Genomic DNA, 101,140 nt, shown 5'->3' on the forward strand with positions numbered 1-101,140 from the left:
AATCCTGATAGATATTTCCCCCTTAATGTATTCTTAAACGAAGTATTAATTTAAGTATTTTTCTGTAGAATTTAAAGATAGTTGTATTATTGCTTTTAAACCAACAACTCTTTCTGCGATTGTAGGACATTTGCTATTTGTCATTATGTATATACGAGGGACGTTCCATATTGATTTACACTTATAAGAACCTTTATACCTCGGCAGATTCATCCACTTTCTCAACATAGTCTCCATTAAGAACTACACACTTGCGTCACCGATGTGGCAACTTCTGTATGCCCTCTGCAAACCACTTTTTCGGAGTCTGTCGCACGCACGTGCGGACAGTGTCTTGCAGTCCCTGGAAGTCGGCGAAATGATGTCCACGCAGTGGTTTCTTCAATGCCCCGAATAGGTGCTAATCAGAAGGGGTCAGGTCAGGAGAATAAGGTGGGTGTGGTAGCACCTGGAACCCCAGCTCGTTAATAGCAGTCGTGGTTGCCCGACTCGTGTGGGGACGAGCGTTGTTGTGTTGCAGGAGCACACCTTTCGCCTATTTTCCTGGTCGTTTCCTCTGAATTGCACGGCGCAAACTCCGAAGCGTTGTCACGTATAACTCGCTGTTAATGGTGGTCTCGGGTTCCAGCTAGGCAATGAGGATAATTTCATCCTTGTCCCAAAAGACTGTCGCCATGCTTTCGCCTACAGGGGGCTGTGTACGGAACTTCTTTGGCGTGGGACTGCCTTTATGCTTCTACTGCATTGATTGTGCTTTGGTCTCTGACTCATGGTAGTGCAGCCAAGTCTCGTCGCCAGTAACGAGTTTGGATATGAAGCCTTCTGGCATCACTGCTCACATCCTTTCGCTATTGTATGTGTGCTGCATTCAGGGATTTGGGAAACCACCTGACAGGCACCTTGCCTATCTTAAGGTGTTCGTGCACTATGTAGTGCAGAGCATAGTTGTTCATTTTACTTCGACCTCACTCACCCTCGCCCTCGCGCACCCTTGCCCTCGCCGTCGAAGCTTGTCCTCGCCCTCGCGGCCAAAATTTGTCATTGCCCTCGCGCACCCTCACCTCGCCATCGAAGCTTGTCCTCGCCCTCGCGCACCCTCACCCTCGCCATCGAAACTTGTCCTCGTCCTCGCCCTCGCTGCCGAAACTTGTCCTCGCCCTCGCGCACCCTCGCCCTCGCCGTCGAAGCTTGTCCTCGCCCTCGCGCACCCTCACCCTCGCTGTCGAAGCTTCTCCTCGCCCTCGCACACCCTCGCCCTTTTGGTCGAAGCTTTTCCTCGCCCTCGCGCACCCTCACCCTCGCCATCGAAGCTTGTCCTCGCCCTCGCGCACCCTCACCCTCATATCATTGAGGGTGAGGAGGCCTTGAGAGGGCCTCCTTCGTGAGGATCAGAGCATCAATTATTCAACCTATTTGTTGAATTATTTCCTTATCGTCAGTGGCGGATCCAGGGGGGCGATCGCTCCCCCCAGAAGAGGAAACTTCTTTATTTTATATATACAAATAAAACGCACCCCAGAGTTTGGAGCTCTTAAAAGTAGCTCTAAGTAGCAGTATTACAACCCACCACCCCCACCAGAAGTCCGTCCTAACCGGCATAACCATGGGACGTTAAACTTAAAGATTTCATTTCATTTCATTTCAACAATACTTAGAATCACTCTACACTCCAGTTATCCCAAATAATCCTAAAACCTAGAATTATGTTGAATTCACTAAATTTAATTGTATATACAAAATTGTATATGTACACCCCTGAACTCGTATATTACACTGCAAAACAATGCCGCAACTTTGACGTGGGAGACCCGGGTTCGATTCCTGGCGGGAGCTCATGTGGTTCGTATTCTACGTTAATCGGTAGGTTCACGTCTCATATAGTCTCACTGCTGAAGGGATATTTAAAAAAAAATCAAATCAAATATTCCTTACTATTAGAAAGAAGAAAAGACATTTCAGGAACTGTCGATTTTTGTGCAATTACAGAATAAATTGTGAAGAGTGTTTCTTCCGGATATGTTTTTTTGGGGGGTACTGCCCCCCGAAGCTCTGAGTGCCTCCCCCCGAAGGAGACCAAAATAATACGTATATAATACAATAATGAATAGAATAGTACCTGCAGTGCCCCCCCCCCCCCAGAACATTGTTTCTGAAAGAAACACTGCTTATGAAGGACTTCTTTTTCTGCGAAATGTTATCTCAATTAGTTCCAAAGCGGCTGGCTAACATATCGAGCCCTTGTAAGAAGAAATGAATATGAAAGTACACTCGGATAGGTTAATTTTTGAGCCATTTTTCGTGGCAATTAAAACGCAACTCCTGTAGCTTTCTTAACTGCACGGGAAGACAACTAATACGTCACTCACGGAACGGCAAATATTTTATGGCACCATTTTCATTCTATGAACCTTAATACATACAAAAACTTTATATTTCCAAATGAAACTATATAGCGACATTAATGGGCATTTCAAAAGAGTGGAGGGGGGTAACTGCCCCCCTTTGCCTTCCTAATCGCCGCCCATGCTATGATGTGTGGCACATTTGTGCGAAATTAATAATAATATGATTAAACTGTTTACCCACAACAAAATCCTGCTCGTTTTGCTGAAGTGGCTTTTCCTAAGTTTTATATGTTTCATATATCCTACAGTTTTTTTCAGGCCTTTTTTTTAAATTTGTCCAAATTTATATTTCTCCTTTTACCACACAATCGTTCAATACTTGCACTATAATATTTACAATCAGTATAGCATCCTGTAACGTATTTTATTCCTAATAAAAATCACTGAAGAACACAAATACAAACCCTATCTCACTGGCTTGCACGCGAACCTTTGATGCATGGGGTCCTGGGGACAATTCCGAGTGGGAGAACATTGAACGACAGTGGATCGAATTTCGCGTTAAACCTATAGGTCCACTTCTCATATAGCCTCGCCGACGAAAGAGGACGCTAAACGGCAATCAGTCAACAGTTGCAAATTTCGGCTGCATAAACAACTCATGTCTTGTGGAACTTATTACATTTATTTTGTTAAAGCAGCTCTTTTAACAAAATTTCAGTATTAACGTGTCAGATATTTCTATTTAAGGACAAGAAAAAACATATTATTTATTTTGTAACTAAATGATAACTCTACCCACGTAGATTATAAAAGCAGAAACAATGAAAATTGATACAATAGTGACTAACATTATTTTAACAAATATCGATTCAGATAATAGTTTGGGCTGTCACAAAACTATGAAAAGTTAAAAATTCCGATTAATTGTAACAACTTCATCAGTGGTGGACATTGGAGGAGGATGTATGCTATTAATCAGCCCATTTCATGGGCATCCAAACTCACGAGCCCAATGCTCGCTAGCTCGGCATTCGCGCTCAACCGTTCTCGGGTTCAATAATTAAGCGCTACCCCGAGCGCCAATGAAATAAGTCAGCGCGAGTCCAACTGAGGAAAGTGAGCCCGAGCACGATTCTCAAAGGAATAAATGAGCGAGAGCCCAGTTGAAAAAAATGAGCCCGAGTCCGAGAGAGTCCAGAGCAAAATGGCCATCTATGAACCAAAGTCATTCCATCAAGTCTTTTTCCATCTGATCTACTGCATTCTGATGGTTCTCTCATTGATTGTGTTTGTTCAGATATCAGCGCTCTTGTCATTTACTGCTGAATGACGTGAGTGACTGTCTGTCTGTCTACCAACACTCTTTAAACATGACAGTGTAGTAGACACTTCTTATCTAAAACGTCTCTAGCACAGGGAGAGCAACAATGAGGCACACTTTCTTCTTAACGTAGCGCTATTTCTACCCGGAAACTTTCATGGGAAAAATGAAATATTATTCTTATTTGCATTATTATTTTTAATAATTATGTACGTACACACGAGAAATTGTCTACTGCAATTAATTGAAAGCAAAAATACGATTAATGTATAACCTTGCTATGACACTAACTTTTCATCTGGGGGACATGGCAGATGATATTTTAAATTTTGCCTCTCTCCAAAAGAGGTCAAACAGCAAACTCCAAAACAGTTGCTTTTAAGGAAGCTTGTCCTTCTCCCTCGCGTGCCCTCGTTCTTCTGAAGGAAGCTGTCTCTAACCATCGTGCACCCTCGCTCCGGCAGTAACACTTGGCCCTCACCCTCGTTCACCCTCGCCCTCTTCGTCGAAGCTTTTCCTCGCCCTCGCGCACCCTCACCCCCGCCATCGAAGCTTGTCCTCGCCCTCGCACATCCTCACCCTCGCTGCCGAAACTTATCCTCGCCCTCGCGCACCCTCGCCCTCTTCGTCGAAGCTTTTCCTCGCCCTCGCGACCCTCACCCTCGCCATCGAAGCTTATCCTCGCCCTCGCGCACCATCGCCCTCGCTGCCGAAACTCATCCTCGCCCTCGCGCACCCTCGCCCTCTTCGTCGAAGCTTTTCCTCGCCCTCGCGCGCCCTCACCCTCGCCATCGAAGCTTGTCCTCGCCCTCGCGGCCAGAACTTGTCCTCGCCCTCGCGCACCCTCACCCTCGCCATCGAAGCTTGTCCTCGCCCTCACGCACCCTCGCCATCGCGGCCAAAACTTGTCCTCGCCCTCGCGTCACTGTGAGCGAGGGAACCTGAGGGCGAGGATGCCCTCGAGAGGGCCACCCTCGCGAGGGTGAACATCTCTGGTGCAGAGTGATTCTAGCAAGTCCTGCGGCCACCTGGAGTTCCGTGAACGTGATGCACCTATTGTCCTGAATAGTCCGCTCCATTTGAAGTATTTACTGGTGTTGTCACAGTCACTTTCCTTCTAGAACTAGTTCCTTTCTCCGTTGATGTGCGGCCACTTTTCAAGCCGTCCACCCAGTTGTATACGGTTTTGCGTGACGGTGCGCGCACTCCACACACTGTCACCGATCGCCTGTGAGTTTCCGCAGTCTTTACACCATCTTTCCTCAGAATTCACGTTGTCCAGTGCTATCCTTGCTGATCACCTTTCACACAGGGGCGTCATTTCAGATTTCGCTTGGGGGGGGGGGGCAAGAGCACCACCGACATAAGACTTTCATGTTTTGTACTACTATGTTAGTAGACAATAGATTAAAGCAAATGCATTCCTCAAACTCTTGGGGGGGCAATTGCCCCCTCCTGCCCTCCCTAAATGACGCCCCTGCTTTCATATTGTCCGCTCACGTACTTACAGCTGTTGGTGAAACGTGCTGTAGTTTCCAGGGGTTACACTTCTCTGTATTGCTCTTCCACCTGCAGACAGACCTAAGTACTACTTCCTTCCAACTGTAATGACGAGCGTAATAGCGGACCCTGAAAGAAGAAGAAGAAAAGAAAGTGTAAATCAATATGGAACGCTCCTCGTAGAAAGAGAAAAATGAGTTTTTTTTTGTTTTTTTTTTTTTTTGTCATAATAAATGGATGAAACCTATTGTGTTAAATGCAAAGACAAAACCAGTAACGTTAATCTTGTAACTAAAAAGGTTAAATATGACAATCCTTATACATTGTCAAAATCTACTAATTTGGATCCAAAAAGAGTACATTGAAGAAACTTATATGAAGCTGAGAGATACCAAATTATTCACGAGCTGCATAAACCAGCTAGAAGAAACTATCCAAGGCGAAAGGCGATAACTTATAGTGTTGATGATCTTGGGCAAACAGGTCTTGTAGCAATGGACTCCAGTAACTTATTAAAAAAAAAAAAGAGTTTAAGTACTTGATTGTTATAGATGTGTTCTCGAAGTATGCAGCGGGCAAGGTAGCTCAGTAGTAGAGTGCTTACCTCTGTACGTGGGGTCCCTGGTTCGACTCCCAGCCAAGTAAGTTTGGTGCACATCATCATATCTGTGGGTAATCTCGCTTCCTCCCACATTTTCATTCCACCAATTCTTCCATTATCATTTACTTGCCTTAATCATCTGTCTCCCTTAACTTAAAGAGCATAACACTGGTATACAAATTTTGATCAAGGTTGTGCTTATGTTGGTCTTTCGTCGGTTTTTTAATGATTTGCACCCGCTGAACACGAGTATGACAGTTACTTTCTCGTAATGTCAAAATTTGTAATGCTATAAGCATATTAGATTTTACTCAAACAGTAATATATTATACAATTGTGTCTTATAGGAACATTGAATTACAAGCATAACACAAACATTGTAGTCGTGCCTCTGTTGATTTTTCATTGGTTTCTTAATGATTTGCACCCGCTGAACACGAGTATGACAGTTACTTTCTCGTAATGTCAAAATTTGTAATGCTATAAGCATATTAGATTTTACTCAAACAGTAATATATTATACAATTGTGTCTTATAGGAACATTGAATTACAAGCATAACACAAACATTGTAGTCGTGCCTCTGTTGATTTTTCATTGGTTTCTTAATGATTTGCACCCGCTGAACACGAGTATGACAGTTACTTTCTCGTAATGTCAAAATTTGTAATGCTATAAGCATATTAGATTTTACTCAAACAGTAATATATTATACAATTGTGTCTTATAGGAACATTGAATTACAAGCATAACACAAACATTGTAGTCGTGCCTCTGTTGATTTTTCATTGGTTTCTTAATGATTTGCAGCCGCTGAACACGAGTATGACAGTTACTTTCTCGTAATGTCAAAATTTGTAATGCTATAAGCATATTAGATTTTACTCAAACAGTAATATATTATACAATTGTGTCTTATAGGAACATTGAATTACAAGCATAACACAAACATTGTAGTCGTGCCTCTGTTGATTTTTCATTGGTTTCTTAATGATTTGCACCCGCTGAACACGAGTATGACAGTTACTTTCTCGTAATGTCAAAATTTGTAATGCTATAAGCATATTAGATTTTACTCAAACAGTAATATATTATACAATTGTGTCTTATAGGAACATTGAATTACAAGCATAACACAAACATTGTAGTCGTGCCTCTGTTGATTTTTCATTGGTTTCTTAATGATTTGCACCCGCTGAACACGAGTATGACAGTTACTTTCTCGTAATGTCAAAATTTGTAATGCTATAAGCATATTAGATTTTACTCAAACAGTAATATATTATACAATTGTGTCTTATAGGAACATTGAATTACAAGCATAACACAAACATTGTAGTCGTGCTTCTGTTGATTTTTCATTGGTATCTTAATGATTTGCACCCGCTGAACACGAGTATGACAGTTACTTTCCCGTAATGTCAAAATTTGTAGTGCTATAAGCATATTAGATTTTACTCAAACAGTAATATATTATACAATTGTGTCTTATAGGAACATGGAATTACAAACATAACACATTTTGGACATCAACTTTCTGGGTAACAAAAATCTACATAACAATACATAAATACTAAAATATATGAATATTACATTTCTTATAAAAATTGTATACAAAAGTACTGAGATTGGAGGAAAGTGTTCATCAAGTACTGGAATTCCGTAGTCAAAAGTGAAAGTTAGTGGTTCTTTTTCTTTTGTGGGAAACGTTTACTTCGTCATGGACTAACCCCCAAATATAATCACCCATCATTGCACAGTCCCACCTTTCTTGGTATCTGCTTTCCATTACCTCAATGCCCTTATGGAAACGTTCCCCTGCTCTTCGCTAACATCTCCTTAATTCGCCCTAAAGAAATCCAAGTACGAATGTAGCATATGTAATTTTAAAGACATTCTACATCCCAATGCTCGATATTGATCAATGAGTGTCTTAACTTGGTGTTCAAACGCTTGACTTCGCTTCTGCACAAGAAATCCCGTCACCAATTAATGAAAGGCCCCCCCAAGCGTTTCTTTCCAACTCCGTCAGTTTTTGTTTAAGTGGACCACTATTAAGCATGACATGAATCTGAGGCCCTGTGAAAATGCCAGCCAGAACTTTTGCCTCTGATAAAGCTGGAACCATTGGTTTGATACATCGTAGGGCAGGTGAATTGCGACCCAGAGCTTTCACAAATTGGTTTTCCAATCCCAGGTTAATATGTAATGTTGGCATGAGAATCTTCTCCCTGGGTACTAATGCTTCATTTATCACATTATGTGTTCCTGGAATAAGCTCCGTTCTTTCAGGTCACGTGGTTTGATCATAATGCTGGTTAGTTGTCCGACTGTCCCACAGACATAGAAAGTAGGAATATTTAGTATAACCACTTTGCAACCCAAGAAGAAAACCAATAATTTTGAAATCCCCACACACGTCCCATTGATGTTCCTTATATATTTTGTTTTCTCCAAAATCAGCTTCACACTTGAATAACTCTATTTAATAACTCAATTTACAATTCTGCTATGTATCTTTAGAATCTATACTCTCTGTTTCGTACTCCGAACAATTATCTTTAATAACAATTGCGATACCACCTAGCGAGTATCGAAGTAAAAGGACGCAAATTACTCTGCATAAATCAGTATAGGAGAAAAATAAAACATGCTTATATCATTGAAAATATTGATAAAAATAAGTGCCAGATTCGTATTCAGGGGGTCAAAATACATAAAAATTCATCAAGAAATATTAATAAGCAAAATTTTGTATACCAGTGTAATCATCGGACGTTAAGGTTAGTTTAAAGGGACAAGTTTCGCCGCTAGATGTCACTACAGTCTTCGTATCTCTCTCACGTATTTTTTACCTTTCACGAAAATTCACGATTCCTCTTATAAATTTCAACCTAAAGACTTCAATTTTTTTAGAGAAGGAACTTCATAATCTATCCAAGGGAACAATCCGTGCCAATTTTTTATTTAGCATTATCTTTATTGTTGAAATGGATATCCAAACCTTTAACAATGTAACTGTTTCAACAATGAAGAAAATACTAAATAAAAAAAATCGGCACGGATTGTTCCCTTGGATAGATTATAAAGTTCCTTCTCTAAAAATTTGAAGTCTCTAGGTTGAAATTTGTAAGAGAAATTGTAAATTTTCGTGAAAGGTAAAAAAATACATGTAAGAGATACGAAGACTGTAGTGACATCTAGCGGCAATACTTGTCCCTTTACACCAACCTTAAATTGAAAGCGCTCGTTTCTTCGAAGTATGCATGGGCTATAGCATTAAAAAATAGAACAGGGAAGCATGTTATAGTTGTTATATATTTCTAACATACAACCAATCTGCAAAGTGATAAAAAGAAAATACTTTTACAATAAAGATTTTAAACACCTGTTAAAGAAATACAACATTAATCGTAACTCTACATATTCTATTTAAAAACGTCTGTTGTTTGAGGCATTTAATAAAAAACAGTGAAGAGAAAATGGAATTCAACAGGACAGACAAGGAAATGGGTTGACATATTAGAAGTTCCTCTCTAAAAGAGTTTGAAAGCAGTGCTTCTCCATAATGGAAACAAGTGTCCGTCTCTTCCCTTGGCTCACTCTAGGAGGAATACAATAGTGGGAAGATCCTATTGCAGGTCATGTGTTATGAAAAATATCAATGGGAAGTTATAGGAGATTTTAAAGTAATCACAATCATCAATGGGAAGTTATAGGAAAATTTAAAGTAATCACAATTCTAATATATCTGCAAGGTGTTTTTTCTAAGTTCATATGCTATTTTCGTCTCTGGGAATGTAGAAACACTGGTGCGCATTACTGAAAGAAGGACTGACCACTACGGACAGAGTTTTTGGTGGGATGGCAAAACATGAAATTTGAGCCACTGGTTAACCCTCAAAAGGTACTAATGCCTCCAGTACATATCAAGTTAGGGTTAATTAAACAATTTGTTCAAACTCTTAATAAGGAGTCCGCAGCATTCACATATTTAAAAGGCACGTTCCCTAATTATCAAATACAAAGATAACAGCCATAGTTTTCACAGGCCCACAAGTAAAAAAGATAGTTCAGTGTGAAGTATTTCCTCACCGAAATTGAAAGGGATGCTTGGAAAAGTTGTAAAACAGTGATTCAATGATTTCTTGGCAATCAGCTGATAGACGATCTGGTGTAAAGCTATGGCAAAATGGGACGCAGGATGTCCTTCAAAATTCAATTTCTGCATTCACATCTGTAAATATTTCAAGAGAACATCGAGTATATTTCGAAGAACATGGGGAGTACTTCCACCAGAGACATTTTAAACTTCGAACGTCGATATCAGGAACAGTACAATGAAAACATGATTGGGATTATATGTGGTCCTTCGTTCGTGAGAACGATGTACCATATAAACGTCAATGTAGCAAACGCTTTTCAAAGTGATTGAGCTCAAGCTATGAACATCTTTTGCGTTAAAACATTTATAGGAACGCAATTAAATATGGTTTTCGTGCAAGCCACTGTCAGCAACAGCAGTTCTTACTGAAAATGAAATTTAAATAGTTCAATCTCTTTGAAAACACATATACAATATCATGGGTGGCGATTAAGGGGGCAGTTGCCCCCCACTTTTTTGAAGCGCCCTAATTTATATAATTTCATTTGGAAATGTATACAGGGTGTCCATACAATTTGGAGAAAAGATCTCTGACTTTTCCCTGACTTTCCATGAGTTGCAGATTTCCCTGACCTCTGAATAACTTAAAAATATAGAAAAAAGAAAGAAAACCCAGCCTCCACATTCCCCATAGTTGGCCTTGTTCTATTCCGCTTCTGTTTCTTTCTTTTTCAATTTTCTTTCCAAACGAATGTAAATTTATAAATATGTGCATTAGGCCATTATTGATTAGGCCTACATATTACACAAAACAAACGAAAGTGTGCAGTATACAGAGTACTTAAGATATGAAAAAAAAATTACACATTATAATACCAATTACACAGCATTATAATATTGCCTATAGCAATAAACAGTTCATACATGATTTTACTTATTATTTAGAAAAAAGAACACACACATATTATGTAACACATAGTTTTGCTGGTGCAGTTGTTAAATGCAACAAATTTAGAAATTTGTTTTCATATTTTCTCGCATAGTTTTCTTCTCATTGATCTGAATATCCTTGTCTTCGCAGGTTAATTTTATTTTCTTTCTCCAGCTCCTTTAGTTGTTGCTGAATCTTCCGTTTCTCTCCCTCTTCTCATCTCCAGCATTTATTTCTCTTTTCTTTTCCAAATACACCTGATATTGTCTCATTGAACTTCTCACTGAATTTATCATACCTCTTGTAATTATTAATCTTGATGATCCACCTATTCTCATCACAGAATCATATATGATCCGTTGAGCCACCAGAGATTCTTCTTGTAAGTTGTCAACAATGAGAATTTTATTTATTGTGAAACCACTTTCAAAAAATGTGTTTCCGTGAAAGAAGATAAAACACATTTCATAACTGACCATAAGTCAACGAAGTTCTTCCCATTTCCTAAGACTAAGTAAAAAAAACTCATAAAGTTCAATACCATCTCTATCATTGGCTATGAATTCATTCGAGTGTTCCTTAAATTCTTCAGCCTGAGCTTTCACTGTGAGCTGGAGATACTATTTCTTCGCGTTCTCAGCCACTTGTCCAGATATCCTCTTGGCACCATGCAATTTTTCTAGAACAGCATCTACCCTTTTGAGCAAATATGCCAGGATGCAGTTAGATGTGTTTTTCGCAGAAAATTAGTTTCAACGACTATATCAGAGAACACTGACTCCCTCAATATCATCATTGAGAACACCACATTTTGCACCAGTAACAGTAACAGTAACAGTAACAGTAAAGAAATCAACCCTATTTCATAAATTCAATAATTGAACAATGGACCTAAATCGATTTTCTCCTAACTTTCTCTGACCAATCTGCCATTTCCCTGACTTCACCTGATACATTTTTACTTCCCTGACCTTTTCCTGACTTGCACTTATTTTCCAGAATGTGGACACTCTAGTAAAGGTTTTGTATGTATTACTGTTTCATAGGAAAAAAATGGTGCCATATGATATTTGCCGTTGCGTGAGTACATATTGGTTATTTGTTTTCCCATGGAGTTAAGAAAGCTACAGGAATTGCGTTTTAATTGCAATTCAAAGCAATTAATATTGGAATTGTATATTTCTTTAAATGTCATAGCATATGCTTGCAGTACTTACTGTATTTCATTTTATAAGACTAAAAACATTCATTTAATGGCATGTATGGAATTAAAAGTATAAATTGTTCATTAATTCCCAGTTTCAATATAACTTGTGCAAAACAAGCGTCATTATTCATTACTATTATGATTAATATTATCCCTTCTATTTATTTATTTTGCAAATTTATTAAATAATCTGACCACACAATTTTCCAGACAGAATTTTAAGATGTTCATAAGGAGCAAGAACTCAAATCTCTTCTTACACTTTCGTTGTTTAAGAGTATAAAGGGCTAGTGCCTACCTTTATTGCTCTTATTAATTTACTTAATAAAATAGAAATACGATATACTGCATTTTAAGTGAAAAAAGATAGTATCCTATTAGTTATACAACCTTTCATCAAACAGTGTTAGAAACAATCAGGAAATCTAACATTGATATACAATTGTTCAGATCATGTCTTGCCCCCCCTCCACTTCTAACGTCCAACCGCTGCCACTGTACAATATATGTGTAAAGAAAACTTCTTTTATTCTGTTACTTAAAATTATGTCTGTTTTATTTTCTATTTATATAATAAATTTTGTATTTTGAACAAGGATTACAAAATATTTTCTTCATGCTTATTAAGTACATTGCAGTGAAACTTGGCGGGAAAATTACTTATAGAATATAAGTACAATTTTTTAAGATTAAGTTCCTTTGAGTACCTATGTCCAGAGTCACTCCCGGAGCCCTCGAGATCTGACATTTTTGTTTTTTGTAAGGAAATTTTCAAAAATTGCGAAATGTCCCTTTTAAGGTACACCATGTATGCATATGTGCGGTACTATTTAAAAGCCTGTTTTATTCTAAAGAGAAAGACGTATGAACCATGATAATCGGTTGAATAGTGCTGAGGAAATAGCTCCTTAACTAAAATTCGTGTAAAATGCTGGAATTTAAACGGGTTAAAAAGACAATAATCCAATGTATTCACTACAAATACAAAGCTTGAAGTATATAAAAACCAATTTCTATAATATTCGGACACTCTAAATTGGAAAATAACAATATCATCCCAAGGACAAAATAAAAGTTAAATTTTGTTACAGAGTGATTTGATTTGATCCAATTCTACAATCCAATGGAGCAAGTATCTAAAGATGATGTAGAAAGATTCACAAATAAAAAAGAAAGGGGACAAGTTAAACTAAGATAGGTTGGTTAGACCTAGAAAAGAACACAATGGGATGGTAAATTATATATTTACAACAGAAAGTGACAAAAAGACTTTATCACGCATTTCAAAGAGAGGAATGAAAGATGCAGGTCACTGCACTAAACTTTCTCGCTTCAAAACCATAAATCATGTTGTACTGCAATTATTAACAAAATATTTTCTTGTAAAATATAAACAAAATTATAAGGCGATTTCGGAAAATTTCGCCTGAAGAAAACTCACCTCGAAAGTAAACTTCTCTTTGTAGATTTTTCCATAACAAAATGAGTTACGCTATTAGTTAGTATTTTTGATAAAATGTTTATGTATCAAATAAAAAATCTCAGAAGTCGTATTTCACAAACTCAAAAAAATCCTCTCAAGATTAAACTACTTTGTGTGAGTGTTAACTAACTCTATGGTCTATGGAACCCGGAGGTTCAATGCCGCGTTCACAAAAGCTCTCCACTGACTTCTATCCTTAGCTAATTGGATTCAGTTTCTAATTTGTATTCCTATCTCTGCGAGATCTATCTTAATATTGTCCTCCCATCTGCGCCTAGGTCTTCCTAATGGTCGTTTTCCTATGGGTCTTCCAGTCAAGACTTTGAAAGCGTTTCTACTTTCTTCCATTCTAGCTACATGACCTGCCCAACTAAGCCTCCTAGACTTGACGACCCTAACAATGTTGGGCAAACCGTATAAATTATGTAGTTCCTCGTTATGAAGTTTCCGCCATTCCCCATTCCCGTTCCTCTTGGGTCCGAATATTCTTCTCAGGATGTTCTCCAATACTTTCAGTCTATGTTCTTCCCTCAAAGTAAGCGAGCATGTTTAGAAATTATACAGAAAAACTGGTATGATTATTGTTTTATATATTTTAAGCTTCAAATTCCTCGACAGAATTCGCGACGACAAGAGATTTTGAACTGAATAATAACACGAATTCTCTGCTTTTAGTCGACATTAAATTTCTTCGTGAATATGATTTTCGTCTGTTAATATTGATCCTAAATATTTGAAAGTTCGGCTTCAAACCGTCGTAATTGTCGTAATTTTCTGATAACAATTAATAACAAACATATAACTGTTTTTCACTGATGTCAAAATTAGTAGCAAAACTATCAATAAATATCTTACCTCATTATTTCAGATGATTTCCGTGCTGAGGAGATCCGTGCGGTTGACGACGACTAGCGACGATGATACCTTTCCAGTGACGCTACAACGTTGCCAACTCATATCATCTTCTCGACAAAATCCCCTCTGTGGACTTTTACCCTCTGCGCACCCTTGGCCCCATCTCCTATACTTTCTTGTCTCCTTCCGTTGCTCGAAAGTAAAAACGATGTTATCAATTATATCAGAAACCAAAAGAGGGAGAAAAGCGAAGTTTTGCAGGGAATAATTATAAGGAGGGGGACATCTTTGCACTTTTTAAACAGAAACACTCAACAAACAGTGTTGCCAACCCAATATAATGTTATATTTTTTCAAATGGCACTTTGTCAGATTATTACATATTTCAAATCAATATGTCAAACGAAAACTTAAAATACTACTTTTATTATTCAGTATTGCAAACTAAGGATGCTATAGTATTACAATTATCCAAAGTTAGGAAGCTTCTAACGCACACACACCACAACGGAGATGCTCAGGATAATCCACATCAAAAGTAGTGTAGCGTTAGATATCATGGTCGTGGTATGACTTGTTTCCAATGAATAGAAACGAAGTTACAAGTGCTTAAAAATTTAATTTTTTGAGAGGTTTTATTTTGAAAACACTCTTAGATAAGTATCAAATTTACGTAGATATTTACTTATATGGCTTGCAACTTGCAAACAAATCATTTTGCCGTCCTTATTGTTGCTTCCTGCAAAATTTTTACTTTTCTCCCTCTTTGGTTTCTCCGCTAACACCAGTGCAGAACTGAGGAAAACCAAGGAAAAACTTAGTCAGGAAGACCCATCAAAGCAGGTTTCGTGTCCACGTTCAACCTACCCAAATACTGTCTGGCAGGCAGGCACGCTACCCCTACACCAGCGGCTGAATAGAAGATAATTGATTTGTCTAGTTTGAACTCGTCTGGAAACGTGACAATTCTAGCACTTCTGTTCCAGACGAGACAACAATTGAATAATGAGACAGTATCTAAGTGCCGCAATAAGTAGAATTGAATTGTATTTTTCAAAGTTGTCTTAGTACCAAGCAGGATACGTTTGTAAGGAGTTTATAGCTTAAAAGTTGTTGCTTCTGTTGTAAAGACCTCACATGGTCACAGTATCCGTTTAGCGTGTATTGCGATAACTCATGTTTATCGACTTTTTTTTTAATTTTGGCACTTAGTCCTCTTCTCTCGTCTCGTTAACATCACTAAGCACTTAATACCAGTTTGTCGTGAATAAATTCAGTTTAATTTCTTTTTCGTACCTTCCCCCTCCCCTTCTGATGGTGACGCCACTGCATTGGATTGACGTTGCGTGTGATCCTTCTTCATATCTTTCGTTGTGGCCTTCCCTTCTATTCTCCTTGATCCAGGATACTTCAAACCACACGCACTTACTTTCATTGTTGTCTAACAACTACGTGGCAACATTGCATTTTTGTTTACCATTGGGCGCTATACCAATGTAGAAAAATGAAATGAAATCTTTGAGTTTTACGTCCCACGGTTATGCCGGTTAGGCTAAAGGAGACGGTGATGATGAGAGATGAGTGAAATGGTAGAATGAAGAAAGTGGGAGGAAACGGGAGAACCCCGAGAAAACCCACGAGCACGGCGTTTGTCCACCACAAAGTTCACTTGGCGGGGGCTGGGATCGAACCCGGGACCCCAAGCACCAGAGGTGAACGCTCTACCACTGAGCCACCGCGCCCCCGATATATACCAATGTAGAGCCCAAACAGTTGGTCCAGTTCTGAAAATTCCAACATTTAAGATTGAAAACACATACTTTTCAACAACATTGCTCTCTTGTCATTTTTTTTCGTATCTTCAATAGTTACCAAGATGGCCTATGTAAACGGACTTAATAGGACACCCTGTATATAAAATTGTGTGTGTGTGTTCAAGGTGAATATTTTCATCTTTGTTGTTCATGATTTTACTCTTTTACAGTGAAAATGCAAGAATTTACTACCTCAAACAACTAGGATACATTAATACAATTGATTTTTAATATAAGTAAGTAGTTATTTAACCATGGCGTTTAAAATACGTGTGGCTGTTTGATTTACGTGGAAGCAGAGAAATACATTTTTACAGGTAAAGGAAATAACTTATAGGTTCATGTCTCTACTTAAAAGAGGACCTTTCTATTCTTGTGGGCAGCAGCAAACTCATCAAATCAACAACTTCTTCAAGATCTAACGATTTAGCAGTTTTCTTCAATATAAAGCAATCCTAAACTTTTACCGTATCATCAGTCATTGAATTGCGTATATGTCTTTAATCTTTTCATACATGGGAATGACCTTTCACATGTAGCACTAGAAACTGGTATAGTCACAGAAATGGCATCTAGCTTGAAGGTTTCTAGAAATGCATTTTTGTTGACAAAGAAGATCAATGAAATTCATCAAGAAATCAACTTTGAGTTTTTCTTGTCTTCATACAACTTAATGTGTTTGGGAGGATTTTTGAGTTTACATTTGGATGTTTCCAGATCACTTCCATAATGCTGGGCCATAACCTCTACAATGTTGTAATTTAGAAAGTTTTCACTTTTTGGATGTTGAGTGGTGATTGATCTAATGATTTTGCTACATGATCCAAAGCAGATTTCCATCTCAGTGATTGTCTTATCAATAATAGGCAGAAAGATGTCTCTTAGTGTATCTTAAGAAAATTCGTTTTCTACCCAGGCCCGTATCCAGGGGAGTCTAGGGGGGCCGGGGCCCCCTAAAGTTTCGCTGGCCCCTTAAAAGTTTTACAGTAGACTTGCAAAAGAACTATAATATGGTGATGAACTATCATATGGTTGGATCGCCCCCCCTAAGCTTTTGGGCTGGCCACGGGCCTGTTTCTACCTCCAATGAAGGAAGAGATAAATCCAAAATGAATTTTTGATATTTCGATGGCAAATATCTAGTTCGTTTCCAAGAGGAACCTCTATAGTCTGTTTCCGGCTCTGGAATTTCAAGACCATTTTCTTTGCATATCTCCAAACATTCTTGATAAATTTGTTCGAATGTTGTTCGTTGAGAGTCGCATTCTCCAGATCTCATTTTTGACAGCGTTTGGACTAGTAAATCTACAAGAATCAAACCTTCCGACATGTCTGCATCTACTTGAGATAAGGCGAAGTTCAAAGTTATAGCATGCCAGCAGTCATCTAAAATTTACCATCCCGAAAACATCCCCTCTTGTGCAAATTACACTAATTTGCTGGATGGAATGATGGAGTAAATAAATATCACAAGTTCCAGATTTTGGTTTAGTACTGCATAATATTATAAATAGTTGTTTTTTATATATAAACTGTATTAATACTAATAATAAAGTAAAAAGTGATGGACAAGGACAAATGTTCTTAAGAGACGAACGTCGCACAGAAACAGAACTTGAAATCTAACAGGACACTGATTTGCCGTCCCAGACCACTTTAAATTTTAAGCCTTGCTCTTGAAGCTTAAGTTTCACTTTAAAGTAAATGTCAATAATTATCATGTATTCTTAATATTTCAGAAAAATGTCCCGATTACACACTCTGAAAATATGGTAGCCTAGTCAGTGACGAAACTAGACTTGGCGCCCAGGGCATCTACACCAATAAACACAAGATTAGTTTGCTGGCGCACCAGCATCCTGTTTTGATCTGGTCGTAGTTCAATTATTTTTGGTTATACTTTTACCCTTGAGCTCTAAAACTGAGTAATGCATTTACCTTTACTTCATTAAAATAATGAAGTGAACACTCTTTGAAGCAAAAAGAGGAAATGTTTTTCTTTCCCTAATATCAAACAATATCAGAACAGACATTTCAATGGGAGCTCCTTACAGCAAAAGAAGTGTATGTGGCCTTTTTCTTTCTTTCGTTTGTTTACTTTCACTAGATTTTTTGTTTTTTATTTTAGAATTTGACGTGAATTCAAATACACAAACACTTCATACCCACACTGAATGGCCAAAGCTCGGCGGTAGAGCATCAGCTTAAGATTCGGAAGATGGTGTGATCGATTCCTCGTGGGTAAATATTTCGACTGCGGAGTTTACCAAGATTCTTCCTCGGTGTCACTAGGGAAATTTTTATGCTTCGATTGACTCATTTCCCTCATTTTTATCCCCTGAGCCTCGGATGTTTCAAAACCTAAAAATAAATGTAGTTGAAGTAACTTAACGCTACTATCCTGTAGTCGATGCTAAATTAATATTGTTAGTTTTGGATTATATTTGAAGGAGGGGTATTAATTAGTATATCCTATTGAAAATTCATGTCACCATTGATTTACTGTCCTGCATAATTCCTACAACGTTAATTTCTCAGAAATGCTTAATTTTTCTCAGAAATGCACATTTTGACGAAGAACAAAAATCTGTGATAAAAGTGGGGTATTCACTGACTGAACTTACTGAATGGAATATCTGTGGACCAGTCCCACGAACTCCTGATATCTCTCTGATTAATAAACATCAGATAACGGGTCACGGGAGTAACTACCACATTTACACAAAATAACATTACTGCCGCAACCAAGTGTAATATTTTACTGGAGTGTATGCTATTTGTAAGTAAGCATATCTTATTTTAGTATGACTTTCAACATCGAAATGAATGAGAGTGCCGACTGATTTTGCTTTTTTTTCTGGTTCTTTGTCCAAAACAAAGAAGATAACCAGATAAGTGACAGAGGTTAAAAGGAACGTTCAGATGGTGAGGTCAATGCATGCACCTTACAGATTTCAATGAATTAGATCTTGCTGTACTGCAAACAAAAACGAGCCTGGAGCTTTTTAGTAGTCGGAACCAGTATCGGATTGGGGCTGTCAGAGCTAAGCGGAGATGGAAACTTAAAGGGGCGCATCATGCACAAATTTATGTAAACATTTTTGCTTTTAAAATGTCTTTTTAATTTGTTCATAGCATTAAGCATACACGGTTACACACAAAACGACTAGTATATTACAGCCAATAAAAATGTGAATGTAGTATTGATAAATTATCAGTAGCTTACATATTCCAGCAAAACATGAGGGGAAAAGTATAATTAGGTACATTGTGACTACATTAAATTTCACAGCATGTTAATCAATGGCGTCATTTCAGATTTCATTGGGGGGGGGGGGAAGAGCACCACCGACATAAGACTTTCACGTTTTGTACTAGTATGTTAGTATACAATCTATTAAAGTATATATATTCCTCAAACTCTTGGGGGGCGATTGTCTCCTCCTGCCCTTCCTAAATGACGCCCCTGTGAGTAATCGTTTAAGATCTCTCGAGCCTTTTGCTATTTCACTTCCAATAACATCGTCATCTACAGGAAAACTCTGGACATATTCGTATTTAAGGAGCATTAAATTTTTCAGTAGATTTTGCCCCAAAAGTCTAATCAGTTTTCATTTAATGATCTTCAAATTCGAAAATAAGTGTTCATATGTTACCTGGTTAGTTGGAAGAGTCACATGTTTGTACACAAAATATAAAATTGCTACAAGTGCTTTCATTTCAAGTCAGCTCATACAAGAGTGTAAACGCACGGTGTTTGCAACCTTGTTTACAACTGTGAGAATTCAGTTGATCCAAATCTTCCGTTTTATTTTCGTCCCATTCGTCTTCATTTCCAGAATCAGCTGGGCACTGAACCACATAGAAGCATCTTTCAAATTCTTCAAATCTTTGTAATGTATCGCAAATTATTTGAGTTCGCGTGTCAGGGTTTCTTCACATACGCCTGTATTTTCTACGAATGTTTTCAGGGTTCCATCTTGCAATCCACTTTTCTGTACTTTTTCAAATCTCTTTGGATCCAAACAGACACAATATTTCATTAAATATTCACTTGGACGAATCCTTTTCTCAACACTTGTAAAAGCAGTGTCACACATTCTGTAAAAGGAACTTCTACTTGGAGCTTCTTCCACTGGCTTTCTTCTTGCAAAGACGAGTCTTGATCATCCACAGTTTTCACGCCGAATTATTTTCTTTACAAAATCAATATCTACCCTGAGATAAAGTTCGTTTTCTTCAAATCCTCTGTTGAGATTTTCGGAAAACAATTTAACGTTTCCATACAGATGAGAAAATTTCTCTCTGAGTTACTTCAAACCTGTTGCTAGTGTTTGGTCCATTTTCCACACCGTTGAGTAGTCCTTTTCTGGGGTCTGTGGACAATTTGAAGTTGGTATTATAAGGTAAATTCGCTCTGTGTAAAGAGCTTGTGTCATTAGAGTTTCGAATTTCAAATCATTTGTCTCGTAAACTTCTTGCCCTGGCTGTATTTTCATCAAAGTCATTGGATGTACTTATTTCCTGTAGTACGCTGATTATTTTAGACCCTATTGTTTGCTATTGTTTGATATCATAACAGAATCCTCGTTGTTACAGAACACGACTGAAATAGACTTACGTTACTCCAAGCTTCTGATGCTTTTTAACATTTTTGTGACTCGTATATTTCTTTTCATTTGTTTCCATCCACACATTTATAAATTACACTGTAAATAATAACACACAATATTCTCGCCTTAATTAACACCTACTTTCCTACCTGGGAACACACAGGTACCGCTTTCACCGCTTTCACTGTGTTTCGATTCTTATAACACTACCAGAGTCAGCTAACGCAACTAGAGAATGAGCCATACAACAATCAGAAGCCCACTTGTGATAAAACCAGATCATACCGAGTTGCTGCATATCATCTAGGATATTTGGCAGTGCTGGCACCCGCAACGAAGAGAACACGGGGACTTTACGCCTTATAGCCTTTAAATAGTCTAGGCAAACCTGCAATAACTCTATGGTTTACATTTATTTTAAGAACAATAATGTAAATTTTAACATTTTTTTTTAAGTTCAATACAGCTAAACCTATTTTATTGTGACAAAGGGACGCCATAAGAGGGTGGGAGAAGGCGGAGATCTCCGCCTCTCCACCCTGTCCAGTTTGACACTGCTCGGAACGCAGACTATGCAACATACGGTATTCTGCACTTGGTAATTCTGTTGTCGAGGAATGTTTCGGTACTAGTTTTACTTGTGATCAGGGATTTATTTGTAGCCAGGGAAGCCTGGGAATTTCCCCCCTTCTAAGTTTTGACTTCCTTGTCTCTTAGTTCAGTCTTCCCAGGCAAAATACCCCTTTCATAGGCTATATAATCTGTTATGAAGTACAATAATTCAACTTTACGTTTTAGTAGCAATCCTTTATAAAAATTCGCCCCTTCTACAAAATCCACAAATAAATCACTGCTTGTGATCACTATCAACTCACCGTTTATCGACCTATAGCGGTATCAGTCTGTGTGTGTGTGGGAGGGGCACTATGGGGCCAAGAATTTGAGCAAGGGGCCTGGCCCCCAGGCCCTCCCTTGGCTACGCCACTGGCATTGATCATTGACTAAAAAATAGCCTCGTACTACTGAATTTAAAGCACCTTATTTTTAAACAGTGATTCGCCTCTCGCTGGGGCTCTTGAGCGTATAGTTGGCGATATACGAGCCAAACTATTTAAGACTTATCTTATTCCTTCTTCATTAATCTGGCAATTTTTAGAATGTCAACGCTAAATCTTAAAGCAATGTCAGCTCTTTTAGTGAAAAATAAATAGATCGAATAAAATAAAAAGTTTACTTACCTTCCATTGGTTGGGGTGCGGCAAAATGAAAATGATATCAAGGAAAAGAACAACTTGTAAAATTAGAATGTTAGAGGAAACGGTCAAACATCATATATCCAGAGCCCCATCCCGTATGGATTTGTTTCACCGCAACGCTGAAGTTACGGTTTAGCTTGCAATAAGAGGATACAATTATAATTGCCTCTCTTAGGATTTGCGTTGCGTTAGAAAATTCTGCGTAGAATGAATGTGAAGCCTGCAATGTTGTTATATTCATTCTCACATTACCTAGATTGGAACAGGTAGTCTTCGTAGGAAAACTTCGTAGTAAAAACTCTATAAACGAGCTATGAATTCCTTTCTGTATGAATGTTTAATTTACTTTTAACTCAAAGCTGAAACTTATGTTTCAATAGACATCGCCATTAACCGATAACATTTGTTCAGAGGAGTAGCAGCTAAGCTTTCACACTATCAGTATTCTGCTGGTTTCAGTCGAAACGTCACATACATGTATTTGGAATCGTTGTGTTTGCCGTTGTCAAGTTACACTACGATTCATATGAGTCAAAATATCAATTAAATTTTAATTTTGTTGTGTATTTTAAAAAATAGGGAGATCATAATTTTCGACTTAGGATAATTTGTTTAATAATTTAGTGATAATAAAATTATACATGCAGTAAATGAATTTTATATTTGTATATTTTGTGTCTACAGTAGTGAGGCCAAGACCACAGACATTTGAACATCGAAGTGTAATTTATTCTGATACGACGGTTGGCATTGAAAATAGGGTGCTTGAACTCTGGGTGAGTAATGTTGTATTATTTCTAAAATTAATTGTTTTTATTTGTTTGTATTGTGTTTCAGTTCAATAGTGAGAAAATAACGGATAGTGTATTAATATCCTTCCAATTATTGTGCTATTAGTAATGAGTTCGTGTTAACTGACCATCTACGGAAATGGGTTACCGAGGGTATTTGTCTTATGGAGTTTCATTAAACACGTTGCCGTAGTTTAAAATGTAACTTAATCTGATAACATTAGGGGTGTTGACATAGTCGGTGTGGTGAGATATGGTAAGTAATTCAGGGCTTTCATAAGATACGTGAGATTTCCGTATGGCATGGAACCGGTCATAGGCCGCATACGTAGTAACTGGTTACACACCTTGTAAGCGATGATGTCATTTCATTACTAATAGTAAATGTACCGAAAAAGTGACACGAACTTTTGGGCGTATAATTCAAAGAAGATACATCCACAGATTAGAATGATTTAAGAAGAACGTAGGTGATTTGAACTGGTCGAATGTGTGTGTTAGAGTATTGGGTTCAGAAGCAACATGTTAGTGACAATTGCAAATGCGTACCGCTTTTAATGTCAGTGCATTGATGTGAAATTATATCTTATATTTGCCTGTAGATTAATGGAAATTTCTTATAAAAGAGAAGTTCTACGTGAGAGATACGCAGAAACAAACCTGTAATATTATAAGTGTGTAACAAGCTATTTAAAAAATAGCTAAGGATTTTCGAGTATAGTTCCGAAGACAATCATCCGGTGATTTTGTTCCTCACGAATAAGTTTCTCGTAACGGTTTAAGTTTCCAGAGCATCATAATCGAATAAATCGTATGAAAAATATCAAACAAGAGATATTCTTGTTTATGTTAAGACGTGCTAATAGCTGTTCAAAAGTTCTTTCTTTAATTATATCGTAGTCGGTTTGCAGAAGATCTGCACTACGCGACACGTATCTTACACTTAAAGGTGTCAGCGCAAACATGTCTGTAAACAAAATTCAGGTGAACTTTACAATACCCGCTCCAGTTGGTAATCTTTACGGAGATAGCATAAATTACGCTCAATTAATTTTGACGGAATAGGTATAAATTTTTGTGCCTCTAACCTAACTACTCTACTTTGGTAATTTCATTCAATGAATCGATTCATAGAAAACTGATTTTCAGAACAGTTCGTTCAATATCACTAGGAACCAGTTTCTTACGAATCGAATCGGATAGAAATAATGGTGATTCAGACTGCAAAGTTTCAACAATTATTTTAACCATTCCCAGATTCAAATGCTGATAGATTTAGAACCATGCCAACTCCAATCGTAACGTAGTTCTAAATTTATCAACCTGAAAAATGCAATGTTTAAAATAGTAACAAAAAAAGAAGAAAAAAAAGAAATACCGCAAGAAATCCCATATTTCCAGATTGCTACAAAGGGAACCAAACAAACTATGTGCATGAGAGAGCCAAGCCTGCCTAACTCCCTTGTTGCAATATAAAAAGTTGAAAACATTGTAAGGACAAGCTGCATAAAACTATATATTTAGAGAAAACGAATCCCCGACCTAAACCAACTAAATGTCTTACAATTAAAGAAAAATAATTAGTACAAATACCTTGGTAAATATAGTCTGCAGCATGCTTCATAAATGAATTTTTTTTTTCAATGCTATAACCAGAACAAAAACTATTATAGCATACACAGTTAACTTTCAGTCGATCAACTTTTACTGCATATAATTTACACCTTTTCTCACATAGCTACATTGCAATTTCTATTGAGCTATAATAATCCGACACTGAAAGAGAATTTGTAATTATTAACATCACTGTCACATACTAGTGTAGATAAGTGATGTAAATTTAAATCTCTCATTTGTTCATCATGTTCCACCGTAACACAGGACAAACCAACACACGAGCAGTCCCCCCGTGAACAAACCAGGTTTGGCAAAAACCATATTTTTCTGTTTGTTTGTTTAAACCAGGTTTTCTGGTTTAAATAATTTGCTCTGTGTATTTATATGACATATTGACAGGAATAACTTTGTTTCGCCTTGGTGTTATTATGCAGCAACGGGATTATGCAGGAAGGGGTCAGTAAGCTTAAGGCGGAATCCAAACCGCTTCTCTACTTACATCCAAGAGAAATTGTCTTCCATTTGGACTTGGATCAGCAGAATGGAAGTTCTACCAGCTTCACTCGAACACCAATAGATATTCGCTTATTCGGAAATCAGGACTGTTCCGTTTCATTATAAAGTTGGGTGGTCCAATCTGTTAATTTCTTAAATCGGGAAATTCCCGTCATAGTCACCGAGAAAATCCGTTATTGCTTTGCATGTAAAATTTTACGGTCAACGTATCATAATCAGTATGCTAAAACTGAGGTTTTAGTTTGCAAATTTAGTATGTAGTTTTCATTGAATAAATTTAAAGCTGAAAATCAGATCCAAGTTAATGTTGGAAGCTAAGATACGTAGGCAGTCGATAAATAGTTAATTTCGCAGAAATTGGTAGCCAATTTCTATCAATATATTTAAGCAACCTTGACTTCTTTATAAAACAGCAGGCATTCAGGCAAGCAGAAATATATATATAATTTGGTTTCGTTTCGTATGTTTAGGCTTAACATCCTTATGTAATACCGAGGTTAACAAGACTTTCGCTTATAGTGACATCGAACCACTACTTGGTTTACACTTGAAAGAAGGGTTGTGATTCGACCGAGAATTGAACAAGGGACGCCTTGGTTAAATGATGAAAAGGAGATAAAACTAGTGCACATGGTTTAATATGTGGAAACCATCGGTTTGGTTTAAACCAGCCAACTCTGAAACAAACCACAAGGAAAACTGGCCAACACTGACATAGATGACATCAAATCATATCCATACTTCCTCGCTCAAATAAAAAAAGCATCGACACTACGACAGCACGTCCCACGTGACTCGATACCAGTAATGAGCGTAGTGGAACAAGTACGTGCACTGTAACCGGAAGCAGAAGAACAAATTATTGAATCGAAGAATGGCATAAAATGAAAGAAATGACCAACATAAAAACTTACCATACTCTATTATACCCTTTTAAAGTGGTCCTACTTATCGATGCTAAGATGGAGTCTATATTATAAGATTTACCTAACAAATTAGATGGAAAATAGCCCGTCAAGTTAATTTTTTTTTCTTTCTTGCGTGCGAGGCAACTAAAAGCGAGAATGCTACCTAACCGATTCAGGGCAAGCGCACAGCAGAGGAATCCGCGTGGAGGTGCGTACGAATTTAGGAGGCGCGTCAGCAGCGTAACGTATGCGAATTAATTTGGCTAGTGGGACACTTGATATTGTATCAAGTAACATCGGTTAGTGCACTTATATTTGGTTTCACGCTAGTAACTTTGTACTTGTAAACGTCTGCATTGTGTAGAAATATTTCGCCGATACAGATTAGTATCCTCTTTGATATGCGTTCATTCAATTTAAGCCTAGTTATTAAGTAGCTATTTTGCTTGTATGTCGTCGTTTTCAGTGGCTTTTTTCCTTCGAATGTCTTTGATACTTGTACTACTTCACTTTTCAATATGCTGGGCTCATTTTCATCATCCAGCTCTCCCTCTTTGCTTCGATCGCAGTATCTTTGGAGCGGGTCTTGTGTGATCATACAATTCTTTTACTTATTCCTCCCAGATTCTAAGGATTCTTTGGTCAGTAACTACATGACCTTGTTGATCTTCGATTCCAAACGTTCGAATATTTTCGTTAGTTTTTCCTCCTAATTCTTGTGCTTTCTGATTCATCAAATATATCTGCTTCGTCCTTGAAGTTCCATGATTTCTTTACATTTCTATTCCATGTACACTCATTTCCAAAATTATTGTTGCTTGTGTAAAAATGTTTTTGTAGGAATATGATATAAGAAATTCGCCCAGTATTTCTTACAATGTTAGTATGTGTATAACCGGCAAAGACATGTGTGTGGTAAATTTCATATCAAAAGAGCAGTAAATAAGAACAATAAAACGAAAATAAGGCATTCTTGTCCATTTAGCAAAATTTTCTTTTACTCATTCTAATTTTCGTATTTATAATTCTTTTCCTGTAAAATTTACCACAAATGTACATTTCCCGATTATACACACAGTATCAGTATCAAAAGTACCATGAAAATCATTGTCAAATTATATGCTTACAAAATGATATAGATATGCGACAATCATTTTGGAGTTCTCTTCGGCTTTGTTAGTCGCTCATCAATTCGTTGTTCAGCCTTCTGTGTTCTTTCATGTCCATCATTTTCGTCCTCCGATGTTCCTCTATCATCTTAACCTTAACTTCAGTTACCCATAGTTTTCTGGGTGTTTTTTTTTTCATCCTACCGATGTTCTTGAGTGTATCTAGTAAAATCTGTTAACTTTTCCCCATTTGTAATCTACACTGCCTTCCATATCACTCATTGCACAGAATTTTTCTTTAGTCTCTTCTTTCACATCACTATCTATACTTTTTAATCGCTTTAAGTTCTGTTTGCAATTTCTTCTCCCAGTTTTTGTGCTTGATTTTGACTACGTTTGCCACCAGGAGATTGTGATCCGATTCAATATCAGCTCCTGGTGGTGCCTTCACGCTATTCCTGAAACGTTGCTAACGACAATCTAATCGATTTGGTAGTGTATCTTATCTCCTGAGCTTTTCCATGTGTGCTGCTTGCTTTTTCCTTTCTTACGATCAGTCTAAAGCCTTGAAATGGCATCGTCAGAAATAAGTACAAGTTTTAACTCGCAGGGAGCATAGTTTTCAGTTTTTACAAAACGTCGGAAAATAGATGGCAGTATTGTCACGCCCAAGTTGAAGATGAGACAAGATGTTTAAGGTATTTTATCTTTCTTTTTTCTTCGCAAAGAAGAGGAAGAAGGTATGGGGTGTCGCTTATCGACGACCTTCGTAGAAATTTTCTTTCTCGATACTTCCATTCGTCAAAGTAACCCGGTATTGTAGCTAGACGGGCCATTTATTGCATAGAGGAACGCTGAATTAGCGAAAATGCCGATTGCTGAGAGCACTATTTATTATTATTTACAGAATATTACTTGTCTTTGTTCACGTTATACTGGAATTACAGTTAAATACAATTTGGATAGCATAGATTTAGTCTAAAAATGTCATAGACTGCGATATAAACTGAACACTAGAAACTTCGTACACAGAACGTTCAAGCCCTCCTCAAGTTCATATCGTAATTCACTGATCTGTGCAATATAGGAAACGGTTCAGTGCATACAATTTTGAATTGTTTACCCTGCGTAGAGGTTTTGAAACATGTTGGTAGTTTTTAAATTTTATATATTTTCCGTGTAGAGTCATAATGCTATTTAGCGATAACGACAATGAAAGAAGAGAAAGAAAAGAAAATAGTTTTAACGACCAGATTAGCGAGCGAGAGTAGTGAGTGTAGTATATCACGAAGATACTATAGTAATTATCAAATGCTTGGAATTAGTGAAAGAAATAGCTGTCATTGGCTCGCACCTGAGAAACTTCCATGCTGTACGGTCTTTAGCTAACTTTTTTGTCTTCATATACATTTTTTATGTTTTTTCGGTTTGATACCGTCCATCAGTTGTAGCCTTCTTCACCCCCTCCCTCTCTTTCCTGCCACCATGTCCTCTATCGTGTCCCTCATGCTACTTTCTTTCTCAGCCAATGTCCCGACCAGTTTCTCTTCCTCATTTCATCTAAAATTGTTCTTTTCCTCTCCATTATTAGTTTTCAGGTCGACCCAGCAAATTCTGCATTCTTCTTCACACCCGCATTTCAAAACTTCCAGTCGTTTTTCATTACTTTTGCCTGATGTCCATGTTTCTACCCCATATAGTACAATACTGTACTTCACACGATTTTTTTTTTCTCCACTCTTTATTCAAGGATACACAAAGTATATTTTTCTTCCTCGTAAAGGCTTCGGGCGGCATGATGGTTTAGTGGTAGAGCGCTTATCTTTGGTGCGTTTGTTTCCATAGGGTACTCCCGTTTCCTCCTACATTCTCATTCCATCATTCACTTGCCTTAATTACCCGTCTCCCTTTAGCCTAAAAGGGTATAATTGTGGGACGTTAAATTGAAATATTTCATGTTCCTCCTGAAGGCTTCTTTCGCCATTTCTGGGTTTGTTTTTCTTTCACGTTCGCACTTCATCGTCACTAATATTACACAGGTATCGAAAACTAGTCAACTGTTCTATTTTTTCACCTCCTACGTGTATATTTGACACAGGTCACTTCATTCCAATCACCATGACTTTTTGTCTTTCTAACATGTTTTTTCCAGTTTTTCCTTAAGTTTTCTAACATCTTGTAAGTGCCATATCGTCTGCAAACCATATAGATTTAATCATTCTGTCTCCTATCGAAAGACCATCTTCATTATGTAGCATCTTGTTCACTATCTCGTCTAGATAGATATTAAATCATGTTGAAGAAAGAAAACATCCGTGTCGAATTCCCCTTCCATTTGCACTCTCCTTTGTCATTTCCTCCCCTTTTCTAACACTTATTTGTTAATGTTCGTTATGAGTCTTCGATCTTTTCATTCTAACCCAACGCACGCGATGAAAGTCCTTTCTAGGTCAATAAATACAACATACACCTCTGGCCCTTTTTCTATTAATCTTTCACCGATTACTCTTAATAGCTCAGTTGCATCTCTTATGCCTTTACCTCTCTTAAACCTGAACTGTTCCTCCTCAACTTTTTCATTCGTTCTTACATTCAATTATCCGTTCAGTATTGGAAGCATAATATTTGCTGCATGTGATATGAGATTACGAGAGTAAGTCATGAAGTTTTAATTATAACCTTGAAAACATCAAGCTGCGACCATGAAACATGGCGATGGTGTTAGTCCTTCTCTACATATTCATCCTTCAATGCGACACATTTTCCCCAACAATGGATGACGTACGGAGACCTTGGTTGTAGAAGTCTTCATTTTGCGGTACGTGACGTTTGGGCGCGAGTTAAAAAGTCGTTATGTTAGGCGCTGAGTACTAAGTTCGAATCAAGATATCACAAGGTGTCTACTATAGTGGAAGTCCTTGAATTATACTGGATTTTGTTTTACATACTAGAAATACTGGAATTTCAAAATTATAAAAACTGAATTAACAATTAAATTTTGTAGATTTAAGTTTCAACAAAAGTTAAGTGTGCTTTTTATTTGATAACTTTTCAAGCCAAATGTAAGTCGACCAGACTACATATGATTGACTGCATTACATACATAGTGAGCCTATTCCATTAAAAAACTTAAAGCAGGCCTTCTACTGTAGTTACGCAATAAGTGTGAATGTCAAACACATTTCTAGTGGCTAAATGACCAATATATGTACACTTAACTATTATTTTTCACTTTGAAATCGTTGTTTTTTTTCTTTCGCCACTTTCTTTAATGCAGATTAAATGCTTACAATGGGACGAAAAAAATGTGTGTTAAGTTTTGATTTTTATATTGGAATGTTAATAAAAAAAAGTGATACCAGAAATACGGCATACTACAGTTCCTAAACTCAATGTGTTAGACATCCTGTATGCAAAATATGTCTTACACACCATGTATGCAAAATATCTTTCCCTCAACTCGATTAGGATATAGATTTTTAGATTTCTGGTCTCTCGGCATCTAAGGCCATTTAGCCCGTCACGTTTGAGGGAGCACACTATCCAGGGAAAGGAAAGGAAGAAAGGATTGGGGAAGGAAGGAAGCGGCCTGGACCTATAAATTAGGTACCACCCCGGCATTTGCCTGATGTGAATGAAGAAAACCCAGGAAAACCTCATTCAGGGTGGCTGGCCTGAAAGAGCGTGTTACACTTTTTCGACCGAGTGCCCCCACCGGGAATCGAACCCGGGACCGATCGCAGCGAAGGCGAGAGTGTTAGGGACTACGCTGCAATCTTTTATTGGTAGTTCTTTATTGGACTTAAGGAAGAGAAGAGTTTGGCAAACGTAATACGAAAGAAAACAAATTTTAATATTCACAAATATGTAATTATTAACTTTCTTTAAAAAAATACAAAAATTAAATCAATATGTTTTAATTAACATTAAGAAAATTAACAGTTCGTCTGATTCCTTTATTTCCTAGCTTTCTTATATAATACAAAAATTAGATCAGAAGTACAAGAATCGTGAACAAGCGAAAAATCAATCCATGACGAGGTTAGGCAACAAATGCCACAAACGCATTAAACTATTTAATTTAGATGAATAAATAAGATAGAGATAGAAAATATACAGATAAATGAGGTGAGATAAAGATAGAAGTGTAGGAAATGTATATATCTTGATTGGCGCTTAGTTTTCAGTGCCTAGCTTACTTTATATGTCGTAAATTGTGATTTTTACTAGGTACCTCGCGCCCAAACGTCTGGCGCCTAAACGGCTTTGCGCCCAAACGTCCGGCGCCAAAACGCCCGCGCCCAAATGGCGGCGCCCAAACGTCCTGTCCCGTCATTTTGGCTGTGCAGGAAACATTTCACCTCGTAAATCACATCGTCGTCATTCCGGAAATCCCTGCCACACAATGGTTTCTTCATTCTCGGAAAGAGAAAAAGTCACTGAGTGCCATGTCCGGAGAATACAGAGTTAGAGGCAAAATTCGATAGCCCAAAGAGGTAGTATGTATAACTGTGCCGTGTGCAGAATGAGCTGGGGCGTTGTCGTTTAGCGAAAGGATCCTTTGAACGGCTTCCCTCGATGCTTCGTTTTGATAACCTCCCATAACCCCTTCAGGAGATTTCGGTAGTATGTTCTTGTGATCTAATGATTTGCTCATTACGAGGATAATCCGTTAACACCACACCATAGCAGTCGCAGAAAATACTCAGCATTACCTTACCCGACGATGGCGGGGTCTTCATCTTTATCGGTGGTGGTGAATCCACGTTTCCACGATTTGCTTTGCTCCTTTGTCTAGGGTCGTAGTGGTGCACCCTGCGCTCGTCCACAGTGATTAGGCGTTTAAAGATTATGTTACCTAAATTGGCCTGACAGTGCTGTAACATTTCCGCTGCTACCTCAGTTCGGCGGGCATTTTGAATGTGTATGGATAGTCACAGAACCCAGTACTCGGCGCTTTTGTCATGTGCAAGATGTTGAAAACTAATCCATGAGTGATTTTTTACTTTTTCCACTATCTTCTCGATAGTCATACGCTGGTCTGCGAGCACCAGGGCTTCCACTACTCTTGCGATTCCTGGCTCGTCACAGAGAAATGGTCTTACTTTTTTCTTCGTCATTCATACTTGTCTGATCACACTGGAGTCGTCTATCCACTGTGTTATATGATGGTGCATTGTTGACATACGCTTCCACAAGCTCAGTAAGGATTGTTACAGCGTTTTTTTACCCCCTCCAGATGAAGAAAACCAATTACCGGACGATACTCCACGTTATCAAGGGCTGCGCCATTTTGTTTTGGCTCTTGTAGCTTAAGTAGCCTATTATTTTCGAGGCGATAACTAAAACTTTGACACTCCTCGTAATAGTTCTATAATCTTCACATCTCTCTGGGTTCGATTTTTTAAGTCATCGGTATCATGATCGTCTTCAGGATTTTTTTTTTTTTTTGATCACTCTCATATTAATATATCATTGTAGAGTCGGTACAATTTTTCTTACCTTTATCTCCCATTTTCTTAATGAGTACTGGAGAGGTTTGAGGAATGCCTTCAGGTTTCCTCTGATACGAAGGAAAAATCACAACCTACACATCCTCGCAGAAGAAAGCGGCCATGTTTTAGGCGGTTAACATAGGTAGGGACCACTCACTCCCACAATGAGGAGTCAACCTCTACCAGATGCCAACGGCATCCTCGGAGGAAGGAGGTCGGGGCACTTTCTTGTCCTTAGGAGGAGAAACTGTCCTCAAGGGTGGGTGAATCACAGAGTGGTCAATAGCTTGGAGATGTGGAAGGAAGTTGAAAATACTACCAAATTATCTTTTTCCCAGATAGAACGAAGAAGGAAAATAAATACAGTGGTGGTTCTTCCTGAGGTAAAATAGTTCCCCGTTCGGATCTCCGGATGGGAACTACTCCGGGAAGAATTATCAGAGGAGAATATAATAATAACTTTCATTTTAGCATAAGAACGTTATATGGTCACGATTATTGGAACAGGAACATTAGTACATTTGAGGCTATTATATTTGTTACGAACTTTCCATCATGCTACGGTTGATGTATTTTATTTTTAGAATATCACAGGTTAACTTAATTATATCTGCAATGTTCTTTTCATTAGATAATGAAGCCTAAGATGTAATAAAAACAGTAGTGTGTATTTGTATAAATAAATAACCCACTGATGAAAATGAGGCTTCTCATTGAAAATTTCGGCATTAATAAATATTTAGACGCATTCTTACGATTAAATTAATTATATTCATGAGTTAGATCAGTTCCGTCAGTCAGGGCGCAAAATTTCCGGTCGCCATTGGCGACTAGAAATTTAGAGCTGGCGACCAGTATTCAGTGGCAGGGTGTCTGTTGGTCACGAAAATCACTAAAAAGTCACGAAATCAGAAAACGGTTATGAAAGTCAGGAAATTTAACTTTTGGGTCACGATTATTTTATCTGTACAAATTTAAGTATAGACTGGAATATTGTTTTCTATAAAACGTCAAAATTCACTACCAGAAATGTCTAATCAGCTTTAGACGCTTCCAAATAGCAAGCAAAGCCAGCTTCTATCACATACATGAAAATTCGGCCTAATTCGCACCCAAATTCGTTCTTGAGAATATTACGAAATTTTATGGTTTGTTAAAGAAAAGGTCACGAAATTTCATTTTGGAATTTTAGTATACACCCTGAATAGGAATGTTTCTGCCCTAACTCTCAGGGGTGCGCAGTTTCTGTTTCGCACGAAAATAATTGTCACTGAGTGGAAGAAAACACGCAATGTGAAACAGATTTACAGTGAAACTTTCATTACGAGATTCAAAATTTGCTTCCAATTTTAACATTTTGTGCAGTTTAACCTGTGAGTACTGCTTTGTGTGAGAGAGGCTTCAGCAGTTTCAACAGAGTTAAGACTGTCTATAGGAAGACTCACACACTGGATGATTTGCTGACCATTTCCATCAGTGGCCCTGAACTACTTTAATCCGAAAACTGCAATCGACAACTGGTACTTCAGTGCAGAGAGAGAGTTACACAAACGTGAAGTCTTAAGGTAAGATATTTTTAAACATGTATATGAATTGTTCAAATCAAAATTGATTATCCTGAATCTAATTGTCTGATTTTGAAATTTTATGCTCTGATGCAATCTCTTTCTTTGCCAAACCAAAGGCCGTTGGAGAGTCATAATTTGTAAGTAAGGCTATTACTAAGTGTCATAATTTGTACGTGATAGATACTGGCAACCATCAACTTTGGATTAGCTAGTGGGTCTGACTTTGACATTTTGCGTCCTGCTTCAATAGTTTAAAAACTATACAGTTATCGTACAGTAGTTAGAAAAGAGGCATTCCTTTACTTTTTGATAGAAGTTTACTTATAGTAACATATACCTTCTTTTAATTTCAGAATAATAAAAATGGCGGTAAATGTGTACTCCACAAATGTTACAACAGAAAATCTTAGTCGTCATGATATGCTTGCATGGGTCAATGATTGCTTACAGTCAAACTTCACAAAAATTGAAGAATTGTGTACGGGAGCTGCCTATTGCCAATTTATGGACATGCTCTTTCCAGGTGGGTAAAATAGGTTTGTTGGTAGGATAATTTAGTGAAGGATTTCGTATGGATATACAGTGGTGTTGAATGAAAAATTCCTTTGGTTACTTATGAGTATAATCCTGCAGTTCGAAAAACCAACAACAACAACAAAAATGATTATTTGATTATAGTATGAATTCGAGGGTAATGAATTTTAAGTTGAGTAAGACAAGAGATTAAATTGAGATTTTAAATATTTAATACGTTTAAAGCTGTAACTAAAGAACAAATCATTAAGCGAAATTATATTTGATTCGGAATTCAATTTTCTGTGTGTAAAAATTCGTCTACCAAAACGGTAACTAGTGTGTATTAACAGTGCTAGAATTTTTCTGAACGTAAGAGTCAATATTACGTAGCCTGTGGACATTTTATTTGAAATCGGATATGTTGTGGATTTCTCTAAAATAAAGCGTTTTAAGGACAGAAATTGCTGTTTTCAGGGTGTGTATCGATCACGAATGTCACGAAATGAGAAAACTGTCATGAAAGTCAAGAAAAAGCACGAAAGTTAGCTTTTGGGTCACATTTTTTTATCTGTGCAAATGTAAATACAGATTGGAAAATTTTGTTCCATTAAAAGTCAAAATTCACCAGCAGAAATGTCTATGGTCGACTTTAGACACCAACAAATCTCAAGCAAACCACGCTTCTTTCGCATGGATGAAAATACGGTCAAATTCGCTCTTGAGAGTGTTATGAAATTTTGTGATTTGGTAAAGAAGAGGTCACGAAATTTCTTTTTGGAAATTTCTTTAGTAGACACCCTGGTTTTAAAATTTTCAGCCTGTAAAAACTCCAACTGCATTCACTAGATAGACATTGGATAAGTGAAATCTTCGTATAATAGAGATAGTTACCGTCAGAATAAAAGTAATGATGTAATAACAGGTCAGGAGACTTCTGTTTTCAGTTAACTGCGATTATCAAAACTTTACTTTTGTTTTGTCAAATTATTGGTTTGTGATACATGTGTACTTCAATAAAGTTTCGAATGTTTTTATCACCTTTAATTTACCTACGTTTACGTCATTGCTTATGTGCATTAGTGTATAAGAGACAGAAATCTTATTCTGTGCAATAATTTCCCTTCTGTCGAGCAGTGTTCTTGGGACTTCAGGGTGAGCTTCGCAACAAAAACTATCTTACTATGTTAAATTTATTGTTTAACTTCTGGGATTATGTACGTTAGGCTTTGGTATACGTAATTTTTTCTCCTTGGTAGTTATACTATATATCAAATATAAGTTCTATATACAGCACATTTCTGTGGAACTTACTGGGACCAAATGATGCCGGATGGAAGTACAATTTGACTCTCCATTATGCCAGCAGTGTTAATTAGTCTGTCACTTACTGTTCAATTAACCATTATCAACAAAGTTTTTAATTGTTCAATACTTTCACCTCTTCTTTAAGGATGGAGTTAACTTACCGAAAAAAACAGAATGTTAACTATGCGTAATTAAAATAGTATAGTGTAAGGGTTAAGAGATGAAGGAAAGTATATATACCCTTATAAAGCATTGTTAATAGAATTAATGTATTTAGAAAGTAAGGAAGAAAAAGGAAAACTAACGTTGCAGCGAACGTTTTAAGCCTGTAATCAGGTTTTCAAGAACTAATCGTAGAATTCAATTTCTCACTTCAAATTCCTTAAATCCGTTTTTTACACATTCGTACATACATTTTGTGGAAATTAAAATGCATTCACGCAGTTTTTTTTAATGACTTTTCAGAGAAATTGACACACTGCATATTATAAATTACACGTATAATAATTTACTGGGAAAGTTAAGGATATTCTCGTAAGGTTTGCATTAACAGAAATGATAAAAAAACTACTATGAAACATATTGCTGTATATAATTAAGTTCATGCAACATACGTACTAATAGTTCAGTTAATAGGGGAGAAACTGAACGGAAGGAGGTGAAACTGCAATTTTGCCCATTCACTAATATAGAAACTTTTCCACCAATGAGTTAAATACTGGGTTAAAGATCCACCAATGGGTTAAATATTGCTTTGATAGTCTTGAAAACTGTTGTTTTGGTTTTGCATTTTAAAGATAGTGTAACTGAATATAAACTGTCTGTTGTCCTGCTTACTTGAGTGCATTATGAAATATTGTATTTTTATTTGTAGGAAGTATCAGCTTGAAGAAAGTAAAATTTAAAACAAACTTAGAGCATGAATACATCCAAAACTTCAAAATCTTGCAAGCCTCGTTTAAGAAGATGAATGTCGATAAGGTATGGTAGTAATGTATCATTGTGTTAATATGTATTCATATAATAGTACAGTTGTTAATTTTGGATGGAGGTTTAAGTTTTTAATGAAAGTAATAAGTTGTGGACCAACGTACAAGGGTCATCCCAAAATTAGTGCCTCTTCTGCTGTTTTTAAAACAATGTACTTTGCTTTCAATAGATTTCTGACACCTTTGACCCTCCTCACCAATCCTCTCTGGAAAAATATCATACTTTTTTTTTTTTTTTTTAATCCATGTATTCTCAACGAGTTTAATGGCTTCGACTTCCTGAAATATTATCCTCGAAGATTATCTCTAAGATGAACAAACGATGAAAGTTAAATGGGGTTAAAGCTGGATGTAAGGAGGTTGAGACATTACTGACACCCCCCTTTTGGCAGTGCTGTGTTTTTTAATCTCGAATAGCTTCGCTTAACTCATGAACTGTTTCCATAGCTCATGACAGGCTCAAGAATTCTAATTATCACTTTACTTACAAGTTCATGCAATTTTCAAAGAAGAAGAAAAAACGTGCACTTTCGAGCATTATGACTCTTCTTGGAGTCATTTCATGAAGGATAAAGAACAGGAGAAAGTGTGACGTTGTGCAGGTCTCTTTCTGTTTATTTAGCTCGTTAAATTCCACATTCATTAGAGAACTGCTCACGCTATAATTTAGCGGGTGTCACAAAAGTATTATAATTAAATTACACCATAATTTTCATGGGAAAAAGTCGTTTAATAAGCCACATAATTTCTAAAAAGTAAGTTTATTACATAACTAAAATTGTAATATACAATAACATTTAATTGAATGATTCAACAAGAATAATTTGATATTTGATAATTCATTTGATAGTTTGCTATCTTAATATAGATCGATTGACAGGCAAGATATTCACATATTTAAGTTATTGGAGATGGAAGATGAAATACGAATATGCGACTTCAGTTCTTAACCTTGAAAGTTTTACGGTAGGTAGAAACTTGGACGATGATTCTGTCTGCTCACAACCGACGTCTCGAATTTCTTGAACCTCTGCCCCTCTGGACCTCTGAACTTCTGAACAACCGTCGTTTCATTATCTCCATAAATATGGAAACTTATTGCTCTTTTGCATTCTGATTGGCTCTTAGAGACTGCCGCACCCAGAATACGTGGCGTGACACACATGTACACACCTGTACTGTCACAGCCGGATGAATTCAATAGCATGATTTCTAGACTTATCTATAGATTCCTAACTATTTAACCAATTTCTGCACTTTAATGCGGCGTCACGTTGTCAAAATCATGATTATGTATCCTGTAGGATGACTATGAGTAACCTTCGACAAGTAAACTTCCTACAGAATTGCGCAGCAAAAGCAACATCAGTCACCTTCAGAAGGTTTTACGTATTTTCTCTGTGGCTAGGTTGTGGCAAGTCGAGAGAGAAAAAATGTTTTTTAAAATGCATATTAATCAAAATAATCTTTTTCAATTCCTTCAATAAAGAGCAATGTAACCATATTTTTGGATTCAGCGTCACAAAAGAAAATTAAAATTAGGGGAAATAAAAGAAAAGATTTACCAGGCTAGAGCAGTGCTGGAGACTTTATCAGAACCAGTGGTCACATGTCAGATGTGGGAATGCAGGTTGCAATATGTTTTTTTTTTTTTTTTTTTTTTTTTTTTCTCCTGTTTATATTCTTCCTCACCAAGACTTCAGGGAAGAGTCGTAAGCTCAAAAGTGCAAGTCATTTTCAAGAATTGCATAAACCTGTAACTAGAATGTTTGTATAGCATTGTCTCCGGAAACCGTTATTTAACACAGCTCACTATGGTCAAACAAGGCTCAAATCACTACATACCCACACACACACTCAGTGTTCATCCGTCGCTGTTTGCAGGTTTGCCGCTTTGGAGTGCCTACCAACATTTCTCCCATCCATCTTCTGACATTGGTAACGTCAATTGGATCCTCTCCGTATGTGATGTACAGCCTGCAGTAAATCTTGGAAGCTTACCAATCTTTTTTTTTTTTTTTTTTTTTTTTTTTTTTTTTAAACCAAAACTGTGATAATACATGTGTATGAAGTTTCTTTGTAATACAGTAAAAGTATGAGAAACTATTACGGTGGTGGCATTACTTTTGGGATACTCTTTGTACTTAATACAAGTAGTTGCATTTAGGAAAACACAAAACTATAGGTATACATTTGAAAACATAGTAGAAACACGTTATATCGCACCTCAAAACAATGCGGAATCAGTAATATCGCAGGTGGAAGCATATTCTCTGAAAGCTAGTTGAACTTCCAGCTTCTTTTATACTTGAGTCTAGTCCGAATTTTCAATGTTTGACAGCGGGAATTGCTGTGCGTACGTTTAAGAATTCACCTTCAACTTAATACTGAAAATCGGTCGCTCTACAGATTTGAAATCTTTTAGTTGTGATTCTTCTTGCCTGAGTAAGTCGAGGGAACAATGGCTTCAGCACTAAGAGAAAAAAATATTCATTAGGCGAAAAGTTAAAAATAATTTGAATTGAAAGTGGCGTATTAAAAACTATATATCAATCACGATTGTAGATAGGAGACACAAAAGAGAAGGCTCGGTCGAAAGTGGTATTAGACTGCGAAGGAAATAAGCTCAAGTCTGGGACCATAGTGAAGTTAGTGATTGCTTGTATAAGAAGTGTCTTCAGAAACGAAGTAATGTTAATAAAGCTGCGAAAATTTCTTTTAACGACCGTATGATATTAAGTTCCATTACATAGCAATAAGATTATAACGTGGTTGTAAAGCGTGCCCGTCAATATCTGCAATAGAACGGGTTTCTACTGTAGTTCTTTATTATTTGAAAGGAATGAATGTCCTTTCTTTGTATGACATGTGCCATATTGAGAAAGTTTTAGCCAATGCTGATGTGCTTAATCTGATTTTCAGATTAAATAAGGTAAAAAAAAAAAAAATCAAGTAATGCTTAATTCATATTTATTATTAGTACATTCTTATTTATTATAATGCATCTTATGCACTGTTCTTATAACATAACAACAACAACATGATGAAGTAAAGGGGGATTAGTAGCATATATCAACGATATTAGGATGCCGAAAGTATTCTCACCATGTGATAAAAAAAAAAAAAAAAAAAAAAAAAAAAAAAAAAAAAAAAAAAACAGCGGACAAGATGTAATAGCTTGGTTTATTTGGAATGTTATTAATTTTTCAATTTTTATAGTCATTTTGTAAGATACCAGCATGATCGTCATGTTGGTTTTGCACCCGTATGATGTACTGCATTCTAGTTAATAGCATTTTTCACTTTGTTTTTCCCACGATATTTGGAGGAGCAAAGTAAGTTTCATTTTGAGTTTAACTGAACACTTATGTGCTCTGGGAATCCTAATCTGATTGTTATATTTGTAGTGTGATTTCAGCAACCAGTTCTATTATTCTTGTACAGCTAGATAGGATTGAGAGCTTTGTATTCAAATATTTTCTTGTATTTTACTCAAATTCCTTCTTTCCCACACAAAATCCTAAAGTTGAGAATAAGTTGTTAAAATGTCATAGCTCACTAACACATACAACTTAGCAGTAGCAGAATGAGAGAGAGAGAGAGAAAAAAAAAAAGTTGATCATTATACGTGTGTCATACAACTTAAAGTATGTTTCACTTCATTTCAGTTGCTTTCTGTATTTGTCTGATTATTAAAGGCAACATTGAAGGTTGTTGAAATCATACTAGGAATATAACAATTCTTTTAAGGTTCCAAGAGAACATTATAGGTGAGTGAAATGAATGAATTTGCAGTATGAACACTGTGGTCCCAATTTTTGTATCATAATGTTAAGTTTTAATTGTTGTGTAACATTATTGGTTTCAGATTCAGACAATGGTGCAATAATTCAATATATGTGATAAATTCACGAGTTGATAAGTTCGGTATGTTTTTCTTTGGATTTGAACATACATTTTAATGATGTCTCTCGAAACAACTACAGTGGTTTCTGATTTTTTATTTAATTTTATTTTAAAGTAAGGATGTTGCAATTCTATTTCTTTGAAAAGGAACTCAGCGAGGTTTCCTTGTATTGAACTAAAAGTTATTCCTAATTTTTCTTGAGTTTTTGGAAATTTTTATTTATTTTTATTTTTATTTTTACATACAATGTACATTTAATCGTTTGTTTCGATTGTAGTAAGGCAGCCCGGCGGGAGCTCATGTGGTTCGGATTCCACGTTAATCAGTAGGTCCACGTCTCATATAGCCTCGCTGCTGAAAAGGGACGCTAAACTAAAATCAACTGTAGTAAGGCAGATATGTGGAGCAAATAGATTGAAAGTTTGTGATCAAAACTGCTCATGGGATGAACCAGAAACCTTATGACCGAATTGAGTTGGACAGTTTTTATATCGTAGGAAATAGGGCTTGCGTAATGGTATAAAATTTAATTGCAACACCTTATTTCTGTACTTAATGACAAAATACATATATGATAATTGTTAGGATTATTTTTCTTATTTAGTGTCTGTTTACTCATGTGACTCACTGAAAGTAAAAACAAGCGGTCAAAAGCCTTTTAGATTGCCACTTTAGCTCCAGGTTCCAAGTAACGAGCTCTATTTTGTGTGTAAGTAATCTTTAATTCCTTTAAGGCACAGCAGTTTTATTGATCTAAAGGATATGTATCTTTTTTAGGGAAACAAGAGAACTAATCCCATTATTTTTGCAGGTTATTCCTGTAGATAAGTTGATTAAAGGACGATTTCAGGACAATTTTGAATTCCTGCAGTGGTTTAAGAAATTTTTCGATGCTAATTACGATGGTAGGGAATATGACGCCTTCGACGCGAGAGGAGGTTTAACTCTTGGCATGGGGTCTGGTGGTAATCAACAAATTCGAAACACACCAAAAGCATATCCCCCGTCACGACCGGCTCCCCGACAAGCTGGTAATCTTCTCTTTGTGTTGTTCTTGAATGTTGGTGCTTGTAGCAGAGCTTCATCTGCCTATTTTATTTCATTTTCATTTCATTTTACTCCACTCCACTCCATACATCCTAGGTGATGGCAACTGGCTAGATATCCGTCAGCTTTAATACCACAAGCTTGCGTTTTTTGGCACTGAACTGTTTATAATTGTAAACTAATTCATTTTTACGACAAATTAAAGGAGTGCAAAAAAGAATCAGTGTTATATACTGTTGAGTAAAAATTGACCACACCTTGTATCTGATATGATGATGTGTACATAGGACAGTATCGAAGTAAGAAATTATTCATACATAATACATTAACAAAAGTAAGAAAAATTAGAATGGTCAAATCATACTGCTTTCGACACCCACCCACATAGAGTTCCCTTGTGGCTAAGCGGTTAGCGCATGCACTTTTGGCACGAGAGACTGGTTCGATTCCCGAACGGAAGCTCATGTGGTCCGGATCACATGTTAAAATGTAGGTCTGCTGAAAGGAACGCTAAACAAACAAACAAAAAAAAAAATCAATCGATTGACAGGCACACATCACCCTTTCCAACACTAAATTCTTTGAGTTTGTAGTACAGTCGCCAGCAAAAGTAGATAATCAATTATATAGTTTTTAAGAGTATGATTTACCAAGACTCCTTTAATATATTACACTATGTCCGTCCTGGAGATAAAATCTCAAGAACTACCGTATACATCACCATCAGTTTCGCCCAATCCTATTGGGATTAATCAGTAAGTTAAACTAAATCCCGTTATGTTGTTTGAGAAAATAGGAGGCATGAACCGATTTTGTTTTATCCGTCCTGCGATTATACTCCGAGGCTGACGGAGACGGTGGTGTTTATAATGAAGAAATGGTGTAACGAAGAAGGTGGCAGGAAAAGGAAGACTCCAATAAATTACGTGCACACGATGTTTGTCCACTACAAAGCTCACCTGGGGCAAGCTGGGATCGAACCAGGGACCGTACGTACCAAAGGTCAGCGGAACCGATTTTCTTTCATCACATCCTCCATTGGTGAGGTGGTCAGTGCACTGGGATATTAAGCTCCCCACCATTTTTTGAAGTCTAGTAAATATATTAACCCTCGCACTACCTAGATATTTTTTTGCAACGTAGACTACCGAGAGAGGCTAATTTTGTACTCATCTGTTAAAATTAAATATATCTCGCAAGGTAAAGAAATTAGAAACCCTCATTAAAATCTACAGTGACTGAAGGGATCAATCGATACACGAGATAAGACTAACCACCAAATTCAGAAAAGGCGAGAAATTTATACTGCCATCTAGGAATAACACTTCTAAATGTCAGTCACATCTTCTGGCAACGGGAGGTACTTTGTGACCACCAACTCAACATAGCAAATTTATGAGACACATTAATGTTCAGTTTGCGCCACCGTAAGGCAAACATACGCTTTAGCTAAACATGTTTAGTAATAACTTTTTTTTTTTTTTTTTTTTTACAATTTTAAAGACGATTAGAAGAGTAATTACAAGAAACATACTGTGGTGGGCACAAAGTAGCTCCACGCCCCCGTTGCTAGTGCGAGAGTTGATATCAGAATGAAAATGTACGGACACGTCGTAAAATGCCAAAATGTCATGAAATGAACTGTCTGCATGTCTTTTTCTTCGGGCCAGAAATCTGAATATGCAGTCTGTGACGTCATAATTATTGGGCATTCAAAGCATTAAGTGGTCCACCTTTCAAAAATTACAATAATGTTTGTTACTAAGTTACTTGAAAAAAAAAAAAAAGTGAAAATAGTAGGGGAATCCCTTAATTCTGTCTCCTGGAGTTCAACTGCAGATTCTTTGTCTTATTCTCTTTTGTTCGTTAACTTTCCATTTAATTCTTTTGCTTACTTGTGTTCTTTTAATTTTCCGTGATACTTCCACCTTCAATGCTCCAGTCACAGTTGGGTCATTCCATACGAATTCACCAGATGCATGTTGCTTCATAGTCACAGATTTGGCTGATTTTTTTGTACTGAAAGGTAGCGTGGTCTAAGTAACAGAAATTCAATATGAGAACTTTTTAATAGATACTGCGGAAAATACAGGGTGTTCAAAAAGTGACGAATTTCTCCAAATTAGCCGTTTCTGAAAAACACCCTACGACAGAAAAAGAGCCATATCTCAACAACTATTTGACCAATTGTAATGATTTTGGTCTTGTTTGAAAATGGAAGGTCTGTACAAACCGAAGATGTCATTTTTGCATGCGTAACTCCAAAAATCTCAGAAAAATCTTGTGAACTAGACAAAAAATACTAACCAAAATAACACCCGAAATGACAATTTTTTAAATGGTGAATCCCAGGTGATAAAACAAAATAATTTGGTACATCACCTTACCAATACATACACAATAACATAAATAAAAATTAAAAAAGGTATTATTTCTGACAATGAAATTATCACAATTTTATTGTACCCTTACCTGGTTGCTGTCTGACGCTTTAGAAGAGTCCATATTTCTGCAAACACAACACATATGTCACAAATTGAACAGTTCTAGCACACCAGAAGATATGTGGAAGTACGTCACTACTGTGTAAGAATTAACACTCACATAATAGAAGGCAAAATGCTCCAATTATACATCGTTATGAACAAGGATATAACATAATAATCACAGTATGTCCAAAAAAGACAATGGTATGAAGGTACAGCATGTAGAAGCTCCCACCGAGAAATACTTACAAATACTGCTTCTGGAAGAGGGAAACGATATTGGCAGTATCTTCTGCACTGATGTAATATGTTCGTCCTGTTGATGTGATGGGAACATTGATGATCTTCAAGACATGGCCTGTGAGGATCCAGCATGTGTCAGGAGTTGAGGGCCAGGTGTAAGACATAGATGGGCCATTAGGATGCATGAACTGTACTTTTACATCACCATTTTCTTGTGAAACATCAATGATCTTTCCCAACCACCATTTTCCACAATAAACACAAGCTACGTACTGCTCTACTTGTAACTCAGTAACTTGTGACTGTACATGCTCCCTTTTACCCAAGTGTACATTGTGTGAATGAAGAGAACCAGAAACTGTGCACTTGAATTGTTAGTGAATTCGGTATGGGGATGAAACTATGATAGTGCCTGATACCACGAATTGGCTGTGTATTAGTGTACCTTTTCTCCAGAGCAATGGAAGAAGCAGATATTTCTGATGATGAAACATACAATATTTTGATGCTAGTGATATTCTTGTCTGCATAATTGAAGAGATCTTCAGGAGTTAATATCATATTATCTCTTGGGTGTTTAAGACTGTTGTGAGTAGCCATTCGTTTCACAGTGGCACCGATACCATCACATGCCGTTTTTCCATGGCTTGTGCCAAAGAAATGCCACTCCGCCATTGTGCCATGATCTTCCAGATGGTAGCACAAATTTGTGAGGTTTTTGTAATTTTTATACTGTGCTGCTGAGCCGTCACTGAAATACAAAATATGGGCCACTTCCGGAACAACTTTTCTAATATGAGCAACAATGTGTTTCTGAAATGACCAAAATGTATTTGTATCATGCTGCAAGCAGTCACTTATTACGCACATACAGAGGTGACAGACAGACCCAGAAGCATCTCTGTAATAGACCAGAAACGGATGAACCGTAGCTTGACAAGTACTCCAATGAAAACTCTGAATGGAATCCTGAATTACAACGGAATAATTTTCAGAGAAATCAGCAATAATGATAAATGTTTCTTGTGTTATTTTTTCCCTTGATATTTGCAAAAAAGTGCTCTGACATTTAGAAATGAAGTGATGAGCTGTAAGTTTTGAAAGATTGGTAACCAGTTTGTCAATAAAGTCATCCCATGGCTGTTCTATGCATGCAATAGTTGATCTGTCAGTTTCTTCCCACTGGTAGTACTTTATAGTATCTACAAGGTTAAACATTTCGGATTGCAGCAGTTCCGACTTGACAAACTCTTCTGATGGACAGTTTTTGCAGCGATGAATCATGCATTCTTCATTCTCTAATGTACAAACCAATTTTTGGAGCATACCCTTATAATCTTGTATGTGTATGGCTTGTAGCATCAGCTTGACATTTTGATGATATTTACATACACAAACAGAATGTATTCCACGGCTTACAGTGGTCACACACTCCTTGGGACGTAAGTGGCAAAATTTAGAAAATCCAATTTTTTCTGTTGGATGCTTTTCCTTAAAATATGTAAAGATTTCCTTCAAGTTGAACAATAACAGCCTCTTCTGTTTCAATTCCCTCCCATTCTCAGTCGGCACAGACACACAATCCTTTTTACCAGCACAAACTCGACTTATATCATCATGTAGATAAAATTCTTGAACACATTTTATAGTATCATTGCTTACACTTGCACCTTTTCTTTTGCCAGATTTGGATAGAATACCACGTAGTGCTTGTCTAACCATGTATTCAGTTGTTTCAAAATATTCCATAGTCTGTGGTATAGTCCATGAGTTAGGAACTAGAGTCAGTATTTGCACCTTATCCGGGATGGTAAATACAGCAAATTTTCTCCTGAGCCCCTCCATCAATGTGTCACAGTCTGAACATGTGGTAGTGCACGGCGTTGGAACACTGTGTAACTCATGAGGAGGAACATGTAATAGATCTGCTGCTGTTTGAACACATTTTGTACTTAAATCTAACAGTTTCTTTTTCATGTATGGTGTACGCCTTTTTCTGGATAGTTTCTTAACTTTGAGAGATGAACACCCAACAGCAGTGAGGGAGGTGTTCAGTCCCTCCAAAGACGTACTTGGTTCAGAAAACTCTATATCTTCAGACTGTGAAGCACATGTATCTTGTTGCTCCGTTTTACCTGCAGTAAAACTATTTTGGTAGCATGTAATGCACACTTTCTGTCCTGGTGCAATGTTCAGATTTGTAAGATTGACTTCACACAACATTTTCAGTGTTATAGTTTTAAGAGATTTCTTTCGTGGTTTATGAGAATGCAAATTCAGAGGGTCACAGCATCTTCTTTGGTTATGTTCATATCTTGTGAGATATTCTATCTTGTGACGCTCACAAATACGTAGTGAAGCAAAGTCACCTGTTTCATTCTGGACAAGTCTTGCTCTTAATTTAAGAAGTTCTTGGTTTTCTGCACTTAAACTAGACACAGAGTACAATGGCTGTATCTCCACATGCTCACCACTACAAAGGAAACAAGTCTCCATTTTTACCCACTCAGACAATGTCAACACTCACTATACTGTACAAGTTTGGAGTTGTTTCTCATGTAGCTAAGTAGTTTTGTTAATTACCCACAGATGGCAGAACTGAACAATGTACATTCTTCACATATTCAATAGATGGCTCTGATTCATCCAAACCTGGGAAAAGAAAAGAAGCAAGTGTACGCCAAGATACTATAAGATGTATATATTTTATATATCCTTTATATATTTTAAGGAGAAACATTCACTAGAACATTATTGGATTTTCTAACTTCTGCCAGTTACGTTTCAAAGATTGTGTGGCCTTACATATAATCACAATGTCACGTTGATGCTGCAAACAATTCACATAAAGATTATAAGGATATGCTCCGAAATTTAATTAAAGGGAAACGAAAGAGTACATGTCTTTGCGAAAATACAGACTCTTCTAAAGCGTCAGACAGCAACCAGGTAAGGGTACAATAAAATTGTGATAATTTCATTGTCAGAAATAATACCTTTTTAATTTTTATTTATGTTATTGTGTATGTGTTGATAAGGTGATGTACCAAATTATTTTGTTTTATCTCCTGGGATTCACCGTTTAAAAAATTGTCATTTCGGGTGTTATTTTGGATAGTGTTTTTTGTATATTTCGCAAGATTTTTCTGAGATTTTTGGAGTTACGCATGTAAAAATGACATTTTCGGTTTGTACAGACTTTCCACTTTCAAACAAGACCAAAATCATTACAATTGGTCAAATAGTTGTTGAGATATGGCTCTTTTTCTGTCGTAGGGTGTTTTTCAGAAACGGCCAATTTGGAGAAATTCGTCACTTTTTGAACACCCTGTATTTTCCGCAGTATCTATTTAAAAACTCTCATATTGCATTTCTGTTACCTAGACCACACTACCTTTCAGTACAAAAAAAAAAAAAAAGCCAAATCTGTGACTATGAAGCAACAAATGTTCCTTCAATCTGGTGAATTCATATCGAATGACCCAGTTAGCATCTCAGTAACTTGTAATATCCGTGATTGAAGAGGCATGCCTTTGATAGACCAACAGCATGTCGATTTTTGGAGTCGCGGTGGCTCCGTAGTAGAGCAGTCATTTCTAAAGTGTGAAATTCTTTGGGGGGAGGGGGGAGCGGAATTCCCTCAATAATAAGTTTCTGGGGATGGTAAATTAAGTGGTTAGTGTTAGAAGGCGGTACAGTAGCTCAGTGGTAGAGCGCTTGTGGGGTCTCTGGTTCGACCCCCAGCCAAGTAAGTTTGTGGTGGACGTGTGTTTTCCCAGAGTACTTCCACATTTTCATTCCACCAATTCTTTCATTATCCACTTGCTTTAATCATTGTCTCCCTTAGTCTAAAGAACATAATCATGAGATGTTAAACTGGAATGTTTCGTTTTATTTCATTTACTAGTGTCAGAAGTTTGCAAATTAATCACACAATTCCAAATACTATAAGTTTAATAATTATGAATGTTCAGATATGTGAACTCTTTATGTCGAAACGCTCCAGTGTGAAGAGGGTATTTATTTATTTATTATACTCCTTCCCTTCCCATATATATATACAGTGGCGGATCCAGGATATGATCAAGGGAGGGGCTAAACCATAGTTTGCCGCTTTATCCAGTGTAAAGCAGGAATGAAGACAATTTTATCCAGTGTATACCTGACCGTCAAGGGGGGGGCTATAGCCTTCCCCCCTTGGATCCGCCCTTGTATATATATATATATATATATATATATATATATATATATATATATATATATATATAGATAGATAGATAGATAGATAGATAGATAGATATTTCGACTGCTGTAATTTCGCACACTGATACCCTTTGGTGTATGGAGTCCGTGGGTAGTTCTAAGTTAATTGTGTGGTGGACAAACACCGTGTACTTAATTTCTCTCGTTTCCTCATACTTTCGTCATTCCATCATTTTCATTATCATCACCACAGTTCCTCTTATCCTTGGAGCATGATCGTATGACGTTAAACTTAAAAAGTTATTAATTTGATTCATTGTATGAAAATAAAAGTATTTTTTATTAATCTTTTGACTTCTGACATAGTAAATTTTTGTTATTACTTTTCTTTTGTACTGTCTTTCCGCATATTCTTCACACCTGTTTTTTAATGCCTGCTTAGGCATTAAAATCTCCCATAATTGTTAGGGTGAAGACCATTATAGTGGTTATGTTTCTTCTCAACGAGCCTTTTATTCTAAATCTACTTTCATTAACAGGCACATACCCTAGTACACTTCCTATCATTTCTTTTGTAATTATAAATAAATCCTGTTTTAGGCGATCTGTTCTGTGTAGAGTTCCACTGTAGGACATTGTGCAATCTTTATCTACTCCCATGTCGGATGTGTTATTTCATGCAATTCTATTTGTATTCTGATCTTCAATAGTTTCTAACCGTCTTGCAATTTCACTGCCATCAGTTTTGTAACATGCGAAGTTGCTAATAATCTCATGATCTTTTCTCTTTTTGGCAGCCCGTCTTTTGTTTCCTTTGTCCTCTGAGTCATTCGTGATTTCTGTTAGCCCTACGCACAATTCCCAATCTGGGTGACATTTCTCTTCGAGTTTTCTTCTGTTAATACGCTACCAAATCTATTACCTTCTCGTGAAGCAACGTTTCAGGAATAGTGTACGAGACGTGAAGACACTGCCAGGAACGGACATTGATTCGGATCACAATCTCATGGTGACGGAGGTGCAAACCTAGTCAAAGTCGATCAAGAAAAATGGGAGGAGAAATCGAAAATGGAACTTGGAGCGACTAAGAAATATCGACGATGATGTGAAAGAAGAAATTGAACAAAAATTCTGTGCAATGGGCGATATGGTCGACAATACAGAAAATAGTTGGGAAAAAGTTAGATTCCACGTGACACACTCCATAATAACATTAGTAGGATGGAAAGAGCACCGAGAAAACCATGGATAACTAAAGCGATACTTAAGAAAATAGACGAATGCAGAAGGGCGAAAACCACGGACATCTAACAATACAGAAGACTGAATAATGAATCGAGAAGAGAAACGGACAAAGCCAAAGAAAAGTACATGGAGCAAATATGTGAAGAAATAATGGAACTTGAACAGCGCAGAAGACATGATCTGATGTGCCAGAAAGTACAAGAATTAGGAGGGAAAACTAACAAAAGTATACGAACGTTTGGCATCGAAGATCAACAAGGTAATTGGCCATCAAAAAATCCTTAGAATTTGGGAGGAATACATAAAAGATCTATGTGATCAGAAGAACCGACCCACAGATATTGCGATCGAAGCAGAGGAAGAGGTGGATCACAATGAAAAAGGACTCGCTATACTGAAAAGTGAAGTAGTACAAGCAATCAAAGACATGCGAAGGAGAAATGCCACGGGGGACGACGACATACCAGTAGACTTGCTCAAGGGCCAAGGAAACAATGCAATGAAGGTGCTGACTTATTAAGAAGGTCTACCTGAGCGGAGAATGGCCAAAGGATTTTCTTGATGTCACAATGATTGCATTGCCCAAGAAAAAGCAAACAAAGAAGTGCAGCGATCACAGAACCATTAGCCTGATTTCTCACACTGGAAAGATTATTGCACGCATACTAAACAGGCGGCTGGAAAGTAAGACAGATGAGAGGTTAGAAGATCAATTTGGATTTTGGAAAGGAAAAGGCACCATAGATGCTATTGGATTGATGAGAATTATATCAGAAGAATTCTTAATGTAAAGGAAGAGTTGTGTTTGTGCTTCATCGACTGGCGAAAAGCTGTCGACTGTCAATTGGACGAAACTTCTGAAAATACTTAAAGAAATCGGAGTCAACTGGAGAAATCGACGACTCATTCAAAACCTGTACATAGGACAACAAGTGAAGTTGCGCTTGAAGAAAGGAGAAACCAATAGTGTGGAGATTGGAAGAGAAGCGACATGGGTATAGTATCTCTCACCAGTTATTCAAAATTTACAGTGTATGTTTTAGGAAGGAAGCATTAATGAGAATTGGAGGGCAGATCATTAGCAAGATCAGGTATGCAGATGATACGGTTATAATGGAACCAAAGGAGGACTACAGGAGATGATTGACAAAGTAGTTGACACTGGAAAACTGTATGAAATGGAAATCAACATCGAAATGTCGAAAGTCAGGAGAATATCCCGTGGAAATACGCTCTTAAGGATCAGAACTTGAAGAGGTCGATAATTTCAAGTATTTTGACAAGAGAGACTTACTGCACCAGAGAGATCAGGTCAAGAATTGCCATAGCTAAAGAAGCATTCATCAAGAAAAGATCACTTTTAACTAGCAGGCTTAATATTGGACTTAAGAAGTTGGTCAAGTGCTATATATGGAGCATTGGACTGCATGGTTCAAAGACTTGAACGTTACGGAAGATAGAGAAGAAATGTTAGGAGAGCCTCGAAATGTGGTGTTGGAGGAAAATGGAGAAGATAAAATGGACAGAGAGAGCAACAAACGAATATATTTTAAAACGGGTAGGCGAGAAGAGGATACTTCTATACAGCATCCTTCGTAGGAAAGCCAATTGGATTGGACACATCTTGCGAAGAAATTGTCATCTTCATACCACCATAGAAGGAAAGATGGAAGGGAAGCGAGGAATAGGAAGAACACAGCTGATCGCTGATTTAAAAAATAGAAGGTATTTGGAGTTAAAAGAGGAAGCTGAAGATCGAGAAACGTGGAAGAAACATTTCCAAGCCCAAATCTAAAATTGAAGTGGGGAAAAAATCCTCTTTAGTCCCAAGACCTGCCGGAAGGCAGAATACTTAATAATAATAATAATAGGCACATGGCTGCTTCATTTAAATTCTGGTAGCTTTGCCAGTTGGTACCAAATGCTGACTTATTATTGAAAATTTTACATCTATCGTGCACTAAACCAGGTAGGTGTACACTAATCATACGGCTACGGAAGAATGCAAGCCAAAAATGTATATATATATTATAAAACGATACAATGGCCTTGTTTTTTACTTGATGCAGTGCAATAGAATTGGGCGAAACATTAACCAAAACTCTTTTTTTTTTTTTTTTTTTTTTTTTTTTTTTTTTTTTTTTTTTTTAACGTAATGAGATAGAAATTTTAGAAATTTTAATAAAATTTTATAGATGCTCGCTTAGTCTGAATCCATGGTCACAATATATTACAACATTAACATCAAATGGATTTCCCTCGTGGTTATATGGTTAGGAGCTCCTGTAATTCGGATCTCACGTTAAGCTGTAGGTCCACATCTCATCGAGCCTCGCTCCTGAAAGCGACGTTAAACTCCAAATCAACTCGACTCAATAACAAATCATATTTCTGTATAACGTGATGTGGCATACTTAGACGATCTCAAACCCTTCAACACTTCCACTGAATTGCACGATCACATCAAACTCACTCACACCATGACAGATTAAAAGTTCGTGACTTTCATATTTGCTTCTTTACATTCTACAACTAAGCTCGTAATTTCACGTCACGTATACGTTTTGTTTGTAACTTCGGAACTGATGGTTTGAGATTCTTTTTAAAATTATTGTGTAGAAAAAAATTTGCAAGCAAAATCCATATTCTGAAATTGACTAGAGATTCGTTCCAAAGTTGGGCCGCGGTGGCTCAGTGGTAGAGCGTTCCCCTCTGGTGCATAGGGTCCTGGGTTCGATTCCAGCTCGGCTAAGTGAGCTTTGTGGCGGACAAACACCGTGTGCGTGGGTTTTCTCGGGGTTCTCCTTTTCCCTCCCACTTTCTTCATTCTACCATTTCATTCATTTCTCTTTTAGCCTAGCCGCCAAAACCGTGGGATGTAAAACTTAGATTTCGTTCCGAAGTTGTAAACAAAAGTTATGAGGAGTTAATGCGGTAATAAGGAGAGAACTTACACATTTTTTCGTATCGCAGAGTTTAAGCCCAAGCTTTCGAACTTTACTATACAGAATTTAAATAGAACGATGTTTTCAGGACGTTCCCAATAGCGTATTTACCATAGTAAATGGGATAGATAGTTTCCTCAAATTTGCAATAGCTGGCGCCTGTAATTTGAAGTTTTGATATAATAATCGTTGAAATTGTATTCTTAAACAATTATAAACAGTTGTGAAAGTGGTTTAGTTGACATTAAAGAGACCTGATTTAACCCTTTTAAGTCATCCTTGTTTTTACAGGTTGTGATCATTAACTACCTTTATTTTCTTTTATTTACGGATTTGGGTTTGCTTGAGTTATTACAATATTTATTTATTTTCTGTATACATTATTCTTTTATTCTTTTTTTATATCTTGCGTAACTTTTCCAGATTGTTCCCATAGATAGACTTGTCAAGGGCAGGTTCCAAGACAATTTTGAATTCCTGCAGTGGTTCAAAAAATTCTTTGATGCAAATTATGGAGGCCAAGACTACGATGCTCTCGGTATGCGAGGAGGAGATACGTTAGGAGGTGGGAGTGCAGCCTCTCGTCCAGGAGTGGCTCCTGCTGCCAAACGTACTCCTCCCGGCAGAAACGAGACTACAAAACCTGTTGGAAGAGCTGGTGATTAAGATATATATTACATATATATATACATATAGAAGTACCTGTACAGTCTTTGATTTCTTGGTTACATTTGTTGCTATGTGAAAATTTGCCAGATTATTTACGAAGCTTTATAGTTAGTTGAGTATAATTAGATATGAACAAAGGTACTCAATGTTCGCTGCTTTGTCTAAAAATTTCAGAAGAAAAATTTGTTGTTGGCTGCCATCTGGAAAAAAAGAATTTAGTGCTCCCCTGTAATGTCCTGTTTCAAGAATATAATTACAAATATGGTTATATATAGTTCTTATTTCCTTTTTTTTTTTTTTTTTTTTTTTATTAGAAGTTTCTTAATTATACTTGTGAAATAATATTTATTGCAGTTTAAAGCATTTTCGAATCGTTATTTGTAGTATTCGGAAAATAATGTTGTGTATCCAGTAGTGAGAGTTGTTCTGTTACTTTTCCCGTAGTTATAACTTTAAAGGTGCAAATGATGTCCTAAGTGCGAAGTATATTTTGACTAGCATTGGAGACAGACATTTATACTTGAAAATCAGATGTCAGAAACGACACGAATTAAATTAATATGCGACGCTTGGAAGTCCAACCTTCTCAGCAAACTAATGCTGACGCAGTGCTTTGTATACAAACAAGAATTTGGACTCTTGGTTCGATTTCTACCCTAAAGCTATGTAAGGCATATCTGAAAATTTCCGATCTTTCTTTAAGGGGAGTGAAGTGATGAATAGGATGGCAACATTACGCGTAATGTGGGGACATTTTTCATGCACATGTCTGTTACGGTGGTATGATCGTCACATACTTGAGAACCGCTGATTTATGTCGTGTAGTTCGTGTTCATCGTAGTGGCACTCGAGACTTGACGGGCAGAGCGACGTTAAAGTGTAACATTTCACTCCTTTGTCAGATTCTCTGCTATCGGGACATTGCATCCTGTGATTTGTCCAAAACTCAAAAGATTGTCATTCGTTTGCATCGCGTTTCTAGGATATTGTGTAGCAAACTGCGATGCGATACCACCTAAATAAAACTCTGGCTTGTTCAGTTATCTATTTTTTGTCGTCACTATTTTTCGGTCGATGTATTTTTGTAGATGCTGTGGCAGTTTTTGTATGCCCATGTATACTACTACGTGTTTGAAGAAGCGTTCAACTTAACCTTCACCTCGTTGTTGTTGTTGAAGTGCGTTTCTGCCAAATGTTCTTTCAACTTAAGCAATAGATACTGTTCGGTGGTTCGCTCAACCTATATGACTTCTTTCGTCGGAAATTGACTGTCTCCTGCTCCTTTCTTTTTTCGTCGTGAATTTCAGTACGACCAGCTTCAAACTTCCTACACCATTTGCGGACGGTTTTAATATTTATGCACAATTCTCCATACACTTCCATCATTTAATAAATTTCAATCGGTTTAACAGGCCTCATCCCGGCGAAATTAAAATACCTCTAATTTTACAGTAATTATGTGATATCTTCAAATAGATAAAATATAATCGAAATGTGGAACAAGAGCGCCCTAGACAATATGATTTTACATGAGATACCGTTATCTGCGTTCGATTTCGAGCCATTTTGAAAATCGACATTTATTTTCGCGTTTCTAAATGGCTGCAAACGGAAAGCTTTTAGGTGACTCGCTATAACGGTACCTCATGCAAAATAATATTGTCTAGGGCGCTCCTGTTCCACATTTCGATTATCTTTTATCTATTTGAAGATATCACATAATTACTGTAAAATTAGCGGTATTTTAATTTCGCCGGGATGAGGCCTCTTAACGCCTTTTGCTTTCAAAAACTGCACTAACTTCGCTCTTGGCGGTAGCGCCAAGTCAAAAACTAAACGTCCCAGCGAGGTGTGCTCATACGTATTTGGGAGTAGGGAAAACAACAAACACAACAGTATTGCCAACAGCCGCACGAATAGTTTCTCTGCGTCCACATCTATTACCCCCGTATTAATATAATGCATTAGGTTTAGAGTAGTTAATGTTTTGGCTGAAATTTTCCCCGATTTTTCGTGAATCACTTCCGGTACAAGTTGCCTTATAATGTCACCTTAGACCAGATTCCTTGGTTTCTTAGACTTGCAATATCATAAGCAAACCATATAACTAAAATTTGTAAGTTGATATTTCATCAGTAATTTTCTAAAACTGGCAAATTTTCACATGTAGATGCTTTTGAACTATTTTCGACTTCGTAAACGTGAAGTAAGTTTGTCATCCTAAAGGTGCTAATCGTATAGTTTGGTCTTTAGTAACACTGCTAACAAGCTAGTGAGCTACTATTTGGGTGTTTACTAACAAAGTTGGTAGTAAGGCATTTTGGGTATTTTTTTTCTTGAAGATTCTTCTGCATTTTGGTAGCACATTACTTTTCTTTTAAATTTATTCATTTATTTTGTATGGATTTTCTCCATTTGTGCGCTTGATTTCTTGTAAGGAATAGATAAATACATAATTTCTCGTCATATTCGGTGTCACGAGCAAGAAAAAAGATTGTAACCATAAAATAATATTTTGATACGTAGCTTAATAGCGATTTAACGGTGTAAATCTTTAAAATCTTAAGTTGTACACTTACGAGAAGTTAAGAATATCGTAGATAATTCAATAAAATAATGTTTTCCATAGTTCCTTCTATCACACTAGTACAGTACCTAAAAATATACTTCGTTGTAAAAGAACACAACAAAGAAAAAAGTGTTTGCTCATTAGAAGTATGAAATTAATAATAATGAACACCACAGTTTCTTTGTGGAGTGTTGGGTGAGTCCTGGTTCACGTTTCGGTTATGTATTGCCAGTTCACAAAATGTTACTACAATTTTTTGCTACTCTAACAAGAATCCTGCAAGGATCTCCGACAATTAAATCTCAGTTTCACTAGTTCCAGAAAGCAGTCTGTCCAGCAATGTGAAAAAAAAGGAAAGAAAGAAAAAAAAGAAATTAGTTTGAAAGTTTAATTACGTTAATACTGTATTGCATATTTTTTTATTTATTTTCATTTCATTGTCCAGTTTCGTGACTGTTTTTCACTCTTTTGTATTAAAATAATTTTTTTCGCAAAATTGCTTTATTTTGTTTTGGGCAACTCAAATGAGACCTTGAAGTGTGAGTGGACGTTATGGATTGTTAAATTCCCGTTTTTTGAACATACATGCTCAGTGAATGTAGTTATCAGATGAACTTAGTACCAAATTCGTATATTCACGAAAAATAACTGTTTGCTAGCCCAGCAAAACACAGTAGTTATCTCGGATTTTGGTTCGTATCTCATTCTCTTCAGAATAAACCAACCTTCCAAACTGTATCATTTGCATGTTCGTATCATATACAGGGTGTCTATCGGTCATGAATGTCACGAAAAAGTCACGAAATCAGAAAATGGTCATGAAAGTCACGAAAAAGTCACGAAATTTAGCTTTTGGGTCACGATTTTTTTTAACTCTTCAAATGTAAGTACAAATTGTAAAATTGTGTTCTATAAAACGTCAAAGTTAACCACCAAAAATGTCTATGATCAGCTTTAGACGCTACCAAATCGCAAGCAAAGTACGTTTCTATCGCATGGATGAAAATTCGGTCTAATTCGCACCCAAATTCGCTCTTGAAAATGTTAGAAAATTTTGTGATTTGGTAAAGAAAAGGTCACGAAAAAGTCACGAAATTTCATTTTGGGATTTTAGTAGACACCCTGATATACCTAAAAACGGAAATTCGAGGAAAATGGAGAATTTTTTCTTTTAAAAAAAAAAAAGTCCCTTTTTCAAAAGTTTAGGGCCATTTGGACCGGGCCTGTGTTAACGTACAGATCTCAAAAACACTTGAAAAATACTAATTTGTGTACGTGTGTGAATCATGTCGACGACATAGATATATGTGTTCTTGATCCTTTTAGACAGTATTTGCGAGAGAACAAAATAATCCTTTTGCGTTGTACTCTTGAAGGCGAAACAGATGACGTTATGACCCCCATCAACTTGACGAGCTCCTTCTCAAAATACGTACATGTTACCTGTTTCACAATACATGTATGACTGAACAAAAAAAAAAAAAAAGTCCAGCAGTAATAGATGTTAAATTAGCGTTGTAAAACAATACACTCATATGGTGTATATTCCATAAATGACAACATTCTAAACTTCTCGTGAGGTGTGAAATTAGCGGCATTCATTCAATTATTGTGGTATCCATTGTAAAGAAATGTTGCTTTTAAATATATATTTCAAGTAGTATGTGTAACACGATAATGACGAGAAAAACTAAATTTGCCTTGATCCTTGATAATTATATATGTAGTACATGAGATGCAGAACCAGTTCTGTTTGACATAGTTTCTTTATAAATAGTTCTAGATGCACGTAAAATATTACTGCAGTGATTTGTTTCCGTTGAACAAATACATATATTGCTTTAAGCAAATCAAGCAGGCCATTTCTGCATGTGTTTGTGTTAAAGAAAATGGCGTATGATAACTGATTATGATGCATGAGATTCATCTGCTGCTTTCAGTGCATTAATTAATTAGTGATAATTATAGTTTTGGTAATGGCGGTAAGCTCAGTGAATCAATTTTATTATCAGGATACCAAAATTAAATCGTTTGAATTCAACAAGTATAATGTACGTGGAACGATCAATATATAATTTTCCGTAAGCTATAAAATATTTATTTTTTAAGATACATTTGTGAGTTCTTCCCCATCTCTCCACTTGATTCCCATTGAGATTCAGGCATTTCTCATCGTTGAACCGATTTGTTCAAACTTTTGGCAAAAAATCAGGGCTCTGGCTCCTTCACTTCATCTGTTTCGAAACGTTCAACTCGCACTGCAGACTTCAATACCTGAAAAAGATGGAAGTAACTTGGCGCCAAATTCAGGCTGTATGAAGAGTGGGGCAGCCGTGCCCACCCTAATTTTTCAATTTTGTCTTGTTTGCGTGGTGAGTGGATGTGCGCGTTATCGCCAAGATGAAACCAGACCGCTTATGTCGAATTGTGTTTCCCTGAAAAAGAGTTCAGGTTCGACATAAACGACTTGGTCTCCTGTCAACTGATGATGAAGAAGTGAACCGAAATGTGAGGAGAATGCAAAATAGCCAGTGCCCTGATTTTTTTTTTTTTTTTTTTTCCCAAAGGGTTTGGACAAATTTGTGCAACGGCAAGACAAATACCTGAATCTCAATGGAAATTATGTAGAGATATGAGGAAAGACATAGCTACATACGTATGTATAGTTGACAAATGTGTCTTAATATATATATATATATATATATATATATATATATATATATATATATATTTACAGCTTAGGGAAACTTATATACACAGGGTGTATACCAGTCAGGGAATTAGTAGGGTCAGCGAAAATGTCAGGGAAAGTCAGGGAATTTCATTGTGTGAGGAAAAAATCTTTCCCAGGACCTCTATAATGGGAATTAGCCTAAGGCTAGCTGGGGCTTCGCCTCAAGACCCTCGCGCTACCTCGGGCTACGGTCTCACACCTCATAAACCTACAAGCACGCCAAATTTCGTCATTATGGCCCTACCGTAAGTACCAATATTTTAGGGTGCAGAATACGTGCCACTTAAATAACATGGGAAAGATTTTTCAGTTTCCCATAAAACCGACCTTAAATTGATTTTTTTTTTTGTTATATAAATAACGCTATCAGAATCCCAGGTCTCCCAACTGTCCTATTTTCCTATATTTTGGAAATTCGTATATATTTGTCCTATATTTTAATCATGTCCTTTATATCCTGTATTTTTCAGTCATTGAATTATTAAAAATAAAAGAAGTAAATAATAAAAAATAAATAGAAAGGGTAGCTGTGAGGGTGAAGGGAGGCCACTAAAATAGTCATAAATTACAGATAAATGAATTGGTTCGTTTGTACGTTTGTAGAATATTGTATAAGCATACAAATAATTATGAAAACTTAGTTCACTTTAAATATAAGTTCTTTTTCATTAGTAATACTAAGAAAAACAATAGCGACAGTCAGGGAAAATTATAATTTTGTCAGGGAATGTGATTGTGCTTGCTTGGTAGACACCCTGATACAGGGTGGCCCAAAAGTAGGTATACACCCCTGTATTGATCAACTATAACATTCTCGCTTATAGGTATATTTGCTTCGGCTGTTCTGAGTAAAAAGACATTAACAGCAAAAAACTAAGTCTACCTGATGGATAACAATAAGAAATGATATAAAAAGCAATAAGTTGATGAGTACGGAACTGTATACCTATTTTTGGGCCACCCTGTATTGAACGAATTATGTATGTTTTCGTTGGAGCTGTAAACATGGAAATGATAGGTGTTACCCGTCGATAGTACAAAGACTCCCTTGTTCGGTTTCAACCGAATATGTGTTTGTAATGGGTTTTCTCTGGGTTCAGTCGTTTTTTCGTACACTGGTTTATTTCATTATTTTCTTTAAGTCGATCATCATTCGTTGCATATTTTTATATAGTTCAGAGTGAAGCGCCTTTTGTGTATCATGTGAAAGAATCTTACATTCATTTGAAAACGAATTATCAAGTATTGCACTGGTGATAATTAGTGAAAGACCAGTGTAATTTAACCTATGTAATTGCTTAAAAATCGTAGAGTCCCGAAAGGTTTAATTTCATTGCCTTTAGAGTAATCATCATTATGAGAAAATGAAAGGAGAAATTAATCTAAGATAAATGAGAAGTGAAGTAATAAAATATCATTTCATTCCTGTGATTAAATTCTTTTAAATAATACACTTTATCATAGATAAGTTTTTTCTGAAAGTTGTCCATTCCTGTCTAGAAAGTGTGATCTAGAAAACCAGGAATAAGACGATGAGAGTTACATTGTTTTGTAAAACTCCAATTTTACACAAAAGTGTAAGCTATTTGTGGAGGTGTAAAATATTGTGAGGAAACTCTTGTCAGATAGAACTGGTCTATTCAGCCTTTTATATTCAATTTATAAAGTTTTAGTGTTTATCTTGAGATTTAAAATTGCTATTCAGCTTGTCCGAAGAAATTAAAAGCAGTTACCAGTAGGTACGTCCCTATATGCTTAGAGGACACGTAATTTGTCTTTGTACCTTATGCTTATAATTATTTACAATTTTTTTTTCTTTCTTTTTTAATATTCACTTAAGAGATTCTGACTATAATTTCAGGTACAGGTCTTTTAAAATATTATTAATTTAGAAATAAAGGACATTATTTTCTATTTAATGGTTGTAATAGGCTAGACTAAACAACTGATTATTTTTGACAGTTCCTAAGGCTCAACCAACAGCACGTGCTCCTCCTAGGCAACCTATGGGAATGGGACAGCGAGGTGATGCGGGGAAAATCGAGGAATTGAGTGCTCAGGTTAGTATCAACATTTTGAGAAATTAGATTTTACGTCTCCTTGTTTATTACTCAGTTTGTTTCTTGTTAAGGGTAGTTCCAGTATACCTACACAGCATTATTTCATACTGTAAAGAAGAATGGTAAGGAATTTAGAAGGAAATCGGCCAATGCTTATATTGTAAATATACTATCTCAGAATTTGCCTATTGAATTTGAGGAGAAAAGTAGAAACAATGGTTACCAAGACTGGTATCCCGTGATTTCTCACGTCTGGTGGATGGAGTCTCTGCTTGGAATCCGCTCTCTGCCAATTGGACTTTGTGGTGGACAAACACCACATGCGTAGCTTTTATTGGGGTTATCCCGCTTCAGTCAACTTTTTTCCAATTCGTACATTATCATTATCAGAGTCCTAGCTTAGCCTCGGAGTATCATAATGAGATGTTAAACAAACAAAGTATTTGAATCACGTCTGAGGTAACAAAATTACCTGCTGTTTTCGTGTATCTCAAAATTTTATTTTTCGAGTAATACCTTTGTCACTTTTCTCAATCTCCTTCTATACATTGTTATAATCTTTTGTCTGAATAATTACTTTATAATCTTTTGTTTAATGTTAATTAGTTGGGAAAAAGTCTGCTTTAGACAAAAGTGGTATTTCCGATGCAGATCGTGTGCCCCGCAGTAAGTCCTTGTTTTGGAATTAGCAAGAAATCGTGGGGATGAGTTGTGGTGAAAACGTGAGTTGAAATGTTCTTATTCTGAAGAAAGAAAAAAATGGTGTTGCTGGTGCATTGTCTTAGTGGGAAATAAAACTTTACTGTGAGAGGTTTGACAGATATTGCTTCAATGCAAGAAAAATCAGAAATTAAGTACTGAGACCGTTGTTTCCTTTGCTATAGAGTTAACTAGGATTAGTTCCTTTTCGTCCTAGGAGATGAGATAATTAACGTGTTATTTGAAAGGACCTGGCGGGACTTTGGAAAATGAAGGTGTGCTTCACAGTAGTTGGATTGCCTTTTTGTTTCAGCAACGAAAAGGGAAATAAAATGAACTTGAAAAATTGCCTTTGGCTGCATAGTTTCTTGTTACACAATTTCTTGCAAATGTCATTTGGGAAGCCGCCTTCTCTTCATCCAGCTGTTGAGGAACCCAACGTTAACTTAGATTGGATAACTGTAAGTTGTCTGTCACAGTTCTTTCGATGATGTTATGGAAGAACAGAATAGTATTGCCAGTGAAAACACTGTCCAAAACACATTTCAACTGTCGATGTTACATCACATGCAAACAAAAAATGTGTACCATTGCTCCTTCACAATAAAATAACTATTTCAAAGCAGTATCTGAAAGTTTTTCTTCACAGACGAATCTACAAAATATTACAGTAAATACTACAAACGTGGTATTATTTATATCCTGAAGTGGAATGTTAATTCAACCATTTAATTACGACACTTTTTTATTTTTTTTTTTTTTTAACTAGAATAAAACGGCATCTAGGTTTGATATGCATCTTACATGCTTATCATGGTTTCAGTATTTCTTAAATAACAGGTAGCACGGTATTGGCATCTAAAATCAAAACAGGTGGATTTAATCTTTAGGTCGAGTACGGTAAACAAAGTTGAGGTTATGTGTTGTCTTTACATATTGTGCTCCTGTAGTCAAACTGGATTCTCACATGATTGACATATTATTATTTTAATTCGTAGGTTCTTATTAATTGCATTCAAATTTTCTGGTTTCGGTTCTACTTTTATTAAAATGACTAATGATCAGCCTAAGAGGTTATGGACGTTATGAAAGTGACATTAAGTCAAGAGTCCCATGTGGGGAAATTTCGGTGTACTAAGTGAAAGGAACCAATGAAATAACAATTCTTTTAAACCCTTTTGTAGTATTTTCCATTGTACAAACTAAGACTTAAATATGAATTAAACTACTTGCTGAGCAAAACAATACGTTTGTTGTAAAACAATATTAATGTTTAACAGTTTCGCCAACTATCTCAGGGTTCATACACTACCTGGAAAACCTGGAAATCTTGATTTTGGAAGAAAAAAATCTTGGATAATTCAGGGAAATCGATCATATCTAGTAAAAAATCTGGAAATATCAGGGAAATTAAGTTCAATATTTTTGTATATTTTGAATGTATTCAAGAATGGAACAAAAGTATTTACTTTTAATTCCCGTAGTAGGCTTCTCAACTTAAATTTTAATTATTTATTTTCTTGTGACTCAATATTTCCTTGGGGGGCGCGGTGGCTCAGTGGCAGAGCGTTCACCTCTGGTGCTTGGGGTCCCGGGTTGGATCCCAGCCCCCGCCAAGTGAACTTGGTGGTGGACAAACACCGTGCTCGTGGGTTTTCTCGGGGTTCTCCCGTTTCCTCCCACTTTCTTCATTCCACCATTTCACTCATCTCTCATCATCGTCTCCTTTAGCCTGACCGATATAACCGTGGGACGTAAAACTCAAAGATTTCATTTCATTTCATTTCAATATTTACTTGCAATCGTTCATTGGGGAGAAGGGTGACCATTAAATATATAAATATATTATTATATTTATGTGTTCTCTTACTGTTAGTTTCTTCCACTAGACCTGGAAATTGCAAAATTAATACCTGGAAGATCTGGAAAATTCAGGGAAATTGAGTTCAATATTTTTGTATGAACCCTGTATCTACTTTGGCTTCATCAGACACTAGTTTGAGTTAGTCAGGAGTGTCTGATGAAGCCATAGTGGATAGTTGGCGAAGTGTTGTACGTTAGTATTTTTTTTTTTTTTTTTTTTTTTTTTTTACAGTAAATGTATTGTTTTGCTGAGCGAGTAGATAAATTCAAATTTAAATCCATTTGTATGGTTTGACTACTTTCTTTGTAATGTTTAAAGCGAATGTATGTGTATCTTCCTTTGCATCAGTTGTTTTCTTGTCTGTATCTTACGAAATTTAACGAATAAGTAACTGACTTCAGTTTCAGAACTAAAGTAACCTGGAATCGTAGTTTAATTCTGATCTAAATTAATCAAATAGGACAATAATAGAGACAGATTACTTCCTTTTTGTGCTTGATACACGTGTTTAGTGTGAGCGTGTCCCGGGTTCGATTTCCAGTGGAAGTACTTTTTAAACATTCCTTGCTCAATACTATCCTAATCTCCATTTCTTACAGAAGCTCAAGAATCTTGTTACTATTGACTCACTCGCCCCCAGTCACTGCATCACCTGAAAGTGAAAACGGTTTCCCGACCCGCCTCAACTTCATGTACGGAATTTCCACATTCTGTCCCCGCTGCGCCTAGCCTTTACATTTCCACAAGTATTGGCTTGTTTAAATACGCCTCCAAAAAATGCCAAAAGTCCAGATATCCAACGCCAATCTGAGTTCACCATATTCCATCAGAATAACTATGACAGTGCTTGAGTTAGACCTTAACCTTTACAGGATCTATGTCTTTTTAAGGTAAATTTTAGACTTTCAATCAAGCAGGTACTGGTTCATTGTTATTTATTGTAGGGTCATGGTTCATACCTTTTCTTAATAGCAATAAAAAAAAATAGAGGAGCCTTTCCAACGGTACCACTCGAAATTTGAAAATTTTTCGAAGAAATCCCTTTTATGAAAACTCTGAGCCCCTCGAGCCCGGGTTGATGTAGAGATCTAAAATAAAAACTAATAAAATATTTTTTTTTCTTGCAGGTAATGGATATGAAGCTTACAATCGAAGGACTGGAAAAGGAGAGGGATTTCTACTTCGGAAAGCTTCGTGATATTGAAGTAATGTGCCAAGAAAATGATAATGAGCAAAATCCTCTTATTCAAAAAATTCTTGATATTTTATACGCAACAGAAGTAAGTTTTAAATGTAATTAAGGAGTAATCAGTATTATTATTATTATTATTATTATTATTATTATTATTAAGATGTGTACAGCTCACAGATGGCGAGAAGAACCCTAGCAGAAGTAGTGTGGCGTAAGTATGGGCTCGCCCACTTTTCGCACGGGGGTTTCAAATGACACCACGGAATAGCACACAGATAACTACCCGGAGTAGCAGACGACATCTAAGTATAGACCACACCTCAAAAACCGAAAATGGACTTTACCGTGTCGTTGGCCTTTCCCCGCTTCCCCTGTTTCAGGGTTCTCGTCATCTGTGAGCTGTAGATATTGACTTGTACATTTGTAGTATCAGAAATGGAACAGTTTCAGTGTTGGAAATGTGGAGGTATGTATGTTGGACGTTGTATTCTCCTTTTCAAATAGTAGCTTGTTTTTCCATTTTCGAATTACAATAACCTTCAAAAATAGTCTTTTTTCCAGACAAAATTGCATCAAACATGATCGATCTCAGTACGATATATTACAGCCGGAGATATGTTCTAGAATAACTTTAAAACGTGATGGTACACTCATGTCCAAAATGTTTGTCGCATATCTATCTATAACTATCTTCTTGTAAGAATATAATTTGATAATGATTTTGCAGGGTACTTTTAATACTGATACTACTTATATAATCGGAAAATGTATATTTGTGGTAAATTTCATAGGAAAAGAATTATAAATTCGAAAATTATAATGAATAAAATGTTTTTAAATGTCCAAGAAAATTTTATTTTAGTTTCTTTTCTTTTTTCTTTTTTTTTTCTTTACTGCTCTTTTGACATGAAATTTGCCATATACATGTCTGCCGAGTATACACATACTAACATTATAAGAAATACCTGGTGAATTCGTTATCAAATTATATTCCTAGAACAACATATTTATAGACATGCGACAATAATTTTGGACATGATTGTACAATAAGATTATTTCTTAGTTTGTAATCTAAAATTGTTTTGAAAGCATGTTGTAATCGAAGTTCGAAAGATATTAAGAGGAAGGATATTTTTAATAGTATGTCATGGACAAAATAATCTTATTTTCTTCTATAGTATATTACGTGAAAGAAATCCAAGGACAATAGAGAACAGGATTCATTGTCTGCCAGTGAATTGATGATTTTTTTCAGCCACCCACTTACTTGTGGAATTTAACAAAGCTATTAATATGTGATATCCCTGAATTGCAACAAAAGCAGGCAAATAAGTTGTACACATTCCTTGTCTAAATATGGTCTAATGGTTACGTAAATTTTTCCATGTAATTTTTTGGAAGAAAAATGTTAAATGGCCTGCTACCTTCTAGGCAGAAGCATATTCGTCAAAGCACTATTGTTAAATGTTAATGAGTAAAGGTCTCATAACAATAATATGAGAATTTCAACTGTTGTGATTGTTGATACATTTTTATTGCTGTAAATTTGAGCACTGGAATATTTTCTGCACATGCCCCAACTTAAAATTGCTGGTTGGTCCAATTAAGCCTTTCCGGTCTTCGTGCCATGGACTCTAATTTATTTAATCATATTCTTGTAGAGATATGTGCGTGAACTGTCAAGAAAGAAAAAAAGAAGGGAGGGATAGTAGGCATAACTTCTATTAACCGACTTGTTCAGGTTTTCCTGTTTACAAAGATATGAAATATAAACTCCGTCACAATCGATGCATTTGTGCCATTATCGAATCCTCTTGGAAGGATATGCCAAGTGAGCTTTTTTGTCATCAAATCGATGCCTTTAAAGATTTCCTTCTAGACCGAGGGCTCCAGATTGGTACTATAAAGTACATGCGCTACTAGCCCATTTTGCAGAACGCCTGTGATAATGCTTGCAATGAATGACAATCTAGTTTTTTTTTCCTCCTTTCCTTAAGCTTCTTCAGTGTGTCAATGTTGACGGCACGGCGAGGTTTCAGAAAATCAGAGAATGAGTTTCTTTTAATCCCAAAGAACATTTACCTCGGGATTGCTGTCTCTTGAACTTCGTAGCACTTGAAGAAGTGTGATGCCATTCCATGATCTCATTGGTTTCATACTTTGATACAATTTAACAAGAAGTCAATAATTGAATACATACTTAGAATATCAGATGTAATGAAGAGGAACTACTTACTAATAATGTCAGTTAATGAAAAAATTTTGCTCCAGTTTGCATTACTTTCAGTAATAGCCGCCTTGCTTTATAGTTGTCAGCAAGGTGAAAAGTGGGCTGCCATGTCATTAACGCAGCCATGCTGATAGAACCGGTAAATGCTGCGGTATATTGACACACCATACTTTAACAGCTCTGCACAAGAAGCATGTTTCTAGCAACGTGGTCTCACTGAAAGATCAAGGATCATGCTATGGGGTTCATGCTAAGTGACTGACAGCCATTTGTTTTAAAAAAAACAATATCCTTTTTTCGCAGTGTAGTATAGAGCGACACCATGTTGGAAGGTGTTTCGTTCAGCAGTCCATCTGGAAAAAGATATCCAACCTGGAGTTGTATTCTTCAATGGTACTATTACCCATACATGCCACAGTTTGAGTCAAAACCTCGCATCAGAACCTTGCTGCCCACAATTTCGCGGGAGAAAACCTTGTGCAACAAAAGCTCACTTAGGACAAAACCTCGCGGAAACAAATTATACATACAGTCTAATAATTAAGTAATGATACTTGATTTTATTGAGACCAAACAAAGATAATGTAATACACTTGTTTATTATTTAAAGTAAATCCCTCCTGCGTCAATAAAGCGAGTGGCACTTGAAGTACATCCCTTTTGCGTCAATACAGCGAGTGGTACTGTATTGCTCCTCTTTTGCATACGCTGAATCGCGTGTTGCCATTCTCGTATTACACAACACGTGATGCTACGCAGAGGGATGATCATCGGACTACAGATTGCTGGTAAGGTGCATGACGTAGGAAAATCATCGAAGGAATGAAAAGTGAAGATAGCCATATGACATCAGGAATGATGGAGCACAATGTGTTATAAACAGAATTAAATATAACAATTTAATTCACACTTTCGTTTATTATTTGTGGCTATTTTAGATATTTATTTCAAACGTTGACATTGGTCAGTTCACATCTGCAACTGCACAGACAATTAGGTAACGTACTTCATATATTAACATACATATTATCATGATATACATTCTGAGGCCAATTCATCATCTAGAGCTCTGCTTCCATAAGAGACCGATTCCCAAGCATATAATATTACTCATAATTAATACAACACTAATTCTAAAATTTCATAACTCAATTATTTTTATATAACAGTATTTCATATATTCTCTGTTTTGTCGTACACTATTTCGCTGGAATATCATTAGTCAGTAGTACAGAATCATATTAGAAATATGGTTAAAGGCCTATTAAAGTACGCACCATTTGTCGGGACATATAAATGCAAATATTTATAATGAGTATTGTTTTTAATATACTAAGCCATCGTATCCTGACATGTTTATTATAGATCTAGTGGAAGAAAGAATATAGATCCAGTCGCAGAATTATTATGGATTTTGGATTATAATGGTTAGTACATCATATCTACAATTACATTTCACACACAGAAAACCAATATTTATACTTCTAATATTTCACCAAATTATGGCATTAAAGCTACGTGTTGACTACTTAATTTACATCGAATATATTTGTAGATGTTACATATTGAAACTTTTTATCTTGATCTAAAATCGTTATATCTATTATGTCGAAGAAAACGAAGAAAACAGGCTGTAAATTCCGAGCCGTTAGCGCCAATACATTGTAGGGCGCAGATTCAGAATGTCCCGTTTCTAACTAAACAGTAAGCTACTGTTAGTGGATAAACGAGTTAAATAACAGCAACATATGATAATAGAATTATTACCTGTAAACATAAAATAAGGACTCACAAAAGATAACATTAAAATAAATTGTAATGGAGACAAACGGGTCCATTACAGTACGATCACGCAAGAAGTGGAACATCTCTGCAATTCAGTTTGTGCTATGTTCCGTAATGCCGTTGTCACAGCTGCTTGGATATGTTCAAAATTGTCAAACAGTCGTCCTTTTAATGGTAACTTTAGATTAGGGAACAGAAAATAGTAGCAGAGGTGCATATTTGGAGCATGGGGGGTTGGGGGTGCAGCACACACCCTTGCTTTTTTGGCCAAATATTCCTGAACAAGTACTGCCTGGTGAGCGGGTGCATTGTAATGGATAAGAAACGAGCTACCTGGGACTGAATATTCAGCCGAACACCATGAATTCTGTTCATCAAACGCTGCAAAACGCTTAAATAAAATTGGGCATTCAGTATGTGTGGCCTGGTACAAATTCATGATGAACGATACCCTTACTATCGTAGAAACACAGAAGCATTGTCTTCACTTTTGATTTCTGAAATCGGAAGTTTCTTACCTGTGGAGATCCTGGGGACTTCCATTCTGCACTCTGACGTTTAGTAGCTTAATGATAACGATAATACCAACATTCATCCTCTGCAACAATGGAAAGTAGGAAACCTTTATTCCTAGGGACCGTTGCCAGGATGTCAAGGGCGTAAGCAGCATGCTCTTCTTTTTGTTCCTCAAACAATGAATGTGGCACAAACCATGATGTAGTCTTCTTCTTGCCCAAATCTTCCACTAAGATCTTACGAATTGTGCTTCTGTTAACACCAAACTCATCTACCATCATTCTCACAGTCACGCAACGACCTTCTTGCACACGTTCACGGTCTTTTGCAATGAGTTTTTCGTTACGAACAGATATTGGACGACCCGGCCAAGGTTCATCTTCAGTCGATTCCAAACCACTTTCAAAATGTTAACACCATCTAAAGGTCTGTGCACGAGACATACATATCCCCATACACTCTCGGCATTAAATTAACAGTCTCTGTAGCACTTTTACTCAGTTTAACACAGAATTTGATATTCGCTTTCTGTTCATGCTGCTAGCGTGACGAGAGCCTTTCAGTGACTGCTGGTAATGGCGTCGTATTTCCCGTCATGCTTCGCGTGCGCGATAATGCGATTTTGCCAGACGAGGGATTACTCTTTCAATCGCATATATTGGTTTACGGATTGTATTCACCGTTTCGTCATAATAAAATAGTCTCATTACTTATTTGTCGTACAGTGTAAGTGTTTATTCGTACAGTGTCCATTAACAAACACCTTTATTATACGGACAGTCTTTTTCTTCGAGTATTTTGGTAACCTCTTTATAACAGAAGTACAGTACAGTACACAAAAAATTCCTTCCTCACAAAATGTCTTGTCTTAAGTTAAACTACCTCAAGGAACTGTTGCAAGCTGAACTTGAAATCATTTTTTCTGTTCCCAGTAAATTTTCAATATTTAATATAAATGTTACGTTTTATGTTTTTATTGCGTTACTTTCAGTACTGGTATGATAATCAAGGGCAGAGAAGGTTTTGTTTCAGAAAATTTTGTGTGAAGGACTAATTCAAAATGTGAAGGACGGTATTTTGCTGTATACAGGAATTCATTGCATTCGTTGGTGTGAACAACGTAGATTTTAATCTAAAACGGTTTTTATTATTACATATACTAGTGGGTATCAAAATGTTCATGCAATCACCTAGAAGATGATAAGCTACGAATCCCCTTGGACATGCATTTTATAGTTATGTTCTTATATGTTAACTGTGCTAATTCTGGACTCGCTGCAATGATTGGTAAGCTTGAAGGACGGAGCGTCATCATCAGGAGACGGAAGTTGTTTTATCATCAGGGGAAATAGCAAAGCAGATCCACGAAGAGATGAAAGAAGTCAAGTCTACCGGGATGAAAGTCCATCCTATAAGATGGTATCCAAGTGGAAACGACAGTTCCAAACTGGACACATGCTCATCGCGGACGCCTCTAAACCTGGAAGACCATCTTTTACTGATGATGCCTCCTTGGAAAAAATGGGAAAGATTATAATTTAGGACAGGAGAATAACCACTGAAAGTGTTATATGTGCAGTAAGTATCAATTACGGATCTGCCTGGAATATCATTCACAACCAGCTAGCTACGTATTCGAAACGGTCATCAGCACGGTGGGTGCCATGGCTGCTTACACTTTTCCAGAAGAGAAATGTTGTATCGTTGTGAGATCGATAAAGAGGACTTTTTCAGCAAACTAGTGACAATGGATGAAATTTTGGTTTATATTTATGACCCAGAAATAAAAGAATTAAGCGAACATTGGAATTACCCCCCCCCCCCCCAACACACACACACAAAAAAGTAATGAGCAGAAGTCTGCCGTCAAGGTGATGCTTTCCATTTTTTGGGAGTGTGAAGGGTCATCATCATGATAGATTATGTACCACAGGTCAAATTATTAATGGTACCTATTATTCCCATGTTCTGGCTAAGGTACGAAAGGAACTGAAGAAAAAGCGTCGTGGATTGGTTACAAAAGGGATGCTTCTATTGCCAAACAATACACCAGCTCATTCCGCCCATACACCCATGATGCGGGCAGTTGAATTAGGATATGCAGTATTGCCCCATTCCACATACTCTTTAGAGATAGCTGGTTAGCATACGCGCCTTCGGCGCAGGAGACCCGGGTTCGATTCCCGGCGGGAGCTCATGTGGTTCGGATTCCACGTTAATCAGTAGGTCCACGTCTCATATAGCCTCGCTGCTGAAAAGGGACGTTAAACTCAAAATCAACTCAACTCAACTCTTTAGAGATAGCACCAAGTGACTCCTTTATCTTCCCAGAAATGAAGCGTCCATTCAGAGGACGCCATTTTGACAGTAAGGATGACGTCATTTCTGAGGTTGAACTGTGATTTTAAAGCCAAAGTGCAGACTTACAAAACGGGCTTACAGAAAGTGAAAAACCACTGGCAAGTGTGTGTCACTAGGCACGGTCATTACGTAGAGAAGGACTAATACCATCATGGTGTCAGAGTTTTCCAGAGTGGGTTTCTTCTAGGTGACAGCACGAACTTTTTGATACCTCCTTGTATTTTTACTATTTGGCAGTAGGTTTGCGAATTCAGTTTTTTTCTTTTTTATTATTGTAAATTAATTATTATTTTAAATTTATGAACAAATTGAGTTTAAAATCCTCTATATGCGATTTCGCAGAGAAAGGATATTCACATATAGCCACCTAATTTTATACATAAATAGCTCTTCATCAGTTCTAACCACGTACGAAGTCATTTTTGTTAACTTGTCTTGCGGGCTGAGGATTACAGAAGTGAAAATATATGCTTAAAAGGAGACTATAAGTACCCGGGATGACGGATATTAGTGGTGGTAGATTGGAGTTCAGTGACGTTTCAGCAACAAGGCTATATGAGACTTGCACCTACAGCTTAACGGAGTATTAGAACGACATAAGCTGCTGTCGGAAATCAAACCCGAGTCCTCCCACGCCAAAATTGCAGAAGAGGGCTCCCGACGGATATTAGTGTCAGATCCATACTTCATTTCATTGAGATGATCAGTGCCGTTCAAGTCCAACTTTAGCCCCCGTCGTCATTGGGCGGGGGAGATAATGTTCCACATTACCAATTTGTTTAATGTCTTCTATTATTTGTTCAGTGTTCTTGCTACTTTATTATTATGTATCATTTTCCAATTTTAATCATGACTTGGACCACAGTCATCTATCATTATACTAACTTGGACCGCGGTCCACATCAAAAAGTATCAAAACTAAATAAAATCTGAACATCGAATATATAAAGAGTACTACGAAAGTTTTACAGTACAGCTTTATTTATTTAATTTTTTTTTTTTTTTAAATTTCCATCACATTCAATACACCACTCCATCCTCCGAAACAAAACAGATAATTAAACCAGATCTGTCAAGTTTCACTAAGGATTAAGGCATTCGTTGCCCCAAGGCCCCAGAAGATCCTCATGGCTGGAAAAGCGCATCCCTTTCAGGTTCATTTTCACATACGGCAACAGTGCAGAGTCGCAGTCTTGAATTTGATCCTGGGGCCACTGTGGCTCAGTGGTAGAGCATTCACCTGTGGTGCATGGGGTCCTGGTTCGATACCAGCTTGCACCAAGTGAACTCTGTGGTGGTCAAACACCGTGTGCGTTGGTTTTCTCGGGGTTCTCCCGTTTCCTCCCACTTTCTTTATTTCTCGTCATCACCGTCTCCTTTAGCCTAGCGGCATAACGTGGGACGTAAAACTTAAAGGGCCTTATGCAGAGTCGTTCTGACTTGTGATTAGTGCCATACTAAAGAGATCGACTAACATGTTTCCTGCAGTAGTCAGGCCTTTAGTGTGACGCTAATCATACTTTAAAACGACTCTGCATAAGGCCAAGATTTCATTTCATTTTCATTTTTGAATTTGGTCTTAGGTTCTTCATAGATTCGATGACTTTAGGCAGGTACTGTTCAGTGTACTTCTTAGCTTTGACTGTCTTTTGTGTGTCCAAAACGATACGTTCCACAATTCCACTCGATTTAAAAAAAAAAAAAATCATCTTTACTGATTGGAATTTTCTGACAGCTACAGATTTATTCTCATCATTAAAGTCCGGAATTAATGGCGAAATAAAAGCCCGAAAATGGCTGGCAAAATTGCAAAATAAACACCTAAAAATGGCAGGTAAAATGGCAAAATAAAATAAACAAGTAATCACGAACTTTGGGGAAAAAATAGATATTAAAATATGTAAAAGCTATAATAGGCTATAATTCGTTTACTAATCGAATAAAATGTTTCATTTTGCACTTTGTACTTACCACTTAAAATTCTGGAAACTTGCGCAACCCGTGAAGGGACGACATTAACAATTCATTTGCCATTCTTCAGTAGTAACAATGAAACAATAACTTAAAAACACTATCACATTTTATTCAGACGCGGTTACATTAGCACAAATATTCAAAGCACAAGAAATACTAAAGTGAAGTCATTTTATACTACACTAGCAGTTTATTTTCACTTACGAAAGGTTTTTCATATTTTTGTTCTGAAATTATTAACATCTTTTCAAGATTTTCAAAGGAAAGACTTGTCTCATGTCAGAAAGACTTCGGTTTAGATGTGAAAATGAACTTTCCACATCTACATATGTCACTGGAGCATACTTGAAACATGTAATTTGGGAAGGACCCATGTCACTGTTAACAGTTGTATCAGCACCATCTTTCATAACATCAGCGATGTCCTTCAATTTTCCCAAATCTGGATTAACACTTACGCCGAATGTACTCGCCTTTGTCACCAGGTACAACACTCAAATCGTTGAGAGTATCATTAAAGATTTTCAGAGAACTAGCAAGATTTTTTTTTCTTCAAGCTTGGCAATAGCATCTGGTAACTTTGCAAAATGTGTTGCAATGAAGACTAAGTCCTTTTTCAAGGAATTTTTCTTAAGCAAACTTTGAGCAACCTTAATTGAAGACGCATCATCCTCATCAAAAGTATCAATGATTCTTTTGATTGTTTCAAAGTTAGCTTAATGGAGAACAGCTGTAATCCATGTGCCCCATCTCGTTAAGACAGGCTGTGGTGGAAGCGAAAGTTCATGGACTAATTACGAAACGCACTTGTTCGCGAGGGAGCTTTCAGAAAAATAACTTTTTTACATTTGACACAAGAAGGTCAACGTCCGGAAAATGAGAACGAACTTCCTCTGCAATTCTATGTAGCAAGTGTGCTAGACTGGTGACATGCAACATACGTGGGAATAGAACGTTAAGGGCCTTTGCTGCACTTTTCATGTATGCAGCTCCATCTGTGACAAAAAGGAGGACCTTATCGTATTTTACACATTCTGACCACAGTATACGCAGCGATTTTGTAAAAACCAGGACCATTTACTTTTTCCGGGACTTCTGATGCAATCAAAAACGTTTGTGTGCCTTCTTCCCCTCCCAAAGTTCCAATTACAACGTTGGCAATGGAACGTCCTAGAATATCGCAAGTTTCATCAATTGAAATCCATATATTTTTGTCAGCAGCACTTTTACGGATATCGTCAATAGTTCTGCTGTACGCGCTATCAACGTAAGTCTTTCTCAAAGATGATTCACTTGGAACTTTTTGTTTTGTGTATTTGTCGAGAAAGTTTTTAAAGGAAACATTTTCTAACCTCCATAAAGGAATGTCCGCGTTAATTAGAGCTTCACGCTGATCATTCGCAGAACTGTCAGTACGCGAAGCGGGATTCGTGACTCTTTCAAGAAGATTTTAAACCTTTTCACTACCTGATTTGCTTGGCCTTGCAGAATTGTTTTTTGCAGTGCTTATATGGTGTGTTACAAAATAACACTTTTCAGCGGAAACCACAGTTTCACATAACTTACAAAACAGTACAGAACCGTCTGTTGAAAACACAGTATACCCGAACTCACTCAGAGATTTGTCCAACTTCTGTTGCCTAGAAAGACCAACTTTCGGCATCTTAAAATACTGAAACGCACATAAATACCAGTTCTGTATCACTCACGCCTAAGATTCACAATAACTGCCCACCTGGCTATTTCTTGAAAGTAAGCATCTTCGTTTGTCATTCCAAGAACCGAACACTGCTTCAAAATTCCAAGAACTGAATACACACTAGCATCCTCACCCCTCCACTTGTCACATTCCAACGGGAATAGACCAGTTATTATCAGACACCGAGATCGCTTGGCCAGATACGAGCGACTCAGATCTGTGATATGCTGTCATTCATGAGTAAATAAAGAGTAGTGGAAGAGAACCTGTGACAATGGCAACAAATTGCTTCTAAATTGTGAAATTGCACTTTTCCTGAAAATAATATGAAAATTGCAATAATGGCACTTACGGCACTTTGCCATTAATTCCGGGCGTTACTCCTCATCAAGACCCAAACTTTGTTCTTGGACTTGGACGGCACATCATAATAGTAGAACGATGTGTCGTCACATGTCACGATGTTGTTCACATATTGAGATTGTCCCTTATCAAACATTTGTAGCATCTCCCAGCACATGTCACACGTCGTGTCATCTGCTCTTCAGTTAGTCTATCCGGCACCCAGACACAACAAAGTTTCTTCACGTGCAAATGATCATGCAAAATAGAACGAATTGCTAGTGCATTTAGATCTAGGGTATCCTCAATCTGCTGGTAGGTCACTCGCCTGTTTCGTCAAGCATTTTCCTAATACAGTGAAACCTGCCTTAACGGACACCTCTATAATACGGACACATTTTTTGTCCCTGTAAAAATATATGTTCCCTTATGGAACAAAACCCTCTTTTTTACGGACACTCTCAGATACGAACGCGGACAGTCATTTTTTTCCCAGACCTTTCAGTAACCTCTTCATAACGGACAGGAATTATTCTCGGTTCTGCGATATATTATTCCTCACAAGCGTATCTATCATGATTCTAGACCTGGTGAACCATCAACCAGAACAGTTTCAAACTGAACTTGAAATTATTCTTTTTTCTGCTCTCAATAAACTGATTTCTGGTGGAAATCCTAGAAAACCTTCAATACGCGATAACACTCATCCAGAGTCAGTCGTATGGCCAAGAATTCTATGCGAACTATCTTCCCTTCCCTAACAAATTTAGTCCTTTTGCCTCTGGGCCTTGCATCTTTCCCGACAGCTTCATAGGTAACAAAACAGACATTGTTTGTTTTCCAATAACATTTTGAACGAGCAATGTTTTCTCTATTACTTTATATATATATATATATATATATATATATATATATATATATATATATATATATATATATATATATATATATATATATATATATATATATATATATATATATATATATATATATAAGCAACATTTTTCTTTTACTGATGATACTGGAACAAGTCTGGGTTGGAGTTTTCCCGGCTTCCTTTATCACTGTCTCTAAGAGGATATTCTTAGTGACCGGGGCTGGGTCAATAAACATATGCACTCCCATATGCCTTGTCATCCATTCCGCCAACGAAGATACTGCTCCAGTATACAAACACACACACACACACACATGTTTTTTTCCGCAACCGTATCGAGGATACTCAGAGGACACTTGCAAATGAGTTTTGTTACCCTTGTAGAGGAGAAATTATGCCTTTTCTCGCTAAACAAAAGAGTTTAGCCGATTAGTTGGTTCCTAACGCAATTTTTGAGAAGGTTCTGAGAATTTGAAATAAATGAGAAATGCTTACAGAGTGATTACATGTACTTAAGATAATTAGCATACACGCATTATCTTCTGCAGTACCGGTATACGAATATATTAACACATCCCCCAGCAATAATATTATTTAACAAAAATGAATTTCTCCTTCATCCCTCCCAGTAATTCAAATACGTACTAAATAGAGTATTTTCATATTGAATTTTACGTATGTACGCTCATACATAATGAATTCACTATATATTACTGCATACAACTACCGTTGTGAGAAATTAAATTTCTGAACCTCTCTGTAACGGACACCTCTCAATAACGGACAAAAATTCATGTCCCATTGGTGTCCGTTATTCAGAGGTTTCACTGTAGTAGTAATGCTTTCCTCCCTAACTGACATTTGTGGCCTTCCCGAAAGAAATTTTCCACTTTAGAATTCTCTGTACCACCTGAATATAGTCGTACAATGTGGACAGACATCACCCAGTGCAAGAGTAATTTCTCCTAAGTACTGGTCTACGTTTAAACCACGCGCGTAGTTATACCGCAAAACTGTTCATACGTCATTTCGTGACCAAGAGACCGTAACAGGTACTTAAGGCTTTCACTGGTAATAAATAACTCAGCATGTACTAAGAAGTAAACTCCTGCAACACACGGTTGCGCCGTATTGCAAAACTTTCCCAGTATCCTTTGTATGGTATGTAGTGAAAAGTTTGAATGTTGATAGATATTTTTGTATGAAATACTAAATTTTATACGACGTTATAGCGTGTATTCTCTATGGTTGTATGTTTCTTTAAATATTGACTATTTAAAAGTATTTGTTTTTAGTTGCATGTGTTGTATAATGGATTGTTTTAATTCTTTTGTTGAAGGATGGGTTTGCCGCTCCTGATGATCTTGATGGAGATGTCCCACCACCTCCCAACGATGAAGAGGAGTATTGAATTAGTGTTAAAATAAGTGCACTGGGATTATCAAAATAATAATTATAATAATAATGACGTGAATACTTGAAGAATCTGTCTCGGAACTTTGAATCAGCGTCATCATATTTGTGCCTGTCTCCTTGCAAGGTTCACAAAGTCTGTTTTCCTTTCCAAGACTGAATTTGTGCTGCGGTGATTGGATTTTCTGCTTTTCCCCCACACAAGCCATCGGTCGATCTGTTGGGCAGAGGTTCAAGCGTATAGACAGGCTGAAGATACAGTGTCAGCTGTGTCTTATTTCATGTTGAAATGAACTACTGGTAGTTTTGAACAGTTTTAAAGCATTTTGTGAAAGCAGTGAATGATCTGATTCTTTTTTTCTTCCTTTCTGTATTGGGTGGTTAACGTGGAGAGAAATTTGAAAAGGAAAAGGAAAAATAAAATGGACGATTGAGCTGCTGCGCTGTTCCTTGTAAAGTTTTATGAAGATTTCAGATGTTAATCTGTAGCTTTTGCGTTGGATAATCTTTAGTGTATGAAGCGTTTGTGAAATTTGTCGCAATAAAATGTACATCTCGCAATGCTGATACGCGTCAATCCAGGATTCATGTGTTGGAAAATATAATGCATGATTGTGGAAGAAAATAATTATATAATGTTTTAATTTATAAATTTCGAAGTAATTTCTATGCTTAGGCGTGGTAGTTTTGATATAAGTAATTTTTTCTTACAAAAATTTTTTTTTTGCTTTTTCCTTGAATTAACGTCGATATTTCTAATTGGTATTCAGAAGTACTGTCTTGTTCCTTAGATCGTAGTAGCAGACATACTATATTATATGCTTTCTATTAACAATTGTACGTATATGTATATAATGGTACATGAACGCTGTTCACACCACTGTTGCTAGATGGTTCTTCGGATAGTCTGCTGCTTTTCTTAAGCTCTTATTTTTCTCCCTCTATCATGATGTTGAATATTGTTGATTTATCTGTACACATCCTGCCAGTTAGCATCTTGAAAATGAAAAAAGTTTTAAAAAAATAAATTATGTAACATTACTTTATTTCAGTTATAATTAAAACAACATTCATTTACCTTCTGTAGTTCTGTTTGTGCTAGTGAATACAACTTGTCGTGTTCAAGTGTCCTGTTTGAATGTGAGATGATAATGGGAGTTTCTAATGGTGCTTGGTGAGTAATGAATATAGAATATGCGAAAAGTGGATACTCCTTAGCAAATTATTCCTAACGGCCAGTAATATTTGTGACAGAATTACTGTGGAAAAGGATTGATTGTTAACATGCAGGCAATCTTGTTTTTATCTTTTGTTCTTTAAATTTTCGGAAATATACGTTCAACGTGTCTATTACGTTCATATAAGAATGTAATGAGGTAATTCTTAAGTAAATTCGTTCCAAACTTGTAAAGCAATAAATCAATTAATTTGGATTTTTTTTAAAGGAAATTCTTACGTTATATTAAGGAAATTCGTAATATAATAGACGAATTATTTTAGAGATCTTTTGTAGAAAATCTGACGGAATTTCAAGAAAATTTACTGGCTAAACCTGCGCTCTCTACACAGCGCGTCATTCACATATAAGCATGAATCTCCTTATCATTCCTTACAACATCTGTACATTTCCCTTTATAGACACAAGTGAAACATGTCTTGATAAAAATCGGCAAGGGATATCATAAAAGGAAGATTTTTTCGATTATTTCTTCAATATCTCGCACCGTTTGCAAGATTTGAGCCTACTTCCGGTTCGAATTTTTAATTCATGTATGATCAGTGTTTTCTTCCTTCTTGCATGCAGTGTGTAATAAGCAAATACATTACACACAAGATTAATTATAATGTCAGTGATATGTGATGATCATTAGGCAAAACAATCCAAACAATAAAGATTCATCTTAGACTGGGAAATTGTTATCCTTCGTTTTTTATTATCGGTTGGTCATTAAACAAACGCCGGAGAGATATACTGAGCCCGTATACAGATGTGTGGTGTTTGAATGTATAACTCGTATGAGATTATTCTTTTTTTTAAAATTTCAACACTTCCAGTATACCTCTAAAAAATGGAATAAAGAAACAACGTTTATTTTTTTAAAATATTTAATTAGAACTGCACAAAATTTGCAATCGATCAGTGAAAACTGCATCTTTCTAGAGCCTATAGTTCCCGAGAACTCACTATCGAAAGGATTGGTCACAAACATATAAACTTTTCTTGACACATAAACCTAGCATTTTAATGTATAGATTGAAAAATAACGGATGAATTATTTAGAAAATCTTATAATGGATATTCTTGAGAGATTTCAAGAAAATTAGTTACAAAATAACTGATCAACTATTGTAGAAATGTTTTGAAGAAATTCTTATGGAGTTTTCTCGTAAATAATGGATCGGGAAATCTTTTGAGGAAATGTACGGGATTTTAAGATAAAGCGTGTCGTGTTTATAAAATGGATAATTTACTTTATCTTTTGATAGATATACTGATTGTCTCTAGTGTATTGTTTAATAGAAAGTGTTCTTTCTTGTACGACGGCTGCTGGAAAAGTTTCTGCAAACTACCACTAACAGTGGCGCCACTGTTCCAAAAATCTTCTGTATTTAAATTATCTTTCATTGTTTGTTTAAGCCGATTCATTTATTTGTCATAAAAATTTGAAGAAGTGGGGAAAATTAAAATTTCCCCTGAACATTTTTGGGCAATGTCTTTTTATTTCAAATGAAGTTTAACACTGAAACAATGCATCGAACGACGACTTTTGAGAGTTTACAATTGGTTTTCCGGATTCCAGTGTGGCTGCACATTTTTCAGTGATGATTTCGTGAAGGTCGCTCTTGTTCCCAGTAATGTTGATGCTGTGCGTGAAATCGACGTGGGACATACCATGAGAATCAGACATCCTTGCACGTTGGCGTGAAGCCAATATTATATGATTTTCCATGATCACCAAAACGTGCGGAAACCATACGTCCAAGGTGTCGAATCTTTCAGATCATGACGCGAAGCGCAAAAACACTCATGTAAATTGTTGTAAAGAAATGCTGAAAAAATTCAACCGAAGTAAGTAAAAAGGAACGAAACTTAGATATATTTATACGAAACTAAACAGCAGTCCACTGTTAGGATATCTCAAAGTGTACCGAAACCAACAGAAGTTGTTCGTACGAGGAGTGCTGCCAAAATAATTGCTTGTTCCTTCGGTTATACTGGACATGTGGGAACCATAGCTTTAGAAGATCGAAGAACTGTAAGTGCTGATTAACACAACAATTATTTGCCAGAATTCATCAACGAATTGCGTAAAACTAACCTAAATATTGCATTATTCACCAGCACAACGCTTGTACCCATTCAGCACACCAAACTTGGATTTTTTTTCAGTAAAAATGTTGAATTAATGACTCATTGTCCGTACTCACCTGATTTTACATCTAATGACTTCTTTTTGTTCCTACACATGAAAAATAAGATTTTTGATTTGTCGCCTGAAGTAGCTGGTAACGCATTCCAAACAGCGGTTCCTGTGGTACTTCCTCAAACTGCTGTTAAAAATGAACGAATAGGTTTAAGCAAAGATAATTTAAACATAGAAAGGTCCATTCTTCCGAATTTTACAATATTGGGACGCTAGCGCCACTGTGAGTAGTGGTTTGCAGGAACTTTTCCAGTATCCCTCGTATTATCAGCAGTTAATAATTTGTTTCATGCTGCAAATGGAACATTTTCCGCTTCAGTTATCCGGAAGTGTTACTGGTTGTTAAAGGAAAAAAAAAATGTACATAGATTAGAGGTCTGCACGGGTCAGAATTTTTAGCCCTGCCGCGGCCCGACCTCGTGTGATAATTAAATGACCCCGAATTAAAGAAACTTTATAATTAAGCAAACTTGTATTTTTATTTACAGTAACTAGAGGATTAATTTTGCGGTTGTGAGTTAAAAGCTCTCCAGAAAGAACGATCCAATAAATATCGTCTTACAGTATATTTACGAAGTTAGGCCCAAAAAGGCTCGAGAAATATGGTTGTATATTTGAAAGTTTATGCCCCGGGGCCGAAGTGATATATGCTTTGTAGGCCCGGGCTCGGCCCGAGCCCATGCAGACCTCTAACATAGATCTGAAAACGAGCCGTTCTGGAGATATAAACTTCCGAATGGATTCAACTCTTGTTGGTTAATCCTGCGAACACTAGCATTCGAATATTTATATCACAGCTACATGGGTATTTCTATTACATAATGTGTGTTGAAATATAATAAATTTAACACTGATCATAGTTCTTTCCACGAGTTGGAAACTGCATTTGTTTTAAAATTTGGCGGATCCTTTGGGAAGTTAGTGAACGAAATTCACTTCGTGGAAACCATCATGGAAACTCTCCGCTACATATCTAAGGTTCTTTGTTCAAACATATTGCAATATCCACTTGTACTTGCAAACATGCATTTGTTTACGAAGATCATCGAGCAGCCAACAGACGCCGTTTACGAAATATGAAGACGACACGAGAGACCCCTACAACCCCTCCACAGGCTCCGCCTTCAAATTCGGCTATAAAAGAGCACGTGAAGAGCCAGAACTCCATTCCTACCTTTCTCTTCGCGCTGCTCTGGGCAAGAGAGGTTCACTAACCACACCTCTGCGCTGCTCTGGGCAAGAGTTTCCTATCCTATCTGCACTGTTCTGGGCAAGAATTTCCTATCCTATCTGCGCTGCTCTAGGCAAGAGGTTCCTATCCTATCTCTGCGCTGCTCTGGGCAAGGGGTTCCTATCCTATCTGCGCTGCTCTGGGCAAGAGGTTCCTATCGTATCTGCGCTGCTCTGGGCAAGAGATTCCTATCCTATCTCGGCGCTACTCTGGGCAAGAGGTTCCTATCCTATCTGCGCTGCTTTAGGCAAGAGGTTCCTATGCTATCTCTGCGCTGCTCTGGGCAAGAGGTTCCTATCCTATCTGCGCTGCTCTAGGCAAAAGGTTCCTATCCTATCTCTGCACTGCTCTGCGCAAGAGGTTCCTATCCTATCTCTGCGCTGCACTGGAAAGGAGAAACCATACCACCTATACTATTAATTTTTCTGTACTCGTATTTTTTTGTACCATTAATTTTTTGACATCAGAATAGAAAAAAAAAGATCAAAACTACACAAGCTTCATTGTAAAATAGTTAATCCAGAGGTTGTTTCCAATCTGTAGTGATGATTTTCAGAAGAAATAGCCCGCACGTAGCACGAAGTAAATAACACTGATCGTGCAGATACTTTGGACCTCAATTTATCTCTGACATATGATGAACGTTCCTGTTGAAGCAGGCAACCGAAGATCGACTCCTCCTGGAAAAGCTACATAACTTGTTTACGATCTCAGATCAGTGTTGCCACACTTGGTACAAGCGTACCAAATTTAGCCCCTTTTGTGAAAAAGTTTGTACATTTCTACCCAAATCAGCTCCATTTAACAGATACTTGTCACATTTTCAAAGGTATCAGAAAGTCCTCCTACATCTCATGTTACTCATACTGTGTGTTGGCCATTTTTTCATTTATGGCCATAACGTTTCGATTTATTGGTTACTTTGAAATAGAGGTGTTTCATTTCCTTACAACACATAACGAAGGTGATAACTGTTTTCCTTTTTAATTTGCGGCCTCTGTTATATTTCCTACGTGCCGGAAAAGTTTCATGTATTTCCACGGTTGTGCGAGATTCTATTTGGGTGTTTTCAAAAGGGGTACTTGGACTCCTCCTTCCTTGATTTGGACTCTCGGAAGAGGGGGAGGGGAGTGTTCTAGAACTTTACATCTTAGTTTCGTATTATAGAGCCATGTATTACATTGGTATAAAATGATTAATTCAGCCCTTTTTTGTTTCAATTTGGTACTATTTTTCAGACCACTCCAGAACTAGGACTGTGGCAACACTGTGTCAGATTCAAGATGTGCAAAGACGTAGATTTGCCTTGTCAAAACAGCATTACGCATATGTTAAAAGGAGTGGGACAATTCCTATATTTCAGAAATAAACAATCCCATACTGCTACAATCTATACACCAACTACTATCCGAGAAGTGCAGGCTGTTATCACAAGAAAGAATGCAATTACACAGAGAGATGTTGCAAACTATGTTGGAATAATTTCAAAAACAATTTACACTAATTTATCGTGGTCTGTGGTGAAAGAGCATTGACGTGTTCAGAAACTGTTTTCAAAACACATCGTAGAACATCACACCAATTGTTGGCAGCTCTACGGGTACCACCTGGCGGATGTCTGAGTAGGTAGAAATACTTGTCACACTGGACAATGAATATACGAAGGTTGTTACAAAAGTTCTAAGCCCACCTATGAACTGAGCAGCAAGGATTTTATAAATATTGTTTTTCAATGTAGTCCCCTGACAAGTCAACACATTTTGCTTATGTATATTTAAGCACGTTAATGCCTGGTAAAAAAATGATTTGTCGAAGGCGTGCAAAATTTCATTATAGCATGCATGACGTCATCATCAGTGTCAAAATGAACACTTCCCAACTTCTTTTTGAGCTTTGCAAAGAGAGAAAAGTCAGGTGTCAAATCGGGCGAATAAGATGGGTGGGGAACAAATCCGTAGCCGCAATCGTGAATTGCTGCTATTGCGATCAGTGACTTGAAGCTAAGGGCATTGTCTTGATGAAGAAACAGACCTGCTGTCAGTTTCCCACGACGCTTCTTCCGAATATTATCACGCAGCTGTCGTAGAGGACTCATAGTACTCCCAAGTCACTGTTTGTCCTTTTGGAAGAAAATCCATCATCATTATCTCTTCTAAATCCCAGAAAACTGTAGCCATCAGTTTTTCACCTGAGGGCACTGACTTGGCCTTTGAAGGTAGGTGTTTCCACTGCTTGGAACTTTGGACTCAGGTTGTTAATGGTAGACCCAGCTCTCATCTACTGTTATGAATCGAGTGCAAAATTCATCTGGATTTGTCCGGAAGAGATGAAGATTGTCCCTTGAAATGTTACGTCTGGTGAGCTTTTGATTAGGTGTCAAAAGTTTTGGCACCCACCTCATGGAAATGTTGCTCATTCCCAGATGTTGGGTGATAATTCGGTCAACGCTTGTAATACATAAGTCCACTGTCTCAGCAATTTCTTTGGTCACTCTTCGATTATTCTAGATGATTTCATGCACTTTCTCAATTTGAGTTAGTGATTTTACTGGTCTTCCTAATCGAGTGTCAACTTTAATAGAAGTTCTAAATTCTTCTGCCCATTTCTTTACTAACACATAAAGGGGACTATTACCTAAAGTATCAACCATGTCGGCGTGGATCTCCTATAACTTTAAACTTTTCTTGTGGAGATATTCGCCCAATAACAGCTCTCACCTCCATTTTTTCCATTTGGTCACACTTTCCTCACTCTAGAAGAATAAAACTTAAAATTACTTCATAAATAATATAACTCATATACGTTTTGTCACTTTCTTAACTGAGTTTAATATCCACTCATGAGAAGCGTACATAACAAGATGTCTTTCTCTACACACACCTATTTATTATGTATCCATAGCAACAACTCTTTTTTTTTATCTAATTTACGATTACAAAAGAATAATCTCTTGATATCTCTATGTATCTTTCTTTTCTTTTTTACATAATACTGTTCCACTAATTCGCCTCTGATCGCCTTTTTATAAGCTGGCACAGATTGCCAATACTATATACAACAACATAACAACATTATCGTTGTAGAATGTCGTCCGAATGGGACTTCTGTAATAGTTTCACTATGAAGGAAAGAACCCTGGGTTAAAGATCATGAAACACCTACCTTTTGAATAGCCCTCGTATATACTAAATATTATTTTTAATACAAATATTTTACTCTTCAAATATATAATATATTATAACACTACATTTTTTTCATATTTATTGATATGTCGGTTTACAATTATCATCAATGGGCCTATTCAAAATTTAAATCTAACTAATAGTTTCCTTCATGTTCAAACATTAATCACAAATAAATATCTTTAAAATATTAAATATTAGTAGGATCAGAAAGCATTAGAACATAAACATATGGAAAATGAAGAGATTTGATATTCATTATTCATATTCTTTCCATAAGTTGCATCTGTTTTATATATCTGCCATTACCTTGATGCGTTTACATTAAAATTATAATCTTTTATTTTTACATATTTATAATATTCATATAAGTAATTATGAGATTTCAATATGTGAGGCACCAATTTTAGGTGGAACACAAATTTTGATTCGATGTTCAAATTTAAAATCCTTAATTACCAAAACATAATTTCATTACTTGACATACATTTTAATAATAAATCGAATAAAGAACATAATAACCATAGACGTAAGCAAAAGTCGATTTAATACAAATCCATCGGACGCCTTTTTGATAGTTCAGGTTGTACGTTCAAAGGGTTCATTTAAGCAACATTGTATAGCACAATCTTGTGTACATGCTTGTCTTTCATAGGATGATACCATATTTTGATTCCTATTTACAGAATTCCTGCCATCTACAAATTGATTTTGTGAAAATCGGCGATAATTATTATTCCTGCTGAAATTTCTGTTGCTATTTTTAAAATTCCTAACACCATTTCTGTGATTGGGTTGTGTTTGATTACCGGTACGATTATAAGTATTCATTCTATTATTAAAACTAGGCACATTGGAATTATTTTCAGGTTGTACATTTACATTACGAACGGAAGCATATTGTGGCTGATTACGTCCAGAATTACCCTGACCTCTATCTTGTATTCTATTATTCTGTATTGCTGACTGACTTTCATAACTTTGAATAAGCATAATTAAATGGTTAAAGTTGATGCATTGTGCCGACATTAACAGTTGTAATCGGAATGGCAATAAGATTCTAATGGAAGCTATAATACGAGATTCCGGATGATTTGGATTTAGTGATCTCAACTCATTATATGTAGATACTACAAATTCCGTAATACTCCTATGCAATTTTGGATTAAAATGTTTTGTTCTCAAGATGGCATCTCTATTCGCTGTCATGAAATCATTTTCGTAATTAGATAATAGAGCATTCTTAAAATCAGAATATGTATGAAGACTACCCCTGATAGCCTTGAACCATGTTGAACAGGGTGGTAACAATATATGCGGCAATAATTTTAAATACTGCGACTCATCTACACCTATAAGCTCGCACTCATCCTCAAATTTTTCAAGAAACTCCCTAGCGGGTACATCTTCCGGTATGCCACTGAATTTAGTAAGTGATTTAACTTCACTGAATCGTATGGGTTTACCTGTTATAGTCTTCATATACCTGTTGGAGCTTCGCCGGGATGACTGTCTCACTCTTCTTTCGCTATCGATACTTTCCTCTCCACAACTTGAAGGTTCATTAGCTTCCAACATCGTCCTAGGATGGCGACTAGATTCACGAGTATTAAATGCAGGACCCACCATGTTCCTGTATCCACCGTCTTGCGTTGCACTCTCGGAAACACAATTTTCTTTTATAAGATTAACCTCCTCCTGTAATAACTTGATGTGGGTATCATGGGCGTTTAATGTTGCCTCTATAAGATCTACAGAGTTTTGAAATTCCATGACACTCTATGATACTCTCTCCATCTTTTCGTCGTATTGCTCAAATTTGACTACAATATGCTGGTTCATCTGTGTAAGTTGACGTTGGATAGCTTCCCACTTGTTTTCGTTGCATTGTTCTAACTGTTCTAGCTTTTCTTCAAAATCCTGTTTGTTGGCTTATTTTCCGGTCTAGTTTTTCTTCAAGATTCCTAATTTGTTGTGCTATTTCTTCATTTTTTCGAGCTTCTTTTTCGTCAAGATTCCTAATTTGTTGTGCGATTTCTTCACTTTTTCGAGCTTGATCTTGAGTCTTTTCGTCAAGATTCCTAATTTGTTGTGCTATTTCTTCACTTTTTCGAGCTTCTCTTTCGTCAAGATTCCTAATTTGTTGTGCTATTTCTTCACTTTTTCGAGCTTCTCTTTCGTCAAGATTCCTAATTTGCTGAGCTATATCTTTTAAGATATCAGTAAGATTTTCGTTGGGATTAATCTCTAGATGAGTACTCCGCTCTTCAGTTGTATTTCTATCCGTGACACTCATGATAATATTTCGGCGTATCACTTTTCCGCTTCTTAGAATGGTCACACTAAGGTCACTTATAATGTTGGCCGTTTTTACTGTACTTTAGGCATATATTCCGAAGTTGGGCGTCCGGTTTCGTTAAGTTTTTTCACTGTTATCTCCTTTCCACGCTTTCTGCAATTTGTTATTAGATTCATTAATCCGTGCTCTTCACAAACTTTTAAAAGATTTTGCTCGTTATTAATGTATTCCTTCACAAATGTTAAAACTGCTAGTTCATTGCCCTTGTACATTCGCCATGTTGGTAACATACATGCTCGTTTCTTTCCCACAATGCAACTGTTCGGTTACCTTGCGCCAAGTAGTTCCCTCCGCTCGCCATATAGTCCCATGTTTATAACCGCTTATATATAACAAATAAACAGATTTTTCGAGACTCTTATATATTATCAAGCACACAAACGATCAAATTATCCATATATTTCCTGTAAATTTTAAAAATTTCGCTGGAAACGGACGCCCAACTTTGGAATTTAACCCGTACTTTAAAACGACAAACTTATTTTCCGGGTTTTTTAGAAGAATAAAACTTAAAATTACTTCATAAATAATATAACTCATATACGTTTTGTCACTTTCTTAACTGAGTTTAATATCCACTCATGAGAAGCGTACATAACAAGATGTCTTTCTCTACACACACCTATTTATTATGTATCCATAGCAACAACTCTTTTTTTTCTAATTTACGATTACAAAAGAATAATATCTTGATATCTCTATGTATCTTTCTTTTCTTTTTTACATAATACTGTTCCATTAATTCGCCTCTGATCGCCTTTTTATAAGCTGGCACAGATTGCCAATACTATATACAACATAACAACATTATCGTTGTAACTCTTCTGTCTTTCTGGACCCGTAACAGAATAAAAGTCGATATTAATACCAAATTTGGTATGACATCATAGGAAGGTTCAATAAATCGGCTTAAAAGTATTACATAACCTAATTCTAATATTTCGTGGTTAGGCTTATAATTTATGTAACAACCAGAGGTAAAAGTGAATCTCAAGAGGTAGGGGGACGGTAGCTAGCGGCATGACGTCACATCGTCCCCTGCGTATCTGTGTCTATTGTATTTTTTTTTAGGAACGGGGGACGCTGTACATATTTTTGGAGGTGGAAAAATAGCGTACCTCTGCGTTCACCTTCATTTTTACCCCCTGGTAACAACCCTCGGATTTACCTTAATGACTAACAGACCGAATGCAATAGTATTCTATAAAGAACGCGATTGAAGACTCTCGAAGGTAGTACAAAAGAATACATTTTTTTTCATGAAACCATGAAAGAGAAAAATACATGTCGAACCCTGTTCAAAAGGTTTATTGGCATGTATTGAATCCTCTTGTCTACTGTATAACGTTTTCCCTTAAGGCGAACTATTGGCAATCGAGTAGATAAGAGTCTTGAGGACCATCATGAACAAAGAAAGAAAATTATATGCTTATTTCAGGGATAGAACAAAATAAAATAGTCTATTTATGTACTGATTGGCATTAACTGTGTGAACACATACAACTCTTCTGAATGTCCATTTTCTAATTCCCATAGAAGAGTGACGGGAATTTCCACATATCGTAAGAAGAAAGAAAGAAAAAATATATAACACATTTCACGACGATAATGAAATAAAATAGCCCATTTATCTACGCATTGGCGTTGAGTGTTTCAAAATTGTTCAGAATGTCTTTTCTAATTCCCATAGGCAAAGAAGGAAACACATAATTACACTTATTAAATAAAAAGAACAACATAAAAATATTTCAGTCTATCTTGACAATTCCAAATGTTTTTACCTTCTGCGGGTGAACACTTCATATCTTCAAACTCATATTAGTCATGAACAAAACACTCTTCCATCTTGTTATAATTTTAGATCGAATAGCTTGTCCAAGCACCATGATTACCTATCACCGTATTGATTCAACAAGGCATGGAATCAATTAGTGACGAACACAAGTGAGGCCTTCTACGGAAGCTTTTCCAGGCTTGTCGAACATGGTTCTTCAGAGCTTCAACACGTCTCTTCCGTCTCGGTTCCCAATCCATCACCATTCATGCCCATATATTTTAGAAGAGGTAAGGTCCGGGGACTTAGCTGGCCAATCGAGCAAAGAAATATCAGAATGTCTCTGGAACGACTATTTACTCACTCTCGAAGTGTGGACACTATTGTCTTGGACGTGATTAATGATAGGCATTTCGTCTTAAGGATATATAGCCCTGACGATTTGTATATCGTTCTAATACCAGGGAAGCAAGAAAGTTCGTGCGCTTTTGAACCACTCCCGCTTCCATTTGGCTGCTGCGGCGACATCTGTCCCCGTAGCATGAAAGTTTTGACTGTTTGGGAAAGCTTATTCATTGACGCATCAGCCACGGTGAATATAACAACGCATTTGTCAGTGTAGTGTGTAAAAATCGCTCGTGATCATGTCAGTGTCAAATGAAGGTTTTAGAGCTTGTTTGCTTTACGAGTTTAAATTGGGGACAAATGGTGCAGAAGCAGCTAGAAAAATATGTGTTGCGCTCGGAGAGGGTGTAATAAGTAAATGTACAGCACAAAAATGGTTCCAGACGTTTTGAACTGGTGACGAGACCTTTCAAGATAAGCCTCGCTCTGGGAGGCCTAAATCAGTGGATATGGCCCACCTGAAGGCCTCTATTGAAGATTATTCCAGTCAAACATGCGAGGAACTTGCTCACCGATTCGAGGTAAGCAGGAAAATTATTCGGGTAAGTCTGCATCAGTTGGGGAAGACCTGAAAACTGGGTCAGTGAGTCTCTCACGAGCTGACCGCTATGAGCCAAGTTGTAAGACTGAATATCTGTTCATTTTTGTTGACGAGACACAAAATCTGTCCAATTTTGGACCTATAATAACTTGTGACGGGAAGTGGGTCATGTATGACAATAAAAAACGGTCATACCATTGGCTATCACCGAATGATCCGAAGCCTTTGACTGCAAAACCGAACATCCAACAACACAAGGTTTTGCTCTGTGTTTGGTGGACTACAAATGGTATCGTGCACTACGAATTCTTGGAACGTGGTAAGACAATTACCAAAGATGTGTACTCATCACAACCGAGAACGGTAGCCACCAAACTGACCCAGAAACAGCCAGCACTAGTAAACAAAAGAGGTGTGCTCTATAACCGGGACAACGCGCGCCCTCACACCGCAAAACAGGCGCTGGAAGTAATCTCAGAACTTGGTTGAGAGCTTGTATCTCATCCTCCCTAGTCCCCAGATGTCGCCCCTTCGGATTGTCATTTATTCTTGGCCATAAACAACTTTATGCGTGGCAGGCAGTTCAAGACTGAACAAGACGTCAAAAATGCAGTTGCTGAGTTTTCCGAGTCTCGGGAACAAATATTCTGCAAAACAGGCATTTACAAGCTTGTTGAGCGCTGGGAGAAGGTTGTAGAAGCAAATGGAGGCTATTTTGCCGAATAAACAAACCGTTAAAACCCTGTAATTGACAGTTTTCTTCCATAGTATAAAAGCGCACGAACTTTCTTGCTTCCCTGGTATTTGCACATATTCCCCAGAATCCATCCTAGGCAATATGTCTACCAATTTTCCAACTCCTGCTACCAATTCAACCCCAGAATGCAATCTAATTCTTCCACCTCTTGCCCTCTTTGCAATATGTAACTAACTCACTCTATGGCCTATGGAAGCCGGAGGTTCAATACTGCGTTCCCAAAAGCTTTCCATTGACTTCCATCCTTAGCTAACTGCATCCAGTTTCTACTTTGTATTCCTATTTCTGCGAAATCCATCTTAATATTGTACTCCCATCTGTGCCTAGGTCTTCCTAATAGTCGTTTTCCGATTGGTCTTCCAGTTAAGACTGTGAAAACGTTCATGCTTTCTTCCATCCTGGCTACATGACCCGTCCATCTGAGCCTTCTAGACTTGATGGCCCTAACAATGTTCTGTAAACCGTATAAATTATGTAGTTCCTCGTTATGAAGTTTCCGCTATTCCCGTTCCTCGTAGGTCCGAATATTCGTCTCAGGATCTTGTTCTCAAATACTTTCAGTCTACGTTCTTCCCTCAGAGTAAGCAACCATACAGAACAACAGGCATGATTATAGTTTTATATATTTTAAGCTTCAAATTCATCGACAGAATTCACAAGAGATTTTGAACTGAATAATAACACGAATTCCCTGTTTTTACTCAACATTTAGTTTCTTCGTGAACATGGTTTCGTCTGTTAATATTGATTCTAGATATTCATCCATAATTTGTCGTATCACGATTCCGACGAACTTCCATGTATTTAGTTTTCTCTGCATTTACTTTTAAGCCCATGTTCCTGCAAGCGTTTAATAAGACCTCTGCATTTCTTTCTATTGTTCTTCTATCATCTATTAAATTTACATCATCAGCATATGCCATAACCTGGTGAATACAATTCAACTCTAGGCCCTGGTTGCTATCTTTGATTTTCCTTATATCGTATTCCAGGACAAAGTTGAATAATAATGCCGACAACACATCTCCTTGTTTCAGGCCATTTTCGACGTGAAAGCTCGTGGACAAAACTTTTCCTGTCACGACTTTACTTTGGGATTCATTTAAACGTTTCTTAATTAATCTAATTAGCTTTTTCGATATTCCAAATTCTGTAAAAATGTTGTACGTACAATGTTTCTCTCCTAACCGAGTCGTACGCCTTTCTAAAATCAATAAATAGTTAATGTACCAGGGGATTGTATTCCCACTTCTTTTCAAGTATTTGTCGAATGGTAAATATTTGATCGATTTCGCCTAAATCCAGTGAACTTTGTGGTGAACAAACACCGTGCTCGTGGATTTTCTCGGGGTTCTCCTGTTTCCTCACACGCTTCATTCCAGCAATTCATTCATTTATAATTATCACCGTCTCGTTTAGCCTAACCGGCATAAGTGTGGGACGTAAAACTGAAAGATTTCATTTCGCCTAAATCCACACTGATAATCTCCAATTATTTCATATGCTTACATGGTCAATCTTGCTAATGGAATGTTTGTAGTAATTACCGAGACATTTATCTTCTGTCAACATCCTATAAAACCCTTTCAATCAGTTTTGTCCCTTTCTTGTGAATTGGAACAGTGGTTGATTCTTTCCACTATTGTGGCAATTCTTTCTTGTTCAAGATAAGGAGAATGAGTTTGTATATCTTATTCCACTATTTTTCGCCTCTACCTAAAATTAACTCAACCGGAATTTCGTCTACACCCCGAGATTTTTGTTTCTTTAATTTTTTTACAGCGATTTCTACTTCTATTCGGTTGGGTTCTGGAATATACGGTTCTGCGATGTGCATCTCCCTTTCTCCATGCATAGTAGTTTTTGGCTGCGTGTTAAGGAAATCGTCAAAGAAATCTTTCCATCTGTTTAAGATGCAATCTGTATCAGTGAGAACTGTTCCGTAGCTTTCTTTAATGTATAGGCACGAAGTTGATAGCCTTTCTTAAATTAATTGATTCCCTTACACATGTCCCGAAAGTTTTTATTTTTACTATTAAGTTGAAGTTCCTTAATTTTAGCTTTCAAATAACCATGTTTCTTTCTCGTAAAAGTTTTAAAAGTTCCTCGCCTGATGTCTACGAAATTTTGTGTAGTTATTTCATTCGGATTTTGTAGCCAGCGTAATTTTGCCTGTTTTCTCTTTGCTAGTTTAATGCATTGCTGGTTGAATCATGGTTGTTCCTACAAATTTCCGAGTGTCCCAATTTTTCTTTTGCTGAAATTTTAATGCTATCTCTAATTTCAATCCAAGTATCTTCAACACTAGTGCACTCCGAATCTTCTAAAGCCGAGAATCTATTCGAAATTTCAATCTGATATTCCTCTCTTACCTGGCTTTCTTCTAATTTCTTTAAATTAAATCTCTCCGTTTTCAGACATTCAATATTTCCTTTATTCAACGATAATCTCTCTCTTATTATCGCTGCTACCAGGTAGTGATCAGTGTCACAATCACCCCCTCGAAGCGACCAAACATCAATTATGCCTGAGTGTGTTCTTTTATCTACTAAAACGTGATCAATTTTATTATGTGTTTTTCCGTCTTGTGAGGTTCAACTGTATTTATGAGCGTCGCGATGTTGGGAATTTTGTGCTCTTTACTATAATGAGTTTGGATGTTGCAAAGTTCACGAGTCTAACACCGTTGTCGTTACTTTCCGTAAACAGACTTTCGTTTCCTTTTGCAATATGTTCTGGACAATAACGATTGCAATTGGGATGCCACAGAAATAGTCTTCCATCTTAGTGTACAGTGCTCGTTAACCTGAAAGTTCTATTTTATATTGTTTTGATTTGGAGTTCATCACCAAGGCTATATGAGCAGGGCCGGATCTTGAATCCTGCGAACTACGCATTCGCAAGAAGCGCCAGGTGAAGAGAGCGCCAAACTGGAAAAGGAATTTGGTGTTTCAAATATGAATATTTGTTAGTGAAAATGTTATGATGAAAATTTTTCCAAATAGCTTGAAATAAATATTGTTCATACTGAGGTACAGATGAAATACATCGAAAGAACAATAAAGTCGAATATTTGCGAGGTTGGCTGTAAAACACTCCTTTACAATTAAAATGGACTCGTACATCAATTGGCGCCAATGCCACACTCACAAGTGATGCTAGTTTGAGAAAAAATTCCCGCGGAGGAAAGATTTTTTAAAGAGAGAGAAGAAAAGGAGATTTTACGAATATGAGATAAAAAGTAGATAAATTTAGCTTTTCAGTAGATGTGTTAAGCACTACGCGAAATTCCCACATCGCGACATTCATAAATACATTTGAACCTTACCAGACGGAAGAACACATAATAAAATTGATCACGTTTTAGTAGATAGAAGAACACAATCTGGCATAATTGATGTTCGGTCGTTTCGAGGGGGTGATTGTAACACTGATCACTACCTGGTAGCAGTGATAATAAGAGAGAGATTATCGTTGAATTCAATGTCTGAAAACGGAGAGATTCAATTTAAAGAAATAAATTTAAAGAGAGACAGGTAAGAGAGGAATACCAGATTGAAGTTTCGAATATATTGTCGGGTTTAGAAGATTCGGAGTGCACTAGTGTTGAAGATACTTGAACTGAAATTAGAGATAGCATTAACATTTCAGCAAAAGAAAAATTGGGACACGCGGAATACGTAGAAACAACCATGGTTCGACCAGGAATGCATAAAACTAGCAGAGAAGAGAAAACAGGCAAAATTACGTTGACTACAAAATACGAATGAAATAACTACACAAAATTTCGTAGCATTCTTTTCACAATACCACCATATAAGAAAATACAAATGTAACAGACTCTTCATTCCTCTCCGAAGGGCTCTTCCGCGACCTTGCTATAGAATATCATTGCCAAATGTGTCTTTGAAATAGGAATGGACCAACAAACAAAAAGAAGTCAGCTGTACGTGTTGCTTATGGATTTGATGCATTATCACAGTATAAAGAAATGTCTTCAAGGGTGCTCCGCCTTGTCATAAACAGTATCCTCGCATAGTGCTTCGATTCAATGACCGCAGTTAAGGGTTGGGAAAGTTAGTGTAAATGAAATGCACATTATCGAAGTTCAAGCGACTAGGATTTTGTTGTCCATTCGTCCAGGAAGGGGGGCGAATAGTAAGAAAAGACGGGCGGTACAAATGGATTTTTTAAAATCATTTCTGAAGGAAATTTTAACAATAGTACTTTGTTTTTCGTGTACTAATAATGGCGGACGAGTAAAAAAACAAAAAAACAAATGGAGCATTTTATCAGAAAAGAAATCTACGAAACTTGAAAGAAGGTTAGAGGCAAGCGAAGGCTCTAAAAAGTTTCTTTCGACTTCTGGACAAAGTTTGGAAACTGAATCATACAAATGTTGAAGTAGGAGAGTTGTCAATACCAGTTACTGTTAACGAAGCATCTACAAGTCGACAAACTTTTGAAACTTTAAGTTTATTTTATTTGATTACGGTAATTTAATTGTTAAATTAAAATGGAATGGAAACGGCCTCTTCGGTTACGAGTCTGAGATAAATGTAATGTATAAAAATATTTTAGTTTGTTTGAATACAATTAGTTTTCACGCTGCATTTGCGTATGTAACTCGAAAGGGTAACTAATCGAAATCGAAAGTGTAATTGAAAAGTCATTAGGATTATAGTAACACATTTTTTTTAGAACTCTTGCTGTTAATCACAGCAGCGTATACATATGCTCGTTTTATTATAACGCTGTAACAATCATGATCAATCCATTCTCTCGTACTAAATTCAGATGGAGCGATATTTTTTTAACATTTGGTAATAGTCCTGATGCAAAGTAGAGTTTTGATTATTAGTTATTTGTGTTCAGGGATGCACCGACGGAGGTGGTCCGAGAGTTTGGATCACCAGAACTTTTATTTTTTCAGAAAATTAGCACAATTCCAGGAGAAGAAACACAAAATTATTTACATTTCGTAGGCTACTCCGAAACATTTTCGGACCCAAAAGAGAATACTTGGGTGCGCCACTGCTAGTGTTACCCATTGCCTGATTTCGAATGTCTGTGTTGGAAAGAGACATTAAAGGACTGAATTGATTTAGAGGCCTAAGGGGCCCTGAAAAGAATTTTTGCGGAGGCAGGTTAAGTTTTTTTTTTTTTTTTGCAAAGGAGACCTGATTTTGAACGTCCGCCACTGAATCGAAGACAAATTAAATGTCGATTAAGGCACACACTTTTGTCATTTGTTATGTATTAAAGAAGTTCAGCTAAGATTAATGAAGAATTATTTGAGATCAACTATATCTCAAGAACGATTAAATTGGCTAGCTTTGATGGCCGTTGAAAGTGACGTATTCAATAAAATGGATACGGATGCAATAAGAAGACATTCTGCCAAATTGAAAGCCAGGAAAGTATCTTTACAACATGAAAGTAGAATCTGACGAACTTCTACACCCGAAAGCTGGAATGTTAGCGGTACTTTACGTAATAATGATGTTCTAACATGGTTCTTTAATGGATGTTGTCAGAGGGTGTCGTGTATGTCATTAGGGGTTGATGACATGGATTTGGAAAGTTGTTATATTTCTGTTTTTAGTTGTGCTGACATGGAAAGGTCATGTACTCTTTTTCGAGTGTGTATACGTGTCTGTAGAGACTTTTACTGGGTATTTTTAAAAATAATAATAATGGAAATTTGAATTAAATCTGGTGATACGTCATTCTGTATCACGTACTTTCGTAGTAGTGATTAAATTAATATTTGAGTCCCACCTGTTAGGCTAAAGGAGATGGTGATTATTTTATTTGTTAAAAATAAGAAGCTCAGAACACTTATAATGTGTGATACGCACTGGGATCGAACCCGGGACCCTTAACACTATTGGTGAACAATGTATTGTACTGAAAATGAGCTTGGTACCCTTAGCACAAGAGATGAATGCTGTATTGTACGGAGATTGAACATGGGACCTTTAGCAACAGAGGTAAACGTTGTATTGTACGGGGATTGAACATGGGACCTTTAGCAACAGAGGTGAACGTTGTATTGTACGGGGATTGAACATGGGACCTTTAGCAACAGAGGTGAACGTTGCATTGCACGGGGATTGGATATGAAACTTTTAGCAACAGAGATGAATGTTGTATTTTATGGGAATTGAATATGGGACCCTTAGCATCAGAGATGAATGCTGCATTGTACGGGGATTGAATATGGGACCCTTAACACCAGAAATGAACGTTGTATTGTACGGGGATTGAATATGGGACCCTTAGCAACAGTGGTGAATGTTGCATTGTACGGGGAATGAATATGGGACCCTTAGCAATAGTGGTGAATGCTGTATTGTACTGAAAATAAGCCTGGTACCCTTAGCACCAGAGATGAATGCTGTATTGTACGGGGACTGAACCCGGGGCTCCCCCAAACACCAATGGTGAATGCTGTATTGTACTGAGAATTATTGCAATTCTCACATGTAAATTGGCGAGAAAAAAAAACATATGGGAAATACGAAATGTGTGTATGATTGAATGCTTTATTTATTTTGTTAATATTCATTATTTTTATTCCTTATAGTTAACTTCGTGTTTACAGCCAAGTTTGAAATACGGAGCGAGTGAATTGTTCTTCCGTCTCTGAGAGAAGGCTGTCTTAGAATGATCAGAGTTTTATTTTTGTAAAATGCCATTATTTCCGGGTCGTTGCCTTACACGATTTCTCCAGGCATCCGTTAGAACTATGGCTTGTGACACGCATGTATAGAGTGTCAATGCATTTTCTAATTTTATTTCCGTTTGTACTGGAATAACCTTAGACACTTTCTCCCTTGTTTGTTGGAACTTTGACTGATGACATACTGAAATATTTTTCCATTAACGATGATTGTCACTGCGATACCTATCTGCAGTGATGAAGAAGACAGATAGAAATTTCATGTTTCTTCCCCCTTTAGAAGATGTATTTTTGTGGCAATATCTGATTTTGGCAGAATATCTAATATCTGATGAACATGTAAGCATTTTCCTTAATTAGATGAAAACCGTACATAGCTTGTCCTGAATGTTGATCGATCGATACCCTGTCTGAATGAGATTTCTCCAGCGGTTGACGAACTTGAAAATAAGAAATTTTTAGATGTCTTACCGTAACACTGAATAAACGATGTTAGCGGATATGATGACCTTATTTATTTATTTATAATTAATGAAATCGGGCTGAAAACCCGATGAAAACATGATGCTTGGGGGAGGGACATAATGAAATCCTTATATATATATATATATATATATATATATATATATATATATATATATATATATATATATATATATACAGTATTAAAATAAAGTTTGTTATTATTGTTTTTACACCGTTTCATAGTGTGTGTGTGTTGATTTTTTTGTGTGTTGAACTTTTTTTTGTGACTGATTTAACAGAACGAACTCTGATTTTTTAAGGTGAGAACTTTTTTAAATGCCATGTATTATTCACTTGATTATAATAATGAGTTTTTGAATAATTATTGAAAAACTACACGATTTGCTTCTGAGAAACATTATCCGGGAAATAAACCTACGACCATTTTTGTAATCATGCAAGAGGATAAGCTTTGCGATATACTGAAAACGCTTGAAATGTAATTGCGATTTTCGATTACTAAAGTTATTATTATTATTATTATTATTATTATTATTATTATTATTATTATTATTATTATTATTATTATTTACGGATCGTATGTTATACGCTGAACAAATTTATTTGTGATTATTTTATTCGTTCGTGTTATTTTATTTCATTCATTCTTTCGCGTAGCAAATTCAACTTATTTATTGGATTGTATGCGAAGCAAGCTCAGAACACTTGTAGTGCGATTATTTTATTCGTTCGTGTTATTTTATTTTATTGGTTCATTTGCGTAGCAAATTCAACTTATTTATTGGATTGTATGCTAAGCAAGCTCAGAACATATTAAAAATGTGAACCTACAAATAAAAGACGGAGCATTTACTTGTAGAGTTTTATTTGCTTAATTATAGGATGCTTAATTATAATATGTTTGATTCATTTGTTACGATTTTTTTTAACTGTTATACCGAGCACTTTAAATCAGTTATACCTAATATATATATATATATATATATATATATATATATATATATATATATATATATATATATATATATATATATATGCACGTTGTACAGATGGGACTTGAACTGTTTAAGTAAGCTCATTTGCCAATAGATGGCATACTACTACGCTTTGGTAACACAACTGATAATCTTTTTAGGAACGCAAATGTTTGAACTAAGACTAGTATGTGCAGAAAGAAATGTTTTAGTCTTGGGGGGAGCGCTTTTCCCCCAACATTATCGTGTTTTAATAGTAAATATTACTGAATGTTAGTTATTTTGCGTGGGTGGTAGCAGCATAGCGCAAACAATAGCTTTAATATCAAGAAAGAAAATTTACGGAAACCCCTAAATACATTGGTTATTGAACACTGTCTTTTGACTTGAAAACCTGTTGTATATCCGCAAAGCAAAAGGAAAATTACGTAGCTATAACTGACGGGGCCCATTAGTTATAGGCGATCCTAGATTTTAGCAGTATTATCTTATAGCAAAAAGAGAATTATGTACGTCTATTTGTAGTATATTTTTACAAGTAACGGGGGCCCTTCCCCATAGTTATGGGTTTCTCTAGATTTTAGCAGTATTGTATTATAATGAAGCGAATTGAAATGATGTCCCTCAACGAGGGGCTTTTGCCTCCCAGATAGAGCCCATGTCCCTCAACGAGGGGCTTTTGCCTGTCATATAGATTGCCTAAATTTACCAGTATTATAGCAAAAGAGAATTACGTACGACTATTTGTAGTATATTTTTACAAGTAACGGGGGCCCTTCCCCCTTAGTTATGGGTTCCTCTAGATTTAAACAGTATTGTATTACAAGGAAATTATGTAGTCCTATTTGCAGTATAACTGGCGCGGGTCCCAGTCACAGGATTACTTAGAAATTTTTGAGTCCCCACAATTATGCCGGCTAGGTTAAAGGAGACGGTGATTATTTTATTTGTTAAAAATAAGATGTTCGAACAATATGTGAGAGAATAAAAAGATATTCTCCTAATAAATTAGTCGGAGCAACTTATTTTACGGATCGATTTCTATTAATTTAACCTCTCGTAATGAATTACTCGAACACTTATAGTGTGAACCTACAAATAATTTCGAAAATATTTTAAAAATTGCGAACTTGCAAAATAAATCGTTTGCTGTGCAAACTCGTTGTTAAAAATAAGGTGTTTGAACTAAATATGGGAGCTAAAATAAGCATTTAAAAGTATATAGGAAGTGGGAGGAAACGGGAAAACTACCGAGAAATTTTCATATGTACGATATTTGTCCACCACAATTTATAAAAAAAAAATCCAAACAATGTTTGTCATGAAAATGTTGAAATATTTGGTGTGAACCCGGGACCCCCAAACACCAAAGGTGAACGCTCTACCACCGAGCCACCGCGGCCCCCAGGTTTAC

The 101,140-nt window shown here is 36.7% G+C and overlaps 1 protein-coding gene across 2 annotated transcripts; it reads left to right on the plus strand.

Moving 5' to 3' along the window:
- The first annotated feature begins 22,510 nt into the window (after positions 1 to 22,510).
- On the plus strand, positions 22,511 to 78,948 carry Eb1 (microtubule-associated protein RP/EB family member 1). 2 transcript variants are annotated; one of them, XM_081754751.1, is made up of 7 exons: positions 22,511 to 22,809; positions 34,391 to 34,560; positions 36,733 to 36,839; positions 41,566 to 41,785; positions 60,858 to 60,955; positions 64,646 to 64,798; positions 77,834 to 78,948. In XM_081754751.1, the coding sequence occupies exons 2-7, from the start codon at positions 34,401 to 34,403 to the stop codon at positions 77,903 to 77,905; spliced, it is 810 nt and encodes a 269-aa protein (XP_081610877.1). In that variant the 5' UTR covers positions 22,511 to 22,809; positions 34,391 to 34,400; the 3' UTR covers positions 77,906 to 78,948. The 2 variants fall into 2 exon arrangements, with proteins under 2 accessions (XP_081610877.1, XP_081610872.1); XM_081754746.1 differs by lacking the exon at positions 41,566 to 41,785 and adding an exon at positions 53,347 to 53,581 and having other exon boundaries at positions 22,534 to 22,809.
- Positions 78,949 to 101,140: the final 22,192 nt, after the last annotated feature.

Source organism: Thermobia domestica, chromosome 1 (assembly GCF_964235325.1).
Source record: "Thermobia domestica chromosome 1, izTheDome1.hap1.1, whole genome shotgun sequence".
Classification (NCBI taxonomy): Eukaryota; Metazoa; Arthropoda; class Insecta; order Zygentoma; family Lepismatidae; genus Thermobia; species Thermobia domestica.

Bases quoted from the DNA above. Each gene is read 5' to 3' on its own strand.
- Eb1 (XM_081754746.1), top strand. From the start codon at position 34,401: ATGGCGGTAAATGTGTACTCCACAAATGTTACAACAGAAAATCTTAGT. The intron at 34,561-36,732 runs GTGGGTAAAATA...TTTTATTTGTAG, and splicing joins TATGGACATGCTCTTTCCAG to GAAGTATCAGCTTGAAGAAA. The intron at 53,582-60,857 runs GTGATTAAGATA...TATTTTTGACAG, and splicing joins AAAACCTGTTGGAAGAGCTG to TTCCTAAGGCTCAACCAACA.